The sequence below is a fragment of the Gymnogyps californianus genome, chromosome 5, assembly GCF_018139145.2.
Source record: "Gymnogyps californianus isolate 813 chromosome 5, ASM1813914v2, whole genome shotgun sequence".
NCBI classification, from domain to species: domain Eukaryota; kingdom Metazoa; phylum Chordata; class Aves; order Accipitriformes; family Cathartidae; genus Gymnogyps; species Gymnogyps californianus.
Genome location: NC_059475.1, coordinates 31,345,552 through 31,489,730, shown reverse-complemented (window position 1 = coordinate 31,489,730; position 144,179 = coordinate 31,345,552). Strand labels below are relative to the sequence as shown.

General features: G+C 43.4%; 1 protein-coding gene across 3 annotated transcripts; it reads right to left on the bottom strand.

Annotated features, from left to right (window-relative positions):
• Positions 1–45,756: 45,756 nt before the first annotated feature.
• On the bottom strand, positions 45,757–139,000 carry DPF3 (double PHD fingers 3). Of its 3 annotated transcripts, XM_050897197.1 has the most exons (10): positions 138,857–139,000; positions 133,636–133,743; positions 109,520–109,647; positions 105,539–105,634; positions 100,760–100,838; positions 88,747–88,884; positions 75,991–76,119; positions 48,327–48,439; positions 46,890–46,971; positions 45,757–45,827 (listed from the first exon to the last, which is right to left on the bottom strand). In XM_050897197.1, exons 1-10 carry the CDS (start codon positions 138,879–138,881, stop codon positions 45,757–45,759), a joined length of 969 nt encoding a protein of 322 aa, XP_050753154.1. In that variant the 5' UTR covers positions 138,882–139,000. The 3 variants fall into 3 exon arrangements, with proteins under 3 accessions (XP_050753154.1, XP_050753156.1, XP_050753157.1); XM_050897199.1 differs by lacking the exons at positions 45,757–45,827; positions 46,890–46,971; positions 48,327–48,439 and adding exons at positions 72,784–73,112; positions 104,460–104,498 and having other exon boundaries at positions 138,857–138,999; XM_050897200.1 differs by lacking the exons at positions 45,757–45,827; positions 46,890–46,971; positions 48,327–48,439 and adding an exon at positions 72,784–73,112 and having other exon boundaries at positions 138,857–138,999.
• Between the last annotated feature and the right edge of the window lie 5,179 nt (positions 139,001–144,179).

Sequence of the window (144,179 nt, the reverse complement as noted above, 5' to 3'; positions counted from 1 at the left end):
CACATCTGAGTAACGAAATAAGGCTTCTGTAGGGAACTGTTACATCCTCCTGGAACAGCCCTAAATGGGAAGAGATTAGAAATCAAAGGGGGGGAGGGGAGGAGTGTTTCTTTTTTCTTAGAGTATTAACTTGTTAAACAAGGCTTATTTCAAATGAACTGCTAAAATTTACATTTCAAATTTTCCTACATTTTGCACATACTCATTTTCACTGTATAATCTGTTTCTCTTGCTCTTTTTGTGGCTCTTTCTTTCAAACAGCAATTAGTAAGACTTTCTATTGCAAAGGAAATCTTGGCTAAATATAGTAACATAGAGGAGGTTGTTTAAGAGCTGCTGGGTATTCCACAGCTCTCTGGTATTCCCTGGATGTTTATTTCAACCAAGACTTTTTTTTCTTTTAAGAAAAACATAATTTTTCAAGAGGAAAGCTCACCAAAGAAGCACAGCAACTGGTGCAATACCTGAAACAGTTTTTCACTGTTACATCAGTAATTGCAAAGCCATCCGTATCCCCTATGGGGATATACCCTTCCTACTGTCTGCAAATGGAGAAGACCGGCTGTAGGTCCTCCCTTGCTCCTGAAAGCAGGAGCTGCATGGCCTAAGCCAGTGAAGGGATTCAGACGTGCAGGTGACCTTCTCCCTGGTCCTTGGTCCTGCCAGTCAGTGGGAAAGCTCACGTGGGTGCCAGCAGCACGCAAGCAAGGCTGCCGTGGCCACGCACCTGCGTGGTGGCTTGGAAGGGAGCACGGGGAAGGCAGGGAGGCCGGGCAGGAGTGGACAAGCAGCGACCAAGGAGACAAGAGACCAAGGAGTGGGCAAAGTGGGGAAGGCGGCAGGGCAGGGACAGGCTAAGCTATTTCTGAAATCCCTTTTTTCCTAGATCTGTTTCTGATGGACGCTGTGCAGGCGATGCTGATTCACAGTCTGTGGGAGGGACATCCCAGCTTTCACTGCAGCCTTAGTTTTGCAGCCCTTCCCGACCTGGGGGTAGTGGTCTGCATGGGAGCCGTGGCCTGGCACCGGCAGGACGGCTCCGGGCAGGACGAGTAGCAGCGAGTGTAGGACAGGGCTTTGCTTTCACCACTTCCCATGTAACTGGAGAAAGGAAACATCTTCACGAGACAGTGTCCCGGGGCACAGCCTTGAGCGATAGCCACCTGGACATCACTAGCCGCAACCCCTCCTTGCCAAACCACCTGCCTGGGGCAAAACCGCAGGCACCCGAAATGCTGGGGCCACGCTCACCCCCCCATTGCCTGCCTCCCTGCCAGCAGGGCCGGGGCGGGCAGCCATGCACCCCGCTCTGGGGGAAGGCGCCCGCCCCTCACTCGCAGCCAAACCATCCCACAGCATCACTCACGCCTCCGGGTCTCTTCTGTCTGTCTGTCCCTCCCCCCAGGGAAAGTCTCTGGCGAGCAAGCGCCTCACGGGCCTGATGCAGTCCTCCTGACGGCTTTAGCCGACCGCCCCACGGGAGAGACGCCTGGGACCACTGCCAGGGACGGGGCATTTCGGGGAGAGCGGGTCCCCGCGGGGGAGAGAGCCTGAGCGAGCGCAAGCGGAGAGCCACGCGCCGGGGGAGCACTTCTCTTCACAGTTTACATCGACACTTTCCTACCTGCACAGCTTTGTGAGGACACCGAGCTCTGTGCAGGTACTTTGTTTCCGACCGGGGTTTGGAGGAGCACACTTCACCATACGCAGAAGGTCAACAAGGCAAGGGCTTGCTGTCTTGTTATTTAAGGAAACAGACCCAACCACAACTTAGAGAAAGAAGAGCTGAGAGAGATCAGTATTTTTCCTTCATCTCTTCTCTCCCTGGCACAAACATGGCTGTAATAGATAGTGCCGCAATCTCACTTGCTCCCTTTCTTGTGGCCGTCTGGATCCAATAAAATATCTGCTGGAAGCTGCTTCTCCTTCTCACAAAATCTCAAATGCAGTTCTCCTGCAGATTCATTGACTTTAACTTTGTTTTTCTTTCCTATGTCTCTCCTCCTTTAAAGCAATGAAAAAAAAAAAAAAGGCACTATTTAAGTTCATCACTCGCTGTCCTTCCAATAGCATGTAGCATGTCCAGAGATGATGGCCAGATCCTCAGCTGAAGTCAGAAGAGCGTGAGTGGTTTTCATCACCTGAGGATCTGCCCCATTGAGTCAGACTGGTCCTGGTGCAAATCCTCCGACATCGGCGGAATCGCTCTGCATGTGCGTGTAGTGCAAATGTGATCAGACTCTGCCTGATGCTCAAAAAGTCATGTTTTAGATGTGTAATGCACACACAAACACACATGCGTTATTTTAAAAAGTGAGTTGTTTTATATTGTATTTGATTTTCTATTTATTTAAGGTTTTGCATACTCACTCAATGATGGATGTTCAAGCTTTAATCTGAGTAGATAGACTTGGACTCCAACTCCAATCGCAGAGGGCCAAAATCTGCTCACGTGTATACAGGGAAAGGCAACTCTGATGTGGGCAGGTGTCAAAATTCAGTCTACAGTGAGGAGGGAATTGATGGAGATGGGACTGGCAGAAGCAGGGTGTGATTGGGCAGGGCACTGGGTGCCCAGTAACCCTTCCTAAACAGCAGCACACCCAGCTGTGGTATAATGCTCAGATAACTGACTCCACTGAGAAGCACCATTGTAAGAGTGAAATTGTACCACTGGAGGAAATGAGCTTCCACTAAAACTCATCTGACCTACAGCCTATGAATACAACTGCAAGAGATGACTCAGTAGCTTGTTTCAAACTGTTGGGATTATGGAGGTTAGGATAAGGACAGAGCTAAAGTGACTTTAATTAAAAAAACCCCACATATACTAGCTGCAGATAGGAAAATGGACTGCATTGACATACAGTATATTGCCTATATATGAAAATTTCAAGACTCAGTTGACTTAGTGCCACAAAACATCCTGTATTTTGCAAGCAGTTCAGATCTGAAGCATATGTGAAAATAGACATTTCTTGGTCGTCTTCACTCATGCCAAGGCAAATTGGCTTTTTGTGCAGGTGGTAGAAATTGCTATATGGCTACAAGTCTGCATTCCTACCTAGGCAAAACCATCTAGCTAAGTAGACAGCTGGCTATTGACAATATTCACTTCTGAGGCAAGTATTATTCTAATATCTAAGGCCTATGTATGCACAAAATCAGACCAGCATAGTTTGTCAGAAAAAGGACCTTCCCTCTTTACCCACGACATTTCTCATTTTGATACCTCTTTTTTTTTCCCCCAGAAAACACCTTTTATTGATTTTACCTAAGGTCCATAGGACCCTCTACGCCTGCATGAATGTACAGTAGAATATTGAGTATGATATTTGTTCTTTAGACACGCCTATGCCCATAAACAGCCTGCTGTCTGAGGTCTTCAGACCAAATTCATCCTACACATACATGAGACACAAGCGAGTTCCAGGACTGCAGAACCATCATGGATGTGCCTGTACATTCATGTGGTGTCTTGCCTCTGAAGGGGACATTTGGTCCCCTCCAAATTGTCACTTAGCTGTCCTTGCAGGACCCATTTGTCCTCTGTTGCCCACCCAGCCAAAGGGTCCCCTCGGGTAATAACGGGTCTTCACGTAACAGGCCTGGTCATCCGTTCATGCACATTCATACGTGTCCCCTTACATCATCCCTAGGAAAATGCAAAGGCTGGCTCTTCTCAGAGCCTTGTTGACAGTGTTTTTATTTGTGTCAAACCTGCCAATGCCATGCGTCACTGGAGCTCTGTAAACCAACAGCTGCTCGCACCCCAAGCTACTCTATTGCCAGTGCTGCCCAGCCTGTAGGCTGAGGCATTTCCCACAGGAGGTCTGTCCTGCAAACCCCCAAACTGGTCTGCAGAGCATTCCTGAGTGGGATGCACGCATAAAGCATGAAATTCTGGTGTGCCGCAAGGAGCAGAGACGGCAAAGTGTTACCGGGGGTCTCTGCTTTGCAGTGGGTTCCTGATACTGGACAGGTCTTCTCCTGGGGGAAGGATGGGATAGCTCCATGGAGGTGCTCCTCAGTGTCCTGCACTGGGGCACACGTGGGCAGGACCGGAGGATGCTGGCGGGTGCACGGGACAGGTGGAATTTGGGTTATGGTCTATGTAGGGAGCGGCAATGCCAGACTTTAACTTGGAGATGTGCCGCTGCCCCATGAGCGAAGCGCCCTGCTCTGTCTTTCCTGCTCCGTTCCTGCAGGACAGTCGTGTTGGCTGCCGCAGTGTTTTGCCTGTGGGGAATATGGTGTGTTTGAACAGTTGAGTGCATGGAGGGAATTTTTACAGACACAGAGAGCATGCATATGGGCGTACATCAGGGGGCCTGGATGCTGAACAGCTTGCCATTTAAATGCACACTCGTGCAAGCTAATCTGCTCAGTAATGGCTAGCTGAGCAGACAGAGCTGCATATTCTCTGGAGAGAAGAAAGCTCTGCTCCTCATTTCCTGACTAAATTTCTCTAAAACAAACATGAGAGTAGACAAGGCCTCCTCCTGGGAACACGTATGAACTGCTCTTCACTTGTCTTTTACTTCACATATGATGATATTAACATGTAACTACTTCCACATGAACCGCATCCTTCAATTATTGCTTTTTAATGACATTGCTTATTCCAAGTGATGCTACTCTTGTACACTCACCAGTATCCCACTGAGTGTTGCAAGCAGTAGTCCGCTGCTTTATAAGCATCCCATGTCTTCCAACTACCTCATCGTCCTGAAGATGAGTTAGGAAATCAGGTTTCCACCTCTATTTATGTTCTAAATGGCATTGTTTCAAGGAAAGGCAGTCTGGAAAGCTTTTACGATGTCCATGCTGTGCAAGCTAGCTACAAAGCTTCCCATACTTACAGGGCTATGGCTGTGAAATATGGCTGTACACTGTTATTTGGATAATAGAGTATCCAGAGCATTTGTGGCTATTGTGGCAAAACGGCACCAGGACAAGCACTAGGAAGGTTCGACAAGCCTATGCAGACAGCGTTAGGCTAAAGCAAATGGATTAATGTACTCTCAGTATAACTCAGCACTAAGATCCCATAGAGTACTGTAATAAAATGGTAGCAGGGCAGCCATAAAAAGTGGCAGTAAGCTGACATAATAATACCAGGATAAATGTAGCAATAAGGTAACACAGGCCGCTGCAGTAAAGTAGCATTTTGATAATGCAGCAATAAGACACAACAGGACGCTGCAGTAAATTAGTTTGGGGAATAAGGCAGTGATAATGGTGTGTGCGGACAAACGGTGGCACATTTGTACCAGGTACTGCAGCAATAAAGATAACACAAGGTGTCCTAGTAATAAGTTACTACAGTAACAACAACACGATGCACTGTAAAGTTATATCAGGATGCTTCCATGCTGCAGTCAAATCCTACAAGAGGTGGTAGCGAGACAATGAAGACAAAATATGCCCCATTTCGGACTGCAAAACATGAGTCCGTTTTCTGCATGGTAACCCAAATTCTGGAATGATCTCAGCAATACTAATCCTATCACTCCCCACTTTCAAGGAAGCTGAGGCAAGAGCATTCCCCCATCCAGTCTATTATTTTGGTCTGAAAATACAAAACTGACTCATTGTCTCTTCAGCCAAATTGTCACAGATTGTGGTGAATGTTCTTCAGTTAGTCCTTACTCAGGTGAAACCCTGGTGATTTTGGTGAGTCCTTTGCCTTGGAAAGGATTTGGCGCTCTCATCTTCTGGCATGGGTGATGCTTTTAGCCTACAATTATTTCTGTTTCAGGGTGGGGGAAGGGGAACCCAGGTACAGAACGTCTGACTGTACTGGTCTGTTTCCTGAAATGCACAAATAAATTGAGCATCCTGGAAAAGTCGAAGCAATAAGGACCAAATCTGTTCTGTCTGTCACGCATGCGCACGTGAATAATCCTGCTGGAATCAGTGTGAGTCCTGGATGCATCCATGGGCAGGGCTGGGCCTAACCCTGTTCTCAGTGTCTGCAGCTGAGTGACAGAAGCAATGTGTCTTCTCAAGTTTTGTTTTTTTATATTATCTCCTTTCCTGCTTTTCCATATTATTTTTTTTTAATTTAACCTCACCTCTGTATGAAATGTCCTTAGAAAAAATCAGTTTGCCATAAGACAATATGCAGCACGGTGGGCAAAGAACAGGCATGTCCATTTGCTGTCTTTGTACCCTTCAATGGAGGGTAAAGCATTCTGGAAAATAACCAGCAACCACTGTTACACTCAATAATCATCAGGCATAAGGGTTTAGTCAAAGCACCTATGTCAACAGCAAGGCTTGAATGGAGTGTGTCTGCTAGATAACAAGATGGTCTCCTGGGAAAAGGTTGTAAATAGGGCACCACTGCAGACTCCTGACTAGCAGGAGCAGCTCATAGCTGGCTCTGGTTCCTTCAACCAGTCCCAACAGATACGAATTTTCTGCCACGTCTTTCTGACCCTTTGCACAACAGCTTTGCTATCCCTTTATGTGGCTTCCTCTGTCTCTAGCTGACTGTGCTCAGTTCAAGTTTTGAGCAGTGCTCTGATATGCCTTGGCTTGGCTCTTGCCTTAAACTCCTTGGCTTGCTCTTATTGTGGTTTAATGATTAAGCAGGATTATTAAAGTAGAGCTCACAGTAGGGTAAGATAGGCTAGGTTATCATGATTTTGTCATTTAAGCTGTGAGCAATTTTGCAGCTTCTCAACACTGTTTATAACCTGAGACGGAGAACAAGCGAGGCGGCTGCTCAGCAGAACAGTGAGCTGGTGAACAATATGCTATCTTCATGCCCATACGTACTTTGAACTTACTGGTGAGGAGAAATGCTTTGTAGTGAGAAAAGTAATCTCACGGCAGGAGAGAGTCAGACCTGATCAACTTTTTCATGTGATACAGATTTTGCTTTGCCAGCCCCTAGCATCTGCAAAGCTCGCAGCTAAGAGCCAGCAACCTTCTAATCTTGCTGCTAAGCATTTGGAAACAAGCTTTTCAAAGGCTGTCTTTACACAGCAATGCTATTACTTGAAGCCTTTTAATGTGAATTTATGGCTCTTGCCACAAGTGTCAGTGTGGTTGCCCTCTCGCATTTGCAATAGGAAACTGCAGATTCACCCCATGCAGAGGGTGGATGTTAGTGGGCAGAATTTAGGGAGCGATTTGCAGGCTAGGGGCTCAAATGAGTTGCACGTGAAGGAGTGTAACGCTGTTTGAGATGGTCAAAAGTGCCCAGGTCATCCACATGGGGTTGACAGCAATTGCACTGGATTTACCAGTGCATTCCTGTCTGGGGACCCAGAAGATACCCTGAAACCTCTCATGTGGCAGAGGACCACTCTCTGTGGGCGATGGCATTGATCCCGGAATACTGCTATCTGTCAGCAGAGATACTAAACTGAGCTTCTCTCTCTCATCTTTGGGGACTTAAACCATGCCATCCTGCCATAAATAGTAGGCAACAGCCAGCCCTGAGCAGCACCTTCTGTGGGTGGACTAGGAAATCCTCGTCTGGACTGGGATTTCAGGAGTGATTGTTCCCTTTTGGATCCTTGTCAAGATTTCTCATGTCCATCCACGTGCAGGTTATTCCCGCATGCTGCATAGCTTCATAGCCCAGCACCGTGGGTGTCTGATTCTTGTCATAATTCAGTGTGAGCCTGATGCCACGTGGATTAAGGCACACCAGATAAAAAATTCAAACTATGCTTTATACAACACATCATTTCCCCTAAAAGCATCTGGGATTCTGAAATGCCACACTCTGCTCTTCGGAGGTCATTTGGGGCCAAACACAGAAAAGTGAGGCACTGTGGGATTTTCCTCTACAAGGAAAAAAATCTGAAGGGCCTCCTACCCCCATGATGTGATTGACGGCATCCAGACCAGGGCAGCAAGTTCTGTCCATGGAGACTTGCCAAACACCAGAGGCTCACCGTTTCTCTCCAGGGCCACGTCCCTGTGCTGGCAGAGGGCAAGCCCTGGGGGACCGGTGGAGGGGAGTCCCGTGGGGGGTACAGGGGGCTGTGGTGGCCAGTGCACGAGGAGCACAAAGGTGAGTGGAGGTGAGCTCCCAGAGGGTAGATGGGATCTGTGAATCCCTGCTTCAGGGGACACGAAGCATCATCCTCTAGTGCCGCCCCGTAGTGTGCTGGTAAAACAGCCGGGGCAGGGGAGGTGGGAAGAAGCGTCCCCTCGCATGAACTCGCTGTTGACCACCCTCCCGGCACAGTGGGAATGTGTCACTGCCGCTGAGTATTTTTGGCCTCACGCAGGCATGGAGGCCGCTCAGGATTTCGACTTTGGACACTTGTGGGCAGGGCCGGGAGCCAGCTGGCCGGTGCCGGGGCGCAGCTGCGCCCGCTGCGGGGAGCGCCCGGGTCGCTGCTGCTGGGGCTGCGGGGAACGGGAGCCCGGCTGCCGCAGCCTGCGCCGGCCTCCCGCCTCCGCGGGGGAATTTAACCCTTCCTGAGGCACCTTCCAGCTTTTGCAAACATGGAAAACAAAGGCTTCGCTCCGAGCTTGAAAGCTCTGTCAAATGCCGGGGGGGGGTATGGAAGGTTCCCCTCAGCTCCCTGTCCGTGCTGCTGTCAGCTACGCTGTCCTCTGTGACCCTCATCCCTTCCCCTGGTACCAGCACCCTGTGAAAGGCTCTGCTCCCTCCAAACAAGCTGGGAAACGGCCTGTCAGCGAGCTGTGTGAGCTGCCTCGCAAGAGAGCAAGACCCGTGGCTGTCCGCAGCTCTCAGGTTTGAAAGGTCCCAGAGCTGAGAGGTGTTTGCAGCCCAAGCTCTCCTCTTCAGCAAGATCAGCCCGTGTACGCCTATGCAAGTGAAGCTGCAGAGCTACGAGGCATGACCGCCAGCGACCCCGCTCTGAGGGCTGTGCCACTTCCCAGACCTGCCTGCGACCCCCGTGCTGTGCCCAGCCATGGCGGCTTGGTGCCACTGGGCTGAAGGGAGTTACACGCTTTCATCCTTCAGAGCATCTCTGTTTTCTGTGTGCCTTTTGTCTCTGCAGGACTTGTAACCTGTGCTGGTTTTGAAGCAAGGGACCAGTACAGGCCAGGGAAACTGATACCTTCATCAACTAGACCCCCTGCTTAGCACACACAAGGGTCCATCTTTAATATCTTGGGAATCAGACTGAGAGAGTTGCCAAGTGCGGTCCTTTGTCCTACAGGACAGGCTTAATTGCTTTGTTTATTTACCTTCAAGCCTTCCTGCAGCCCTGCTCATCAGAGATCGGTGCTCCTCTGTGTGTCATGCTGCCGTCACACCGCATTGCCGTCACACAGGATCTTGCCCGCGTCCCGTTGCTTCAGCACCTGCGGTTCTCAGCTGCCTTTCCCCCTCGTCACTCTTCACTCTTGTTTTCTCTGACCCCGTCTTAGAGAGGCTGGTCTGTGCAGCTCATGAAGGGATTGTCAAACTGACATTTCCCTGCTTAAGCTGGCTGAAGAATCAGTCTCTTCACTAAAAGAAATGCTTCTCAAGGGCTGCCACGTGCAAGGCTACTGAGCTCTATATCTGCTCTGCAATTACAAAAACAGGGAGGGGGTGGGATGCGTACATGAGTTTCAACTCACCCCTCTTTGAATTTCAGCCCCACAGCTCAATTTGGCCTGTGAGCAGGACTGGCACATCCTGAGCTCAGGCAGTGGCAGCACCTTGGCAAAAGCAAGTTTGCAGCATTTGCCTGCACACTGTGTTCAGGACTGCTTGGCCGTTCTGTCACCTCCGGGACAGCTGAAATCTCTGACACCATTTTCTATATGTGTGTCTGTCAGTGCAGCTGCATAGTTGTTTATAGAGACAGCAGCAGGGAAGGCCTCAAGTCCTTCCCTCAGTTGATGGCTGATACCAGATGTTAGATCCTCCATGCTGGGGCACAGACAGATTTTGGGCATGGTCTGGCCAATTCAAGCTAACTGGAGCTTTCCGCAGTCTAGAAAAAGCTTGTCTTGCCAGGACCCTCAGCCAGCCCTCCTCATAGACACACACATCCAACACATGGGAAAAACCCATCTTTCTGTGCTCAGTGTGATGGATCATCTGCTGTGGGCCACCTGCAAACTGCAAGCCCTATCCTGTAGCCAAACCCCTGAGCTTCTGCATGTCATGCATTTTGGGTAGATAGCTACCCTACCTGAAATGCCTGTCCTCCTGTGATGACCTGCCTCTGGACACAGATACGCTCTGCCGTGATGCCAAACTCCTCTGCTGCACCCTGCCTCCCCCTCTGCAAAACAGCCCTCACAGCCAAAGCCGGGCAGAGCTTAGCTGCCTTCTGCCATCCTTTAATTAGAGAGTTGTCGGAGCCTTATGGAAAGCAGCATAGCAAACCACAGGCTTCTAAAATGTGGAAGCAAAGGCAAGAGAAGTGCTAGAGCTACCTGCACCAAATAGGAAATGAAATTGGTTGTGTGCTTTCTCTTTCTCACCTTGGGTATTATTGACCTGATGAATATGGTAGCAATTTTTGCATCACTGTAACAGTGGTTTGGGTATGACCTTTCGACTCATCTGCCAGGGCTTTGAGGTCTCTAATGGGTCACAGGAATGATGTGCCCTGGCTACAGGTGAAAGGACCTGGTTCAGCGTCCTTCTCTTGGCTCCCTGTCTGGCCATGGGGGCATCGCTGCAGCCCGCTCTCGTGGGACTTGGCCTTCGCTCCCTGACTTTCTCTTCTAACCAAGCAAGCAGTTCCCAGAAAACAGTCAAGTTACTATATTAAGGTGATCCTGCCCTCAGTGTCTCTTTGTTTCTGGGGAGTCTTAAGCAAATCAAGTTGTAGAGTATACACAGAGCACCACAGTCTCCATGTCAGATGAAAGGACAGTCCAAAAGGAGAGAGAGGGCAAGAGAGAAAGCTCTGTGTTTGCATTCATCTCTGACATGATGGATTCCCCCTTCCTGGAAGCAGCCTTGGCATAAATAAAGCCAGTAAAGGCTTTTGTGCAAGAACTCCCTTCACTACCAATAGTCATGGAGTCATAGATAATAAAAGACCTGGCAGCTCATCTTGCATTGCTCCCTGTAATCAGCAGGATTTTCCCTACTGAATATTCATCAAGGTTGCTTTATCTAGCACACCTCTGAAATCTCCAGGGATGGGACCTTAGCAGATGCCCTCAGGAACACATTTTTCCGTACTTGAAGCATTCTTACTGCAAGGAAAGAACAAACGTCTGATATACAACATAAAAAGCCATCTCTGAGTAAGTTTAAAAACAGTGAGAGCCATCTGTAGGCCACAAATAGCAAAGGTGTTCAGCACTGTAGATTTTTTCCCCAAGTATTTCCCTGAATGTATCTTTTTGCATTGTCTTGAGTTCGTTGCACTTTGCATCAACAGCCACTCTCCATCGTGACACAGTGTAGATATTTCTGGACTATCATGTCCCTTTTCAGCCTTATCCCCACCTCAGACTATAACGGCTGAGGCTCTTCTCATATGCCAGTTTCTCAGATTGCTATCATCAACTTTGCTGCCTTTCTCTTTCTTTAAAAGATCACTCAGGAAAAACATAATAATGTGAAGACAGAAGGGCTGTGCTCGTCCATACGGCACAATTACCCAGTCATTTGCGTAAGTGAGGTATCGCCCTGGCATCGTGCTCTTCGTGGCAAACTACATGCATGTGTCACACATGTTGTGGTGTAACATATTTGTTAAATCTATTTATTGCACATCTTTGACCACTTTACCTACCTTCATCCCACACTGCCATCTGTTCTGTGGCTACCACCCCCCATCCACTCTCCTGAGTACCTATGGAGGGCTGCCAGGAAAATGGTTCCTCCTTTTCTTGCCAAATTTGGAATTTCAGTTGCAAATTTACCCTAGCAAGAGTGCCAAGGGGAGACAGAGTCAATGCCAAACCCGCTCCAGCTTTCCTGTTGGGCACATTTTCAATTCTGTCACAGTAGCTGAAAAGGGGAGCTGACTCCCATCAGAAAGGGGTCGTGCCCAGCACTGCAAGAGGAATCAGCAGTTGTGCCCAGTCCAGGAAGAGCAGATTGTCAAAGACTTTAAAACTGTAATATCTGTAGGAACAGAAAATAATTCTATTATTGACACGCATGACATTCTCAAAACCCTGTACATTTGTCCTCACGGAAACTAATGCACCTGGCTGCAATGAGTGAAGGTCTTTTTGAAAACAGTTCCAATAAAATGTGTTAAAACCACCTAGATCACTCCTGGAATCGTTTTTCCACAGAACGGGCTTGCGTAATATCCACACGGCTTTTTTGTTTGCATGTAATACAATCATCCTGCAGTCATGTCAGAGAAAGCTTTACACAACACTGTACCATCATGCTTGGTCAATACATCCGTATGTTCAAGCAGATATTTCCAAAGTCAAGTAGGGCTTTCTATGCACAAGTTGCCCATAAAATAAAGCAAATGTCTTTTTTCCTATAGTATACCCTGCAGGTGCTCTTATCTGGAGAGAATATGTGCTCCCCTCAGTGCTGTACTAACACTGCAGCCAGGCATGAGACATTGCTGAGATTACCAGCCTGCTCCTGGTGACTCACCCCAGCTGAGCATTTGTGTGGGAGCGCATTTGAAATGATCCAATTTACTTGTTCCCCTGAAAAACCACAGGAGCACCCGCTGCAGTGGGGGTGTCTGCTGGCAATATGTACAGCAGAGGGAGCAGAGGTCGACCTGGTTCAACGGGCTTTGTCTCAGCAGGGCCAAAGTAGGCGCTCCACTTAGGCTGATGGAAGATCCCCACGGAGAGGAGGTTGGGAAAGGGGTCCCAGCGAGCCCCCTTCCCACTCTCTCTGTCCCTGTCCTTGGAGGCAAGGACCCAGTTGATGAGCTGGTGACTCAGAAAGTCCTTTGATCTTCCTGGCCTTCTGCCCTCCCACTATCTCAGCTCCCCTGAGGCTGCTGAGCTCCTGTGTGTGTAAATCTTGGCCATCATCTCCTGCCTCTCCAGCGTGCTTGGATAATGGCCTGGAATACAGCATCATTTCTTTAAGATAGCACTCGCATCAGGGATGCAATTTATGATTGTCGTGGAGGGGTATATCACCATCCATACGAGGCTCATTACCACTACACAACAGCGATGATGCGAGACTTGAAAACGCAGGCAGAGCACAAGGTGTTAACCTCAAACATGCTGAAGGCAACCTGTCCCTGCCCCAGCCACATCCTGAGAGGTCACATGCCGGGTGACACACCTTCCTCCAGGGCCAGGTGGGGCCATGCACCGCTTGCACCTCCCAGCCGGGCTGCTTTGAGGTTTTATAGGGAACTTCAAAGCACAGTGCAGACTCTGTGTGGGCCCAGCAGTGGGGCGAATTCGGTCTCAACAGGAAGCATTTCTTTACCCCCTTGGCTAAACTGTAAATTTAAAAGCAAACACAAATTGCAACTTTCTGTTTTCAACATCACACGCCAAAGAAGTGTCAAGGTCTGTGATACCAGGCAGAAGTAGTGCCCAATATTAGAGATGGAAAATTAATTTCTATTAGCCTATGAGCCTGTCATTCCTAGGCAAAGATGTCTTTGACGAATTCCATCTCTTCTTGCGTTAACAAATTGCCCGCAAGTAGGTTGCAGTATCTCCAAGATTTATTCACTATTTGAATATACTTGCCAAATATTTTCTTGCCAGAGAGTTATTCCTGGAGAAATTCTTGATGTGCAGCTCATTTGCAAAGTGGTTATTACTGGCATTGGATAGTTGAAATTCAAGGAGCTTTGTTTAGTTTTGCTTGGAGATGCAGGTCACCTGGTATTGTCTTTGCCATCCAAAAATATGGATACAACTGTTACAGTCGGGTTTGCTCAACCTTTCTCTGATATTTGTTTTAATTTGACTGTTTCCAGAAACATTCCTCTAAGTCAAGTTCTAACTCAGACCATTCCTGGAAAGAAAAGGTGTGTGAAAACAGCCAAACCTAAATAATTATTTATTTATTTGCTGAAAAACTGTAGTCTGTGTCATTCACTGTGCTCTGGACACAGGGGATGTACAGGGTTGTATCCAGCTGCAGGGTAGGTGCCTATAGTATTTATGCAGCTAAAACATCCATGAAAGTTGTTAGAGTCTCCTTGTTTGGGCAAAACCAGCAAGCCTGTATTCCAGCCTTCTCACCCAGGTGGTTTTTCATTCGGACAGATAATAATTGTATCTTAAGTCTACTAGAAATAACCAATCCATAATTAAAAGGCTGCTGGTTTTAATGTACATAGAAAAGGCCTACCACTCACTTTAAAGGCATACAATAAATCAAATTGCATTTTCTTGCCACTGGCTAGCACTTTATTTCTCTGAGAGCTGGCACCACTCCAAGACTCAGTTTTCAGGAGGCAAAGAGCAATTGTTGGCCCCCTGGACTTCATGGAAGATGTGGTTGATTAGTCCCGAAAAAAAAAAAAAACCAGTTCCTTCTGTTAAAAAAAAGCAACGTCAGTGATTTAAATAATTTCTTTTGTCTTATTCCTTCCATCCATCCTCTACTCAAACTTATGACAGGCACTTTGGGAGGAAAAGGACCTCTTCTCCCAGCATCTTGATCAAAAACATGTTTTTCCTTAAGTTTCTTTGGAGTTAACTCTATGTTTGTGTCTTAATCCATTTGTGTGTCAGGCTAAGAGCTATTGTGAAGCTATATGCAAGTACTGCTCATGTTTTACTGGAGCAGCAAAAATGAACTGACTTTTGATATGTGATCAATGCTTACTCCCATTTGTTACACCATTCATTAAAGGGACATAAGATACAGTTTTAATTAGGGTTGTGCTGAACCAGCAGCTGAGCTCTTGACATTGCGATGAAGTTAAGCTTCAAATAAAAAGCTGAGACCCAAGGCCCTTCCCTGGCAGAGCTTCTGCTGGCTGACCTAGACCTGCTTGGTTCCTAGAAGGACATGGCAAATCCTTTGATTAGCACAGACCTACAGCCCTACCCCACTTACCTGTAGTCAGCTGTGAACAGCCCAGCATAGTCCTTTCTCCTCCTTGTAATTAGGAATGGATATGTTCTTTGTCTTGGTGTCTAAAATATATATTCTGGCTGTAAACTAGGAGAGCTTTCACAGAGACTCCACCAGAAGGCCACCAGACTACATGGCTGTCACATGGTGGAGCTGGATTTTGTAAATATGGAGGATGCAGACGACACAGCTGATGATACAGCCTCACTTGCTTGAAAAATGAGACGAGCAGAGCCAGTAGACCTAGAGTGACCAGTTTCCCAAAACCAGAAATTATGTAAGCAGACCTCTATCTCTCAGGACAGACCTGGGCAGGTGGGGAGGCAGCAGTGTGATACCCTCACACAAAAAAAGAAGCTAGGCAGCAGATAAAATGACAGAGTTAATGGTGAACGAAGAATGGTGAAGAATTTCCTTAGCAGTGGAGGCAACGTGTCTTCCTGAAGTTTCCCTTGCTCTGGGCTTGTTGGAGGACTTGCCACAGTTGCATGTTGCAGTGAGAATATGAATGGGCAGTGTCTCTATAGAGTATGCATATAGCCCCTACAGGCTCTTTCATGAGCCCTCCCCAGGAAGGCACCTGCTTTCTCCTTCCTTGAGTGGGAGCCAACACTGGCCACTCCTGCTTTTTAACATATTGACCATTAGGTAGAACCAAAATGGCAAATCCTCCTCTTAACACCAGTGAAGGTGTCACCCAGTCTCCACGTGACTAGTCCCTACCTGGAGATGGTGCTGCTCTCCATGGCTCCTGGCTCTCCATTGGCTTCATTGGTGAGGCAATAGGTAGACATCCTTGTCCTCGAGGATCAGTGCTCCCAGGTATCTAGAAAATACCTGTGTGTTTGCAGAGCTTCCACAATGATGGCAACTGCACAGTCGTTTGTACCGGGGAAGGCAGAGAGACGTGTGACTCTCAGGTTAGCTCACTAGTGATGGCATATGTAGTGACAAGACTGTGTGTCTGCATATGCTAAAACACTTAAAACCCTTGTTTGGTTGACATACACTGTGAGGCAGCATGATTTCAAAGAGGTTTTAACTAGAAATTTTGTAATTTATTGGTTGCAATGCAACCAACTCATTTCCTCAAGGTCTCTGTGAAGGCAGCAGGCACTGAACTTTCCTTTCCAAGCTTCCCTCTAAGAAGTAGTATATTTAATATTATTAAAACTTCAGTATTTTAAAAGTTTCATTATCAAATGTTGTACAGTCTGCCCTGTTTGTGTTTTACCGGTGTATGCAAACAATTTCACTCCCTGTGGTCTAATGTACTTGTTATTGTTCATCCCAGAAAGAGAAACAGGTCATAACTGGATCCTGTACAGCTGGACAGTGTATGTAGGTACCATCTGAGTATAGCCTATATGAATGGTGGCCTTTGCATAATTTTCCTGTGCCTTTGTACAGTAACTGGCTGCTGGCAGAGGCAGCAGGGGTACAAGAACGTACTCTGCAGTGACAGGCCAACAGCCTGGACTTGTCAGATTTATGAAATCAAAATTTGATTTAGGAGTCTGTGTCCTGGAATACAGCAAACTCTTAAAAAGAAGATTGTGATCGTGGTTACTTTTGTATAAACAGAGCTTTAACTGCACTGTAGATGATGGAGCAATATTCGTTTCACCTGAGCATCCTGGAGCAGGTTGTTAGTGAGAGCTGATCTGTAGGGTGCTGAGTGGGTGCCTACACTACCTGAACCACCAGCCGCCCAACACAGACTGGCCTCTCCAAGTCCTGTCCTGGCATGCTCTCCCTTCCCTGTAGCAGCACTGCAAACAACAAGCTGCTTATTATTTCTGAGGTTGTCCTTAGGGTGGTCAATGTGTTTATTCTTTTAGAGGGATCACAGCACTCCACTTACTCCTGGTTGGAGGCTGAAGGACACAGATTTAGGGAGCTCTTCTGAATAAGCGGCACGGGTTTCCAAAGAGGTGCAGAGATCAATTAAATCCTAAAGAAAAGTTCTGTCAGCATCACTGCTTATACAAAAAAGCTGTGCCAGATCTCACCACCTTTCATACACACATACACCCTCCGCCCCTCCAAATCACAAACACAAGCTGGCAAATCATGTGAGAAGCTGTGCAGGAAAAAATGACATTCAGGTGGTGGTCCAGATGGTGCCAATTTTGAGGGAGACATGCGAGTGCATAATAGAGCCCTTCGTGCTCTGAGGTGTGAAGGGCAGTCCACTGCCACCAGCACAGGGGGACCAGTGGCAGCCACACGTGAGGCATCGGGGGACGCCCAGGCAAGACGTTCAGCAGGAAAACTTCACTGTAAAAACATCTGATTTATGTTTCCTCACCCATCGCAGCAGCTAGTTTTTCACTGGCTTTCTCTTGCCTAAGGAGGCACTTTTGCTTGTTAGCATCTTTGTCCAGCTGCAGCTGCAAGAGAGCCCATAGGTGGGGGTCAGCATTAATGTTCCTGTCTCCTCACGGCAGCCAGGCAGGGCATCAGCTTGAAATCTGCACGCACCCTAAATGCTTCATCCTTCCTTTCCCTCCTCCCCCTTCAAACATAGTGCTTCTGCATTCCCACCCAAACTGCAGCGTGGGTCGTCTCCCAAGTGGGCCAGTGAGGAGCAATGCAGAAAAGGCATATTTGGAGCTCACGTCCAAGCAGAAACTCAGTTAAACAAGGAGTCAGCATGGTACCAAACCAAGAGCCATCATTTCTGCAAAACCCTTGTAGATTATGTAGGCTGAATTTCCAGCAAGAGAGTCAAAAAGCACCCAGGGAGACTGGAGGGCTCTCTTCGGTCTGGGTGCCCACCTCACTGGGCCTCTGCCCACCCAACTGCTCTTGCAAATATGCAGCATGCATATCTGAGTGACAAAATAAGGATGCTAACATTTTTGTAAAAGAAAAGGTGAGAATTTGCTCATTGATATTTTTTCTAGATTTATGCATGTATCTATTTTGAACATTTATGAGTAACTTTTTTGAGTAAAATAGTAATAATAATAATAAAGCCTCTGTTTCTATCCTCCATGTTTTTCCAGCATCAAACCTTGCAGTCCTCAGCAGGTTTCCTGTACCTTTTACTGCAGCATCACAAATCTGTCAAATGCCAATTGGGTGCCTCCAGGGACAAGGCAAAGATCTCATGCTTTCACAAGGAATCTTTTAGGTGCTATCATTGCTCCCAAGAACTATGTAGCAAATGATTTTTTTTTCACTTGAGGGTGGAACTTTCATGGTTTAAACATTCTTCTGCTGCAGAATGTAATGAAACAGAAAATGCCTAGTAATTCTGAATTAAGTTAGGAAAAAAAATTGGCTTTCATTTTGATCCAAGTGTTGGACTTAGGTAAAAGGAAATTATTTCATTCTGCCTTTACTTTTTATTATATAATTCAATTTGACATTAACACAATTAAGAGAAAGACGTTTAAAGTGTGACTTTAAAGATGATCAAAATTGAACATTTCAAGATGAAATGACATTTTTAATCAGGTTTTTTGTTTGTTTGTTTGCTGCTTTGTTTCACAAGAGTTTGTTATCAAGTGTCTTGTCATCTTTCTGTGGAAAATTTCAGTTTAGATGAATTAACATTTTCTGACAGAAAAAAAATCACTTTCCACAGGAAAATGTCCATTTATCTCACTTGCTCACTGAAAATTTTAACTTTATTTATTTTAATGACCTGTACTGCTTTTCAACTTATAAATTTCCATAAAAGCTGTTACTTCTTTGAATGTATATAGATTATCTGGAAAATCTCAGCAAGTGCAGTGCAGGGACACCGATGCTCAAGGACTCGGCCTCCCAAAGGCTCTGATCACAAGCAAATAACTTTCCTCCACAGGCAGAAGTTAATTTCTGGTCTGAAGGTTAACTGTGCTTCCTTATGTGTCCTGTCACATCTGAGCAGCTAACAGCAAGGTCTGGGAGGAAAAGGCATTCAAGAACATTTTTGGGTTTTTAAGTGCCATCTCTCCTTCATTTACCTGCCTCTGTTGGAACAAGAGACATCTTCCAGTAGGATGGACAAAGCACTACCCTCCACCTCAGTAGGAGAAAGAAGTTCAGTCAGGGAAGAAATGGTTCTTCACCACTAGGAAATACAGAAATCTTGAAATTCCACTTGTCAGATTACTTGAAAACCATACTTTAAAAAAAATATAGTTTAGGAGGTAGTCATTTAACTGAGGTGTTGATGATTCTCAGCAAGTTCCTGTCAAGAAAAATCACTTGCTCCTCTTCTGGTCGCCACCATGGCTCACTCAATCCCTCATCTATGCTGAGTCTGGTTAACTCATTTCATAGTCACTCATGACTGAGCAATGATATGGAAAAATGTAGTATGTAATGGAAACCGTGACCTGTCAACTCATGTGGGCTGGTGCCAAGGAGGCTGCTAATTATAGCCCGACGTGTAAATACTCCTGGAAGATGATTGTACTTATTTGGACTAGTGCTATATTAATTAAATACTTTGATTATTTCTGAGATAGACTTTGGGAAGGAGCGGGAGAGGTTGTCAAGGGAATTAACCTTTTCATTGCTGAGAATAAGGTTGTCTTCCCCAGAAACTGCAGCAGAAGGCTAAGTCTGAGTTCTCCTCCCTCTTTTCTCTGTCCTCCTGTCTTTGGCCTACTCCCATGACACCTCCCAATTGCCTGCTTGCCCTTGGTCTCTCCTGGCTCTGTGCCCATGCCAGTTCCTCAAGATCATGACTCTCCTGCCTCCTTGAGCAGGCAGAAACCCAAAGGGGAGAGATGAGGAAGAGCTTCTGGCAGGGAACCAGGATGGCTCTTGTCGGAGGCAAGAGCCCCTGGCTGCCCAGCCTTCTGCACTCATGAAATTCCCAGTGGTGCCTGTTTCTGGAAAGCCCAGAAACAGCCAGCTTCCAGCTCCTACACTGGGTTCCCCATCAGCTTCCAAGTACCAACACAAAATCGTCCCTCCTGGCTCAGGTTGCCCTGAATCAGGAGAGGGAAGGGGAAGCTGGTGCACAAAACTGCAAACCAGAGGAGCTGGGACCACCTCTGTAAAAAACTACTGAAGACTTTGGTGGGTTCAGAAACAGCAGGACAAGATGCTGCTACCTGTCTGACTCATCCCTAGGAGAAAACAAACGGCAGTGGCATTGCATGTGAGAGGCAAAGACTAAGAACAGGAGGTGCGGTGAAACCAAGGAAAATATATTTGGCTTTTCAGTTCATGCAAGACACAAAGCTAAGCTCAGGCTCAGCTGTAGGCTGTCTAGGACTGATGAACGTTTCACAGGGGTCCTGGGTTTGCAGGGAGACTGGGGCTGCCCTACAAGCAAGTCAACTCAGGTGGAGGCAGGCTGCAGTCAGCACTGGGCCAGGGTGTTGGCAGGCAAAGCAGACTTCTCAGCCTGGAGCTAGCTTCCAAGCAAGTCTCAGGCCACATTTCAAATGAGCTTGGTGTTACCTTTTGAACAACTCTACAGGAGGTGTTGAGCTGTTGAGTCCAGCAATATCTTTGAGTGACTTTGGGGACAGTGCTTTCCAGCAAGTCCTTCATTTCAAGTGAGCCAAAGCTTTGTGTTGAATGAATCCTCTATTACAGTGTATGGCCTTGGGACAGTCACATGTTTGCGTCATTTCACCACAAACTAAACCTGCTGTTCTTGCACCATGTGTGCCTCAGTTTCTCTCTCCACTGAGTGCCTGGGCATTATATCCCGCCTTGCACACACGCAGCACTGGAAAATCAGGCAGCATGGAGAAGCCAAGTCCTGCACCTCGCAGGGATTTTGTGCCTTGTGGAGGTCCTGCTCATTTACACATGGTCCAAACAGGCAACCAGCACTGTTCTGACAGTACGAAAACCAACTCTCCTAATTGTCATCAACATACCTGAGTGGGAACACCGAAGGGGAGCTGAATCAGTGCCTCTGCAGAGAGCATGACAGCTCTGCTTTACCCAGGTAACGACCCTGGTCTCCCATTCATCTTTTCATTACCCTCTGTAGGACTGGGGAATTCAATCTCTTGTCTGGAGCAGATAGTAAGAGATGGTTGTGGGTCAGAGCTGCCACTAATGCACTCTCAAGGACTCTCCGCAGCTGCACAGTGTTGTCTTGAAGATGCAGGGGAAGGACGAGTGCTATTTCTGCCCCAGGAAGGCAGAAGATGTTAAATCAACATAATGAGAGCTGATGAGAAACAATAGAGGCATCAGGACAGCACAGAGAAAGGGAGAGTTATGAGACCTGGATGCTGTGGGCCCAAGAGGCACAGGGACATGCATGCTAATTTCTCCTTTCTCCTGCAGCCCTACAGACCACGGAGTGCTGCTGGGCCATTGACTCTGTAAAAGCAGCGCTGCTAGGAAAGGATGGTGCTGTGCTACCGCCAACTGCCCCCCTGCGAGGGGTGGGGTGCCAAGGCCACCTGCTGGGGCAGGATTTCCAGCTGGGGATGTGCTGGGGGATGCCCTGGCTGAGGGATGGCTGCAGACTTCTCCCCCCTCGCCCCCACAGGAGGCACAAACCCTGGAGGCAAACGCCGGGGGACTTTCCCAGTGCTGTGGCAGAAGCTCTCCCTCCGGATCGCAGCTTTGCAAATACCCAAGGCAAAGTGCACAAAAACACTCCCTCACACTGTTTCAAAGAGCTCGGGTCTTGCTCCAGCCGGCTTCCTTGGGGCGTATTCCCTGGCCAGCAGTGTATTCATTGCCCCCCCCCAAAAACACTTAAGATGTGCAGGTTCTGCATGGTCTGTATGTGAGTGAAAACAGGACAAAGCACAGGAAAGCAGTACAGGCCAAAGACAAAAGCCCAGGCCCAGAAGGAGGTGAAAAAACACCAGGCATAAGCTCGGAGATGCTGTGCTAATCCTAAATGCCTGAAACAGGGAGGTGGAGGGGAAGAGGTTTTTTCCACGTAGTCCTTTTTCAAGGAAGAGCAGCCTGAGTTTCATGGCTGGACTTGAAGTTAAAGGGTTACACTCTCACACAGAGGCAAACGAAAACACAAATTGATCAAAGCTGCCATTTTTTACCGATAACTTGTTTGTTCAGAGGCACTAGCCGCTCTTCATGCTGATTGTGTCACTGCATAATCACCATCGGCAGCTTCCCTCGCCCTCTCCTAAAGATCCTCTGCATGGATTTTTTCTTTCCAATTGCATTTCCGGGGACGATAAGAAAGTTGCAGCATAAATTAAGCAAGATGCCTGGAGACTCTGATTCAAAAATAATGTAGCTGAATTCCTGAGTGAGAGGGGAAGAAAGAGTGAAGCTAAACGCAGTGCCTGCCTGACGGCTTCTCCCTTGCCACGCTCACACCAATTAAGCGTAGCTGCACGGATAGGGTGGCCAGGAAAGCACCTTTGTGTACACATGCTAATTTGTTCGCAGGCTGCAGCACACAATTAATAAAAGTGCCGCTCCACACATTCCCAAAAACAAAGAAGGAACGCCGCAAACCTTTGGAGGCACAGAGACTGAAAAGGGTACACACACAGCTGGATCAAAGGCAAGCGGGATTTAGGGAAGATTTGTACTCTTCACCCGGCGCTTGCCGTCAGGATCACCAGGCACTACAAATTTAAGTCCCTGTTCCGTCATTCAAAGCTTTATGCTGCCAGTACAAAATAAGCAGAGGGGAGAAGAAACTTTTAAAGGCAGGAGAAAGAAGTGCAGGGGCCTTGAATTTAAACCCAGGAGAAATGGGCCTCAGGAGCCTTACACAGAGTCCTAATGTCAATGCATGGTAGAGAGAGGGCAAGGAGAAATCCATCTTCATAATAAAATGCTGGCTTTAGTTGTGATGGATGGATGGATGGAGAGTCAGGTTGCTGCTTCTCTACTCCCTCCCTGCTCTTTTCCCTTTATTAGCTTAAATGTTGGGTTTTTTTAAAGGACAGGAGCAAGCAGAAATTAAATGCTCACTCTCAAAATGAAGCTGACATGAGCCTCTGGCTTTGAGGATGGATTAGTTTTGAAGGCATACTATGCACAAAACGAGGCTGGTGAGGGCTGGCAGTGGAATTCCCAGTAGGGACAGGTTCCTTTAAAACACAGATTAAACAGGGAGGAAATGCACAGCATATGAATATGAATTGATGCTGGGTCTTGCCTGGTCTCACTTCATTTAATAAAGCGCATTTCCTTATTGCATGTCAATTATTTACGTTATTTAAATATGTATCATCAGGTGAACATGTCAGCCCTGAAACAGATACACGGATGCACACAGAAATGCACATGTGCACCAGAGCATGCGGAAAGGATGCACACACCAGTTCGTCGGGCAGATAACGAGCGGACACTCCTGCGCTTGGAGAGCCCTGAGTAACGAACACCACTTTGCCTGGTCTCTAATGCATTCGTGGCATGGCTCCTGCAGAACAGCCGGCTCTCCTCAGAATCAGAATCATTTGAATGCAGGCTCTGCTCAGCGCTGTGGGAATGTCAGCACCCGGCAGGAGCCCTGCGCCTCACCGGTGCCTCTGCTAATCTCCGGTACGTGGAACTGCTTGTCTGCGAGACAGTTATTATTCTTCCTTTCATCTGCGCAAGTTCACAGCAAAGGAAACGCAGGAGAGCTACATTTAAATTGGATAAAATCCCTGTGCCCAGCGATTCTCCAAAGTTAGTGTTATTAGTAAAGATGTTAGTAGTCGATATTGCACTGTTCTGGCCTCTACCACCATATAAAAACCTGCTCTGAATTGTCCTGAAACAAAATTGTTTTTCTTACGTGATTCCCATTCTCACGTGGAATTTCTGTCCATGGCTTCTGTTCCAGGTGTACGAAGGTCTGGGTATGGCACAGGCTTTGCAGCAAGCGCTGCCGTCTCTGAATTCTGCTATTTGCCTCCAACCCATGAGGCAAAGTAAAGCTCTACTCTGAATACCCTGACCAGGCAGCAGCCAAAATGTGGATCCAAATTTTGCAGTTTGACTTGGCTGCATGCCCTGGCTACAGAAAGAGTCAAATTTTTCCAAGAGCCATTTGTGCGGCGCAAGGGCAGAGAGTGCTGTTGCGCAACTCTCTTCCTGAGGAAGGACACCTCTTTTCACAAGTCCTGTTGCTGAAATGCAGGCCACCTCTGGAAACACTGAAGGCTTGGGCGTGGATGGACTATGGATATTTGGACAGGCCCAAGAGAAAAACTGGATCCTCCTAAGCTTTACACTGTGTCATTCCTCTGCCCCAGGCTCCTCCCAGCTCTGAGAAGGTCCAGAACAACAGGGATGTTGACTGGATTTAGCTCTGGTGAAATGTTCCTAAACGAGCAGGTAGGGCCTGGTATAACAGCTAATTTTGCTGATGTATTACACTTTTATTAGTGAAAGAAGAACTAAACACTTCCCTCAGCACACAATTTGAAGGGTCTGATTTTCGGCAGGTGTAAGACAGCATAGCAGACTCAGTGGAGGTACTCCAATATCAACCAGCTGAGGTGTTTACCAGAAGAGCTGACCAAGACAATTACATTTACCCTCCTGTGCCCTTGGCCTGATGCTGTCCACCACGAAATTTCCAACAGACATTTTTATCTTTCAACCACTGCGTGAGAGATGATTTCTATGGTTTCCTATTGCTTTGTATGGGATTCTCCATTGCCTTTAAGATGCAGGCTCCAATTGCAATTTTCCGTTCAGCTGGGGCATTCATAATCTTTCTCTCTCATTCCCTAGTGTTTAATATGTTGTAATGTCATGCTGCATCCTTTCCTTCACAAGGGACTAACGATGTTTTGCACTCCCTCTCCCTCCCCTGCTCATCCGCATGTTTTCATAAAATTTATAGGACCCTAACAACTACATGGTTTTATCATACTTGGCTGAATGGACCAAAGAGTTTAGAAAGCATTAGCTGGAAGCAGATGATTTCATGACAGCACTAGTCTTCTTTCCTTTGGAAGCTGGGCTAAAACCAGGCAGGAACAACAGAAGTTATTCAATTAAACTGGTAAGACAGACAGATGGCCATTAACACCCCCATCACCACATTTGCTTCCAGAGAGATGGGGATCTTCGCTTTTACTCTGCCCTGCCACAGCAACCTGGAAATGATGTGCTAGAGGGTGAGTCTCTGGACTGTCTCGGGTGTTGGGGAAAGATTTTGAACTACAGGTCTTCACCAGACAAAGCCCAATTTCCCCTTTCCCCTTAACAGTTTGGGTTTGTGTTGTTTTTTTTTTTTAACTCAGCAGACATCAAGGCAGCTCTGTTCATTTGCATCTGAGTTTGGGCGCTGACAGCTGATGGTGTCAGCAGAGCTGTGGGAAGGACATCGTTTTCTTTGGTAGTGGCTGCAGCGGCAGCGTGGGGAGCAGCCAGTCTTCCTCTATTGAAACAGCAAAACCAAGAAAACATTGCACAACTCATACAGGTGATTTGCATAATTGATGCAAAGCAGCATCCCACTGTACAAATCGTCTCCCCACAGTCAGGTAATCTTCCATCCCCATTTCCATCCTGCAGTCTCTTCTCTCCCACTTTCCACCCTGTTAGGCTTCCTCCTACTCGCCCATCACCATCCCTCGTTCCCGCCCAGGCCCTCAGCTTCTCTTCACACCAGGAACCCAATACCTCCATTGTGTCTCTCCATCTCTCTGCTCTTCCAGCCACCTACCTACCACTCCCACTGGCAGAAAGAAGATCCATGGGAAGCGAGGACATTTAACTAGCTAAAATGGAAAGGAAGGGAGAGACTTTCAGACGTGGTCATTATCCATCTAAGCAGCCTGCCAAACCCCCCAAGGGAAATAGCAGCAAAATCTGTTGCTGGAGGAACTTACATAGAAGCTGAAGCCATTGGTTTCAGATGGTGGCAAGATGACAGTCACATGTGGCACCTCAAAACACAAAGCTTTGCCTGGGACTGAGCACTCAAGCTAGCCACATAGGTGGCCGTTCTCCCCAGGCACAAGCACAGCTCTCCATGCTCCCCTGAAGGCATCCCAGTAAGTGATACTGGGGGCATACTGGGTGAAACTTTAAAAAATTTAAAAAACCACTAAAAAAATAACAACAGCACCAGCATTTACACTTCAAATTCTGTGCAGTTACTGGCAGGCCAGGTCTGGAGCCAGCATGCATCTCTCTACATCTCTGTCTCTGTTAGTGGGCATCTCTGCCTGCCTGTGCTCAGAGCCTGCAAACAGCTGGTATGTGCCCATGTGTTGCACTGACATCTGTCCACAGCCACCACCTTCAGCTGAAGAAGCTCAACTCTTGTTCATAAATAACTGCCCGACCAGCTGCTGGCAGGCCTGGGGAAAAGGACTCAGGAAGGTCACAGAGCGAATGCAGAGCCTCCTGCAGAGCACAAATGTGTCGTGCCCAGTACCTGAGGTATATGGACTCCTCCGGGCCTCTTACTGGGGCATAACTCACCTGCCCAGGGTAGTAACGTGATCAACTCTCCCACTCCTTGTATAAAATACAGAGGCAGGTGGGGATGATCAGCACTGCTCCTGGTGGTGCCACAGGAAGGTGGCCCTGGGTCACGCCGTCCCCTCCCCCAGGAGCAGGGGCTGTCCCAGGAAGATGCCAAAAGACAGCATCGCACTCGCCGCAAGGGTGCCTCGTATGGCGACCTGCGCCGAGGGGGGTTAGTCCGTGGTGGGAAGAACTGCCATCTTCTCCTGTCTCCCCGTCAGAGCCTCCCTGGTAGCAAGATCGGGAAATCTCCCCTAGAGAATGAAATGCAACCTCTGCTTCTCACCATCTGAACTTCCCTCGGTTCAGATCAGCTCGATCTCCTCTGTGGCCTTTTGTCTTTCTCCTTTCTTTTAAAAGCACTCATTAGTCTCCCGCTGCTCAGGGCGGCTGCTGGGGCTGGGCAGGCAGCGGGTAGGACCTGACAGGGCCTTCTGATGAGGGGCGACAGTGGGCACCGGGGGCGACCAGCCTGCAGGCTCCTGCCTGCTGCCCGCTGTCTGTGTTTTGGGGAGGAGCCCACAGGCCTGAGGCCTCCCTAGGCAGAAGAGACGGAGATCCTCGCTGCTGAGTTCCTCCCTCTGGCCAGGTATCCTGGAAGGGAGGCTGCCAGGGGCTGGCCATCTGAGCCACGCCAGATGCTGCCCAGCAGCTCAGCCCACCTCTCAGACTGTCAGAAGCACTGGGGATTAAATACACCGTCATGTGTAAATCCTGTGTTTAAACAAATAATTCTCTCAGAATAACAGGCAGGCTTTTCCACATGAAGCAAAGCTGACACCTGACTCTTCGCCTGGCTTCTCCCAGGAGAACATTTTAATGAGGCCCACAGCTGTAATATCACACAGAGAACATTAACAATGCTAATTACCTAAAGTTTAGCCCATGAATACTCAACCGACCATACCTTGGAGACGAATTGTTGTTTTGGCCCGAACGAAGCACCGATGGCTTGCAAAGCGAATTGCGGCTTGTGAGAGCATCAGACACAAGGCATTAGGCACACAGACCTGGCAAGGCAGCCTCCACAGCAGAGCTGGTAAATAAAAGAGGTGCCTGGACAGAAGGCAAATCTGAGATTGCAGAGAGAAATTGCCTTGAGGTGGCCAAATCCCTCCTGAGAAAATGCAAAAGGTGTTGATAGGTCTCTCAGCATCATCTCATACAGGATCTGCACAGAGAAAGGGGGAGTATTGGAGGAATTCTTCTGCCAGGCAGCCGCAGCTGGCACCAACTAAGCCTTGCACTGCGCTAGGAGAAGCCAGAAGTCCACACAGACATGCAATGCGCGAGCGAGCTCTTGCCTGGAAGAGATCCAGGGCCTTTGCTTCACACCATATGCACAGTCATTCTGCAGCTCAAGGTCACCGCGGAGGTTCCTGGGTGTGCTAGGATGACTGCTCTGAACCCACCAGCTACGCTCGCTCAGGCTCCCAGTGCCAGAGCTCAGTCTGCAGCACAGTAAATAGAGTGATGTGTACCCTGCTGCACGAAGCTTAGCCGTCGCCTCTACCTTCAGCTCCTTATCACAAATGCTGCAGGGCAATGCACGACAAGGGCCATTGTGCAGCAGAAGAGGAGGCTTGGTCCACCCAGGTGTCTCTCTGAGGGAGACGTGAATTTTTAGCAGTCTGTGCTGCTCAGCTCTAATTGAGCACAAAAACATCACATGGCAGGCAACAGCCCATTAGCAACACTGCGTGCTGAGGGGCCTTTTAATTATTTTTGCGTTCCCAGAGGACTACAGAATGCTCTTCGTAAGCATGGCGTGGGAATGCCAATTAAGTGGCCTCCAGCCCTGCTAGACAAGGTCCGGTCACATCACCTTGCGTCACAGACTGAACCCTGCCCTCCATTTTCTCCCCAAGTCTGCCGTTCTCTGCTGTGAAATATTTATTAAAGGGAGCTGCCGCCTGTCGCGAATGTTGAGTCCCCTGTCTCCTTGCCAAGGTCAGGCTGCCGGGGAGGTACTTTTGCTCTCCGTAGCTTCTTCTCGAGACTGACGGGCCTTTCTTCCTTTCAGCACAGGCAGGCAGCCTTGGGGAGGAGGCTCTTTCAATTCCTATGGATTCTTATTTCCCGGGAATAAGGTGTAAAAAAATGTAAAGGCATGTAAAAAAATCACTAAAGCAGAGGCTGCACAGCAGTGAGCTATTGTGGTATCAAAACAGATACTTGCACTAGGGCCTTTTGGGAGCACATAATAAAAAGCCATTAAATAAATTTCTACTGTTGCGAAAGGCCACCTTCGGTCTTTGCGATCACCGTTGTAACTCCTTAGGAAGCTCCTACACTTAGAGATGAAATCCTGGTCCCACAGACGAGGGTGGGAGGTTCACCCTCTGCTTATGTAGTGCTAGGTTTGCGCTCCCCAAGTTTAGCTGTGGTTTGCTGAGTTTGGACTTATTGTTTCATACGGTTTTTGTGCCAGAAAAACGCTGAAAGCTTCAACCACAAGCTGTTTGATAACCTTTTATCAGCTGTACTGAATGAAATAAGCAGGCACAGCATAACTTGCTCGAGAAGGACTACAGTTAAAGTGTCAAATAGATTTTTCTCCCCCAGTATGGGCACATACTGAAGTGGTAGGAAAACATATCTAGGAACAGAAATAAACTCTGCTAATCATCTAAGATGTGAGAACCAAAGTACTGGGCTGGCTGGGGAAATAACCTTCCCTAACAATGACCTCTAAAGGAAGCCTGGGGGCCAAAAATATGAGAAGCAAGGTGCTTATCAAGCGTGCACCCCACAGCTGGGCTGTGTCCGCTCAGCTGCAGGAAGCCAGATGCTTTGGGACGTCTGGGGCTGGAGGTGCAGCTTGTTCGCTGCGGCGGCTGGTTCCTGGCAAACCTGCAAACCTGTCTCTTGTTTGCCATCTCTCTTGACAGCCAATGAGTCCCAGCACATTTGTTCTCTCCTCGCATGGAAGCTGCCCTGCAGCGCCAATGCTTTCTGGCTGTCCCCTGTGCCTCTTCTGGCTCTCCTACAGGCTTTTTGGATGTGTGCTGGGCTGTGGGGATGGGAGGGTGGGGGCATGGAGAAGCTGCAAACACTACCCAGCGCAGGACCACACCACAGATTTATGCAGGGACATAATGATGTTTTCTGTTTTCTCCTTTTTTATTCCCCTCCTAGTAATTCTTAACATTTTACTTGCTTTTTTGACACCTGCTCAGCCTTGACCTGTCATTTTCTCAGAATTAGCGATGACGCCAAGACCATTTTCCTGTGCAGCGATGGCTGATTTAGAGCCCCTCATTATGCATGTATAATTAGGGTGGGTTTTTTTCCCCAGAAGCATTACTGTGCATTTATCGACAGTAGATTTCATCTGTCATTTTACAACCCAATCCCTCATTATCATGAAAAACTTCTGCAACTCTTCACAGTCAACTCTTGTTTTGACTGCCCAGAACAGTTTTTCATTCTCAGTAAACTTCTCACCTCACTTTTCATCTTCTTTTCCAAATAACTTGTAAATAGATTAAAAAACACACGTCCAGCTTAGATCTCTGGGTAATTTTTCTCCTCTGTGAAAACATATTGTTTATTTCCACCTTTATACTCTACTGCTGCAACTACTCTGTGTCTTTTATTGGAACCACCCCACTGGCAATCACACTATTATTCAATAGAGTTGCACTGGAAAAAGTGTAGACAGACATTACAGAAATAAAACCAGCAGCAGTCCCATATTTAAGACATAGCAGACAAGCTATATTTGTTTTGATCTGTGTTTTTAAATTATCTTGTAAATTCCCACCACTAAATTTCATCTCTCACTGTATGTAGCATGCAATATATCTTTTTTTCTAAATGTATCACCACTTCGAAGTTCATTAAGCCATTCCAGAGACTATAGCTGATAAAATCCTCATCTGGATTCAAGATATTAGCAGAAAGACTAACTCCTCAAGTCTCTGGCACCAAGGCAACATATTGTCATAAATCCATAGGAAACCAGATTTCATTAGTTCCCTTGGTCATGGAACTAATTGTTTGCTCCTGCGTTCAGCACCTGATCATGGCTGTGGGCAGCAGAAAAGCCAGCGGCATTTTAAAGTTGTTCCTCTGCTGTGCTTTACTTGATTTTTGTCTCAGGATTATGAGATGCTGGGGATGTAAAACAGCTACTGGGAAGATAACAGCTGCCAGAAACACAGCCTTCTGTTTCGTACTTTGAGCTGTGCGTACCGTGTAGAGTTAAAAAAATAGTGCTTAGAATAATTTAAAGCAGAAATCTGTTACATTCCTTCAAAATTACCCGAGCTTGGTTTAATAGATGCTGGATTAATTGCGTGCTGTCTGAGAGCTTTTGTTCCTCTCCAGAGTGGCTGTGGTCTGTGCCACAGAGGTGAATGCTACTCTACTGTATGGCAAATTTGACATTGAAGGGCTCTTTGTAGAACTAAGACTGCCATTCTCTCCCATTGTCCCTTTGATTAAACAGTGCCAGCAAAAGAGACAGTTTTGATGGTTGTTTTCATATTATGGGCATCTGGCTACTAAGAGCTGGGCTGACATCACCAAATCACAAGCCGCTTTAGAGATGTCTGTTTATGCACGCCAATCCCACAGTGATGTGATCCAGAAAAGTATTTGGATATGCACATTTCGGGGGCGGGGGGAGGGGAGAAAAACAATTTCTGGGATGTGTGGTGAGGATCATTTGTTGCCTGTGTGTGCTGCTGTTTTCCAATACCCCTCCTCTGGTACCCAAACCCACAACTTCCCAGTACTCCTGAAATAACCCTGGACTGTGGATGCTTTTCCTCCACTTTTACATCAACAGACTCCCAGTGACCTCTGAGGTACCTTGTGATAAAAATAAAGGAAATCTAACATATTACACAGTGGACTCGTTCATTAACTTCTCCCCAGTTACCACCCCTTTTGTAGCTACTCACGTCCATGTGAATCACCACTTAGTAATGGCTTGGCGATCCCTCAGATGCTTTGGCTTCGGTCGCAGGGACTCCATTAGTTTATAATATATACTGGACTAGGTTGCTGACGTCTTCTGTTTGCTGAATAAACTTTAACATCCAGAGTCCTTCCCCAGAGTCTGACCATCTCTTTTTGTTAGTACCAAAGCAAACAGCGAAGATCTCAGGAAGAGAGCACTCCCCTCTTTCCACACATCTGTTTGGATGTATAACAAAGGCTACAGGAGCATTTTTCCTTGTACTTTTAATTGAAGTGCTTTAATATAAAAAAAAAGTACATACAAGTTCTAAACTCCTGTTTTCTGTAATTGTTTACACTTTTTCTAAGTTGCAACAGAATATTAGCTACGTAGGTAGTCAACACTGCTAACAAACTACAGTACAAGTTACTAATAACAGTACAAGATGCTTGGAATACATTCTTGCAAATGTGTATGAATACCAAAAAAATCCTGCAAAGTTGAGAGGTTTCCAACACACATTGCCCTCTTCTCTCAAACCCCTGTAGGATTTCACTCACGGGTTTCCTAACCACCAAAACACAGAAGGGCTGATCCTTGGCTGGTGCAAGCTGCGGTAGCTCCATTAGCGTCCATGGAGCAAATGTCAGTTGTCATGAGCGAAGGGTGTGATTCACTCTGTGCTCAGATAGACACCTTCAGACAGGGGTGAAACATCATGCAAGTTTCCATGCACGACAAACTGATGGGCCTTCTTGGTCAGTGCTGGCTTAGAGCATTAAGCAATATATTTTTCTGAGGGTTTCAAGACTGATCTCTTTCTCTTGGAAGAAATCAGATCGGGACAACTGAAGAACAGTCAGGAGCACCCTGGATTCTCATACCGCTCTAGGTAAAGCTGGGCAAATTTCCCTCAAAAAACGCCAAGTTTTGAAGCGTAAGAACCCACTCCATCACCTCCTCTCCCCCACAAAAGGTTGGCAAAGCTATCAAGCACTTAATAAAACTGAGTGTGAGATAAGAAGAGCAAAGGTCCTTCACACAAGCCATGTCAAAACAAATCTCTACATACACACATTGTAACGATACAGTCACTTCAGAGTTCAAAAGAAAGGTTCACACTTTACAAAGGAGGGAAAGGGAAAAAAAAACCACAAGAAGCTGTCCTTACAATTACGTACTGGTTCCCAAACCTGTAACCTTAGTCTGTGGCCACCAAAAGTAAACAAATACCAAGCAGCATAGTGTAAACTCCAATGAGGCCTCACAGGGGATAGCAACAGGCAACCTGGAGGTAGTGTACTTAGCTGAAAAGGAATTTGAAAGAAATGATGGGCATTTTTCTCCTATTCTGGTACCCTTACATAGTTGAAGACACGGTGACAAACACGCTACAGTGATGTGTCTCTCCAGCCTTGTGAGCCCACCTATTTGCCACCCCAGGATCGGTCACAGAAGGGTTTTTCCTCTGAAGTGAGAGTGATATCTGGGGTATTCTTCAGGCAGGAGTCCTTATTTGTTCCCTCACTCAGTTGTTCTGGCTTACCTCTGTACTTACCGTGTGACTAACAGGACAATCGGTTTCACCTGAGATGACTGCTGGGTTTTTCTCACAAGCATTGATACAAAACCTCCTTATCACTATTGCCCTGAAGACCAACATTTCAATAGCATGCTTCAGTCAGCAGCACCCAAAACTCCTCCAGGCTATTCACTGACTGGCATTAGATTATTTTGGTGGGAAGCTGCGGAAGTTGGCAAACCCATGACAAGGTTAGCTTATCAATTCACCAGCACATTATGAAAAGACTGAACGCCAATGGCTCCAGCTCAGAGTAAAGACACAAAAGTCAAGTTCTCTTCTGCTGCAAAGAGGATAAAAGGCTATTTAGGGAATACAGAAGTTGGCATACTGTAGAAAACTGTGGCTCAGAGTAAGAAAACTTCTTCAGCTGTATCGCCTTTTCAGTGACTTTGATTTTCTATTCATGTTAAGTTTTAAGTATTCCTAGTTTTCTCCGACCACATTATCTTGACACAACAGTTATTGCATTACAAAAGCCACTATGATGCAATCACTCAACATACACATATATCATGTATAGGTAGGGGTATATACAGCCAGGAAGTGGGGCAGCTTCCAGCCCACATTTTGTTGTTTCCATAAGGACAGGTAGATCCCAGTTAGGTGAGACAGAGATAACCTAGAGCATCCCCAATATTGAAAAGAAGGTTGTGAGTATATGAGAAGATAGAAACCTCAAAAACTAAACAACGAGAATTAAGGTTAGTAGAATATCCCCTGCTTTGTAGCTAACTCAGTTGCTCTAAAATCTCTCTCAGCTCAAATAATTTTATTGTGCAGAATGTGCAGAACCTGCGAAGAAAGAGGTGCTCTTCCCCTGTGAATGCAGGGAGTGGATGTGCTTTCTCAGTATTACCTAGAAGTTACCCAGTCCACCTGCTCTTCCCTAGCCCACTCTCTTTATAACAACCGTTCTTTTGCTTCAGTGGCTAACTGGTAAGACAAGACTATTTAATTACGAACAAACTTCAAGGTTAATGTATTAGAAGACTGGAAATAGATACCCTGCTACTTTTAAAACAAACGATGCATTGTACACTTAGTGCTTCTCTGAATCCTCTTTCCACAGAGCAAAGCATCACAAGGGCAAGATTTCCATCAGTCCTGAGCTGGCACAGCCAGTTCTAAGAATTAAAATGTAGATCAGGCCTTCACAGTCTTTGGCTCCCCTGCCAAAAATGCTCCCTGCCCCCTAGAGAAGCCAGCTCATTCTGGATATTTGTGTGGTGTAGACACTTCTGCACTTGGACCCACAGCAGGTCATCAATTTCTCTTACGCTGGCCACACACCAGTCATCAGGAACATTTTTTTATCACTTTCTGTATTTCTTAAACTATGTGCAATAAAAATGCAGCTACATGCAATAAAATTGAAAGACTCTTTATCCCGTACCCAAATTTATCTGTTAGACTAGGAAGGACCACAGGAATGTACTCACTTCCTCAGAAAGTCCTCAGAAATCAAGTCGGGAGCTTCTCATGTTGTGGGATGTTTTTTCATCTTTACGCTGAGTCAAGCTTTAGCCCACAACTGTTGTGTGAGTCACTGACCTTGCACCGAAAGGGCTTTGCACAAGAAACAAACTTTGCTGATTTCATCACTGCAGCATTGAGCATCGTCCTGGGTAAGAGACTCTCTGGAGACCAAAAGAGCCTCTCGGGAACACTTGTCTAACAACCTTGTCTTCAGACCACTCTGGACCTTCCATGATCCTTAGAAAAGCCCTTCATTTTTTTGCAGAGGGCTTCCAGGATACAATCTGACTACAAGAGGCAAGCCACAGAAATGGGTGATACTGTGGCTGGACACAGACTATGGCTCTGCTCTCTCTGATGACAAGAAGTAGGATGGGAAGAGCCCAGCAGGACCCCAGAGCTCAAAGCTAGACATTGTTTAAAATACCTTTGCACTTCCAAACTGAGGAGATTTGATAGCAAAATCAATAAGGTACCTCAAATAAAAGCCCTTAAGTTACTTTTTGAAGCCATTTTTAAGGATAAACCAGTGCCAGATAAAAGAGCAAGCCTCTGAAGTCAGAACACAGTTCCTGGATGTTTTGCTCCCAAATTGAATTATTCTTAAAAGGGGAAGAGCGTTACCTAAAAGCCTTTACAGTCTATTTTTAAATGAGAGGATGTTTTTCATTTAACTCTCTGTAACAGAATAATTTGAAAATAACTGAGGAAACCATGTAATCCCAGATGGCCTGTGTTCTGTGTGCTCTTGTGAAGCTGCTGTGACTCCACTGCATTAAAAAAAGACATACATTATTCTGTAGCGATTGTCCATGACACTGAGGCTTACAACATAAATATTGCAATACCTCATCCAGTTTCTGTATGACACACCATGTTTTATTGCAGTAATGTCTCATAATAGATGAAGGTGCTGCAGGGTCCTGTTTGGCCAATTGCTATAGGACCCTGGAGTGCACTTTCATAAGGAGGGGGTATCTCTCACGGGAAGGGAGTTAAGATGAGGACTAGATGCCAGGAGAACCAGCTAAAGGCTTCACATGCAATCCTGGGCAAGTATTTTTTGTGCCTCATCCCCCCCCAGCCCCTCCATTAAATGGGAGGTTCATTTCCTCACTTGCAGATAGCGCTGGATGCAAGGTAATGGAGCACAGCCCCGCTACGCACAGCAGAATGCCTCTAAATCAAGAAGCCAGTGTTTTTCGCCAATGTGACAGATTGAAAAATGCTTCTGGTACTTCCATGAGTGGGTTACTAAGCAACACTTTGGCTTCCAGGGAGTAGCCGTGCTGGATGTGATCTCATGCGCCGGCAGCCTGACCACATCCCCAGCTGGAGCACTGAGGAAAGGAGGGCGAGTGTGTGCCGGCAGCAAGGCTGCGTGGCTTCACTGGCTGTAAAACAGGTTCCTTCGAGATGAGCTGTAACCACAAAGGAAAAATATGCCAGAGGTGACGATGGGCCCGCTCATGGGGTGGCTAAAAAGCAAAGACACTGTCAGGACATGTCGTTGGGAGAGAAGTAAAGTTTAGAAGGTTTAAGCACCACTCCGTAAACCTATGGCATATCCTGGTCATGCAAACTTTCACTTCAGCCTGTCTCAGAGCAAATGATGCTGAAGAAGACTGATTCCAGGGACAGATGCTAAAAATGATAGGGGCTGGAAAAGATTTCCACGTGAGGAGACAGAGAGATCAAAAAGACTGGAACAGATCAGAAATGGGTAAGAGAGTAGAGGTTAGAGCTGAGTGAAGTGAGGTCTGATACAGAAGAGGAAAATCATGCACTGCTGTCCACTGTTTCGTGATATAGCAGTAAGGGGTTTTTTACATAAAATCAAAAGGCATTACACTGAAAACTGATGAATCAAGTCCAAACTCCATGGAGATAGAGAGAAATTTGCCCTGGTTGCTTACTGCTCCATCACTACCTTTTGCTGAGATTTCTCACTCTCCTTTGGAGCCTGTGACATGGCATCACCAGAACCAGGCTGAACCAGGACCGAGTGTAAACAGATCAGACTAATCTGGGATAGAAATACCTATTTTCTTACACGTGTTGGGTGTGCTCAACTATTAAGCACACATCTTTAATAAGGACTAAAGTCTAAGACTACTTAGACTGGGCCTCTTTAAGACACCAGCCAACCTCTTGGCTTAAAGTCAATGGAGGAATGTTGATTGAGAGCAGCTGAGAATCTGGCCTATCTTTTAGACTATTGGTACTCTTTCATGTGTCGGTAAATCATGCTCCAAATAGGACTGAGATGAAGTTGTAAGGGATAATGTTTTGCCTTATTTTGTTAGAATGCTGACACACCTTTGCAAAACAAATAAGATTTTCTCCCTCCTCCTTCTTCTCCTTCAAGGTGAGTAACACTTATTATAGGACTCTAGATCTATTCCTGATAGGTGAACAATATTTACAGTAAATAACATTAATATGATACACAAACACATTAATATATTAACAATTAAAATTCAAGACTACAGCATCACACAGTAAGGTTCTACCAATGTATTAATGGGAATGTCACTATTTTGGGATCATTACTCAAGCATTTTAAAAGTGCACTTAAAAGTTGATGACATCACAGTTTTTATCTGAGAGATCCACTATGATGTCACAGATTTATCCTCCTTCTATTCCCCTTTTGAATAATGGGGACAGTGTTGTCCCAAAGTCAAATAAAGGATCAACAGCAAAGATCCTAACTCAGTCTTCCCCACCCCCAATTTTAGTTGTTGGTGTTTTTCTTTGCAACCACTTTTAGTGAAAAAAACATGTGTATACCAATGGCACACTCAGTCTGAAATGGCAGATGAAGAAAAGGTGAAGTCATAACTTAACATGTACACAAACTTCTGGTTCTTAGGAAGTCTGTCTAGCACAGATGACAATTTACTTGAGTGCTCTTGAGCCTCTCTTTACATCTGCAATTCAATGAAATAAATTATTCCCAGGCCTGTCCCCATCACTTCTGACCCAGGCTGCAGTGCTGGAAGAAAGTCAGAGTAAACAGGAGGACTGTTGATCTCTGCTGCAGCACAAAAAACAGAAAGCCATCAAGGTAAGGAGGAAACATCTCTCCCTGCATTTTTAAAAATAACATTTTATGACTACAAAAGAGTCTATATGAACTATTGTGTGACCTTAATGCTGAGCTGGGATTAAGTCAGCACATGAGTTTGATTCCCTGCAATGATCAAGGGTTTGCTGAACACTTCTAAGGGGGAGATAAAAGCTGATGGTTCAGTTTGGACCTCTCTCTATTTCCGAATTGCTCGAGATCCTTCAAATCAGCTTTGGTACACACTGTCTCTGAAATCCAGGAATATATTGTAAGAGAAGAAAAAAATGAGAATGAACAATGAAGGACATTCTGCAATAAAGCTCAAAGGAGATGACACTTGGAAATTCCTCATGCACTTGCTATAGCCTTCCCAAAAGGATGCAGGGGCACATCTCTTGTGTTATACTCCTAGGAGAGCTACGAAGGAAGAGTACATTAGGCATAACATTCATGTCTTGTCCTTTGATTTTCAGCAGATACTTCCCTTTTAATGTTGCTGGCAAAGTTTGCACTGGCAGTGCATAGTGGACATCAAAATGCAGTCCTGAGTCCAGCAGCAGCAGATGTCTGGGCTGGAAACAGATCTATGCTCCAGCAGAGTTCATGGGCAGCAGGGAGTTTGGCCTTCCAGGCAGAAAATCTTGAGGAATCTAAGGGAGATCCTTGTCTTGATTTTCAGGGCTGTAGGCACATGGCTCCTTGATAAGAATTAGCAGTTTCAAAGTCTTATATGGCAAAAGCAGAAAGAGTCCTATCCAAGGGGACAAAACTCCAGACTGTGATATCTCATGCACAGGTGAGACATGCTAGCAAAGACCCTTCAGACTGCTACAAAAAGGAGCGCTTTCCCAGCCAACTAACTCAATCATTCAAGACATGGAAAGGGGATGAACATGAAATGGACTTGTCATTCTTTATCACTCTTTCAGAATACAAAGAATAAAACCTGCCCTTCTCTCTCCTTGGCTTCTGAAAAGTCAGGAGAGAGGAAACGTTTCCTGAGTCACTGTGGAGGTGAAACCTATAGTTTGTTACAATGAGCTGAATCAGATGGATGACTAGACTGACAGGAGTCTGAAAAAAATATCGATACCTCAAAAATCAGCAACTTTTGGGTATGAAGTGTTTTATTGTTAACTTCATGCATGCAAAGTGAGGTAAGCTGATCTGGAAATAGTAGTTTCCTCATTTCAAAACAGCAGTAACAATGCACATTCTAAATGCACGGGTGAATACTGTAATAATACTTTACATTTTCATCCAACGTGGCAGAAACACACACCAAACATTAATAAGCTATTGGCTTGATTCCCCAGCTGCAAAATGCCTGGTATTCTCACTGACATTTATGCAATAAGAGGGTAAATCCTAAAAACCCTTCTGTCCCCCAGAAGTAATTGCTATTGTTTACTTCCCCCCCCTGCCAGTTACGTGCCTCGATGCACAGTGGTGGTGGGACTCGCCAAACACCCCAGTGGTGCAGCTGGAGAGACAGGATGGTAATGCACCTCTCCTCTGACCCGCACTGAGAGCTGGCCATCAGGACAGCCAAATTGTGCTCCCACATCTTGCAACCTGGCTACTTCAAGAGAGGCACACTCCCCCATGAGACAGGGACACCGCCTGGCAGCGTCAGTCGCTCTTGCCCTTGTCTACAGTGTGGTGAGACCCTGCACCCCGGCAGGCACTGCAGGGGACAGAGCTGGGATGGCACCAGCACTCTCTCTGCAAAACTGCTCCCCAGGAGCAGGGACTTGATGCTCTGGCCCTGGTTGATGGCACCAACACTGGTAGAAGGGAGGCTGCCTGAGCCTGCACTGCCATGGGAACGTGACGGGGAGCAGGCTGGGCAGCTGCGCTTATAAATCAGTCCCCTTCAGACCAGAGACCCCCCCCTCCTCTCCCTTCCCCTCCAGCAAAACTGAGTTTATCTTATGTAAACCCGACTGGGTTTGGTGCCTGCCCTGAAAAGCCATTTAACTACTGCCGGGGCTGGAGGTCATTGTTAGTAATTATATCACCACTGAAGATGGATTTGGCTGCCTGCCAGTCCCAGCTCCTGCCCTCTTTGACCAGAGGAGAAGCACAGCCACAGTAACTAAAACTTTTCATTTCCTCTGCAGGGTCTTGGACCTTCAGCATCCAGCTCCTGGCTTGTCACCTGCTCCCACCTCCCCGGGCAGCATCACGGGCCTGTGGCTGGCAGAAATAAATGGCGTAAGGAACAGCACGGGAGAGTTAGCTCTGCTTGATCTGCCACAGCCTGGGTCTGCAGCACTGTAGTAAATGGCAGCACTCGGTGCTTGCATGCAGTTGGTGAGCTCCAAGTGCTTTACAAAAACAGCTAAGAATTGCCATCCTGCCTTCTCTCCGGAAGTGAGGCACAGAGAGTTTGGGTACCTGCCCACAGCAGTGCCGCAATCCCTGTTGTAAGTGGAAATAAACCCTGCACTTCATAACTCCGCTTAGGTGTGGTGAAATGTCACACTTCCAGATAACCTCAGAGCAGCTCCGACTCTCCAGGCCAGCGGGCAGCCTGGCACAACCAGCAGCTCTGCTGGACGGGCTGCCTCCCATTTGGGTCAGCTGCTGTTAACCGAGGCCTAAGTTTGGCAATGAGTATGTGAGCATCTCTGCCTGTTTGGCTGCAGGTTGCTTCTACAGAGACCTCTTGTTGTGGGGGCCAGGGCAGGAGAGGGACAGCACCTGCCCGCTCCTGCCCCGGCAGTGGTGGTCACCTTGCCCAGCTCCCTAGAGAAAATTAAAGCATGCTTGCCTTGTCCTGCCATGGAGTATATCACGCAAAAATATGAGATGCTAAGATCATAACAAACCCAGAACTGGCTACAGAAGAGGGCTTTCCTGTCCTGTCTGCCTGCTCCTCTCCACAGAACTTATTTTCACAAAAATATAGATCTGGTTGACTGTTAAAGTTTCAGGTGAGAACCTCCTCTTGTCCAACCTGCAGCCTCCCATAACAAAACTGACAATACAATCCATCTGCCCTCCCAGAATGGTGCCAAATTGTTCCCAATATAGTCTCTTTTGCTTTGTCCAGGTTTTTTATATATCAGGAAAACATAAAGCATTTCCCCCTTCTGCTTTGAAAGACAGTTTTATAGACTAACAGTTGGCATTTCCAACTGATTAGACAGACAGACAAGTAAGATCAACCAAGATGTCTCACTCTAAGAAAGTGCTCCTAGCATTCAAGATTACATTTTTCTCCATTTTGTTTATCTTTTTACTTTTAGATGAACCAGTTGCATCATGTTAAAGATTCCTATTCCTCCATAGCTGCTAACTTTCTTTTAAGTAGATACTGTAAAGTTTTCTCTAATGCAATTTCTTGACATGTTGGATCTGAATTAACCAGATACACAGTGGTGGATATGACACTAAATTGGAAAAATTGGAAAATTTCAATTCAGATAGACCTGAAATACTTTTGAGCCCCACATTAAATGTTTTATGTCAAATGAAGGCTATTTAATTTTTTTATTTTGAAATTAAATTAACTTTGAAATTCAAATATTGAAGTGATTCACTCTAAAAAGATTGAAACAAGCATTTTCAGCTCTTCCAATATTCCCCCCATATTTTTTGTATTAAATAATTTGCCAAATTGAACTTGGATATGTGAATAATTGTGGTTCTCTCAAAAGCACATTTTTTAAAAATAAATTTATTCCACACAGAAAAATCATGCCCAGGTCTACCTGGAATTTCCTTGTGCATGATGCACACTATCCCTCCGGCAGTGACAAGCTTAATTAATATTCCTTTCTACCGCCATCCACTCCTCACCTCCCAAATGACCCCTGTCAAAACACATGCTGTAGGTGTAAAGAACATGCAACAGCCCTATAACACTGTATGATGCAGGAGAGTCTTCCTTTGGGGCAGAATTTACTAAGCTCCTTTTAAAGAAAGCTGAGAAATAATGATTTCAAAGTTATTTAGAGCAACATTTGCTTCAAAAGAACGCACTTCGTGGTGGCTTTCCTACCTCAAGAACTGGCCTGAGGTACGTTTACAGAAATGCTGTAAACTCAGTCCAAAGACACGTCTATGGAAGTACAGTTTGGAGGTAGAATGGGACCCATCTCATGTTTCTTAAAGGTATTGCCTTTTCTGAGCTATGGGGGAGGCTCTGTGACAGTAACATGAGCTCACCTCCTCAGTGGTGTGACTTGGATGCACCCCCTTTTTATGACCATTTCTCCATCCCTCTGGTTTCCCAGGCTGCCACTGCAGCAGCTAACCTCCCCAGCCGGTCCTCCCGCCATGGGGCAGAAAACTGGGCAACAGAGCACACATGTGATGGAGGAAAAGCCAGAACCAAGCCATGGTTTCACGCAATATAGTCTGAATTGTTCAACCTCTGGAACAGCCTGAGGGAGCTAACACCAACGTAACTGCCATCGTGGGCATGAAGGAGGTAATGTGCAATTTACTGCATCAGTAAAGGCGATTTTCTATAACTGACCTTTTTTAGGTTATCCGAAACGGGTTAAAAATGAGAAGAAGCACATGAATATGTTTAACTAACATACTTTAAGGCCATTATGCAGACACAGCTTGTATTTAAATACATCCTCTCCCACAGTAAACATCTGTTTTTATAATAAGGACAGGAAGAACAATTACATCATCCAGCCTGACTTCCTCTATAACACAAGCATTTTTCAGTCAGACATTCCTGTGATTAACTAAGATTGCATTTAATTAAAATAAATCTTCTGGGAAGCTGCCCGTTCTTGATTTGAAGACTTCAAGGGATGCAGGATCTACCATCTCCCATGGTAGTTTGCCCTGATTCGTGCTAAAACATTGCTTGCCTTGCCTACACAGAAGGGTTTTGAAATATGCCAGTTTGATCACCTCAGGGGCTGCCAACAAACTTGCACGTCCTGCCATGGCAAGAGAGAGAGAAGCATACAGAGCCAGAGTCCTCATGTTGTTTACTGCCCAGATTGCTGCTACGAGCAGTCCCAAGACTTGCCTGACAGTGCATGGTGTTGCCTAAGTCATTCATTCCAGCAGTCACACAGGAAGGCTGTCCCCAAGGGGGTACCAGGTCACAGGGAATCAGTTATCAGAGTTTCTAAACTCCTCTTCCTCACCCCCATGGCTGTGCCACAACCTCTCCACATCTCAGTAAAGTGGGTACACTTGGTGGATTGATTAATATTTCTGAGGTGCGCCAAGACATATGGCTCTGAATGCATGCTAAAAATGTCACTGAGAGGTCTGTCCCAGCCCCTTATCTTAGACCGAGCTAGTGAAGAAGGGAGACTGTAGCTGGAGGAAGTTCTCAACATGGGAAAGCTTGCATCTCACCTGCTGCCAAAGTTACCTGGAGCTGCCTGGCTACACAGCCACACGGCACAAAGCTGGAGAGATGAAACGCAGCCGGACCACTGCGGGTAAGTACCCTATTACACTGATCCCAAATGGCAAACAACATTTTGCCGTTGAAGATCTAGCAATCTCTCCTTCCGTCATACCTCATTAGTGATGAAACTTCAGCAAGGCCACTGAGGAATATTTCCAAACGTGAAAGACACTGTTCACTGCAGAACGGTTGTGGGAGGAGAAAACAGTCAGCGCTATGGATCAAAACCACGAAATAGGAAAGCAGGTGTGCGTGCAGAGCACAGCTCATTTAGCAATGTCTCTGTCATCGGGATGGAGAGCACTGACTTTCTGCACCAGCCGGTCCCACCAACAGGGCTACATGAGATTTACATGATGAGCCACGACTGTCTGCTTAACACACAGGCTAAAACAATATGCATTTTCCTCTCCATTTGATAATGCAGACTTTGTCCTACCCCTCCTCCAAGGTCAATGCAAATACCAGGAAACTGGAAGGCGATGGCCATTTTTATGATGGAGCTCCCTAAGCCCAGCAGGCCTGGGTAGCTGAGCACCAGCCCGAACACTAACTCACCTTTGCTGCTCCCACCGCCAGCACCACCATAAAACTTTCCTCCAGCGCACACGCTTCTCAGCTCCAGTCCCTCTTGCGAAAACACTCTCTTGCCGTGAGAGAGCCCAGCAGTGTCTCTGGTGAATACATACTAGCACTCCTGGTCACAGCAGGAACAGGACTTTGTATCAGCCCGAACCATGTGATGGTCCCAAAGTGCCAGGTCAGGAGGGTTCGACCACACCAACAGGTGGGTGCAAATGCTTATGTGGATGAGCTGTGGCCCCCAAGTGCTCCTCAGGGCCAGGGCAGTTCCAGACTGGGAAGAAGATGCTTCATTTTACATTTTTTCTAGAGCTTTGTCCCAACAGGTACCAGACACCTAACGCAGGTCCATGGGCTCCCGCTTTACCCTCCCCACACCTGATGCTCAACTTTCTTTGTACTCTTGGCTCGTCTGAGGGGCTGCACATGGAAAGCCTAAGGTATTGAATGAATTTCGTAGGTAGCCAGTGCAGCTGCTCCAGGAGAGATTTGGTCCAATACGACTAGGATAAATACTTTCTAAATCTTTTTCTAACAGGTTAAAATATTCCTGCTGCAGCCTGAGAAGAGGCTGCGACAGTACATGGGAGAATCCAGCAGCTGACACGGCTACTTTCAGCGTGCAAGCTGAACGAAACGCAAAAGGTGAAGAAACTATCTAAATAATGAGGGAAAGTGCATTAGGTCAGTATAGCTCATTCTAACTAAGTGTAATTAGCAGGAGAAGGAAGAAAAATTAGCTCACTGATATTCTTTCACAATGTCCTTTCAAGTGTTCGGGGACATTTAATTTTGCAGAAAAGTTTCAACCAATATAAATATGCCAAATATAATCTTCAGTGTCCTTACCTACTTGTACAAGCAACCTGAGTCACATGCTGCTTGGGACTCTCATAAATTTATATTATAAACCCACTTAAATCTATGCATAGAAAGTAATATACATCATACCCAAGAAAATGGTCATTCTGGGCTACCTGGCAGTTCGGGGAGTTGCAGTTTTTAACCTTAAAGATGTATCTGGTAGAAATTCTTTAATGTACTCACTTGTCCTCCTAGTGATGTCTTAAATTATTCAAAGGGACTCAACTGTAATAATATTTTTTCAATTGATGCTCTTGCTTAATGTTTCTTCATTTTACATGTAGAGGTTTGTTTAAATAAAGTACAACTATTTCTATTTAAATTTTAAAATCATTACAAAAATCTTTCTTTTCATATTAGGTTCAGTAAATTTCATTCCCTTCTTTAGAGCTCGGGAAGGTTTTTTGACAAATTATCACATTTGCCAAAAATGCGCTTGTAGAGAATTTGGGGGCAAAATTATTTGAAATCAGCTAGATCTTGATAATTGCTTTGATAAAAAACAGTAACATTGGAAGTGCTGGAAGTCCTGATCAGGCAATTCCCAGAATAAAATGCAACTTTAAGTTGCAGAACATTTTAGTTTAGAAATTTCAAAAAATTAATCAAAAGTGCTTCATTTGACCCTTAGCCAAAGTTGTTCCTTTTAGCAGCCTATTTTAGATTGCTCAGAAAACTGACAATTTTACTTTCTATGATCAACTTAAGATGACGTTTTTCTTTTGTTCAATTTTCTGAGCTAAACAGCAAGTCAGTTACATACATAACCATTCACAATTTTCTGAACAAGAATAAAATGATGAGTCTGGACTGTATGCTGGCACTGCAGTGGGACAGTGTGCGTGAATATCCTGAAATACCAAAGACGGTAGGCTTTTCTAAGCATCTCGGTGTGTACGTACTGGTACTGCACTTCCTTCAGAGATACTAAAACCAGATTTCTAAAGATCTGCCAAATCAAAGCATTTGATCCAAGGGAGAAAGTGTCATCCCCAAAATTTTTGATCAGTGCTTCTCTCAGTGACAACACATTGTTCATGACCTGGGAAGTACTGAACTAATGCAACTCTGAAAGCCCCGCTGTGAATACAGAGTGGTTGCAGTAAAGAGATTTCCAGTCAAGCCTGTGAAGAGAAACAACTGGTGCTGCTCCCAGCCAAAGTACTCACCAATAATTCCGTGGGAGATATCTTACTACTTCTTCTTTAAAAAGAAGACTGAACAGAAACCACAAAGCCACACAAAATTGACTCTCCACGTCGATATTAACAACCCTCCCCCTTCTATAATGCATGTGAGCCCGTAACGGCAAGCAGCAACCATGCATAGCAGTGAAAAGATTTCATCCGGAGCATCAAGAAAGTACATGATCCTTCTAGTAGAGCCCAGGAGGTATGGCATTAGTGACAGTGAATACCACAGATACCTCTTCCTGTATTTGAGTGTCCATTTTGATGTGGGTTGTGTCTTTGTGTTCTGGATGGGAATTGTGTGCTGGTATGGCAACACCAGGAGCAAAGTGCTTCTTGACTGCTGGAGCTCCTCAGGCCTGGAAGCCAAAAGCTGATGCTCTCTCTCTGAGCAGCTCCCGGCACAAATGACAACTCCAGCTCCCTGCAAATGAAGAAATCCTTCATATAGGAATGACATCAAATCCAGGCACTCAGAGTTTATGTCAAGATTGGCTTGAAGAGAATATCAAATATTCCTAACATTGAAATTGCCTGTATTTTTCTGAAGCAGGCTCTGCTGCCCTTGGTGTTGTGTACGCAGACTTTCTACACAAGTTACAACACAGCTGGGGTGTGCATTGCCGCTAGGTGTTTTATATTTTCATACTTTCAATACACCACTTCCCAGTCAAACAGAAACCTTTAGCTAATTATTAGGTGCATTTCAAAATTTTCCCCTCCTGATGTAGTTTCCTCTTTATCAAAGTTACAAAACATTTAGCTCCTGAATGCATGATTGATTTGTAATTATTCTTGTCTCACCCCTCACGTAAGCCACAGTCATTCGTACTCGTATGTCTCCTTCTCCAATTCTACTGCTCTCTGCAGATTTTAGTCAGAGAATCAATAATGGTAAGGGACTAGTTCCTCTGCTCCACAACCAAGCGACAAACTACAACCAGTTGTAGTATCGTCATATTGAATCCCCTGCAGATGACATAACTACATACCAAATGCAATACAGACCGTAAAACTCTCACCCTTCCGAGGCACAGACAGACCAGAGAACAAGGAAGGTCATTCTTCTTAATCCAGTCTCCTGACAACAGACTCTCAGCTATTCCAGAGAGGACTTCCCTGTCTGGGGCTTTCTCTCTGGGACTTTGACTTCTTAGGAAGTCCAAAGTCACAGTTCACAGGAGCTCAATTCAGTTGACTAAATTGAGGTGTCCAATGCCATCTGGGACATCCAAAGGTACCCAGGACCTGCAAAAGAGCCATGTCCTGGAAGAGGAGGTAGAGACCAGGCAAGATTGAACAGGACATCTCAGATCACACTAGACCTCCACGTCTATTAATTTTTTTCTTTCTTTCCAGTGCTACCCGCCTTTGCTTTGCTACTGCTTCCTTAACCCTGCATGGCCCAGGCCACCTTTCTGAAATTCTTCTCTTCTCCACAAGGACTTTATTGTGATTTTCAAAGCAGACTTCCAACATATGTTACCTTCTGGGGGCTCAAAGACTGGTGGATTCAAGCAATACATGTGATAGCCACGGTCACAGTCATCACAGAAGAGCAGCTGGTCCTGAGGCAGGGTTGTTGGGGAGACAGTAGGGAAACAGGGAGAGAAGGAGAGGAGAAGAGAGAAAATGATGTAAATTAGTCTCTTGCCAAGATGAAAACATAAGCATGGTAACCAGCAGTGCTAAGCTAGGAACGCCAAGCTGTAACATAGAGACTAAGAGACTATTGGGAATGTAAAAGGCTACAGGCATCATGTTTGTGCATCCATGATCAACCACCATATTTCTGAGAGGCTGCAGAGAGCCCTTCTCATCACAAAGGCAGTTCAGTTTCTAACTGGAAAATCTCTCTGAGAGGTGGAGGACATCCTCTCCAAGGTGGCCTCATGATGCAGGAGTAAAAGCTGTTAGGCTGGGGATACGCTGTACTGAGAGAAGAGGACAGGCTTTGCTGGGCTCCAGTATGACCACGTGCTGGATCTCATCCCTTCAGGGGAAACCTTCCTCATCAAAAGCCTGGACTTTTAGCCAGTTGTCCAAAACTCAGCTGAGTAAATGCTCTGTGAAACAGATGGAAATGACATGATCCCACCATGTGGTCTGCAGCTCTTTCATATATTTGGGGGGAAAAAGCTGCTCTGAAGTATCCCATGATTCCTAACACAGAACAGCTCCCTCGTTTCAGATTTCTTTATTTACTGCTAAAGCAAAACAAAATATCAGGCTTCAAATTTATTCTGCTATAGGGAAGGTAGTGTTAGCTAATCGCCTCCAAAGTTCTCCAGCCACTGTCAATTCTCCGAGTTTCTCACAGACTACCAAGGACCCTTAGCATCAGATTTTAACTGAAAACCCTGCAGAGAGGACAGTGTTCAGCTGCAGGCTCTGGATCACAGTTTGGAAATCACTGGGATAGGTGATTAGGTGACTAGAGAGAGGCCTAGCCATCCCAGTTCACATGCTTTCATGTTTCCCAAGTCTCGTAATTAAGATTAAAAAATCATGCCAAGAAAGTAAGCAAAATCAGGGACAGAAGAAACATACCTGCCATCTCTTGGGTTATCACCCATTCACATCTACTCCTGACTACCGTATTGAAAATACTACTCTCTTGCAGCTCCCTGCAACATGAGTTTATGGCCTCCAGCTAATTTCTGTTGAATGAGCGTAACAAACCACAAGTATTGCCATCTTAAGTGGCCCTATATGATACCCGTGGTAATTTCAGCAGAGACCGACGGCTGAATGGGGGCACTGCGGAGAAGCCCATCTCTACTGTCAGCAGTGGCTCTTCCTCAGAGATGTATGGAGGCAGCAGCAAAGCCATGACCCACACCATTGCCATGTGCTCCTCAAGGGCGGGCATGACAGTCGCTTGCAGTGGTGCTTATTTGCATGAAAAGGTAAATGAACTCACATCATTCTCAGATGTCCCACAAAGGCTGCAGGATTTGCACTCAATGCACTGCCACTGATAGGTTTTAACAGCCTCAGTCATGTTTGTGGTGAACTGCAGGCAGGTCGGGTGTCCTAAGGAAGATTGGAAACAACTGTCATTGTTAAAGGCTCACTTATTGCTTGTTAATTAACCGGTATTAAATTTGGGAACAAAATGCACATGGACATGGACTGATCACAACATGGGCTGCAACTAACAGATACCAAAGAGGAAAGCAGGCATTAACCCTTTCGCTGCCGGGCACAAGAGAAAATCAGAGTCATCCCCACCCATTCCCCATTGGCAAAGCAGTTTTATTCAGAGCTCTTAAAAATGGTTTGGCTTTGGGTTTGGTTTTTATGGGGCTTTTTTTGGAAAGAAAACAAGAGAAAGGATGAAATCAGAAACAAACCCAATTTCAAAAAGAGCCTATCCATCTTAATAGAAATTGGACTACAGTTTCAATTAGCGTTGTTTCGACCGGACTGAAGGACCTGGTGGAAATGAGGTTATTCTCCATGTCAGAGCTTCCCTTCCTGGTGTCCAAATGGGTGGAGCAATTCTGTAAACTTTGCTTAAATGGAAGCAGTAGCGTACAGAGAAGAAGCAAGACAGGATGGAGGGACACAGCTTTTAATTTTTTTAAGAGCTCTGCCACTAAAGTTGTTTGGCACAGAAGAAACCAAATTGCACAGCTAACCTTCCAGGATCAAAACAAGAAACTGAAAGGAAAAAAAACCAAGCCAACTCCCACAACAAACTAAATGAAAGGGATAAGGAAGGGAAAGCTAGCAGAACAGTCACATCTAATCGGGAAGGACAAATTGCCAGAGTTACAACCCCCGCCCCTACATGCGTGTCGACTCCAGCTTTGCAAAACAGCGGTATCACAGTAGCAGGGTCAGCAATGGGCTTTCTGGAGGGGGAAATACAAACAAACAAACAAACCAAACGTAGGATCAGTGTTCCTTCTGCAAAACAAAACAAGAAAAATATACCGCTGAAATAAAGTACTGTACTCCCAAACCACCCCTATCAGGCTGAGGCAGTCCCTAAGTCACCTGCAATAAGCTACTGGTTGCCTTCTTGGAAAGCCCTGTATTTAGCATCCCTCTCTGACACACGTAAGCATTAACACTGTGTATAGTCAGGGGTGGGGGGCATGGGACAGGGATAGCCAATTGCTCATCTACAGAAAAACTAGAAATACAGGTACGCACATCCAGCACTACCGCGTGCTACTTCTAGAAACTTACATCATCAGGTGCGCAGGCTTTTTTCACCTCTACCTGATCTGCTGTTCCTAGACTGCAGCCAATGGGTAGGAAAAAATCTTTTCCACCTCCACCAGCCTAAGTGTCTTTTTAAGAGTGGAGAAAGAAAGGCTGCTTCTCCAATAAGAAAAAAAGGCACAGCTATACTAGATGTGGGCGTAGATGTGCTATCTTAATTACCAGACCTATCAGCAGTATTTTGCTGTGTCATCACATCACCCATCACCACCCCACAAGGAGCTTCTGTATTTTCTAGCTAGTGAAGCAAACAGTTGCTGAGAATTGCTGGGTAAGGCAATAATGCTGTAGGGAATATATTTCCTTTATGTGCCCATGATACCACCAAATGCTGTAATAAGGATTTTTGTTCTCTAGTTATATTCGCATGGTTGTGATACGAACACTAAGCCTGTCCAGCAAAGAAATGTGTGTACATAAGTTACTAAGGAAATTGAATAGAAAATAAAGGAGATATTTAAGGAAGGAGGGATCAATGACATTGCTCATATCACTCTTAAGCCTTTGAATAAAGAAATGTTTTGACAGTACTGATGAGCTCAGATGAGCTAAGAAGATCACTGGGTTTTGAAGCCCTTGAAATGTCAGCACAAAACAAGAGTCAGATTTTACTGAGATTTACAGTGGACCAAGTCCAAACTAAAGTTCTGGGGACCTTGAAACTGCAACTGTGCAGAAGGAGATGTGACACGATACCTTTTCTTGCTGAGAGGACCTCATATAATTTCTGATGCTACCAAACTAGCAGAACCTAACATGACACTGAAATGTTCCTCCAGATCTGATTTACAGCAAATGCGGAACCTCATTCCAATACCAGTAAATAGAACAAATGTGCCACACTACACATCAGGGAGGAATTCGTCCCAACAGCAGAGAGTCGGCTTCCAGAAAGGTTGTACAGTGCTGGAATATATCACAGAAAACAACTCAAACAGGGAGGTGAGTTAATCAGAGAGTTAAATAGCTTCAGTCACATTTGAAAAGAAACAGAAAAAATGGAATCAAACTTAGAGAAATAAATCACAGCTAAATGCATACACGTATTCACATGCTCACTTGCCTGCATACACACATTGCTCATTGCAGAGACTCCAGCTAAAGACTCTCCCTTTCTCAAACAACATGAAGGTCAGGTTCTATTCACTACTTCATCTCTGTCCCTTCAAAGCCATTCCTGCTCTCTTCCAGCTATCAGTCTTGACTGTCTCATTCCTCATTTGCCTCAAAAACACCTCTGCAGGTTTTCTGTGCTGCATCTCGTATCGATGGTGCCTCATCCTTGAAGTGATCCATCCTATTTTGCAGAGCCCTTCTTAAGAACCACACCCACCACAAGCCTAGAAGAAATGGGCTCTTGCGGGCTGACGATTGCTTAGAAAATATTAGTAGTGGAGTGAGGGCTATGGTGGCTTCTTTTTAGTAGCAATGCAGAAATATTTTGCAAAAATATACCAATTTATTCACTCCATTGGGCTCTCTCTCCAAATGCTGTGACTACAAAAGAGTCCAACTAATGCCCACAGCCATGTCTGCATGGCCGCAGATTGCTCTCTGTTAGCCCAGGGCTTATGGCATGTCTAAGGGAGAAAGAATATCTCGTGGACATGTCTTTCTTCAGCTTCTAAGTCAGATCCTCTTTCACATTAAACAATGTGCCTTGTGGTACCATGACCCCAACCTAATGTCGTTGGAAAGACTATTTTTACTTATGCCAGCAGCGTGATGAGGCACTGTAGCGTATGGCAAGCATGTCAGTAGATACTCAAAACATTAAAATTCTTTTTCCTGCCCTCCTTGCTCTGCTTCTTCACAATCTCTCTATTTTCATGCTACTTTGGTTCAAAACCCAGTGTTTTTCATGATCTATGAAAAAATTCACAGGTCCAAGACTTCTGGAGCGGTATTAGTGAACACCACCCCTGCTCCATATCACAGCACTTCTTGGCATTCCCTCTGCGGCAGAATATCTGAAGACAAAGCCCAGTAGCTGCATATGGCAGGCTACCATAGGTAGATTCAAATTCCCTTTTAAAAAAAAAAAAAAAGGCTAGTTCAGCTCACAAACAATTTTGTTTTACACAAAGAGCAGTCCAAAATGTGGTTCAAGTTACAGACACTGTGGTAGCGCACGAGCCAGAGAGCTAAAAGTCTTTCTTGCTTAATTTCATCACTTATGTAGTCAAGAGGAAGAAACAGTCTTATTTTGCTAATCTTGTGATAAACGGCATTTGCTATGGCAAAGGTGTGCAGCAAAGAGTCTGCAGCTGGAACTCAGCTAATAATTCAGGTGGTGGCTCAGCCCTGGCAAACCCTGGATCACTCTCACATGTCTGTATCAGCTCCACAGATCTAACAGGGGGAAAAAGTAACACATATTTATGGTGTCACCGAAGTCAATAGACAGACCTCTAAAATACACCCTGGGAGCAGTTCTGTTGAAGGAGAAGGTGATATGTTAACATTGACAGTTTCTAATCTACCATAACTATTCTCTACCTAAACTTTTGCTATGCCGCAATAGCTATAAACAACACAGACAATAAAACTTGCAGTGAGAAGGTTTCTAACAGCTCATCCCTTTGTCTTAAAGCAATATTTTAAAGTATAGATCAGGTCTGAAAGCTCCCTCATCTTTGTCGAAACTCTCCTCTGGATCTGAACCCTGAGACTGAGACCATATTTTATAGTGACACCCGTGTTTCACATGCCACTGGCTTTAATTGTATACTATGTCCACCAGACATCTGGTTGGAGGGTTGGGGGGCGAGCACATTCAGAGACCATTTCTTGTCTCCTGCACCCAGTGCAATTGCAGGCTGGCAGTAAGGAGAATTTTAACATAAATACCCTAAAAAAAAAAAAAATCTAAAAATCTCTTCTGCTTACACTGGCTTTATAACACTAAAGACCAAAACTGACATTAAAGGGCAGGAGCAATCTGCTGCTCCCAGGCGCTCTGTGACCAGTGAAGGCCTTAGAACGGCTCATTAGTGCTTCTTCAATAATGGATTCTGCATCGCAAGATTAATTGCAGCCATGTGCTCTGTCACACCCGCCACAGACTATTTAAGTTAACAATCCAATCAATAACCTTTTTCAAACAAAGGCAGAGATTATCTTGAGGAAAAAAAATAAGCAAAGACGCCTTTTTTAAAACAAATGTGAAATTATTTATACAGAGTAAAAGGAATTTTCATCCTGTTTCCAATTCTATCTTTTATCTTCACTGTAGTGGTGGGCTTTTTAATCAATAGCATAATGAAAACCCACAGGGCTCCTGGCTATATCACATCAGAATTTATTCCATAAACTATTCAGGTCTTTAAACAACTATAAATACATATTACGGATATAATGACCTATGTCACAGGAACCCCATCCAAATAATGGAAGTTTTACATGCAAAGAAACTGCAAAATTTCCTCCTGCTAAGATTGAATAAGGATTGCTGTGACCACTGCCATCATTAGACAGAATTATTACTCTTATTCGTACAAAAGAAGGGTAAAGTAACTTGTAATTCTAATAAGGGATATGATTTTATGGTTATGATATAAAAATTTAGTCCTCATTTGTCTGTCTAAGAAGGCATGCTTACAGATATGTAGTGTCAACAACAGACAGATTAGAAAGGGCCCTTAAAAACCCAAACCATCCAAGCACAACGAAAGGCTTGGCTCTGCCAGAATCCCAGGGCTCGAGGAGCTGCAACTCTCAGAAAAAGACCAAACATTACTAAGGGATGAGGATGGGGAGCTCTTGGCATTTTCCTGGCCCTTCCCATCTTGCAACGTCAAGGCGTTACGATGCAGGGACATATGCCTGCCTGCTCAAATGGAGGTACTCATAAACAGAAGCCTTCAAAAGTGTTTGTGGGGTGAGGAACCAAGGCACCACTTGCCACAGTGCTTCTGCGATACAGGGAAGCAGGAGTATTTCGTTACAGAAAAATATAACAGCTTTCCCAGCGGCCAGGGCAGGGGTGGGTGTCAGAGGCTGCAGGTGAAGAGCTCTTGTCTCACCCCCTTCGGCACAGAGCCCTGCTGAATCCAGCTTCTTAAGAAAAACAGACAAACAAACAAAAAAGGAAGTCTCACTCCTAGGCACCATTGGGTTTTATTACTATTAGACAGAAGAGGAGGAGAGGAAATATTACCACCGTAAATTTCTACATCCTGATGGAAATGAGAAAACCTGGCTGTTTCTCCCAGTGTCCGAGGCGCTGTGTTCCAGCACCACCAATTCTGCTACAGAAGTGAGTCCAAAAGGACTTGGGGGTGACGATGAATAGGCTGGTCAGTCTGATTTGGTGAGAGACCAACTTTCCTCTAATCTAATATGCTGCAATGTGCCAGTAATTGTGGAAGAATTAACGCCTTTAATAATTGATGGAGCTCTGAAACCATTCAGCTGTAGAAGAGCTTATAGTTCCTATTATTTCATTTCCTGGCCCTATAGTCATTCTGGCCAGCATGGACAGAGCTTAAACCGAGCCCGCAGAAAGGGAAAGGGCACTCTGCTGCATTAGCACCCGGGACTGGCAGCCAGCTGCACTCCGGAGGTGGTGGTTTGCTTCTCAGTACTGCCAGTTCCAGTGGAAAAAGAGACATAAATTACAAGCAATTGCTCGAATATTCGGCACTGGTAGAAGAGAACCTGCTTTAATTGCTCACCCAAGGGACAAATAAAACCCCTGTGCAAAAGATGGTGGTTCAGTCCCAGTCACAGTTAGGCTGGTGTAATTGGAGTCAATGGGAACTGAAAGCAGGACAGTCCTGTGTTTGAAAGCAATTAATGCCAGAGATCTTGAGGCAGTTATAAAATGGTGGTGTGTGGAAGGTGGCACTTGCAGCTCACTCTCCTGCACTACCCTGCTGTTGCTTTAGCCATGCAAACACCAAAGGGCACGGGGCGGGGGGCGGGGGGAGTGGAGGGAGCTCCTACCGAAACACCCCTCATCTCAAGGCACTCCCTGGAAAATTTTGTTGCCTGAGGGAAGTCCGCCCACCAGCTCAACTCACTCCCAGCTTTGACTCTACAATGCCGCATAATTCCCTCTGAAACATTTTTAAGCATTGAGAGCATCAGCAAGGACAAAGAGCCTGGGCTACAGAGGGTACATCGAGAGCAAAGCTTGGCTCAAAGGCTGCTCACGTACATAAACAAAATGAAGGATCCATGCATACATAGACTCACATGCACCCAGAGAGATTAGCAGCAGACAAGGCAGAGTAACTCTGTCTGGCACAGGGCAGCAGGAGGAGCTGGGTGGGATTCGGAGGTGACCTCCAGAGCACACAAAGACAGAAGCCAGGAGCAAGTTATTCTGGGCATCATAATGGTTTGTCAGCCAAATCACTCTCTCCCCACACACCATCCCCTTGGTAGCAGATGCCACAAGTCTTACAGGAAAACTACCTGAGAAATGTTTTAAAACAGTTTTACTGCGATAGGTTTGTACGTGCCTTTCCCTGCATAGCCCCCTTCCCCAACATGCACAGTCCAGCCATACGTATCTTAGCAGGCAGAAATGAAAACCAGAAGTTTCAGATTTTAAAAGCCTCTAAAAACTGCCGACAATTAACTTTGGCGTATACAAATCACCCCCCTGGTGGAACACCCTGATTTGGGCTGGTGATGCTGCAGCCAGGCCCTCTGCTCTGGGCTCAGGTTTGCCAGAGGGAGGACGAGCCCTGCCAGGGTGCCTGCTGCTATGTGGGGGTCCCCCTCTGGCTAGGCACGCCTGCCCCTCCAAAACTGCCTGGGGTGGGCTGAAATCTGCACCTCCATTTCATATTGTCCGGGGGTTTGGGCTGCGGCAGATCTGGGGCAGAGTCTTGCTCCTCTGTCTTCCCCTCCAAGGCCGAGCAGCAGGGATTCAGGCACACACCTGACACACGCTGCTCAGTTCACTGCAAAGATGCTGTGATAACGCAGAAGTAAGGCAGCAAATCGGGCTCTGCACATTTGCAACCCGGGGGATCAGAAATGGCCCCCACCCTTAAAGCCAAAGGAAATGGCACATGCCCACAATGTCCCATCTCAAAACCAGCCAGCACTCTGCTCCCTACTCTTCCAGACCAGCCCTCATTAGCCACTGTTGGGCACTAGACAAAATGGCTATTTCTTGGCTAAGAAAAATAACGTGGAAGCACTCAAATAACCTCGTACTGAAGCATCAGCTTGTTAATGCACTGGTAAGTCATGCCAGCACTGTACAATTCCTGGGGGTGAATTAGGTCAGAGTGACCTCCAGAAAACCCACCAGGCTGCATCGCTGCGCGCCGCATTATGGGTAACGATCTGCTAATTGCCAGGAGGCACTTGGGCTGCTTACCAACACCAACAGGAAGGAAATCTGCCTGCAGGCACTGCACGGACTCCATATGCCAGGGACATTGCTCCTAATAACGAGAATAAACCCATTTATAGAGTGCGAACTGGCCAGGAGGACGGGCACCGAATGCTAATGCTGCCCAGCAGGTACACCTCACTGGGGTCTGCTGCGTGAGATCCCCCGAGCAATACCGCCCGCGCAATGCAGGGCAGGTTTTGCATTTGGTTGCACAGTGAAGTAGGGGTGAGGTAGATGGAGATGAAAATGTGGGAGTGGGAGGAAGACTGCTTATCCAGACAAGATGAATCACCACAACCTGGAAAGCCAACATCCCCTTTGCCCGGGGGACATTTTTGTTACCCTTCAACAAATTGCAGTGGAAAAAAACCTCCGGCACGGCTCCGACCTCGTCGCTATGCACTGCAGGCTCCTCAGCCAGGCCAGCTCACACACCACAGAGCTTTCAATCAACTGGCAGGCTCACTAAACCCTTTCAAAATGAGCAACCAAGCAAAAATACTTGGTCATAAACACTAAAAATAGGAATGGAGGATTGGGTTTTGTTTTGCTTTTTAACTTGGTGAAGCCAGTTCTTCCTAGTGCATTAAATCCACCTCCCTGGCAGCCCGTTTAGAACATCTCCTCCCCCCTGGGAGAGCCAAAATCCCCGGCTATAATGAGAGGAGTGGGGTGGTATTTAAAATGCTAGGGAAACGGCGGCCTGAATAGCCTTCCGCAATAGTGTTGTTACCTTTGTTAAATGCCCCATAAAACAAGATATCAGCTCTGCCCCTCCTCCCCTCCCTTTAACCTGAACAAGGACTCTGCTACCTGCTTGAACCCACATCTGCTGTCCAAATACCTGGTCCTTCCCTGATATTCCCGGTGTTAAACTGCCCCGCTAACACAGACAGACAGACGGCAGCATGCCTGCAGGGACGCCCAGCGCTGCCCAGCATACCCATGTTATCAAGGTCACGCTTGAAAAGACCGGCTGCAGCGTTTTCAAGCTGACCCGACAAAATGTGTCTAACCCGAGCTGGCGGCAGCAGCAGACAGGACATGTCGTTTCCCTGGGGCACTCCGACCGGGGCTTCTCCGCTGGCATTAGGTGGGAGAGCATGATGGAGGCAATGCTTCGTGATGTGGGCACCTCTTCACTAAAAATAGGCCATGTTCACCCAGTCAGTTCGGAGAGCATCAAGACAAGCCCTCTGCACCGCGGCGGTCCTCCTCAAGCACCGAGGGCTGTGGGGAGAACTTCAGAGGTGATTTCACCCACGGGCCATGAAACAGCCATAAAAGTAACTGTTGATTGAAAACGGGGTAGGCTGGGTTTATGCTGATGAATTAGGGAACAGGAAAGGGAAAAAGGAGAGAGTATTACTAATCTCTGGACAAACTTTTGTTCTAGAAACATTAAGGAATGACTCTAGGCTAATTCCCTGCCAGCACGGTTCCAGAAATTTCAAATCAAATGGCGAACTCCAGAGAAATTATTTAAATGTCATCATTTTAATATTAAATAAACTTAACTATGCAGAAGACACCATGCCATTGCATAGGCAGTGACCTCATTGCTGTTATATGAGGTATGATAACCACGTATCACCCAGGTAAAGAAATTCAGCACATGATGGGTAAATGGTTGATAACCGACGTGAACACGCTGTAAATGCAAGAGGTCTGACTTTCCCACACAAGCATAATTTACACTGTTGCTAATGTGATTGTATATTCAGACATAAGCAGAACTGCCTCACTCAACTAAACACAAACAAAACCAATTTGGAGCAAGTTACTTCAGTCCCTCGTTGATTTAAAGAAACCCTTTCAGCAGCCGAATGGGCAGTGTTCTCCGCGCACGCTCTCCATTGTTTGTAATGCAGTGCCAGAAGCTGGAAAAATCCCCTCGTCTACTGATTTTTTCCCTTCTCCGTTAGTTAAAAACCCTGTTTGGTTGGGAGTTTCTAAGTGCCAATCAAGATTTCATCAATAAGGCAGCCAGTTTTCACTTCCCTATCAAAGTCCCAGCAACATCAATATCTAGAGGGAAGTAAGAGTGATAACTGCACCCTGCAGAGCATCAGTACGCACTCGGTAGGGGGGAGTGAAATGTCTCAGTTTACTCTCTAAAAAATGCAATTTCAGGGTGATCTAAACATCTGAGTGAAGGAGTGAATTTGAATGAAGTAGTTTCAGTCAAAAGCAAGCAGGAGAGGAGAAAGGGTTAAGAGGCGGCAGAGGGAGAAACTGATTTTTCAGAAAGGGTGAGACATTTTGTGCCAGTGTTTCACAAACAAGAAGTCAGACTTTCATTTTGGAGCAGTACCTTGCTCCAAAAGTGAGCTCGATGGAATTGTTTTTAAAAGAGGGAAAAAATACTCACAAATGAAATGTTTCATTCAAGCCTGCGCACACTTGGCAGTGGGAAAGGGTCGTTTCATTGAGAAAAAGAGAATGCGTTTCGTTTCGAATCAAACCAAAATCTCTTCTCCTCACCATGGTATTTTTCAGTTGAGTTATTTGAACAGCCTTTTTGAGTAACTGTCCAACAAAATGCTGCCAGAGACACCAAAACAGTACGATTTTTTTGTTTGTTTTTCACTGGAAAACACCAGATTAAAATCCATGATCTGTTTTCCCAGATCTCACCAGACCTTCCACCCCAGATTAGCCAAGTCAAAGTGCAGGCTATTCTTTAACCTGTAACAAGTGAGTAGCTTTGTTTTAACCTACACAACCGATACTTCATAGCAGCGAAGTATCACATCAGATTAAACGAGAAATTAGCTAGTTCCATGGCAGTGAGCACAAATGTCCCTCATTAAACAGTTCACTAGTCCTGCTACTTTTCAGCACCAGACGAATCGCTTAACAGAGCCTATACAGAAGTAGAATATTATCGTATTTAATGCCAGAAAATGATCTTCCACGGTACTATGGGGATCTGTGAGTCTTCTGACCCTGCTCTTAGCTCCTGCTATGTTGGCTAGCAGGACTGTTGCTCAGTGGTTCTGTTAATGGCAAAGAGGTTGGGAAGCCTTCTCCTACAGGCTGGTCTGACCACATTCTGGGCACCCCAACTCGTCTCACCTTTAACAGCTGTTGAGGGTGTTCATCACCTGCAACGTTCACTGTTAGGTGGAATCCCATCACCCACAAAATGTTTGGCAATTCTCAATGATATCTGCACTGAGCCTAATGGGGACCAGTTCTTCTTCACATAATGCCAGACCCATAAATACGTTAACAGTCACAGAGGAATCTAATGGGTGCAGATGTCCTTAGGGAATTCTTCTCCATTTTTTTCTTTCAGATCGCTAAGTACTTGTAAAATTTCACCCGTAATGGAAGTGAGGAAGGGGTCTTGGAGAGCTAATTAATGAAGAGGCTGACCTGGCCTTGCAAGGTAAATGAAGCTCCCTAACCCACGGAAGGTCCTCTTCTCCAGGTGAAGGAATACATGGCTCTGGACCATCTGGATGTCTGAAGAGTACAACAGCAATCTACATTCAACCTAGAGAGAGTTTGTGGATAGTTAAAAGCTCTCCTAAGCCTCCAGGCTGATGGACACATTCAGAGACACAGTCAGTGTGGAAAGACCTGAGAAGAGCTGGGACCTGTTCTTTAAGAAGCCCAAGCCCAGATATCCCAGCAATGGATGAGACTTCTGAGCCAAGATCCAGCTGCAGAATCCACTACACCGTAAAACAAGTTGTTGAGCCTGAAGAAAGAGCTGGAAAGACTTTAGTGTTGTTTAACACATTTAAGCCACTCCGAGCAGAGCACTGATGTGAAGCAACTATGATTTCTACCAACAGGGGAAAATTAATTTCTCAAACAGAGGCTTAAAACCACCCCGTGTAAACTCCATCATACAAAGTGCTACGTGAACTTGAAAGCTATGTCTCACTGGCTATCTGACACTAAAATAAAACTACCCCTTTAGTGACAGCACAACTTTCAACTATTTCCCATCCAATGACTTTCTCTCACCTTGGAGAGCTGGCCTCAATACTGACTCCTGAAATCATCATATGAAGAACTTAATGGCTGTTAGCTAATGAAAGAAATCCAAATCAGTAAGCTAAGTCTTCAGCAACGCTTGACAAAACTTTCTCCAGCATTATTTAAAATCTCTAATCTGTTTCAAAAAAGAAGGCTGTATCTGAAAGTTTTGGTCACATTCATTCTCTTCCTGCAGTCCACAATGAAGCCACAGACACCAGGACACTAACAGCAAAGACTGAAGAAACATAATGAGAAGGGGCTTCAGTCCAAGCAAAAAATGACTCTTAATACCTGTACAAACCTAGAGATAAACTAGAAGGTCTTACTGAGAATTGGTTATGGAAGATGAACAGCACTGAGAAATGAAACTCCACTCCGAAAAAAAACACTCAGCGTAAGACATTGAAGGGAGGCTACGTCTGTTCCTGCTCAAGAGGTACCATCCATCAGCTGGGATCCCAAAGGAGTTACCCCTCTGCAAGCTCCCCAGAGTGGCTGCCTCTCTCAGGCAGGCAGCAGTAGTTCCAAAAGCTTCAGCCCACTGTCCAGCTTCACTGTTCAAAGCGTATTGCCTTTTCCACAGCAGTGCTGTAGTTGGTTTGTAGGCCATTCAGAGCTACCACAGCTATCTTAGACAACATTAAACAAAACTGTTTCTAATTATATCCTGGATGGCAATATTAGCCACAACACTGTGCTCCAGAAATCTGTGCTTTTTTAAAGGTAAATGCCATCCTTCTCCCATCATGGTGCACACACCATGGAATCATGAAGAATTATAGGCTGCAAGGACAAAATGTCATCAAATAACAGATGATATGGCAAAAGTTTCTAACACATACAGCAAGAGCATTTGTTGAAACAGTAAAAAATGCAGTCAGGTCTTAAAAAATATACTGGTGAAATTAAGATGCCACAGATGGATGGCTCTCATCTTAAGTCATTAAAATCAAAGATAGGACTAAACAGTGGCAAATGTCCAGCTTTGGTGCAGCAAAGGAAATACAATTTTACAATAATTTCCAAGGGACAACGGAGATCTTAAACACATCAAGCCACAGTTTGGACAAGCTCAGCCAAAGCTAAGGGGAGTAGTCACTGCTTATGTGCTCTGCTACGTATGCTTTATGTAATTGAGGTCCTACTCAGCCATCTTCAACATTAAGGATGGGACGGGGTACAGAGAAGTTGATGTCATTGCTGATGAGCATTAAAAGCTTGTTTTTAGAGAGAAAGGGTTATGGGTTTCTTTATCATCTGTAGGCTGATGGATCTGATTACAAGTAGGGCTCACAGCTCCAGGATACAAATTTAACCAGATTTTTTTTTCCTGATTCCAGGCAAAAGTTTGGAATAAATCATAAACCAGTGCAATATTCTAGTTCAGGTCAAAGCAAAGAAGCCCATGTCGTTTTCAGCCCACCCAGAGAACTTGGGACTCCAGCCCTCAGCTTTGCCAGCCTTCAGCTCAGTATCAGCCCAGGGAAACCTGGTTTTGGGGGCACCCATTAGCTGCCGTAATGCTGGCACATTTTTACTCTCGCCTCCTGCCACATCTGACTCTCACCAGCAAGAACCTTTCTCCAGACAGGAAAATAAGATACCTTCCTAGCCAGCATGCCAACATAAATCTGCTCTGGGGCTTAGGGAACAGTGGTATTTTTTTCTGTTCAGATAATTTCTGCAAAATTAAAACTTTCCTTTAGAACATTTCTATTTCCAGGCCTGTGGCTTAAAAAAAACCAAACAAACAAGTGAAAAAACAAAAGGCACAAAAATGTTCAAAGTAATAAGACTTATGCAGAGTTGTTCTCTGGAGTCTGACAGCCTGTAACAATAGCTCTGCTGTGGTGGGAAGGATCCCATTCATCTAAACAGGGTGTTGACAGACATCCATAAAGGCCAATTTCGACGTACACTTTCACTCCTGGTTACCTTAGCAGAAATGTCTAGCTCTGCTCTCTGCACCCATCACACTCGGGACAATGAAAATGACAACTGAGTTAAAATAGGAGATGACCTATTGAACAAGAAAAGTGCACTGATCCCACAAGCAGTTTCCTTCCTTCCTTTCTTCAACTTTCTTTTCTTTGATTTGTCAGCATTCAGCTTTGCCCTCGGTCCAACCTCCGTCTGGGTCTCTCTGTCCTATGCGGCACAGCAGAAAGCTCAAGAGGAGCTAGGAGAAGAACAACAAAAGCAGCAATGGCCGGGGGCTCAGGATCTGTCATCACATACCCTCCCTCCTCTCTCTGCTTTGGGGCAGGAGAAGAAGATTACTTGCCCCCCCCTGAAATCCCTATGGAAAAGTAGTTTTGTAGGCCTGCAACTCAGATTATTGTAAGAATATCTGAGAGCAAATCACAGAAAGGAACCTGGAAGTTGCTAGGAGGGGCTTTAAAACCAGCAGTCCTATCACCCAGTATGCACTCTAAAGACAGCATCATAGCTACCTTCTCAGCACAGCTCAGAAATACAGTTAGCACCTTACCCCACCTTTTCAGCTGCCTCTGGTCCCCAGTGCCCAATGGGTGAAAAGGAAGGAAAGACCTTTTTAGCTACAGAACAGCTGAGGACAACCCAGTAGGAGTCCATGAGCTGCTCTATCAGACCCCAAACAAGTTCCCAAGAGCCACAGTGACTGAGGACAGCAAAGGTAGCTGAAACTGCCTTTTGGTTTCCTCCTTCCTCCAATGAATCAGCCAAAGGCCTTGCACAGGTAAAGATAAGGTCTGAAGGCAAGCAGTGAAGTTTTCAAGTCATATTCACCTGAAGAAAGAGTGAAGAAACAAAACACTAATGGAAATTAAAATTACACATGTGAAAAATAAAACTTTATAGGGAAAGGCTATAAAAGAAGACCAAGAATAGTTAATTCTCTGCTGCAAAGACACACACTCTGTCACACACAACTGTTAAAAATGAGGCAGGTAGGAGCCCATCTGTATAATTCTGTTTAATTCTTATATTGCCTGACTGGATTCATTTCTGATGTGTTCTTTAGGACTTATTTGCCATTTAATCTGCTGGGGCGGCAGTTCACTACTCTAAAGGATCTGTATCCACATCAGATGATCTCTCAAAAACTACACCTCAGCTGCTATTTTTGCAAGCAGCTGCCAAAGTAAAAAGGGCCATCTATAGCCTCTACTGCTAGCAGAGAAATTGATGGGAAGGCAGAGGAAAAGCAACAGAGCTTCATAAAAATGACAGCAGGCCTATTAGGGAAGAGGACACACAGAGTTTCCTAAAAAGATGGCATCTAACGTGAAACAGTATTTCCTCTTTCTCTTTCCATCCTATACAACCATACTACTAATGTAATGTGTGTAAAGGGAAAGGGAGGCTTCATGCCTGCACTGTGAAATGCAGCAAAGGGAACCACAGTTTCCAGTTACTCCAGTGACTGGATTAGAAATGGCATAGGTAGGGTCAGGACTCCTTAAGGCAATGTTACTAAAACCTATATGAAAAGCTTTCATATAATTTAGCCTCCACCTCTGAATCTAAATTAACTTAATGCAACTCTATTAATCTCATGGAAAAGGTTGTTAAAATACAAACACATTTAGGAAGATCCTCTATTATCACCAAATGATAGGAAACATTCTTAAAATGAGTCCTACACAAAAGCAGTATTTTATTTCCTGCCTACCTTCACTATAGCAAGCAACAGGACCAGTTTCTGTAGTCCAATGAATGGAGAAGAGAAAGTAAAAGAGAAAAAGGAAGAGAATTCTTGGTTAACATCATGCTTCATTAAGAAATACAAAACAAAATCCAGGGACAAAAGTCATAATTTACAAAATGGAAAAGGGAAACAAAATCAATAGAGGAGGAAGTTTTATTTTAAGCTTCAAAGAAAGTGTTATAAACAATGGAGAGCTTAGAAAAGTATATGTACAAGTACATTATTCAACAATGTCTTTTTAAAAGAAGATTATTTGCCCTAAAAAAGACCTTGTGGAATTGGTTTGATAAAGTAATATTTACAGAGGAATATACAGTAGGGACATTGGAAGCAGAAATTTTATTTGGAAGGAATATTATACAAACTGAACACAGACCCTACAGTTTGCAAATCTTCATTACAGTTGTGCGTCTTGTTATACTTTGATGAAATAAAATTTGATTTCTTTTTTTCTCTAGAGGCAGTTCACCACTGCAAGTTTAGAAAGCAACAAAATGAACAAAACAAAACTGTCCTGCTAAAGAGCCCGATTAGGACATAAATTTTGTCATTTAACTTTGTGGGAGCAGGACTCAGGTCTACCAGACATCTTACATGGTTATTTTTGGCCCTATGTGTTAATCTGGGAAGGAGCAGGAGAAGGGGAAGGGAGAAGAGGACAAAATCTGCTGCTACTGACACATGGAAACCTCTCAATGAGGTGAGCTCGAGTTTTAGGTGTGCAAGAAACACGATGCAGGATCAGGCTCTCTGGCAGCTTCACCAAGTCAGGATGCATTTTTTGTAGACATAGCTTTTTTCACTCCGAAAGCCAACATAAGCCACATATTAACAAAACCACTTTTTCTATCTATACCCTGGGTCTATACCAGTAGGTACATATGGTGCCCCTGTTACAGAGGAGAAGCTAATCTCAGAGCCAAGTCCAGTACCCTTCTCCTAGAACACAAGGCTATCCTGCATCCTCACTAGACTGCATCACACATGACAGCGAACAGTCCTGCACTATCCACTGTGAGCAGATTTGGCAGTCGACAAAATCCTCCAGTGCTTGTACAAAGCAGAACTTCTTATTTCACCGAGAAGATGGCTAACAACTTAGAATTCGGGATGTGAACATCCCTCACCGCTGCCTCACAGGACAATTTAGGATTGTAGCTGCGGGAACTCACATTCTCCTCCTGTTGCTTACTGGTGACATGCGGGTGCACCTGTATGCTTTTCAAAGTCCACTACCACTTAAGAAAGGGCTGAAGTACACAAGGTTTCTACACATGGCATCATCCTTGACTCCAACAGGAAGCTCTGTGCCAAGAGCACTTGAACATTTAGATACTTCCCTTACAACCAACTCACAATCAGCTGTGGAATTACCAAAGCAAAAAATAATATTAAAATTAACAGAGTTGTTTTCCTTTTTTAAACCCCTCTTTCAGCAGAAGTATTTCACAGAGTTGCTCAAGAGCAAACCTCTTTTACTGTGCAGAAGAGACACATCAATCCTACTGGGAGAAGACAGTCCTTTGAATTGGACACAAAATCTGGTAACAAAAAAATCCAGCCACTGAGCCTGGTCTTTGCTATTTCAACAGGTTTTGTTCAGATTTGTGCCTAACACAGTACAGCAAAGTAAGTTTTAAGTATCTAACAGGATAATATTATTAAGGAGAAAGTAAACCAGAACAATCTTCACTTACCACATCCAATTTGCAAAAAACAAAGATACCCAGCACATGTATGAATGGCTTCTTTAAAGTAAGAGAGAGAGCAGAGTTGATCTTTATTTTCATTATTTAAAAAAAGTTTTTTCCTTAAAGTAAATATTGTCTTTATTTTACATTAAGTGCTTTTTAAAATTTCATGTCTTCACAAAATTGCATTTAAAATTTGAAGTAAAATGTATTTCAAACAAAAATACTGTGCAACTTCAGCACTTCTTTTCTCTCTTAAATATCGAAATAAATAAAATAGTTAAGTCTTTTTTCAGTTTGTTTGTTTTTCAGTCAGTTCTGCTGTAGATCAATTCCAGTTTGACCTGGGTTTATACACACGCTTAAAAGAAAGTGAAATCAAGACTTTAAAAAACTTCTTTGTATTGCACCAGCTTAGGGCATCCCCAGAACTTCTCTTAACAGTTGGCAGCCATCTTTCCCACAGTCCAGGCTCCTGTGCCAGATGAAACACGGGTACGGAAGGGGCAGGGCAAGGATAGGAGAAGTATCAAAGCATCCTGGCTTCTCTCGGCCTTCTTCTGAAATGTCTTGCTTGAAGGATGCTGGAGTCCATGAGGGCAGGGCTGACTGCAGAGGGAAAGGCAATACAAAGTAAAACTAAACAAACTCAGGCAACAAAAGCAAGTGTTCAGAAAAAAACAGAAGCAGCACAAACCAACCTTCCAACACTGCTTGCATTCTAGTTCTTTGAAAATATAGCTCGACAGACTCAGTTTCAACTGACTGTGGGAGCCATAAGTGAATACAAAGCAAACAAATAGGATATGAAGGAGCATATCCAAAAGAAAGGCACCGAACACTGTCAATCTTTCTTACGGTGAACATCATTAAATAACCTTCATCATTCAGCTTAGATAGCTGTCTCTTCACTGGAGGTTAAGACCTTTGCTTAGGAAATCCTGCTCTGATTACCTTGCTATATTACTAATTATTTGTACAGAGCCACAAGTGTATGCAGCGCTGCACAAAAGACATTTTTAGAAGTCTGAACGATACACATAGGGCAATGTGATAAGTTCTGGAAATAAGTGAAAGACTGCATTTTGCATTGCATTTAATCCATGAGTTGACTAAGTTACATACGGCTAAGCTCCTGAGCAGTATTAGATAGCCAATAAAATAATCTCTTTATTTCCACAAAATGTAAGTGCCTCCCCCCATGTCTTCCCCACACCTCTCATATCAGTTCTGGATGACATGAAGGTCCAAAATCTTAGGAGCTGCCAGTGACCAAAAGAATAACTCAAAGATATGAACTGACGGCATCCCCTTAACAGGGCTATCAGAACTTGAAATCACAACAGCTGGGCTTTTTTTCTAAACGTCATTACAACTTGTCTTCTCTGAAATTGGCAACTTAACACTCATGGAAATACAGACAGGGACATGAAAATAGTTCCGACTCTATTTTAGTATTCTATGGTATTTATACAGGTTGGGTTTTTTTCAACTCTGGTAGATATCTGGCAAAGAGAACAAAGGTTGGTAGGGTTTATTGTAATGGCTCAGTCAGCAAAAATTCAGCCTGGCTACATTCCTGCACTGTGAGGGTTTGTCAAAACAACCCTATGCCAGCATGAACACATGCATGTGCCTCATACTTTACATATACTCATAGCTACAAATTTTATATAAATAAGAAAAAATCACGGAGGATGAGAAATGGGTGTTTATTGGAAACATCTACATATGTTGCAGCACAAAACACACTGGGCAGATTTGCAGTTTTTATAATAAGACGACTCCCAGTGGGGTCAATACAATGTTTGCTTGAGGAATTGATTCAGTAAAACTGCTTGCCATGGGGAAGAGGCAAACTGCATGAGGAGCCAGGCTTTGAAAGCTCCATAGTTTGATGGCATTTGAATTATAATTTGAGGGCCCATCTCAAAATATCATTGCAAGAATTAACCAAAGAAAGGCAAAGCAGGCAGGAGAGAACGCAGTGGTGCCCTGGCACAGTCCGGACTCAGCAACTCTCTGGGTGCAGCTCTCATTTGCTCCATGCAGCAGCAGGCAGCAAACTGAGTCTCTGTCTTCAATCAAGAGCCTAAGCTGAGGTCTGTAAAATGGCAAACTGGAACTCAAAATGAATAACTAATGTAAAAGCTCAAAGGCAAAACAATGCGGGGAGGGGATTCTAATACATTCTGCTGAAACAAATGGCCATCTCGGAGCTTGTCTACACCATACTAGCAAGAGTATTAACAGTGAGGTTTCATTCAATAAAAGCAATAGCTAAGAAAGCCCAGTGCTAATCCTTTTGAAGCCAGTGGCAAAGTTCTCTCAGGACCTTGTTTCAGCAGCCTAGGCTCATCATTTATGACCTTACCACATATGTACAATGTTATTCCAAGCACCATTACATATACAAGAAATAAATATCTAATCCACAAAACTGGGGGGCACCCAGGTGGAGGGAAGAGATGCAAAGTGAAGCAAAATAGATTTCAGTTCCGTCCCTGTTCTGCCACATGCCTCACGGTCTCCTTTTACTTTTTAACTGTTATGCCAGAATCCCATATTTTCTTAAAATTTTCTTAATATATATTATCATGCTTAAAATTTTATACTGTTTTCATGCAAGAGCTGAGGTCTGTCCCTGCTAAAATACCAACTAATTAAGTGTCACAAAAGGGACTATGCTAAGGATCAGTGCACACTGTATGTAGCCTTTCTTCCCCCTAATCAGCTGCTCAAGCAGCACGTCACTTCCTTATTTCTCCTGCTCCCATCTGTGAATCAGAGTTTGCAGAGGATGGCTCAGGAAATTATGTGTCTTTTCTAAGATCCTTTAGTATGGAGCAGTAGAAAGGTGCCTGGGGAGATAGCTCACATGGTTAAACACAGAAAAGTCTGAATTTAGGGCCTGAAATGAAACATCCCTTTATTCACATTTCACATCGGAGCTGTCTTATTTTGGTACATGGTTTGTGTGGGAGCATATGTTTCAGGAGGATCTTTGGACAGCCTTGTGCTAAACTTCCTCTAATAAGAAGGACGTCTTTGGAGAAGGACTGCAAGAGCCAGGCTTGTGATTAGTTGAAGGACTGTGCCTTCAAAGATCTTATGAAGCTCAGAACAGCAGGTCTCATTGAACTGCTGAAATCACTGGGGAATACAGAGCATCACATTCCTTTCTGATTTTGAAGATGACTGTATCTTTTAGGTACAACCCGGAATTCACACTGAAAACTCTCTTTATGCCTTCCTAGTTTAGTTTGGGACTTATGTGTCTTTGAAGATACAATTGACATTGTGCAGTTCCCTCATTTCTGACCTGGCTATGCTAGTGTCAGGCTCCTCCTTTTTTTTTTTTCATTGCACTTGTGAAATCTCCTCCTATATATTTTCTGCCTCATTAATATTGTCATCTTCCCCTCATCCATCTGAGAGAGTCTGATGTAGCAGCCACTTTGCTTGGCTTTCATCTTTAACTTACGAGCTACCAACCTTCTTTCCCTGTTCCCAGCCTTCACTCCGCCAGTACCTGCCCTGAGAATATTTCATTTCCATATCAACACTCCATTCAATATTCACCATTAACACTACTTTACAACCTAGCTTAAACAAGTACTCTTTTACCTTCCATCTCTATGTCTTAATTTCCTCGCTATGATCAATGACTTCCTATCATCAGCACCACACTGCTCAGCCTGCTGGACTAAACTCATGTTGGTTATATCTCAGTCAAATAAGACATCTTGAGGAATCCAAGGACTACTCTGCTCTCCATAACAATGAATTTATTTTACATTCCTTCCTCTCTCAGGACTAGATTGAACCAGTGACTGTTCATATACACATTAATGGTATAAATAAGTGATGGATATTTTTCTATGCTATCTGTAATAAATGTCAGCTGGCAATTTTTATGTGCTCTGTGAGCTGTTGTGGCTTATTTCTGAGGGTACTGCGCTACCCGGTTGTCACAAAGATGGGTGGTTAGGTTGCGAAAGGATTAAGACTGTATGCATTGTTACAGTAACTGCATTTGTGAAACTAAATCAAGACTTAATGAATTATGGGCATCTCATTATTGTTTGTATTCCAAAAGAGCCCAGAATGTGTTAAGCATGGTTCACAAAAGACAATGGTAAGGACTCCACGTGGAAAAAATTATATTTAGAGTATGCCTATTCTGCAGTTGACGCAGTGAGTGGAGTTCTTCAGAAAGACGTACCTGGGTAGGTTTCAGCTAGCTAGCTCAGGTGCTGCAAGGACTATAGTCAGCACAGCAGCACGGAGCTCAGGATGGGCTGCAACAGCGTGCAAGAAGGTGGGTAAATACAGCGCTTAGTAAATGCGGAGCTCTGTGCGGCCATCCCTGCACCAGTGGCCAAGTGCAGCTGGCTGGTTCCAAGTGTGTCAAGCCTACACCTCTCAGGCGGGAAAAGGTAGACAAATGAAAACTGAGCTCTCTTCAAGTCCTTGATAATTCAAGTCTTCATTATTCCTGTGAGCCTTTCCCTGCCAAAGCATACTCTGATTGTATTTTGAATGCTGGGTAAAATTTAAACTCTTTTCTTAACCTTCTAATCTGTGTGACATGACTGCTACATGGATAGAAGAAGTAGATGCAAGATGGATGCAAGGAATCATGTTGTTTGGTTACTGTAGGTTTGGCACATTTCTAGGTACTTGCTCCCTTTCTGTTTTCCCTGTTGTTCACATGGGCATGTCACAGAGTAGCAAGAGAAAGAAAAAAAATTTTTTAAAGGGAGAGATACAATACTAATGCCACAAATGTAAGTGCAGGGACTGAAGGGCAGGAATAGCAAAAGAAATCAATTTGAACCTCATTTTTTAAAATCTAAAACATTTCAAGTTTGTGGTATTTCTTTCAGAACTGGGAACAACTCTACTTGTGGACCAGATTCTGCTCTCAGTTACATTAGCATAAATTTAGACAAAATCCACTGGACTTTACTGATATTTCTCCTTGCTTACAGTAAGGTCCATATAGAACAAGCGGCCCACAGTGCCTCACACAAGGGCTGGTTCCACCCGTTCTTGGTTGGGAAGTGTCTTCCATCTTGACTTCTGTTGCTCTTTATTTTAATGTCTGCATTACCTATATGTGTGTATGTGTCTGTGTACATACATTTCTGATATATGTTCACCTATACACACACACACACACACATATAAAAATGATACAGATATGCAAACTAAGTCCTAACTCTTTCAGGGATTTTGGAAAAGCAGATGCCTGTATGCCTGTGCCTCACTCCTGGAAACCATCTGAACTTTGAGCTTTTAGTCAATACAGAAGAGTGGCAAAATATTATAAATTTATCTTGCATTATTTCAGAGCAAAAAGGACTGGTTGTGGAAGGAATGAATATTTTTAAGAAGTACACTTCTCATTGACAGCGTTAGGTCAAAATATCATTGATTTGACACTTGATCGATTATAATACACCAGCAGGAACAGAATAGCAACAGAAAAGGATTATCAATATGGGGAAAGCTTAAACAAGGCTTTCTCCCAGCAGGTGTGCATGGCTCTGGCATGCACTGTCCTACGGTATAAACACACAGAGGTATTTTGTAACATTTCGTACCACCATTCTGAAGGCAGATTATTAATGTAATCTAGACATTAGTTAGCATGTATTCTGGATTTATGCCCATGTACCTAAAAGCAGAATCTGGCCACTGCTTATTCTATGTCTAAAGTGAACAATAAAAAAATCAGAGACTGGATCCTTTCTCTTTTTTTTTAAGGTTTACGGGGGGGGGGGGGGGGAGTTGAAAGAGCTCTCACAGACAGTATTGTGCTACCCCAGCAAAAGAAACAGGACAAACAGAATCCATTTGGATAGGCTTCATTCATGCATTAGAACAATATATATCCAAAGTCTTCATTGCGAGGTTGAGATTTTTTATTCTGGTATCAAAAACACACACCTCCAGTTTAAGGATTAGGCACTGTCCAGATAAATGTGTATTTTGCCTCTGATTTAAATGAGGTCATGATTTCACCCTGTTTGGCATTATACACATCAGTAAAAATATATCCTTAGAACCTAATCTTGCCCCCGCTCCAGGGAGATTTTTGCCTGCATTAGGACAGCAAAACGTAACCTACACACTGACTCCTTTTGAATCACTTCTGACTGTACACGAGGCTGGATCCTGCTCCCACAGAACTTCCATCAGCTTCACCAGGGGTGTGAATGTGGCGCATACTCATAACACAATTTAATCCACGGGACTTACTCCTACAACAAAGCTCAGTCAAGGGTCTGTTGAAAATCCAGGGCACAGAGATTTCACAATTGAGTGAAAGACATTTCAGCTCGGACATACCTTTCAAATCCTGCTGCATGTTTCCTCCTTTCTGGGAAAGTTGCTGGGAAGGGAGTCACTCTCTTCTCCATTGCCCTTGGAACTTTAATGAGTATTGCTTTGGTTTATTTCAAGAGAAGCTATTGAAAAGCAAACAAAGTGTCTCACAAGACACTCCAGAGAGAAAAAACTGGGCGACACAGGAAAAAATGCTGTGAATTAAAATTTAAAAATGGAAAGAAAAGTATAGGTGAGGTATTTTTCCATATAATTTCTTCCATGATTCTGCTCCTCCATCTGTTTTGTCTTTGATGTCTATGACTTGCCATTCATATTCCATCCCTATGCTTGGAAATTGCTGTCCATGAAGTGAGAGGTGAAGGAAAAGAAAAAAAAAAAGTAGAACGGAGTGAGGAAGGCATGAAGGGGTGCAGGGAGGAAGAGATCTATTGAGTGTAAAGGTGTCCAAAGGAGGGATGAAAATGTGTTCCCCAAGGTCATGGTCTTCAATGGTGCTGCTTGTATTTTCAGGCTGTTAAAGACAAGCGTAGCAGGTGTACAAGAAGAGCCAAACTCCACATGCTACAGTAAGTGCAAAATCTCGAAATGCAGAAGCCATCACATCAAGGGTTTCCTTGTCATCTGATAGAGTCCGCCCACAGTGGTTCTCTAGAAACAGTTCTATTATCAAGTAGACATCCATTGCTTTTTTGTTTTTTTATTTTTATTTTTATTTAAAAAGTAGTTTTTCTAATAATATATAGAATATATAAATAATAATAATTAAAAAAAAACTATTTGGGTTAGCTTTCTGCTCTCCAACCCATCTGTATTTTTCGTGGTTTGCCGATATATATATTAAAAGACAAGAAAATCAACTCTGCTCACTATTAAAAAAAATATTAAATCCACCTTTTACGTTTCCAGGGAGAAAGAGAAGGGGGGGAGGTGGGAGAAAAACAAATTAAAACGAAAAAAAAAACCCAGGAAAATCAAAACCTTCTGTCTCTTCAAAGTAGTTGTCAAGAGCTTTAAACGCTTGTGCTTTCAGTGTACACCCCACAGGAAAAACAACAACAAAAATAACAACAAAAAAAACCCAAAAACCCAAGGACCTAAAATTAAAAAAAGAAAAAGGTAATAATAATCCTAGTAGTAAAAAGGACAGCAAATTGCTCAGAGTTTGTGTGTCTTTTTAGTTATTTTAGCAGCCGCCCTTTTTGTCTGCAGAGGGAGAGCTGCTACCACAGCCACCTCCTCGGCTTGAGAGAGGCTCTTCTGCATCGTCCTCGTCAAAGCCATGAAAGGTCGAGGTGTCGCTTTCTGACGTGGAACCGAACAAGTCCTCCGTAGTGCGTGCTGGCGCTGCTTCGTCCCTCCTGCCTTCTCTTCCCAAATGAGCTGACATGTATGATGAATATATCAGCACATGGGTTAAGCAACAGGCATCATCATCATCATAATTTTTTTAATCATCATTATTATTAAACAATTCAGACTATCGAGCTCATAGGTGTGTGCTTGTATGTGCCCGCGCACCTCAACAACATAGCTCGGTAGAACTGCAGTAACAAAAATGAAAAAGGATCAGTTTCTCTTTCAAAGAAAAATAATCTACAAACAACACAGGTGCCCATAGCTATGGCAGCGAAAGGGTTAATCATGTTTTCCTCTCTTCAAAAGACATTAAAATATTTCCTCGTGATTACTTAGATCAATTTTAAAAGATTTTTAGACCGTATAAGTAATTAGACACTGTTAGCTCTAAGCACAATGACTGTCCTTCAGACTGGCATCAACTGTCACAAATTTACTGCTATAGAAAAGTAACCCACTACATAGCTCATCAACCTCAGGACTATTTTTTATCCCTGTCCTTCACCTGATCCTAAAGAGTCTCCTCTGTAGACAAAATGAAATACTTTTTGAGGACTAAGTGAAAGTAACCTAAACAAATGCTTTTATTCCAATTTCATGGCATCTCCTTCAAAAATAAAAAAAAACCAAAACAAATATATTCAGTTCAACAACTAAAACAACTAAGATGAGAAGTGACCTGTCTTGGGGAACACTGAAAAGTTCAAATGTGTGTGAGTCAATCCAACTTTCAATATGGAACAGGAAATTCTCCACACATGACATCAATAGCGGCAATAACAACAACAACAACAACAACAACAAAAAGAAGACTCTTGAGAAGTCAGATACTGAAATCTGTGATACTGAGGTTTATTTTCTCCCTCAATCAAACATGTTATGTGATTAACAGTTTAGCCTTCAAATTCCCTCTTCAGGAAAGGTAGAGAAAAAGATGTCTCTTGTGCCCCAGCAAAATGAAAGTGTGAGATTTTAGGGAACGGCTATTTTATTATTCAGAAACAGTAGCATGGTATTAAGTAACCAACTGTTTGGTCCCCGCTCCAGCTACAGAAATCAGCCATATAACAAGTACACTGCATTGCTTGAGACACAAAGAATTAAATCCTGTTCACAAAAAGAAAATGGATATAACAAAATAATTGGCAGATGAACCACCTTGTAGGGATGTGATTTTACTGACTTTGTGAACGGAAGAAACAATATAATTTCCATGACCTCTCTTTCAGTATAATGAAAATGTCCTCCATTATCAAAAAAGAGAAAGATGGCAGCCACCAAAGAGGTTTCATTGTTTTAGTTTAGAGATTAGTGTGTGGTTGTACCTTAATCACTTTCATCACACATCAGTCACAGCATTGCAGACCCCTATGAATGACCCAGGTGGGTCTGACTTTGTACAAGGATAGCATTTAATGGAACTGATTTTGCACAATTTAGGTTACATGCCGATCTACTTGTTCTATCACACTAAGGAATCAAGGGAATTAATGTATTTGTGTTACATTCTGATATAATCACCATAGCAATGTTTAAATAGCAAAAAAATATGGATCCGTCTCACTGTGCCGTATCAGGACAATGCTGAAATGAGTTATATTGAACTATAACAACCAAGGGGAAGGGCAATGATCTTCCAAGATGGCACCGCAGACCCCATGAGCTTCCCCCTTCAGTTTTTAAGAAGAAAACACATATACACTAAAAGGTCCATGCCCATGACTGCACAGCATTCGTAAGTATGCCCCTGGAGAAAACCAAAGGGGTTGTCATTGGTCCTCTGGTGACCAGTCAGTATCACTTCAGAATATCTTCAGAGGTCACAACAACTGCAAAAGGCAATTTGTCAGTGAGAGTCTAGTCCTGCTCCCACTGAATGTGGTAAGAGGCTTACTATGAATTTCAGCAGGAACATAAAAAGGCCATTCCCTTGGCACGAGAACACTCCACATCGCATTTCAGCCATCACGCAACAGACATCTTTCAGTGACTACAGTACAGAAGGAGCAGCAGCAATAATGAATTTCAAGGTCTCTTTGGTTTTCAGATTTTCATATGACAGTCTTATCACCACTAGTATCACCACTGTCCAGAAATATCACAACTGGAAGCTTGGACCAAAGCTGGAATATGCAGTTGTTAAAGGTCTCCCATTCCCTCTACCACTGCCACCACCTCCCACGGGAGCTATAAATAACTGCTCAGCTGGGATAAAATTTCCCCAAAAAAGAGAAGAAAGAAAAAAAAAAAAGAAAAAGAAAGGAAGAAAGGAAGGAAGAAAACAACAGTCCAGAAATAAAGACAACTCAGAATGGGAAAGACACAATTGCCGACATTTAAAAAGAGAGAAGGGAAGAAAAAGGAGAAATAAAAACCTCTTTAAACAAAATTAATGATAGTCATCTTGTAAGAGGATAATTCTTGACAGCTACCCTTATCCCTACCCTGTAATTTCCTCCTTCTTTCTTTTTTGGATGAAGAAATGCATGAAATGTGTAATCAATGGAAATGCTTGTCATGCAACTTTCATAAATCTTGTAAGTAATTTATAGTTGTAATTGCAGCATTTGAAGACAGAGACCATTCTTTAGCATTGTCATAGGATTTTCTCCTTCCATTTGAAGAACAACTAGTACATGTACCAATGTTCACAGAAGCCAATAAATACATTAAAACTTTATTATTTCATAAGACCCCATTAGCTTAAAAATGTAAATCCAGCAATGGGTTTTATGACAGAAAATTTCCCAGTCATCCTTTCCCACAAACACAGACAAGAGGTAAGACTTTGTCTTCTATCCCCTCCCAAATGCGCTGCCTTTCTTCAAAATCTTCAGAAGGAGCAAAATACGAATCACACAAATGCCTTTGTACAAGAAAGAAACAAGAAGGAGTCACCTACCAGAGCGCCCACAGTCTGAGCACGATACAAGTTCCTCAGGCCGGCCACTTTTTTTGTTCATATTGGAGCCTCCAAGGCAGAAGTCACAGTAGTTATTGGGAATGATGACCCCGTCTGGTCCTTTCTGGGCTGCAGGCGGGTTAGAAATCAGATTTACTTAAAGAGCATTCAGTTTGGACATTTTCCCTTTCTCCTTGATATGATGTTAGCTTGGTGAGTTTGCAGGCCACAGTCTTCCCAAAATATGGTCAATGAGAACAAAAAGTGAACTGTATAAATCACCTCCATTTTAAATACACCCTATGTTGCATCTATTTTACCTGAAATGCACTTCACCATTTCCTTTATAATGCCAGCCAGGCTGGTCCCTCACAAGGACCTGCTGCCAGAAATCCCTGTACAGTTCAGGGACTTCATAACACATGCAGGCATAGAAACAATCCCTAATGCAGAATCAGACCTACGCTGTCAGTAAGCCAAGCCTGTTTTTTCAGACAGCAGTCATAATCGTAAACCCACAAAATACAAATTCAGAAAGGAAGAATACATTCCCTGAAACTCAAAAACCAACAGCAGGGAGATGGGGGGATAGGTACCCTAACTGGTTTTATTTCAAGTAGCTTTTTGGGGGGATTACATCTCAAAGTGGCAGGGTGTCCTTAGTCAAGCAGTTGGTTCAAATGCCCGTGAATATAATATTCACAGGCAAAGCCAATTGTGGGTGGTTCACCCAAGGGTTAAGCTACCTGCAGCAGAGTGCATGTCCCCTGGGAGGAGCTGGGAGGGCAGCAGGTCCAGCACCCAGCACAGGTGCAGAGTCAGCCCGGGGCAGACGTCCCAGCCGGCAGAGTTAAAAACTCTTTCAGCCAAGAAAAAAGGAGGGAAATTACATTCTTATTTTCCAGCTAGGAATAGTTGGAAAGGAGCAGACTCACACTGGGTCTTAAATAGAGGAGGAGGGAGTTCCCCTAGAAAGGAGAGAAGGGCAGAGGTTTTCTGCATTCCTTTTAGTTGAGCAGAACAGCAATGTGCTTTTTTTCTTACTCACAACTGCCATTTTCCTCCTCTGCTCTCCAGAGAGGGAAAACTTGTTGTTCCTGTATGCTTTGACTAGGAACTGGGAAAGGGAGAGGGGAGTGGAGGGAATGGTTGGTCTTCGTCTTTGTTTCTCCTTTTTTAAGTTAAAAATTCCAGTGGTATACCTGGCCTAAGCCTACCCCATGAAGATTTCTACAAACTAGAAAATGAAGACCTTTAAACTGTACCATCTATATTTAATTATCTTTTTAATGCATATTTTGTAACTTGCAGATTTTTAACAGATGTTTTGACAGCCTTTATTAATGGTCTTTTTGTCCACATCCAAATTTCCCCCAAAGAACAATGACATTCTAAAGGGCTTCTGGTAGCAGTCCAAGACATACATTTAAAATTAAAATTTCGCCCGATTCAATCTGCTTTTCTGGTTTGGGTGCATATAGTTATTAATTTACTTCCAGTTGTTGATTAGCTGAACTTTTTGGAGATTGGTAACTGAAAGACTGCAGGTAAGGTGAAATTATGAAAAAAATTAAAACCCATAAGGCTGCAAATACATCAATATCTTCCTGCATGGTCACTGAGTCCCTGACAGTATTTACTAAACAATGGACTTTGCTCTGAAATGGTCCTGGTTAGCAGATACCCAGTTCTCCCAAAACCAGAGAGAAGCTCCCAGTGTTAGGTTAGCATTTTGCCTGTTCGCAGAGAGGCATTTAATATGTGCATGCAAGATAAGCAAAAAAAGAACAGGAACCAGGTGGAAGCCTAGCACACGGGCTCATTTTAAGAGCTGTAACAAAATGATCATAAAGTTGCTACTTGTACATATTTTGTGTATAAAAAGCAGATCTCCCTAGCATTTATTTTTCCCACTACAGCCCCATTCTGAAAAAGTGAAGTAATTACTTCTTTATATTGTGCTGCATCTACAGACAGGCCATGTGCAATACAAACTCAGCAAGCTCAGCATTCAGTGATTTTTTTTTTTTTGTTCCTTACTATGTTACTTCACCTTTCATCCTAGTTTCTTAAAGTGCCTTACAGATACTAAGATCCTAATATTAACCTTCAGTGAGGTCAAAAGCCTCTTTTGCCATTGACTGTAACCCAAGTGTTGCTGGGCCCTAATTAAGTCTTGTGGTGAGGAGGCCGCATTGCATTTTACAGCTGAAAGACTTAGAGGTAGAGTGATGAACTGGCTTACTCACAAACACACAACAATTCTGTGGTGAGGCCACAAATAAAAACAAGCATTCAAGGTGCCAGCCAGCGGACTTAGGGAAGAGCTCCACTTCTACCACCGCTCAGAATGGTATAATTGATTTAATACTCAGAATATACTGACTTAAATTTTTCCAGTGCAGCTTATGACCCTAAGATCCACTGACTGTCAAACTGGAAATGGGACAGGGGACCTTGTGAAAATACATATACTGATCAATTTGTCTGTGGTGCGTGGGACAGGTGGAGGGTATTTGCTGACTGCAATGAAGCTGAAGGGATTCTCCTAGATGACTGGCAAGGGAATAAGCATGTGTTTTGATCACCTCCTTTTCCTTTTCTTTTCTTCTTTTTTTCTTCCAATTTAATTTAATTTTTAATGTGAGTGCCTATGTGCTCATTTATTGCTCATCACTCATAAATATGGACCTGGCTCAGTTGAGTGCGATAGAGATAGCAGGCCTGAAAAGTCATACATAGATGAGAAGTTCCTGAAGTTACATCAATGATGTCTTAAATGATGTATCTCTAGAGCCAAAGAAGCCAGGCAATGTTATTCTCTTCAATGGTTTTTTTGTTCTAACAGGTGCAAAAACTAGAATCAAACCTGACTCAAGCTTATTTCTTGATCAGTACTGTACAGTGAATTAAGCCCCAGGCTAAATCACAGAAGGTTTGAGAATAAGGAGATTTCCAGATGATAGTAAGCAGAGTTCTTACTTTCAAAGGATTTTTTTTTTTGTGTACGTCCTTGGAGTTTTTAGTTCTATTTTACTGTAGTTCACAAATGATGAGGGAATTAAGAACCAAAACAAAGATAGCAAGATATAATGTGCAATATTCATGAGAAGGGTATCATGCACCAAAAGCCCAACCCTAATCCCACCCCTTAATCAATAAAATTACTGAAAAAAGTAAGTATGGGAATGGATTCACAAGTGAAAGCAATTAAATTACTAGGGACTAATGTGTTGCTGCTTTTCATCTGAGACATAGTAATTAACTAGGTATCCACTTTTTGCACTTGTTAATCACAAAGTAGAAGGTGCTAGCTTAAGCCAGACGATAGCTCAGCTAATGAGAAGTAACTCACTAGCAGTGAGCTCAATCATTTGGATCAGGTGACTACAACCAAGGATTTTGTCTAAAAAATGTTCACCCAGAATCGAAAACTGTTTTAAAGCAAAGCCTTGAAAACCAACGATGGTCTTGTCCTAACTTACTCAAAACTCCTCTGATTTTCTTTTACATTACAAACTGCAACAGCAGATCAAAAGCTCTGGGGAGCTTTGAGGAGTACTGCCTGAGCTAAGGTGTGCTCATAGGGGGTGTATTTAAATCAGTGCCTCTTGCCATTTCAACTCAGTGTCGCTTTCTAGTTTCATCAAAGGCCCTGTCTTAATCTATATCTGCCCCAAAATAAAAAGAGTATACAATTTTTTAAAATAGTTTAAAAATGGATTATGGAGAATCATAGAATCGTTTAGATTGAAAAAGACCTTTAAGATCATCGAGTCCAACCATTAACCTAGCACTGCCAAGTCCACCACTAAACCATGTCCCTAAACACCACATCTACACTTGTTTTAAATACCTCCAGCGATGGTAACTGAACCACTTCCTGGGCAGCCTGTTCCAATGCTTGACAATGCTTTTGGTGAAGAAATTTTTCCTAATATCCAATCTAAACCTCCCCTGGTGCAACTTGAGGCTATTTCCTCTTGTCCTATCGCTTGTTACTTGGGAGAAGAGACCAACACCCACCTTGCCACCAACCTCCTTTCAGGAAGTTGTAGAGAGTGATAAGGTCTCCCCTGAGCCCCCTTTTCTCCAGGCTAAACAACCCCAGTTTCCCTCAGCCACTCCTCATAAGACTTGTGCTCTTGACCCTTCACCAGTTTTGTTGCTCTTCTTTGGACACGCTCCAGCACCTCAATGTCTTTCTTGTAATGAGGAGCCCAAAACTAAACACAGTATTCGAGGTGCGGCCTCACCAGTGCTGAGTACAGGGGGACGGTCACTTCCCTAGTCCTGCTGGCCACACTATTTCTGATACAAGCCAGGATGCTATTGGCCTTCTTGGCCACCTGGGCCCACTGCTGGCTCATATTCAGCCAGCTGTCAACCAACACCCCCAGGTCCTTTTCCACCAGGCAGCTTTCCAGCCACTCTTCCCCAAGCCTGTAGTGTTGCATGGGGTTGTTGTGACCCAGAGAGACACAGAAAGATCTGCAGAATTCAAATGATAGTTTCTCTGTACCTGAAAGCTGATTCATGTGAAGACAGGATGCAGACTGAGAATGAAGTCAATATTTCCAAATAACTTTGGTATGCACTTATTCTGAAATATTGTTTTTCTTCTTAGCCTAATCAAGTTAATTTCAAACTATACCAAGCTAAGCAGAATAAAGACCTACTTAAAATATGGTACCATCATTCACAGGAGTCTTCTCGCAACGTAAGTACTGTAAATTAAATAAATTCTGTAGTATATCACACAGTAACTTTGTTCTGTAGACAAAACCTAAAAAGCTAAACAAATTGACTGAGTTTATATATTTAAAATAACTTCTGTGCCTTCTTGATTTTGAAGGCAGGGGCTCTAAGCAGAGTTCTAGCTTCCCTTCTCCCCTCCCCAAGTAATCAAAAAACCTGGAAGTTATCTTCCTCATGGTTTCAGTTTAATAATAAAAGAAAGCTGCTTCTACAGAAATAACATCAAGAAATTAGGATTTTTCTTTTCTATATCATCTCCTGGAGCCACATGACTCAATAAGAATCTCAGTTTTCTGGCTCTCATGGCTGCAGAGAATATCTTGAATGGAAGGCAAGTTCAGAAGAAGCAATTCTTGTCCCTGTTTTTTAATCAGAAAACTCAGAATACAGATATTTTAAATAGCTTTCCTTCAAAATGTGACCCTTGAATACACGCAGACAAAACCCCAAATAAATAGAACCTTGTAGTTTTTCAATTTTCTGATTTGTAAGTGAAGATATTTTGATTATTTGGATCATGATCTTTAAAAACTTGGAGCTGGAACCAGTGCTTAAAAGAAAAACTGGTTTCTCTTGTTCCTTGGTATCAAATCACAGTCACATATATTTCTTCAGCGTGTAGGTAATACAGTGTAATACTTAACCATAGCTTAAGGTGTACATCTAGGTTTGGCAGCATTTTATCCCTATTTTTTATCATATCCATACTATTGGAAAGGCAGTGGAGAATGAGGAGTAGAGTGCGTGCCTTGCTGTCAGGGTGGGGGGCTGTGCATCATTTATTTAAATGATTACAATGAATTGGCTACAGTTGGACATATATGCACTCCCAAAGGGATTTTTCCTAGCACATTTTGTCCAGCTCTTACCTGTTTCTTCTGGGCTTGATCCAAAACCAATAAAGTCCACTGGAGGTTTTTAATTCAATTCGAAAGGCTTTGAATCAGGCCATTTACTCTGTTTTCAACAAAAATTTGCAGAGCACAATAGAGACCACAGGAACCTGCGTGTAGGCCTGAATCAAGTCAATGCACTTTGCGACGGAAGAAAAGGGGTGGATTTGCTTTTTTTGTTTTTTTAAATCTACAGGACTCTTTGTCTGAGGTGGGGGCCCACTTTTCCTTTCCGACTCCTCCCTTTTTCTTGCTGTCGAAGTGTAAGTAAGTCCAACGTTTGGCTGCCTGTGCAGCAAAACACCAGCCAGGAGCCTGAGCCTGCAGTCGTCAAGCCCCTTGGAGGGCTTGATGACATATAATCCCAACCTACAGCCTAAGTGCCCCCATGTGCCTTCGCTCGCTCCCCTGCCGCCCTGCCACCAGTGCTCATCCCTGGCAGGCCTGGCCCGTCTCCATGGCGACTGGAATGCCCGGCCAGGGCTGCCTCTGGCCTTGCCACCTGTTATGGCTTCATCTCTCAAGTGTAAGGAATTGCAGTGCAGCCCCTTCATTTGCTGCTCAGAATGCATCGGTGTAGGATAGGCAGGCTCGTGCAAGAAATTACAACGTGATAATTAAATTTAAAAATTACTTTAAGGAGAAGGGAAGAGAAAAGCGGCACTTGGACTGTGGCTTTTCTTGAAGGAAGAGGAGGGAGATGCCTGGCTGGGCACGCACCCACTTCTGCCCTGGTCATTGCTGGGGTGTAATGAGCAATGGTGGGGGTCAAAGAGGTGGGTTGTGGAGGTGCTTCTGTGCTCAGGGCTAGACCCTGCCCTGGAAAGGAACAATAAAAGAAAAATGTATATATAACTCCTGGTGTGGTGAGGAACAGGCCAAGTACAGCTGAAATGCATTCAAGGCTCTTGCTCTCTCACATGTACGCATCCAGGCAGAGATGTGCAAAGTCATTTCTGCGACCTCCTCACCAATGCATTAAGTGCGGGGTTTTTTCATTGCAGTTTTCCAGGAAAAAAATGTAAATCAAACTGAATGAGAGGAAATGGCCAGTCTCTCTGGGCATGTTTACTCTGTCGCTAATGCCAGAGATAAGCATGTTGGCTAACCCCAAACTGGGAAGTGTTGGGGCACTTGATACAGAGACCCTTCCAGCAGGCTCTAAGTGCAGCTTAGGTTGGTAGCGACACATCTGTGTCGATGTGGCACAGTATTCAACCAAATAAGCTCTGAACTTGGGTGTAGCACTGGGAAACGGCTGCTGTTCTGTTCCCAGAGTCAAACTAATCAGCCTGCACAGACCGATGGGCCTCTGCTAGCTCAGGCTCCCCCACACAGCATGGGCATGCCCTTTGCTGGCAGCCAGAGAAGCAGGCTATGCTACTGAGAGAGGTGCTGCAAACCACCCACCCAAAGTATTGCCAGTTCTCCCCAGTAACTGGATTTTATCTCCTCTTTGAGTTAGTTGGTGCTGTGGGGATAGAAGCAGCTGTTGCCTTTGCACAGTTTTTAGCAACTCTGACAGGTTTGCCTTTCCTACAGGCTTGCCCCTGCTCACGGAGAGGCACGGCCAAGGAGCGCTACAAGCTACAAGAAGTGCTACGAGGAGGTACATCTGCAGGAGTCAGAGGAAGCCTCTGAATGTGGGGAAAGGAAGAGTATTTGATCATGTCTTTTACAGAAATCAATATAGCCCTTAAGTTGAACAGCTAATGAATGAGCTGGGAGGTGGGCAGTGGACGGTACAGCTAGGAAAATACAGCATCAACTGATCAGATCTCTAGATTTGGGGAGTCAGCGTTCCTGCACCATAAGGCAGCACTTCATAGAAATGTCTGTGCACTGATCTTATAGAGTCTTCTGCATGAACATCTAAAGCATGGGCCAAAATCCCACTGCTCACAGTAAATCATTGTAACTGTGTAGTGCCTCGTGACAATAAACAGTAGGAGATACAAAATAGGAAGGCAGATAAAAGAGTCTGACAGTTAACATACAGATTTCCTGATTTTGAGGGGTACCTCTCCCGAGACTTGGCCTCTGGCCACTGAAATGCATCATTCCCATCGGCTCAGGAAACTCAAGGAGCGATTATAGTGCCCAATATACAGCCCTGTCCAGCAGCATCCCTCAGTATTCAGGTAAGAATGGCCAGTGTCGTGAAATGGGTCCCTGCAACATGTTGTAGGCTTTGGATCTGGAAATTACTCACTGGAGGAGTGTGACAAGGCAGAGCACCTAAGTTCAAATTCAGTCAAAACTTTTGGGTTTTCCTTGGTTCAAATTCTACATGGAGGAGAAAAAAAGCAAAAAGATAGCGAGAAAGGAAAAAAAATTATAAATGCATAAATGATACCATTCTGTCTCAAAAGCTGACATGTTATGGAACCAACACATGGTTTTCAAAAACTAATTACTCAAATTGGAAATGTTTTCCCATAAACTACTGAGAAGCACTAGATGCTTCTCTTCAATGAGAGTTGCATATTGACAACAACATTTCAGGTCCTGGCCAGGCAGTATATCAAAAAAAACCCCAAACTACCAAAAAAACCCCCTACAACTCCGAACAAAACAACAAAAAGTCCCCTATGGGTCCCTCTACATAGGAGACACGTTTGGGATTTTCCACTATTCCAAAACTCTAAAAAACTGATCTATTTTTATCCTCAGCATCCCAAAACACAGGCACAAAAGTCTGAGAAATTTACAGCTGCAAACAGGGTTTGAGTGGAAATTGTTATGCAGTTCCAAACTCTGCAATCACTACTGTTTCTTTTAGTATTCTGACTCTTTTTCCTTATGAAAACAAGCTCTGGAAAAGAAAAAAACCAAACAGATTAAACTAATGAGAAGTCAACTCAAGGTAATGTACATATTTTCACTGAAAAGGCACCTGCTGCAGGGTATCTTGTCACAAGGTGGGCATTGATGCATCCTTGCATCTAGAAGTAGCTCCCATCATGGCCCCAGCGAGGATCAGCACTGAGGCAGGGAAAAAGTAGGCCTGATGTAGCTTTTCAAATTGATGCTGCTTGTGGAGAGGAACAAACAGCTCGTCTCCAACTGAGGGGCTGACTCTCGTCATTTATTCATGGCCAGCCCCCTGCCTGGATGGAAATAAAAATGTTTCAAAGATGACTGTGTGGGGGAGCTGGAGGACAGCTTGGAGGCACACTGAGGTTAGCACATTAATTTTTTATCTCTGGAGACTGGGTATCCAATTATGCTTAGAGTACACAAACAACTTTGGCTGGTCTCTCCAGTAGAGATTTATCCACATCATAAAATCTGCAATGGAACTGGGCACAACAGGCTGATGCCACGAAATAACATACACAGGTGGTTTTGCAGTTCAGATGCGCAAGCTAGCAGAGTGACAGGAGGGCACAGGACTGCATTCTCATTAACTACGTGTATTGTACGATGAACCAACCTGCACACAGCAACTAGGCCAGCAACAGCCCACACTGTGCTTTATTTAGGATTGTCATTGGTCAAAGTGCTTGTGGGCATAAGATCTGTTCAGTTGCTCTTTACTGCACAGCTGCCTGTAACCAACATTTCACACAGCAAAATGCCACTGAAAACTCTTCTCCTTTAGAGGAGAGGAAGTTTTTCTCCATGTAGACACACTATCCTATTCTCCCAGGAATTAAGGAAGAGCATTTATGCTAGTACACTCATTCACACACACATTTCAATAGATAGAAGTCTAATGTAATTCCTGTATCAGAAGTGTCTCAAAATTTGTGAGCACCAGCTGCCCCTAGAGCTGGCCTGTACCCATGGAGTGAGATGGAACAAAACAGCAGGTGTTTTGTGGCAGGCTTGGATGCACCCTGGGCTCACAAATCTCACGCTCTCGGTGCCAACATGTGGAGGAAAAGCCAGCAGGAAAAAAGGCTGAGAATCGTGTGGGATCATTTCTTTTTATCAGTGGAGCTGGGGAAGGGGGGAGTTGACTTTTTAAAGGGTTTTCTATAAATTCCTTTTCACAGTTCCATACTCAGGTAAAAAAATCAGAAAGTAGGTCAAAAATAAATGTGTGTGTAGGCAGAGGCAAGACTAGGCACTGAGGAATGGCTATTTATCTGTGTCAAAGGGCTAGATAAGCATACAAACAAAGCAACTAAAGCTCAAACAAAGCACAGGCTAAGATGTTTTAGGAAAGGCAAAAGCCAGAGAAGACTGTTGAACTATCTTCCATGTTGCAAAGGGTAATCTACAGGTGAGGAAGAAGGACAGAAGGAGAGATGTAAATAAACAAACCTTCTACAACAGCCAAGGACAGCGAGATGTGCCAAGGAAGTGAGACTTGGGGCTTGGGCCAGTCCCCGTTTCTTTGATACACATGTATTCAGTGGTTCTCATTTTCAGGTAGCTTCCTCTTATCTACATCTCTTCCAGTCCCTGGATAATTTCCTGAACTACCCAAATTGGTCTGTGCATGAGGAGAAGAGTAAAGATAAAGGGGACTGGGTGTGCAGAAAGACAAAAGGCCATCAGCTCTTGAGCTGGCACCAGCCAGGGCATCAATAGCTGAATCCTGCAGAAGCCCTGCTCCAGAAAGCTCCCTCATGCATCAGCACGGCTGCTGTTACCGCAGGTACTGCAAGGAGCGGAGGCTGCAGAGGAGACGCGGGTACAAAGGAAGGAAGTTCATACTGCAGCCGCCCGCCTGAACTTTGCTGACCCAGTGCTCACCTCCCACAGCACGGCAGATTCCAAATGGCTGGTTTGAATTTGCCTTGCCTTTTCTAAATCAGGCGGCTCATATCTCTCTGACACACTGCTAAGCAAATAACCAGACTCTGCTCTATACCATATCTCTGGTCCTCCTGTTCAGTAGGCTGCGGATTAGCTGTTTGGATTAACATCCCCCCCGCCTTCCCTCCCTCCCTCCCTTCCCCCCGCCCCCCAAGCCCATGCAGAGAGGATTCTTGAAGCCCGAGCCCTGCAACACTGCAGACCTGTCAAATCTAATTCATAACACATGCCTAGCAGTTCTTAGGGGAGAGGAAGGATCTGATGCCCTGGCTCCCCACCATCCTCCTGTATAAAGGGACCGTTTAATGACTGCACATTAGCAATGTGGACAATTAGCATTCACATGGAAGATAAATGGCAGCATAAATTAAATATCGCCAAGTGAAAGAGCAAAGATGCAAGATCTGAGCTCAAGGCTGTAAACAAACAAACAGGCAAAAAGGAACAAACAGCCACTGCGACAGCTAAGCCATTTGGGAGAGTTACCTTCCGGCATCTGGGACTTTCCCCAGGGGTCATCTTCACATTCGCATGGCTGTTGCCCGTACCTCACTGGCTCCTGCCTGGTTGTTAAGCAGCTTCTTTCTGCTCAGGAATCTGGACCTCAGAGTGATTTACCCCACTGGCTCTAAACTTCTGCCTGGTTGGGGATCTGCGCATCAGCAGCTTCCCTCTGCCACGTGCAACACACAGGAGCTCTGGGGGAACACAAGCCCGAGCAGCTCCCACTCTACCCTTTCCCATAGTGTAGAACACACCTTTCTTTCCATGGGCCAAGGCTGGCTGCTCCTAACCTTACCACAGCTTTTCTAGCTCCTCTTCTTGCTAACTTCTATCATTTCCTAAGCACCAGAAACATAAGGACTGAGACTGTCCTTGGCCTCTATGACAAGCTGAAGGGCAGGGGACACTACCCTTCTTTGGGCATCTGTGCAAGGCCATTATCAATATTAATACAATACAGATTTGCAATATGCCTCTCAGATATGTAACTATTACTGACTACTGCAGGCACAGGAAAAAAAAAACAACAGAGATGATGTAAATGCTAAGTAAACAAAAGCTACTGGCTGAACACTGACATTCTCCAGCCTGCCCAAGCAGTTGCTCTTAGCGCATTGACAGCTCAAGTTTATCAACAGCTGGAGGAGTCAAAATTACTTTTGCTGTGAACCTACAAAACATGTGAATAACTAAAAGGTAGAGCATAAAAGTGACAGAAACATAGGAACTGCCAAATGGGATCACACTAAACGGCCCTTCAAGCTCAGACAGTGGCTAGCAGCAGATGCTTTGGAGGAAGGAAACCCCCTCCCACACCTCCCTGGGGACATTTATCAATTATCCTGCTTAGAAAGAAAATGTTGTCCTGCTTCCATATTTCTTCCAGTTCTTCTTAATGTATTAGAAAGTGTTTGCCTGGATATTTTTCCCCCTAAGCATTTTATTGCTTTGTCCACATTGTTCATTACTTTGAACTAAAATGACACAGTTTACATGGTGATCTGAAAGGACTTTTTGAAAGTGAACAAAGCTATCTACACAAATCCCAAGGTGAAAGCAAACATCACATAGTATTGCACACTGGAAAACTGAGAAACAGGGGCTTAGACACTTGCAAAAATCAGTAATAAAACACAGTCTGTTGACTCCCAGTTCTGTGCCTAAGAAGCAGAGGAAGGACAGTCAAATAGGGCCATCCAGACCACTAAGATTTTTTTCAGCCCTGTACCACTGTGGGCAATCTAGGCACATAACTCTTCTCTCCTCTCACGTTCCAGCTCTCCTCCTTGCAGATCAGTACTGATGCTTTTTCATAGATTTCCCATACTGTAACTAAGAAGAGGCTTTTGGTAAAGTTGAGGATACGCTGTTTGGGGAGGAGATGCAGGGATAAGGGGGACAGGTGCTGTGAATTTCATACCTAAAAAACTGAGACATGGATAAATGTCTCTTATTCAAAGGCGAAACAAAGGCAGCCCCCTCAAACTACTGGCTGTGTATTTCCTTGACATCCCTGCTAACAGCCACTGGAAGGCTGCTTGATGATGGGCAGGTTGGGCATCTCTTCTTTTCCCCCCTCTCCTTGCCACCTCCTCCCCACAGGAGCAGTAATGGAAAAGTGACTTGCTGCAGAGATAATGCTGGGTTTGAAATGAATTTCTGACTAGCTGAGCCAGCACCCGTGTGAGCTGTGGCTGATTAGCTCCAAGCATCCAGGTCCCAATCACTCACAACGGAGCTAGGCAATCACGCCAGCCTCCGCAAGACAATGACAGGGTGGAGGCAACATCCCTGAAAAGGATCTCAAAGGCAAAGGGAAAATACTACTCACGTTTGTGGTTTTCATTTCTGTGGACAGGGGAAGAGCGGGTCTCCTGCTCACGGGCTTCATCACCCTCTTCGCTGGCGAGGTGGGTGTGAGCATAGTGGTAGCTCAGCCCAGGCCTGTTCTTGTAACGCTTGCCACAGACTGGGAGGAAAGGAGATATGAGGGAGGGGAAGAGAGAATGGAAACATCAGTGTGATCTGCAACAATGGCAGCATCCTCTCAAATAACGCTCCTTTCTCTCCCGAGAGCAGCACCACACACTCTGCATGCCTGCCCAAAGCTCTTCCAACCGACGTTGGTGAAAGGTGACAGAAGGGCAGCCCTGCAGCCGCAGGTCCTCAAACAAGCTTTCTTCCCACCGTGCTGCCAGCAGTCCTTCCTACAGGCCTAGGCAAATGCACATTCAGTCTCTGCAGCTCATACAGCCCTAATCCTCTCTGCTAAGATTACTAAGAAGATTGCACATAAAATTAAATGAAATGCCAGTTCCAATGTTGGTGCTGCACAATGCACAGCAATGGGAACTGGAATGAGAAGAAAGGACATTATTTTCTTCATTACTGATCTCTGAGAAAAGGAAACAGTTTGTGGTTTGTTTTTTTTTTAAAAAAGGCTTTCTGTAAAGGTTTATTCGCAGATTCCTAGTCAAGACAAGGAGGTGGAAATCATCCAGAGTTTCTTGCTAGAAGAACATGTAGTAGTGATACTTATTTATCCAGGTAAACTTCATATTCAGCATCCCAATAAATAATACAATTTGTGACAGAGAATCCTCATTCTGAACTTTTGTTTATTTTAGGACTAAGTCAACAGATATTAAGAACAGGATCAAACAATTCAGGGTGATGAAAGGTCTACATTTTTACAGGGAGCTCACCACAAGGGCAAGCTTCATCGTAAGAGTCATTACATACAAATTCAACTTTTATAAAGTTTTTAATTCATGTTATTGTCTCTAAAAGTTATCTCTTTTCATCTTCAAAGCGGTCTCTGAATGTCCATTTTCTCTTATACAGCTATTTCGTCTACCAAATACAATTATTGCCATTTTAAAAGATCAGGAAACAAAGGCAAAGAAGCTTAGTGCCCTTCCTGTAAATTTTACTCCCAGCCACATTTTCAGTCACTTTATTAGCTTCGTTAACCTCAAGGATTTCACACAGGAATAAATGACATGCCCAGTAGTCTGTCTTGCATAGCTTGCTTAGGAAGGCGAAGGAAGTGGTGTCAGAAGAGAGAACAGAACCCAGCAGTCTCTAGTTCTCTGTCTTGTTTTTAGACCCCTTGAAAAAATCTTCAAAGGGGAAGTCACCATCCACTCCTAAAAACTTCACTCAGCCCCAATACTGAAAATGCATCCTGCAATGTATATAGATACTTACTTCCCATTCCCCAGACACCTGAGTCTGGGAATGTCATAAGGCTCCATAAATTTAAAAAAAAAAAAAAAAAAAAAGACCCACCCCAATTATTCATTTACATACAAGTAAAACTTCCATTATTATACTTTTCTGCTGCTACTCACAAAAAGCCAATTGATGGTCCACATTCTGGAACAGATGATAGCAAAGTGAAAATCAAAGCCTAGCATGATAACAGTCTCCATCTCTTCTAGCTGATTTGCAAACTCCCTCAAGGAAAATACTTTGCCTTATTAGAGACGTGTAAAACAACCTCATGATATGAATGAGTGATCTGGAATATTAGATACTTTTATCGCAGTTTTCTCCATTCTGCAAGGTGATGATCACACAGTCATCATAACAGGACAAAAGCTTTTTCCAAATGTAATGTGTCCTTAGCCAGGATTTTTTTAAGTCTTTGAATGCCCTTGATTTAGAAATGAGAACTCCTGTAGGAAGGAGAGGGGAAAGTTGGGGAGAAATAAAATGCCCAGATACATATGCACATCCATTCTTTGAAGCATCTGCCCTCATTTCATATGTAAACCTAACTCCATTGCCAGACATTTTGAACAACTAGACTGCTGTTAGATGCATGCTGTCCACAACAAGTCAGTTCAGTCTCCCTCTTCTAGTACCAGCCATGTATTCTTCTAATGCATTCTGGAGAGGGAAACTACTCCTCCTCCTCGTCTGCTGTCCTACAGAGCAAAGGACAAGCAGTGGAACAGATGTTAACAGAGAGTCAAACAACAAGATATCCACAGTTTTGCATGACTTTGTCTCCACTTTTTGAATAGCAGAAAAAGTGTAACACAAACGTAATCATCAAGCCGGAGAGAGCTACAAAATGCTCACTGTTTAAATTATTTCAGAAAGATAACCCCCTCTAATTACACAAATGTTACAGCATTTCTTAGAATGGAGAGAGATTTACATTTCTAGCAGATTATTTGAGTATCATACTAAGTATCCTACTCTATCCCCCTTACTTGTGTGTGTTTGAAGATGAAAGTTAAAAAATAATTCTTCTGCTATGAATTACTGATACTGCTCAAAAACTTCTGTCTACTTACATCATTTTCAGAGCACTATCAGGTGATCAGTGCTGTACTGACAAAGGAGGAGGCACTGGGAGTTAATAGCTGCATGATACATACTATCCAACTCTATCTTGCTCTTAGGTAGCTTGATCCTGCGTTAATGCTAACCCAGCTGCAAAATCAGTTAAGCTCTAAAACCCAGTCCCATTTACCTATTAGAGGGAGTTTTAAATTTCAAAACAAAAATATTTCTAGAAATTCTACCAGACTTATTTCATTCAGCTCTACCTGAAAACATACCCACAATTCTAGCATCTACTGTTGTTACCTTACAAAAGCACCATGTCCTTGAATATAAGTCTCATGCATCTTTCTCCCTCAATGCACAAAAGGAAACTTGCATTCCCTGCAGGAAGTCCCAAGGCTGTGGCCTTGCCTCCATTCCTTACAGGATCCAGTAGGGATTTTAGCTGCAGAGTTCAGGATGGCATAGGAAATCAGATGGGTCTGCAGACTTGCCCTTCTCCAGCAAAAAAGTATCAGCTCACCAGGAAGAAATAGCAAGTATCGATATAAGCTGAGGCAGTAGTAATTCTGCAGCTGAGCCCTTCCCACTGCCAAAACTCTTTCAGATGGCCTTCAAGGGTGGCAGCAAGCTGAGACATGCCTAGCTAAAAAGGAATTGGGAGGACTTTATAACCAGAGCTGAGGCAAAGGAGTTCTGTTTACACAGTCCCAGCAGATCCTTTCTAGGACCAAAGATTTGCAGCTTCCAGCAGCTTTTTTTCTTGGTGTCTAGACTTTTCTGCCTTTCAAATTCATGTTCTGTCACAGAAAAAGTCCAAAGCGATGCCATGAGTTGAAACTGCAGAGATTTTCTATTCCCCAAGCAAATTAGACTTTTGCAGGGGAAAAAGGGTATCATGATAGTAGTCAGGCAAAAGAATCATTGGCTTCAGTGAGACTTTGCCAGAATAAAAGCTAAGTCAGAACTTCATGGTTTCTCTAACAGATTGAATCTTCCTAAATTCACCCTAATCTCTTATTTTCCAGGTAGAGCACATTTTATTAATCTACCATATCACTGTGCTAAGAAGTAGTTTCTATAAAAGGGTGATCATTAATAAACACCTATCTCTTATATAACTCTTCCCACTGCAAGACTGGCTTTTCAAATATTAATTAATCTTCCTCCACATTCCTGAGTGGGAAATACTATTCTCATTTCAATTCTGAAAAAAGAGAACCACAGAGGGGTTAAGTGACTTGCCCACACAGTGATCTTTTGTTATTACTAGGACTGGAATTCATAAGTTCCAGTGTCCAGACCAGTGCTCACACCACATCTTTCTCATTCTCTGAGCTGACAAAAGCATAATGAGAACTGGTTCTCCCAGTCTGAAATGTATGCTGGTGACTAGTTCTTAACGCTATGCAGCTCACACATAGCAAGCAAGAGTGTGCCTTTCATAAACTTTGCCGGGTGGCCTTGCCTTTCTTTCAGCAGCTTTGACTTTTTTTATCTTTAATTTTCCTTGCTGGATAGGCTCATCATCCTTGCATGTGGTAGATTTCATCGTGAATCTCAACACTGGGAAGTTGACTTGATCTTTAATTAGGTAGCCAAGCCCAATGAAAACAGCAGGAGTTTGTAGAATGTAACCCCTCCAATTCCTCCTGCATTCAAAGGATATATTTTTGCGATAATCTGATGTGAATGTCGTCTTAGGAACAAGCTGGGTAAGTAAGTAGTAATGCAGAAGTGCAGATCAAACGCCACAAATGGGGAAGAGGGAGAGATTTTATTAGGCCACCAGACACTCTCCTGTGATGAACCTTACTTTCCTTCCAATTTGAAGACTGAAACGAAGACATTACACAACTGCGTTATGGGGGAAAAACATAATTTGCAGACAGTTTAATCACAAGCATTGAGTGTTTCATAAAAGAGAGCTCTGTTCTAAGTTCTGGCCTGTAACAGCCTGCAACTCTTCGGATAAGCAAATTCTCACTCTGTTTACGTTTCTCAATGAGTAAAATTAATATAAAATATTTCCTCTGCTTTAAAAGGGGATTTGAAATCTATGACTTAAAAGACTTCCTCATCAAATATTTAATGGCTGTGTTGCTGTCATTTTGAAATTGTTACACATTTGGTCCTTGGCAGGCTGTGAGCTATGTTCCAGCCAGCTCTCCACATACATTTTGCACAATCTGTCACCAGTATAAGACAGAAGGAAACAATCCATGGTTTTAGTGGAAACAGGAAATTGGGGGAGTACGTGGGGGTTTTTTTTGGTCACTGAATCTTGCCCCCCTCATTGTCTTTCTTTGCTTTTCTCCTTTGCTTCCTGTTCTTTCTTCTCAGCTGGGCTGTGTCAAACACTAAATCTTAAGTTAACTGCTGGCAGGCAGTCATTCCTCAAAGTTATATTCCTGTCCCACCATTCGCTCCACCCCAAAAAAACCATTCCTTGTTTTGCACTGGTTTGGTAATATAATCTCCCCTGTTACAGTTATGTCCACACTCTGGCACATCTTGAGATCTCAAATGCTAGCAGTGTATTTTGACCTCCACTGATAGAAAGGTATTACATTTGTCCCTCTTTGATCAGTACTGTCATGCTATACACCTCTAGTATTAGAGCAGCTATTTAGTAACCCATTTCATAGGGAATTTTCTGTAGGTAGTAAATAGTCCTTGTTTCGGTGCCCCCAGAGGACAAGTCCCAGATCTACCAGCTGTATTAAGATCACAGCAATGTTGAACTCCAGCACAAAACATGCACAGGTCAACAATATATATGTCCACATTTCAATAAATGAATTGCTAGCAGGAGCAAAGGAGAAAACAGGTAGCCTATATGAGTAGAAAATGTTCAACTACCAGAGTCAACTTTGTTCCCCTCTTACCACGTGCTCTACTCCAGATCTGTGTTATTCAATATTTAAAAAAACAAAAAGTGTCCTTGCCTCTCTAATCTTGGCTTTTCTACCAATAATGTAGTCAATGAATGCCAAGTATAGCAGCTATGGTGGGAGAGTTGTTTGTTGGGTTCATCTGAACAATCATCTTATTGTAGATCTTATTGCTTATTAACTACTCAGGGATTCACTAGAAAGGATAATACCAGGAGATGATTTAGGGCTTAAACTGCTAATAGTTTAAAGGGAAGCTGAAGTCATGATGGAGATTTATGAGAAGCATGTAAAAACATAATGCCATAATCAACGCATTTTCAAATCAGCTTGTCATTGTGATATTTAACCAAAGGTCTGTCCTAAGAAGCAGCAGTTAGGAGTGTTTGATTCATTCATAGTATCTGTAAGAATTAAGACAACAGATTAAGTCTCAGAGAACTGGTAAAAATCAAGCTAAATCATGATTTATCTTTTAGACCTTTTGTATTCCAGCAAACTTTCCAGAGAATCAATGAGATGTTTGTTAAAATGAGTATGACAGGATCAGGTCCATTTCAAGGAGATGAGAAAGAAGGCAGGTGAAGTTAGCAAGGTAATTACTAGAGCCATAACTTTGTGAACAGATACAATAAAATAGTTCCTAAAGAATAGGCCTCAAGGAATTGCATTTGGTAAGTCATGCTAGAACAATATAACATGTAACTGGGATTTTCTAAGGAAACTAAAAGAGGGAGATCCTCAGTACCCATTGAAACTCTGTGGAATCTGTTCATCTTAAATCACTTAAACTACCTGAAGACTCCAGCCTTTTGTTGGCAGAACCTACAATACTGTCCTGGTTTCAGCTGGGACAGAGTTAGCTCTCTTCTTAGTAGCTGGTACAGTGCTGTATTTTGGATTTAGTGTGAGAATACTGTTGATAACACGCTGATGTTTTAGTTGTTGCTAAGTAGCGCTTATCTTAAGCCAAGGACTTTTCAGTCTCCCATGCTCTGCCAGCAAGCAGGTGTGCAAGGAGCTGGGAGGGAGCAGAGGCCGGGGCAGCTGACCCAAACTAGCCAAAGGGGTATTCCATACCATGGAACGTCATGCCCAGTATATAAATAGGGGGAGTTGGCCGGGAGGCGCGGATCGCGGCTCGGGAACTAACTGGGCATCGGTCAGCGGGTGGTGAGCAATTGCATTGTGCATCACTGGTTTTTTTCTTCCCCCCCCTTCCTTTTTTTGTTATATTCCTTTTCATTACTATTATTATTATATTTCATTATTACCATTGTTAGTATTATACTTTAGTTATTAAGCTGTTCTTATCTCAACCCACGAGTTTTACTTTTTTTTTTCCTTTCCTCCTCCTCACCCCACTGGGAGGGGAGGGGGAAGCGGCTGCGTGGTGCTTAGTTGCTGACTGGGGTTAAACCACGACAAATACCTTTCATGGAGAAATGGAACAGTGAAGAAAAAAATTAACATCAAAACAATGAAATTTCAATGCCCTGCTGGATGATGAACTTACAGAAAAAGCAGGAGGATGTTTCAAGCTATAGTGATTTGGATGTTGGGTCAAGCATTTTTAAAAACAAAACCATGTTCTGAATAACTATTAGTAGTTCAAAGTCAAGTTCAAAGTGTCCACTTAGGGACCAAGCCTTATATGACCTGTAGGCACAATACAAGCAGATAGGCACTTAGTGGGATATTCAGGGAAAACAGTTTAGGAGCCTATCTCCAGTTGAAATCAGTGAGAATTAGGAGCCTAATTTTTTTGAAAACTTCAAAAGGCACCTTTCTGCATCTTCAAGCACCTGAAAGAGTCCATTTTGGGCCCAATGCTTGCCTCTGTTTTTATCATTACTTTGGAGGGTGGAATAGAGAGTGAAAGAATCAAACATGCAGAGAACCGATTGTTGGTGAAAATATTGGAATAATAATAAAAATATATCATATGAGCTTCATTAATCGAAGAATTCTTTCAAGCAGTAACATAATTAGTAAACATTAATATGACATCCAGTATAAATAAATAAAACACAGTATAAACAGGACAAAGCAGTATAATGAGGAAACTAAAGATGATAGATAATCTGCCTGAGTAGAAACAGGTTGAACAGGGAAGGAACAAGAAGCTATAGCAAATGGTATATTAAATATGAACTCATATGGTGGACAAGGATGAAAACTCCTTTGCCACTGAAACATGACACAGCATTGGAGAGGAGCATCTTGCACTGAAAAAGGGTTTACTAAACAACCTATTAGGTCAGCCATCTCTGTACCTCTCACAGATACATAACAGAGCAAGTTGCATAAATCCAAGTTCTATAAGTAAATGTAAGTTACATGTGAATGTATCAACCATTCGTCTTCCGAACTGCTTCTGTCCTCAGAACAGCACCTTCAACTTAGTTCTGGCCACTGCTACTTAAATAAGACCCTTTGGAGATTTTTCAGAGAAAAGAAACAAGCTTAGTAAAAGAGCTGAAGAAAACACAGCTGAAAGAAGCCCCAGTAACTATTTACAGACATAGAAAGAAGAAACTGTTATCTACTAAGAACAGAGCACGAACCGCTGGTCTTAGACTGCAGCAGAGAAAATTCAGGTTAAATAACTAGAGAAACCTGAAAATGAAGTTTTTGACAAAAGAATCAGCTTCTACAAAACACTATAGGACCAGTGTCTCTGGGTACATGCAAGGTTGCATTAGTCACTGATCCAGCAGAGATCATAGGAAGGTTTCAGTCAGTTCTCATTTTGCACAAGGAATGGATCTGAATGCATATCTCAGCCACAGAGGGACTATGAATAAAGGATACGATACAAACATAAGTTGTTATGCTAAAATAGCAGTTTATACAGGCATAAAACTAAAAGTAGACAACGACATATTGGTAAAAGGAAAAGAAAGAAACAACTCCTTTTAGAGATGGGCAAGGGAAATCTTCTATGGAAGATTTGGAATTCTATGGATAGAGGGACAGAAAACGAAGGTGGAAGTATGTACGTAGGTAAGTATCTGTGGGAACATGAGAAGAACGAAAGCAGACAAATGAGGATGGACAGCAGGAAAGTTAGTAACTGGTAGAGATTCAACACAAACTAACCGCTCTGGCTAAAGGAAGTAGACATCTGGAGTCATGTAGCTCAGGTGCTACAACTGATTGCAACTTTTAAGCCAGAATACAACTTTCTAGATAAAACTTCAGAGAAGCTTTTTTTCCTTAAAATAGTAAATAATATATAATAAACAATATGAAAATAGTAGAAAGATTTTTAAGAAGACTGCTGTGGTAGAACTGACAGTTGCCCAGCTGATCATTTGACAGTGACATGACATCAATTCTTATTACATACGTAGGTATTCATACATTTGTTCACTCTGTCCCTCCTTTAAAAATCACATGCCCAGTTTATCATGAACAGCTGTGGTGGTATATCTTCCACTTCTCTTGCTTGACATCAGAGGCTTTGCTTTGCTCCTCAAGCCCTACTTTTCATTATCCTTTAAGGCACCTGCTCTATCTCCTAGCCAGGTATTCAAGCTATGTTTGGGTCCGGTCACATACAGCAGCTGACCCATTCGGCTACATTACCATTTCCAGCCTATACCCATCTCACAGCAGGCTGCCCTGCCACTTTTGTTATCCAAGTGTTTATCCCAAGGGAGCTCAAGGCACAACACTATCCAATGCAACTGTTGAAAATCTGACCAACTAGTTTTCCACTTGCTGATTTGACGAAACAAGGCATTTCATGATTATGTTACCAATTTTATCGATGCTTTGAATGGTCAAACATTTTATTCTGAACTACTGATGCAGTATATGCTCAATAAAATCAACGGAAGTATTTCAGAATATTTCATTCCACAAAATAAACAACCAATCACCTTTTCTTAAAAACACAGGATGACAAAACACTTTGAGCTTTGAAAACCTTCCACCATATAGAAATTCGGTATTTCCAGTCAGTTTTAATATTGGTATCAGGTTTAACACCGGTGTATTGCTGAATGTCTTTTCCAAAAAAGGCAGGCCTTTCAGTGTCAGCTGGGTATCGCTCTTGCATCATCTTACTGACACACAAACTAGTTTTTTCCCAATAACTATTTTATTACTGATGAAACCTGGTGATATATTCTTGTTTTCCATAAATATGAATGAGTAACTACAAAAAAAGAGCAGAGTAGTTCTTCACCACAGATCATTTTTTTGTGCCCATGCAGTTAAATAAGAAAATTAATTTGGTTTAGATAAGCTTATGCTTTCTTCTTTGTGGTCACTTTCCAAACTCAAATATCAGAACACTTGCACAAAAAGCAACCTGGAGATAAATTAAATAATATACAGAAAAAGTAAAGTGTCAACCCATTAAGGTAATTATTTATACCAATAAAGTGATTGTAGGAATCATGTTTTCCCAAACAGGAAACAGATTCACTATTTTTGACCTGCATGTTTCCATGTAAAACAAAACTATCTGCCCAAAACATCTGCACATGGAGTACTGCAAACCAATTTCTAACCTACCACGCTTAGATTGAGATTTATCTATAAAAATATCTAGCAAATAATTTCAAAGAAAAAATTGATTCAAGAAATCCACCCAAGCAGGAAAGAGGCCTCAACTTAAGCCAATTATTCACAATGAATTGTACGTAATATTTCTACAGAAAGTTAACAAGGGCAGGGTATTACTTCAGGATGATGGCATTACAATTGGGACAGTTCTTTCCTTCTGTTCCACAGCCAGGTAAAAGAGTTCTGCTACCACATAACCCTTTTCTCAGCTATCTACAATAGAAAAGGAGGAGTCACTGTATAAAGTCTGGATTCCAAAACTCCTTATGACTCACCCTCTAACTAAGTTTTTTAAAAATGAAAGGTATCAGCCAAATGAAATAGGAAAGTTTATATTTCCAAAACCAAAGAGGAAATTTATGCTCCAAAACGTAAGCCAAGGCAAAATTCCATCAGTACAACAATGTACCAGAGCCTTGACTTCAGCCCAGATTTCTGCTGCCTGCTTTGATTTCTTAGATGTTTTATCTACTCTGTGCAAATCACTACTATGCATATTGTGAGTTCTCTGTAAGATCCAAAAGCAAAGCAAGATCAGACAATAAAGAGTCATTATGTTCAAAATGACTACCACCGACAAGTGTCCTTGGATTTAGAAGGATGTTCCAGAAAAGAGATAAAGACAGTTATGCATATATCAGCAGAGGAAAGCTGTGGATTTCAGCAAGATACATACTGGGCTCCCAGAGAAGTCTTAGAAGACATATTTGAGTTCTTCCAACACACAAGGACAGCTACTTAACCACAGTAGAAATCTCCTGATTCTTCATATCCTAAAGAGCTCTTCTTCCTTGATCATGTGTTCAGACACTCCCATTCATGTGCAAGTCTTTCCACTTCTACTCATTGCCCTTAAAATAATCACCTTGCTGAAGCAAAATACCCAACATGTCCATCACTGTCCTGTGCAAAGTCGCTTTGTCTCACCATAAAAGAATATGATTTGATCACACGGAATATAGTTCTTATTTACTGTGCATGTTCCTTATTTCTTCATGGTTTTGAAAATAAGCAGGAAATACCCTCATAGATTGACATAGTAATGGTTGGTCTTTTAAGGTCAGTAATGTTGCAAGATAAGTAAATAGTGGAGAAAGGGGGATTCTAATTGTCCTCGAAACCACCAAACATTTTTGGATCACAGAAATGAAGACCTCCTGCTATTCTCCTACTTCTATTAACTTCTGTTAGGTTATTGTCTTATAGGATAGAAGGCACTCAGTAGCACAAATTATTATTGCATGTACACTCTATGGTAAGCCTTAAGATGGGAGACCTCAAAAGCACGTTGGTAAGATAAGTGCCCTTCACAGAAATGACATAGTGAAGCAAAAAAGAATATCAAAAGAAGAAGGAAAGCACCAAGGACTAGACCGTAAAAAAAATGCATTGTGTATCAAATACTGGACTCATTCCTCATACTAGGACTCTGGTATAATTTTTCAGTTGGGGCAATGCCTTACTTCACCTGCAGTCCCACTGCAAAATGTCAAACAGCATGGCCATATTCAAAGGGAATAAGTATCAAAACAAAGCATTCCAGTTGTGTTTGTTTCTTAGAAGGGCTCAGCTCCTGATGAGGCCACAAGAGTACTTTCTGAGTGAGGGATGAGAATAAGACCTTCAAAATTTAGCCCAGTGAGATTTTAAAAGGACTGAAGGAAAGAGAATCACCAAATATATTTAGAGACACAACAAGGGTGAAGTACCTTTGTCGGAGATTTTTGAGTTATGCTTTTGTTTGTAACTATCTGAAACAGAGAAAGAAATAGAGGGTGAATCTTACATGGGGGAAAGGAAGACAAAAGGCAGAGAAGCCAGAAAAAGAGAAGGAGAAAGAGAAAGAAAATATAAGAGATGATTTATTATAGGGCAAAGGGAAGTGGAGTCTTGCCGAGGACTTAATTTTATTTCCTTCATGCAAAAACACCAAGAGCAGCAGCAGCAGCAGGTGGCAAACATGCAAGTCAGAGCAGCAGAATATTTTGCTGGAAGGGAAAAGATGAAGCCCTGAGTGCACCAAGCTGGTAGGACCAGGCTGGAAGCAGAATCAGCTGTCTGGGTGCTACTTACTGTCACAAACATAGGGTTTGTCATGATCATCCTGGGAGGCAGCATCATTCCGTCTCCTGCCACCTCCAGATCCCCGAGCCTGCAAGGACAAGAGGAATGTTAACATTATTCCATCGCCCCTCAGGTCTCCTTGTGCCCCTCACCCTCCTATGAAAAATGTGCAATATAAACTAAACAAATCCTCAGCTTCCATACAGGTTTGTCAAGGGTGGGCTTGATCCTTCATCTCCTAAGATATGCACTATGTTAATGGACCTTGTAATGCAGTGGAGATCCCCTCCACAGATAACCCAAACTGTTCATCCATAGCAGTAGGTCACTGCCAGCGCATATTCAGTCGAGTATCATCACACATTCATTTCTGAAGATGTTCAAATACCTTGCTTAACTGAATATGAATGAATGAATAGATGAACAGGTGTTAGAGGATAAATATAACCATTAAATCAGCCAGAAAACAGGCCCCAGATAAAAGAGAGGTAGAATTATTTCCTTTAATATTTTCAAAGGGGGGTTGTTTGTTTGTTTTGTTTTGTTTTCTAGCTGAAAAGCAATGTTTTGAAATGGCCTTCTGGGACAAAGATACCATGGCTAATTATAAAATGGAGCTTTGGTCAGTTAGTGGAAAAGATTAGGTAACATGGCTACCTGCAATAACAGAGAATGGGAATTAGCCATAAAGGTGTCTCTGCAGTTCCGTGTTCCTACAACATACCAAATTGGCAGCCTTGGAAACTGAAAAGCTCTGTTTCTCCACAGCACAGACTGCTCTGTCCTGAGCTCCAGGGGTAAGAGTGGAATTCAGCATCAAAGCTACTTGGTCCTGACCCTTCTCAGCTGAGATGCCAACAAGGGGACAGCTCATATCTGTCCAATGGTGGAGGCTGTGATGTGGAACTGAGAATTGAAGGCCTTGGCTCAGTTCCTTCATGTTCACTAATGTACAGTGTATAGATGACAATAATTTTAGACTTGATCTTCATTTGAGGAAGTGATCTGCAGGTGGATGGCTAGATAGCCCTTTATTAATTCTGCCAGCTACTCTGTTCCTGGGTAAAAGCAACAAAATTGTTTCTGCTGCTCCTCTTATTAAACTGTTGATGTTTCTCACCCTAGACAAGGCTGCCTGACTCAAATCCTTCGAGCTTTTGCATGTGAAAATAAGAAAGGGACAGAGCTTCGTCAAGTAAAGCTGGAGAAGATGTAGAAATTCTGAGAATATTAGTACCCCAGACATAAAGGAGACATAGGGGCTCTATCCCTCTTCTATGGGTTTGGGACTGAACTAGCACTATTCGAGCTGCATTCCATTGGACATCTAAAGGAACAAGGAACAGTTTTACACTGGCCTGCGAAAGTCTGTCAAAACAGGGATTTATAAAAAATTCACACATTATTTCCCTGGGATTGCTCAGGTCTAACTCTTAACACAGTCCTGAAGGAAAGATCTGGATTTGCAGCTGTGTGGATGGGGTAAATACTATTAGGTATGACAAGTATAGCTCTGCCTTCTGCAAAGACCTCAGTGCAGATCAGCACGTACGTGCAGAGTGAGATTTGTAAGGGTGAACTGAAAAGCAGTTTCACCCTCGAAAAGGCCCCAGCAACAACTGTTTGGTGGAAGCTACTTTACTGACCATATCACATAAAATCATCTTACTAGTCTGCAATATTTTTCTCTCTGACTGCCAGCTCTGTAAACCCCCTCTGGGCTATGAAATCAATCCCAGGCTAGTTCCTTTCTTCCCTCACTACTGCAAAATGTGCTGCAAGCTGAATTTCAGTCCATGGCAGCTCCTATACAACCCTCAGCTCATCAGAGAGTCTTCACAAAGACAAGTGATTGGCCCTTAATAAGTATTTCTGCTGGTACCTGGATTAGGATCTAATTTCCCTATCCTACCAGCTGCATTGGCTTTTCAGGGCTGTGAAAAAGCTGTAAAGTCTTATTTTTGTCACAGGTCAGTAGGTCTGACTCTGTTTACACACTGAGAACGGATCTGTTGAGTAAGAAGGTACTATTTTTACATAGGCACCTTTCAGAATAGGATGGTAATTTAAGGTCTGTTGCTCGGAGTTTCACTAGTCTTACAGCCAGCTGTTTCCCTTCAAACCGTTCTCTACAGAAACGCAAGGGTACAGCATTCGTGTCATGACCACATGTCAGATATACTTTTTCATGCACTGAACACACAGGGGGAGATTTTTCAAGTCAATGACTTTTAATGCGACTTGGGTTCCTAAATGTCTTTAGTGCCTTTCAAATTGTCCCATGGGATATCCAGCTGATGAGCAGACAATCTGTACAGGTGCAGCTGCATTCCTCTCGTATCTCCTAGCAAACTGTCCTTCCCAGCTTCTACCACATTCTCCCTGTCCAGCAAAGATACTAAAAAGCTCCTTCTGTAAATCCATCTCTTCGGCCTTCAGTGTCCTTCCTAATGCTCCCACGATTTCAGGGCTAGCCTTGAGGGGATAGTAAACCAAGCAGCTGCTCCAGAGGCACTAAATTGAGTGCCCCGTGCTTGCTGTCGGCACTCCAGTCTGTTGAATTCAGTCATCCACAACTGCCTTCATACTCCTGATGGGATGCAGCAAAGACTACGAGACTTGACGTGTGAGACCTGGAAGCCATGGCACAGCAGCCTTGAAGCAGCCCTGAAGCAAGCAGAGAGAGTAGCCAGAGGGACAGATGGAGAGTCCAGGATTAAAAATAAAATCATGCTGTAGGGAAAAGAAGGGGCATGTGCAATTTGGAAAGTCCAGAGCAGTAATTCTGTCGCATTAATCCTGCATCGATGCTGTCAGCCCTTCTCACTCCTTCTCTGAATCCCCAAAGGCCACACTCTGCAGGATCTAGTTTCCTATGCATGTCCTTCTCCTCTTCTGCCCTCTAAAAATACCCTAACCAACTCCTTCCCAGAAACAAAGTGCTGCCCAGGTTTCATGGCCCTTAATTTCAAATCCTTAGCCTCAATTCCTTACACTCGGTCAGGCTCACATTAGAAGAGGGCTGCTTGAAGAGTGGCAAAACACTCATGACCAGACACAATTCAGGCTTACCAGTTTTCAACAGCTAGAGAATCTGGCCCTAATTTTGAAATCCTAATTTATACCACATTTTGCTTTGGTTATTGATGCCATCAAATGAAAACGAAAATTGCTCAAAGTATTTGGCACTCTTCAGACTTCTCTTTTTTTGCACTGAATGAAGCCAGGGCACTAGCAGAGCAGGAGTTAGTTGCAAGAAAAAGGCAAGAGATCCTGCTGCTCCTGTACTTAATAGGGGGCCGGTTCTAGGGCAGAAAATAAGACATAAATGTATATTTCAAAATGAGTGGGACATCTAGTACCCTCCAACTCCTTTCCCTACAGTAGCAGAGAAAAAGTAAATTCTGAAACAGTTTCCTGAACAGGGGAGTAAAACTTTGCACATAACAGTAACTTCAAGACTTTGTTTGTGTAGACCTGGGATATACGAATACAGCAAACTCCCTTCTCCTGAGCAGTATATCTCTTTTAGCTATTCACTCCCTTTCATGCACCCTAACCAGCATGTAAAATTTATGTGAAAGCAACTTATTAGAAAAGAGTTGTTAGCCTGGAATATTAGTTGATCGCTACAGTCAAGCCTGTGTGCATGTATCAATTCTAACTCCTGGTTTTGGTTACTGGTTCATACAAATTTTCTGAAACTTACATTTTTCTGGAAAATTTTTTTCCAGGTGGGGGTCTTTGGCTAAGAAAGAAAGAAAGAAAGAAACTGGTTCAGGTGATTTTGAGAATAAGGAAGGTGAAATATATACTTATCCAATTATTAAAGTGCTTTGATCTTATATTAAAGGACTTAAGCTCCAAAATAAAGAGGAGCAGAAAACTGAAACAACACAACAACAGAAGAAACCAAAAGAGAGGGTCTGATGCATAAGTACATTGCAAGTATTCAGTGTGGTTTCATGTCTCTCTCTTATTCAAAGGCTATTATATCCTGCTCATTTGGCCTAAAATGTGGCCCTTCTTGCTTGACTCCTACAAACACATCAAAAGGTACTTCTAGAGTTCCTGTGCCCCTGCAGTATCCGCTGGAGCCAAAGAGAGATGAAAATGCTCGAAACTTCCAAGAATTGTGTTCACATTTATTTAGATGCCTAGCTTACGGGGCCACAATTGAAAATGTTGATTCGAAGTTTTAAAATGTTGGCCTCGTTACTTAACTGGTGCCCTGCTGAAATTGTGAAAAGACATCTTAGGTAAGAGAAGGGACACAGACTCCCCTAAGGATAAAATATTGCCCATTTCAAGCAAATGGAAGATTTGCCATGGGCTCAAGAGGGCCAGTGTCAGCCACAAAGTGCTACCTTGGAGAAAGCTGCAAAACGTATTAACACGGTTCAAGTTACTTTTATTAATTTTTTTTTTGGCTGTCATGACTGAATTTGTTGCTTTTCTGTAATTAGTAAATGTTGTTTTAAAGTAAGAGCATTGTAATAGCAGGATGTCATCATAGTTATTACAGTTTAGATTACAATTGTAAATACAACACTATAATAAATTTACCCCAACTTTTTACTCTCAAAATAGTTTTTTTTCTTGGTATTTCACAAAAATAAACTGAAAAAATATTAAAAATCTTTGACCATATGACTGGAAATTACCTATAGTGTTATCACTGTCATATATCCATGGATACACTTTGCATATACAATACACGTGACAAATATACACTAGAAAGCAGAGGTTTGCTTCCTTCCTTTCCATTCCAGTAAACTCTCCACCTACCCGTCCTCTAGGCCTGTTCTTTCGTTTTGGAATATCTTCTTCCAAATCCTCTTCCTCATTCACTTCATCTGCATTTTCATCATTTTCTAAAACCCTCTGTGGTTGAACAATAAACAGGAATGGTTAGAAGAAAAGAAGATGACACATACAACCAACTGCTGCTCTTTACCACAGAGACTGCAGGTTATTAAATGACGGTTGATTAATGATATAATGCCAAATCAGATGCCAGAACCCCTACTTCTTTCCACTAAAGCAAAATTTGCTTTCCCTTCCACCCTCAGTTCTCCAGGGAGTTCTTATTAAAAAATTCGACTGATATCAGTCACCTAAGAAATAATAGTGGCATCAGTGAGCACTGATATCCCAAGACAACACAAGTATTAGTATGCATAACTGCAGGCCCTATCTGGGAAATTGTTTGCATGATTTTTTGATTTTGGTTTCTTGCACCTTAAATTGTTTTGTTTTCCTCTAATGTTGAGAATGCACTTTAAGACGACAGAAATCAGTGTTTTTCTCCTTGGCAGCTCACAATTTTCTTTGTTCAGCAAAAATAGAGAAAATTCCTCCATATATTCCAGCATGTTTAGTGGATCTAGAAAGTAACATCTTTCAGGGCTTATACCACTGGTACAACTCTGTAATCTGGAAGCAAGGGTCTTGCTGCATGAGAATGCTGAGGAAGTACAGGTCTCATTGAAGTTAATAGGAACAATAGCAACAGTTCCTTCAATTAATTATTTAATAGGAACAATAATTCATCATCTCACATAACTGTGAGAATGGTATTTCACTCCTTTTATCTTGATCTTTTGAAATGTAACCTCTATAGAATCAAACACAGGCTGGCCGCCCTGAAGACATGCACAAGTTGGACATTGCACGGACAAAGGCAAGACAAACCATCACAACACTAATGTGGGAAGAAGTCCCATTGAAATCCCCTCAACCCTTGGCATGCCTGCTAGAAATAGAGAAATGGGCCCCAGCCACTCCTGCCATTCATGGTGCGGTGCCGTTTTGTAAGGCACTAATCTGGAATCACTAACTTATCTTTGCCGTGCCACCATTCATTTAAATTACAACATGCAGCCATGATGCAGATTCAAATCAGTGACATTAAACTGATGGGGAAGTTTTTCAGTCTTACTGTATTTGTCCCTTCCCTATGATTTCTACTTAACAGCTATTTGAGAGCCAGCAGAGGGAGAAGAGGAGCAAATCATAGTTGCTTTCTCTCCTTCCTACATACCTCAAGCACCAAATTCTGAATTTGTGGGAAAGAATACAACAGAAATTTCACTTTTTAAAAAGCCTGTATTTGGAAGATCAACTACACAAGTTTATTCTTATTTTATCAGCTAAATTAAGACTAATATTGGACAGCGTCCCTTTTAAAAAGTACAAACAACTTTTAGAACATGGTAGCGGATCAAGTCTTCATCTGGTTTTTGCTCCTTTTATTTTTAAATCTCAGGAGGCTAACAATGAGGTCAGATCATCATGAAATACAATTTCACATAATACTAGAGTACTAAATACTAGAGGGTGTAAAAGTTAAGCAAGTTCCAGTTCTGCATACATAAAATGTTTCTTCAAAATTCATGTAATTGCATACATTAATTGACTTCATCTTAGGAAACTGAAGCACTTGGAAAATGTTGTACATGAGGAGACTAGTGGTATGTAAGAAAATAAGCAAACTTACTGATACGAGTTTATATTTTCACATTGCTTCATATCTTAAAGCATCTCCAAAAAAAGAGAATGCTGCAACCATATCGTATGTGAGAGGGGAAGGAGCTAGTTTACAATAATAATACTACACAAGAGCAGTTAAGAGAAATATTACAAACCACTTTCTTTGTTTAAAATTGCAGCACCAATTTAGGAAAGAGATAATAAGTAACCAAGTGTGAATTTGGTGACACTGCCAGGGTAATGACTTTAATCCTTGATAGAAGGGGCATAGCCTTTCTGATGCATGGTCAAAAGGCTATTCTAAGCCTTCTCCAGCAAACGATGGAGACACACATTCAATACCAATTTACTGTAGGGCAAAATCCTCAACCCTGTTAAATACCAACTGTATAGCAGGTCCCAATGACTGCATCTATTTGGCAGAGGGAACCCTTACCCTTTTTAGCAAAGTAACTTTTCTTTTCCTATTCTGTCTTTCTAAAACAGTTTCCCAGTCCAATGTACTTCAGTGCAGCTAAGCACCAAGTCTTCTTCTCCTGACAGATATTATGAGTTTGAGAGGGCGGTAAGTGGCTGGGACTGAGGTGGGAATTACAACTATGTTTATCCCACCTGCTCCCTCTCACCACCACTGAGGCTGGGCCCTTTCAAGTTACAGCACAGAAGAGCATGCAAAGGAACAAAAGAGAGATTTGCCTTCTCTTATTTGTCATATGGATAAAAGGCACTGATCATGATTTTGATCTGGTACAGTCTAGCTGCCAGGTGCCGAAGTACACACTGAAAGTTGACTACTAGTAAAGGCTTCGGCAATCGCTGTATAGACTGAATCCAGATAAGCTGTGCTTGCATAAGAAAAAACAGCAAGACGTGCCTTTTGCATCTGTTCTGATGAAACTATCATCCAGGTGACAGGTCACAGCTACAGCAGTTCAGCTGAAAAATTTTTGTGTATTTTTGCGCCCCCTCCCTGCTCTGCAATGCCCAGACTTGTGTCAGTTCCACCATCTCTGAAGTCTCTTTCCTTGGACTGCTGCTGGGGATAATTTGGGAGCTCATATCACACAGCAACATCCAAAGGCACTTGTCGATCTCATAAGGATGCTGCACCATGACTTCTTGTGACCTTGGAAGCAGGTATAAACAGAGATTTAGGGCTCTCAGCTTAATAGACCCAGATACACTACTGAAGAAGGAAACACAGACCGGGCCTCATGCCAAGCTCTTCCCCACTCCATGAGCATGGGATGCTTCCTCTTTGATGGTGCTCCTTTACCTGTGTAAGTGGAAATGGGAGACCTAATTTTGCTGCCCTTGCATGTGTGAAGTTTCTAGCAAATAGACCAGTAAGACTGAGCTCCAAGTAATATAGATTTGATGTCCATGCTCTTCTGTTTCATTTGGTATGGGGCTTCCCACTCAAATTTTAGATATAGATGCAACACGTTGTATCTCAGCCAAAATTACCAAGTTTGCCACATTGCCAATGGCTCTTGCTAAAAATCACTAATAGACTCATAGCACAATGGTGTTTTAGCACCACCAAAGATGTGTGCTGCTCCCCCCGGAGAGGCCCACTTTCCTAGCCATTTAAGATGTCTTTATAAAGTGACATGCACTTATATAAGAACCCTTTATATTAGCTGAATTCCTTCTATGACAGACCCACAAATGTGTTTCTACTTTTAATTGTTAAAGGATGAAATGGAATCTTGTCAAATAACTTTCAAACCATAATGCATGTGAAGAGGCAGTATTTCTCATACCTGCATCACTAATAATAACTGAGATAATTAAGATTAGAATATTTTTAATTATTTATTTTGCTTGTATACTTCCTGAAGGCTTCTCAGCAGGAAAAAAAAACAGGCAAGGCAATGACTCGTTTTTGTCTACAGTCAGCAGCTTTGAATCCAAATTCAAATCCATGTCCAAATTCACTTTAAATATGAGGCACTAAAATTCAGTTTATGGTTGGGACCCATCTCTGCTTGTCAGTTTTATATGTAATCATCTCATAGTGCTGCAAAACAAATTCCAACACAGGAGCTGTGCAGAACACAGCCAAATGACCGAGATCCTTGTGACAGAGAACTGTGCGAGATCCCGAGTTCATTTTGAGCACCACAGTGTAGCACAATGGTTTGATAACATTTTGACAGTAGAATGACACAACTATCAACAGATGCACTGTTCTGCCACAGGACAAAATCTGCTAGGCTTAGAGACAAATTGTAAAATCCAGCCCTGCTGTCAGGGCATGGGGCTCTCCTTTACCTGGATTTCTTGTATAGTGTCTTCCTCTTTAGTGTCTGTTTTTTTCTCTATTCCCTCTCCTCGCAGCAGGGCTTCGAGAGTTGTACTTTCTGAGGTGAACCCATCTTTTTTCAGAGGCAGATCAACTTCTGAAAAACAAAACACGTTGACTGTATGTGTCTCCCCCAGACAGCTAACAAGCAGAAGGACAGAGATGACAAGCAGAAGACTGACAGACTTTCAAGCTTATTTCTGTCTTGAAGGAGAGTTCTTCAAGTTCTTCTTTTACCTGCTAAGGATCCCCATATAGGATTCATTTCTGTCTTACTGAAAACCTGGTATCTTTTCAATCGCTGTGTTTGCTTACAGGAAAAAAAGGCTGGACATACTGCATCAGGAGGAAATAAATGGGGAAAAAAATCCTTTTCCTTTAGGTAAACTCCCTATGCTTCAAATAAAGAACAAAACCAGGGCTTTCTAAGATACTGAAATAACAAATATGAAAATCTGATCTCCCGAAGTAGAAAAGTAGTTTAATGCAATTTAGCATCTGGCACAGTTTATACAGCACAGCTTCAAGCAGCATTCTCCTACACCAGGGCATGTTCCACACATGGGGAAGTGGAAAGCTAGTGTGTGGGGCCAATGCTGAGAACTTAAACTGAAAAAACAAAGGGATGTGTCTTGAATTTTCATTTAATATTGACTAGATAAAATCTTCAGTTTGTTCTAAATGGGCCTACACCAATGAAGAAACACCAGTCAGCACAGCTATGAGTGCAGAATCCAGCCCATAAAACAGGACAACCCCCAGCCACTGCAGAAAGAGCCAAAGGCTGGCCCAGGGGCAGGCCCGGGGCACTGGACTCGAAAAGACAGTGTGGGTTTATGAGGAAGCTTGATGCAACTTGCCATACAAGTGAAGGAATAGAGACTTATTCCCCTTCCGAATGCTGCCACTAGATTATGAGGCCGTGCAGCCGGCAGGCAAATACAGCATGTTAATTTTAGCAAGATGTTAAAACACACCTAGGGAATAATTCAGTTTTCCTTGTAGATCCTGGCCTCTACCCCACTTGTGCAGGAGTTCATTGAGAGCAACTCTATGGCAGGGAGACATCCTGAACATCTCTTTTATCTGACAATGCCAGGTGTGGATTTCTCAAGTGCTCCCTCCCTTCTAAAACTAATTCCTTCCTCTAGGCCAACAGATCTATAAAGTAATAATGTACAGGACCGATGCTCACAAATCAGCATCTGGTGTCCTTATTTCACAGCTCTGTCCACTTCTCATCTTTTAGGACTGTGTTGTGTTCCCCAGTCCGCCTGAAGCTCCCTGCCTTTCTATCACCATGAGTTGTAAACTCTGCAGGGCAGAAATTCATGTGTTTATAAAGCCCCAAATCACTTCTGCAATCCAGATAATGAATAAACACTTCCACCTGGGACAGTAAAGCATAATCTGTTTCTTGGGGGCAATTGCATCCCAGGAATATGTTTGTTCTATATACGAAAAACTCTAAGCCAGCAAATGATTCAGGGTCCCTGATCAGTGCTTCCACAACATGCTTGCTCAAGTCTTCTGAAGTGAGAGAGCATTGCTCAGCCAATAACCACAGAAAATCCAGCAAAAATTCCAGCAAAAGCTATTCTATTCATGGAGGGAAAGGCTAAGTACAAACCATGCAGAAAACCCAAACCACTGGGATTTTCAAAGGAAACTGCCGGGACAACCCACACAATGGGATGGGGTCAACTGTGAATTGATCCCCCTTCTCATCACAAGGAGGTCTATTCAATAAGGCCTCTGTTTTCAGCATTAAGCTCTGCACACCCACCCCATTATGCCACCTTCCCCAACTTCTCCCTTACTTGAGCTATAAAAAAAGACAGAGAAGTCAACAGAGAATCATACAGATTGAAGTTCCCTGTATGAACTCCTAGTATCTCCCTCTGGATGCTAAATCCAGACATTTCAATAGAAAGAAGGGATTTTAGACTTGATTTGTGTGCAAATCCCAACACTTGAATCTAAAGTCACTAAGGAACCTCCATAATCATGTCTGGCTGTGGGTTTGGCTTGGTTTCAAAGTCCTGTGCTTAGGTGCAAAAGGGCATTTGCTCTGTATTTAGAACCTTGTGAGACTGCAAAACCCAAGGGGTCATCATACATTCAGCAAGAGAAGAAGCTTCAAGCAAACTCAAGGGCATCGGAAACAAACATGTCTTCACTGTAACAAGCTATGCCTGTCTCTGGATACTGATACACTCAGCAAACAAATGCATTAGAAAAGGGAATGAGCAAGGAAGGGGTGAGGGATAAGTAGAATGTGTATGAAAGTAAAACTACTCCCTGTTTGTTCCAGAGATATTGAACATGAAGTCAGAGGGAAAGGTAGGCTTTACGGTCAAAAACCGGCAGCTGTCTTTAATAGGCATGTTTGTTTTGTGTGGTGCTGCTACTTCCTACCAGCAACACTCCAGGAGACTTTTCATCCAAAACTCTCAGAGCATTTTTTAATTATTAAATTTAACATCCCATTGACAAGGCGGTGTGAGATAATACTTTTATTCCCAGTTTACTGATGGGGAGATTGAGTCACCAAGAAGTTAAGTTAGCGAGCAGAAAATCCGGCAAAAAGAAACTCAGGGCAGCTGCCTCCCATCTGCCTACTAAGCCAACTGCTATTCAACTCCTTCATTTTCTTCTCTGCTGGTAGCTTCTAGGAGTCCATTTTCATTCCTAAGTAGCTCTAGAAAGTGGGAAATGGCAGACACTATCTTATCTGAAATGTAAAGTTTACAGTATAAAAGCCTTCAGAGGTCCAAAGACAATCTCTTAGTAATGAATTCAATCTTTGTAACGAATTCAGTCCTTCCTGGAAGATGGTTAGTCTGTAAAGGATACAGCAATGAAGACAGGAGATAAAAGTCTTCAAAAATCTAAAAGTTTACCTTTCAGTTAACCTAGAGAAATAGTTAAACACTACTAGGGATGATTAAATCCATTTCACTAAATCCCTAATTTTCTCTTTCCTATTTAAATCTCCAGGATTTTCCCACAAAAGCTAGAAAAGTGTATTTTTCTCTTATGCCTGTACCCTAAAGAAAACTGAGATGCCAACTCAACGTCTGAAATGTAGTTTTCATGTGAAAGATCAAGGCTTCCCCCAGACCACAGGAACTGCTGTTTGGAAGCAAGGAGGGGTCCGTTCCACCCACTGTCCTGCTTATGAAGGTACCAGCCAGTGTCAGAAGCTTCAAACAAGGCCAGAGAGAGACTCCTCTAGGCTTGAGAAATCAAGCCGTGGCCCCACCCTTGCCTCTGTTTCCTTTGATATTTGTTGTGCTATACTATGCAGTCACATTGGATGCTGCAGAAGAAGGTATGAGTGTCTGTCAGGAGAGAAATGCAAAGAAAATAATCTACCCTAATATTGCATTTCGTCCTGATCTCTAACAGGTCAGTCCTGAGGGATAAATGCAGTATCGCTTCCAGTTATCCTAAATCTGGCTCTTCTGGAAATACACAGAATAGCCCAGTCCTTTCTGAATTTTGATACACTTTTGCCCTCGATGTTTTCCCACCTGAGTGAGTTCAACAGTTAAACTATGGTTTGAAAGAAGGAGTGTTTCACCTTATTTACTGCCTGCCCCCTTGTTCTTGCTATGAGATGGGGAGAATAGAAGTTCCTGACCAAACTTTTTTGTCATTTCTTTTTATTCCTCTCCTTTCAAGGATAAACAGTCACAATCTTTTCTATTACTCTGCTGTGGGAAGGTTTCCGTATGGCTTTGTCCTGTCAGAGCTCTCTGAACTTCCTCTTATTCCTCAATAATCTTCCCAAGATGGACCAACGCTGCACCCAATATTTTCAGATGAAACCACATCCCCCATTGAAACAAATGCATTACAATATTCTTTGTGTTACTCCTCAGGCAGCGTCCTGCAGTGTCCTGCTGCATACTAAGCAGAATTAGGAACCTTGTAACAGGGACAAGAACTTCCCGTAAGTAATACATTCAAACACACAGGTAACAAATAAAATGTCCATCCTGCCGCCAATTCACCAAGCACATTCAGATCTCCTCAAGGAGGCCCGCACAGACCTCCCTGGCCACGATGGCTCTAAATAACTTTGTACTATGTGCAAAAATTGTAGTTTACAAGGTACTCCCTCTCTCCAGCTTGTTCATTACTATATTACACAACACTGGACCAAACAGCAAACCCTGATGCACCAGCTGTTAGCCTTTTTCTACAATGAAAGTTCTTTGTTTCATTTTGTTCTTTGTTTCATCTTTTATTCTAAAAGTTTTGATCCAAGACAATGTTTGTTTCTCTTTGGAGGCCTACTACATACCAAAGGTCTTCAGAAAGTCTAAGTAAATTGTCAACCCCCTTATCTATTAGTCCTTTACATATCATGTAAAGAATTTTAAGAAAGTAGTGAGACATGCTTTTCCTTGGTAGGAAAAAATAAAGTAGTCATTTAGAACCTCCTATATCATCATTTCCCAGGTGCTTTACTGCTTATACCTAATTACCATTTCAATCAATTTCTCAAATGTTCATGTAGAATTTATGGGTCTTTAAATCCTTGAATCACATCCAAATCCTTTTTAAATATAGGTAATAACATTTGCTACCCACTAATTGTTCTAAATTCTTTCTACTGTAACTCCTAGTTTGTATCACAAGCTCTTCTTCAGACATTGTAATTTCAGAGAACATAATCTTTATTACAAGTAATAACTACTAGTAAAAGCACTACAACTAAAAGCTTACTCTTTTATACAAAAGTTTTAAGAAGGTTTGTAGATAAATTTCCTTTTGATTAGTATTGCAAATGCAATAGCACCTGGTTAGTGTATGAGATACAGGAAATAGTCAGAATCATGCAAAATGGAAGTGTCAAATCAACAAAAATCATCAATGACAAATAAAATGTTATTTATGAATTCTTCCTGTTTTAATAAACCATGGTATTATTGGTGTCACAGCTAAATATTGTGCATATATTATAATTCAAATGTGTGTGTGTGCATATAATTAAAATTTATGTTTCTTAACTTGGCAGAGTCCCTTTCATAGTGATTAAATTAACATGGTTATTTCTGCTTACCAGCTCAGTGCAGCAACCTCTCTATTTATCAAGGTCCTTAGACCGCAGTGGTAGAATCTGAACGAGCACCCATGCCAGCTTCATTCCTGTATCTGTTTCTATTGAACTGCTGCCTCCAAAAGAAGCACATTTTCACTAATCCTACAAAATGGTGGGCTTTTTCAAGTTTTGATTCACCAAAATAGCTGCAAATTCCTGTCCTTAAATATACTACATTTGGTTTACAACGCATTGGGAGCTAAGCAACTTTTCTGTGCCTCTTTGAAACATAAATTAAAAACAACCATCCCTTTTTCTATACAGTGCAATGTATTTGTTTTACAATGGATCATTTCCATCTCCACAGTAGCAGCTGCCACCCAAGCCATCATCTCTGTGCACTCGTAAGCAGCTCCATTTCCAGTTCTAATTGGGAACAGAGATACTTATTGGGTGAGTTCCAGCATGATCTATCATGCCAGAGACAGCTACTATGCAAACCAAAGCAATCTGGTTTCCAAAAACCCTCTTAGACAAACACTGACTTTGCACATAGATTCTTGCGTTTTTGTTTCTTGGTGCTGGTTTTTTGGAACATAAGAAGTGCCAGAGGAAACTATATATTAAGAGTCCATGAAGTGCTGTTTAAGATGCATAAATCCAAGGATATTACCTTAATAACCACTACCTCTTTAAAATCATATAGGTGGTCTAAAAAAGCCACCTAATTCACAGCAAACAGAACTACTGCTGAGTGAATGCAGCCACTAAGCTCATTAAAAGGATGTGGCAGGATGTGTCTGAAAGTGCAGTGCAGTGGCTCAGCAAGCAATTAAATCCCATGACAGTTTAAAATGAGAATCTATCAGTGTCACAAGAGTGTGAAGCCTCAGCATCTCTGCTGTTCCCACCCCCAGCGTTTTATTTATGATGGCGTATTGGGAACATGAGAAGTCAAAAAGATTATAATGAAATATGCCATATAAAAACCAGATTAATCCTGCTCTTCTTTGGGGAAATATGCAGAGAGAGAAGCTGTCTGTTAGCTGTCGAGTTTGCAAAAGATACCATCTTTTGGGATGGTGCTCTCTGCCAGCAGACAGAGTGCCCCAGGGGAAATGGTGGTGAAAAACCCAGACAAGCAGCATCCATCTATCCATCATACGCTCATCTCCACATCTCCAAGGCACAAATATAGCGTTAGAGTGCAAAGGGCGGGGGCAGGGGGGATGGAATCCCTTAAGAAAGAAAGAGGAGACAATGCCTTACGTGAATAGCTGGATTTTGTAGCTTTTCTGTGCATGCACAACCAGACTCTTCTTAGCTTGCTTGCTTGTTACGTTCATGTCCAGTACAGTGATTTGTTAGCGTCCTTGGAATTGATGCATTAACAGCAGTGACCAGAACCAGGTACACTAAAGGTAGGGCTCTGCAAGCTTTTTTTGTAAGCATGCCTCTGCCAGCACAGTGCAGCACGGATCTTCACTCCTCCTGCAGATCTGGATCTTCAAAACCCTTCTTTCACTGCACCATGTCCTGCTATCCCAGGGGCAGATGCTCATGTTATTGCTGTTATGCTTTAATCCTAACGTTCCACAGTCCCTGCTATCCCAGCCTGCTCTCCCAACACTACCGCAATTCAGCACCCATCTGTAGCAAACTTGTCAGTGCCAGTTCTACACTTACAATCCTCTCCAACCCTGGTCCACAGGACCTCCTGCCAGCCCAGCCCTGGGCCTCCCCTGGGACTAGAATACTGATAACACAGACTCTCACAATGAGTCCATAAAGTCAAATAAAAGCCCCTAGAGACTAGTAAACATCAAACTAACTTTATTTTTAATCCAAGCCAGATGCAATAAAGCCATGGCTGTACTGGAGATTGCAAGGCTACTCCAGTAACTCTTTGTCTCCCCCGCCAATTCCACCCTCAAACCTCATGTATATTATTGCACTCTCAAGGTAAACAGGGCCATGGTGAGAACAAGAATCCAGTAAAAGAGAATGATAAACCCATTTTAGAAACAAGACTACTTGAAAACAAGAGTATTTGTTTCCTCAGAAACAAACTATTTTGTGTGGAAAGAATAGTTTGGAGGACTATCTGCCATTAAGTGAAAACTCCTCTTCAGGTTGGAGCCATGGGAACCTATAAAGCTCTGAAATGAATCTTAGTAAACACTTGTTGCAAATTTTAGGCACTCTGAGGTTTGCTCTAGGGAGCATTGGGAGACTGGAAAATCCCAATGTCTTCCTAGCACCTCTTCCTGCAAAGCTGCTAGTCTCATGGTGACATTGGGGGTGAGCGGGGAGCAGGGGGAGAAAGTGAAGAGATGGAAGAAGACAGAGGAAGCTATGATATGGGGGGACTGTATACTTTCACTCTTCAGCCTGGGTGTAAACTGCAGAAAAATCAGAGGACAACTTAGAATTCTAAGACCAGGATCCACAGAAAGCTTCTGTCAGCCCCTAGCTAAAATGCATCCCAGAAGGCTACAACACAACAAGAGGGAGAAATAAGGCTGCAGAAAACAGCAGAGGCCCTCAAACATAAGGTTAAGCATTGTTTCGTTTAACCCATCATCAAAATGTGGACTTTACAAGCAGCTGTATTTCTTTGGCAGACTAGAATGCCTCTATAAAATCTCTCAATAAAAAAAAAAACAGCCCTCCTGTCAGTTGTCTCTTGGAAGTTCTTTACAGATTTATTTCTCAGCACAGATATAAATCATTGTCACATATAATATACTGTACCTGCTTCTCAAAGACTGCCAAATTATAATATCAGGCTAAATGCTGGATCAGGTAACTACCCTCAGGGCTCAAATCATAAAGGAATATCTCCAATAACATTATTCTTCCACTCATTTGTGTTCTGGTCACTCTTGCATTTGCGTTCTAGATGGGCTCACACTGCACCAGGACTTTTGCAGCATCAGGCAACACTGTAGGCAATATCGAGGGACAGAGGCTGGGTAACTGCTACAATTTAGAGACAATTCCTGAGTACAAAGTCTATTCCTTTGGGCTTTGCATCACCCTAACAGGGCTTCTGGCCTGTTTAGAGTAAGAGAATAACTTGGCCTACCTATCTGCAGGTGGTCATACAGATACACTCACACAGATGGATGGGCCTTTTGACCCATCAGAAGAACCAGAATCTGATTATTGTCCAGTAACCAGACAGCTATCAGCAAACACCAGTCACCCCCACACCACACAGCTGGGCCAGTCACCCCCACACTGCACACTCTGCAAATGGTAACAGAGAGTGGACCTCCACTGCAATGAACTGTACTATTTCCATATGTGACAACACTGAATAAAACCACTCGTACTGAACGCAAACTCATACATAAACCATGCGTAAAACCAGCCATGCTGTAACCTTGCTGCAAATTCTGTAAGATTCTGCATAGCTTCTCCTCTTCCTTATCGAGGACAGTGGAGGGGATACCTTTAGTAACAGATAAATCTCTGTAATGCAGTTATCTCTCAACTGCAGTGCACAAGCATCCCAATTAATTCAGTCTGGGCCTAGCAGAGCCGGCACTAAGCCAGAGCTGATAAACCTGCCAAAGCCAATCTGAGTCCTGCAATGATTCTTGGGAGCCTGCTCTGCACTTCCCCGTGCTCCGGACTGAGGGGGGTTATTTGCTTGAGTGCAGTGCTCAGCTCGGGCTGGCTACACATGCCCACATGATGCGGCAACTCTGTTAATGAGGCCCTTCTAAAACCCAAAGCACTGGGGAGCAGGCAGAGACACCCAGTCAGCTCTGAAGGCATCAGCAAGGATGCAGCGGGGCTTATTAGCACCGCTCAGCCAGATTACAGGTGTCCCGGTTCTGATCCTGCACCTCTGTCCGCAAAGCTCCCACTTGCGGGAAGACAGTGCTCTGCAACCCAGGCAGGCCTGGGAAGCAGGATAGCCACATTCGCATGGTGCGGTGTCTGAAGAAGTCAGCCACACCAAGCAGAGCTGGTTCAGCATCCCTGGCTCAGTAAATACCAAACCTGCATAAACCACTGAAGAACAGAAAGGCCACAGCAAAGTGGTAATGATTTTAGGATGGAATAGGGAACAATCACCCTAGACGCTGCCCTTGGCATCGCTGCTCTCTCACCATGTGATCTTGGGCCACACTCTAACAAAGGTACCCTCTGTTTTTTCATCATCTGTCAAATGGACATAGTCTTCATCTATCCTCTTGGGTTTGGCAGGACTTGTTTAATATTCATAGGCATTCAGGCATTCAAATAAAATGCACCAAAAATGCAAGGTGTTCTTACAGGTTCTCACAAAGCCAGGTTTAAACACATTTTTTTTCCAGCCAAGAAAAACACTGAAAAAGCAAGACTATTTCCACAGATACCAGATTTCAGTGGCCAATTCACAAATTCCAAGGAATGAGTATAGTATTTACTCATACAGTAAGATGCATCTGACAGATGAAGCTATATAATTGAAAAATGTTATTATAAGAAGGAAAGCTTGTAATAGAAAAATGGCATGTGATGCTAGTAGGTATCCTTTCAGAAATGGGAAAGAACAAAGCAAATCATCTACTGAGATGCTCAGATCTCTTGCCACAAAAAGGCAAGAAATTCCAAGAGGCCTATAAAGCGTTTAGACAAAAAGGTGAACTCTAGAATTAATAACAGAACGGTAAACAGGAAGATTAATGGTACCAGAGAAAATGCAGATGGTGAAGCCCAGCCTGCAGGCTCAGCAAGAGTCTGAATAGGAGGGGGAAAAAGGCAAGGTGTAAACAAGGTGACCTTCAAAGCCACGGGAATGCCTGCCAACAGGCCAGCCAGAGGGCATCCCAAGACACAGATGTGCCATCTGGGGTAGGCTGTCTCATGACAACATGAACAAGATTTGCCTTTTTCAAAATTTGCAGGGAGGCAAAATGGGTAGCGGCAGAAAATATGACCATTCATTCAAAAGGGGCACAATTAAATGCACGGGTTGGAAAAGCATGCTATCTATTTGGTAAAGAAAATATGAAAGAATTCCCTGAATACCCCCAACTCAGGAAGGTCTTGTGCCCACTTGTAAAGCCTGCTCAGCAAGGTGTGGGGGTGGAGAGACTGTTTTTCACTAAACAAATGTTTTCCTTGAGGGTTTATCCTTTAGATTCATGGTAAAAAGAAAAAAAAAAAACCTCAGCACAAACTGCAAAGCAGCTCTTTAAACCCATGATGTTATAAATTTTCGCCATCTTGCCATAAGTCTATTCACTCCAGATGGCACATTTGGGTTGAAAGCAAGTAAAGATTCCTCAGACATCTCTATGTCCAGTATCTGCTTTTACAGAGCTCCCTTGCTCCACCTCAGTGCTTAGTTGGGTCTTGAATCTCCTAATAAGCTTTGTGTATGCCTGGGAGATCTCAGTTCTTTGCCTACAGTAAAAAGTGAGAGAGAGAAATCTCCTACCACAGTACTGCGGGGGAGCGTGGCTCCTTCAGACCTGATGCTTAGACCATTGAGGTCAACCAGGAAAATTAAAAAGTAAATGCAACCACACTTTTTTAAAATACATCAATCAAACACGACAGTGGGGCAGTGCTAAGGGGAACAATGCTATCTCTAAATAACCCTTCTACAAAATAAGCCAAACATGTTCTGCTACGATATCCAGAGGCAAGAATTTTAGGGGAAAACAGAATAAGCAACCACATTACAGCTCACCATGGAAAAAAGCAGACTCTAGCTGTGGGAGTCCAGCAGGTAGTGAATTCACACACCTCTTTTCCTTCCAGCCTGGCTCAAAGTACATCAAATCTGAGTATTTCAGGCAGAAACTGGCCCATCTGAGTTCAGTGCTGAAATCAGTTAATTCAGTGCTAAGTCTACAAGCAGACGTATCTGAATGTTTTTTATTCTGATGGGCTGCATATCAACTGCAACGAAGATATTGGCATGACCTCTGGTTTCACAGTAGGAACCACGGGTGCTGGATGAGCTCAGGCAGCTTGTGCAAAGCCTGTGCAGCCCCAGCGCTGTTGCATCAAGCAGGTTTGACTCAAGTGAGCTTGCGATTGCTGACAGAAGCTGCCATCGTGGCTCTGGACATCAGTATGTACCTTTCTCCAGAAAGCCCCATCACATGGTTCTGTTGATTGCTTTTTGAATAGAACAGGAATTGAGAGATGAAGTACACACCTGAAAACAACAAAGTGGCTTTGAGGAAGGAATCAGGAAGAACAAGGGAGAAAAACAGTAAGATGGAGGAAAGCTATTATATTCCTTCTCCTTGCCTACTGCAGCTAAACTATGGCAGGCTTGTTCTGAAAACTGCCACAGAAAAGTCTGAAAAATGGAAGCTCTGGGCCTTGAATTATGCCTTTTCAATATCTCTCTCCTTTCTCGTCTCTGCTAACAGAGAAACGCTGTAAACTCCTAGATTCTGAAAATATACATTCTGGGCACCTTACAAAACACAGTGAAAATAGATGATAATGGGGAAGAGGGAGAGATAGCCATGCAAGGGGAAAACAAAGTGAAACAGAGAATAGTTGCTCTTCTCTCCTTTCCCCCTGCTCAGCTTTCATTTCCCTTTGTTCATCTAACATGGAGCCAAACTAAGCCAAAGGAGCTGCAGTGCTGGGCTACAAGATTGATGGCTGCAGGCAGACTCCACAGTGAAGAGACGGATGACTGGTCATTTCCCGCGATGCACTGAGAAACATCCATCCTTGCAGCCATGCTGAGCCCATTTGTGCTCCTTTTGAAAAGAGAGATAAACACGGGCAGCCAGAGGCACCTGAGTGTCCTTCTCCCTCAGAAGGACACAGTTATACTCCTCTGGGTTCCTTGAGAAGGTCGCTCTGTCCATCCCTGAACATCTGGCTGTGGGATTTGCTAACTCTCTCCCTCCCCCAGCAATCATCCATCTATTAGAGCACAGTGCAGGTTGGAAGAAAACGGTGAAGAGAATGGTGTGACAACCTCATCAATCTACAGCTACATGCTTGGCTATTTAGGTTTTTTTACGCTATTTCTAAATGCGTGGGGGGCAGAATTGCTACTGGTATGAAAGAGTGAATTGTGGAAATGGCAACGTGGATTGGAGTAAGTCCTTATGACTATTAAAATGTTGTGCATGTACTAAAGCAGTAGGGAACTAATTAAGATTCAGGATTGAAAGGCAAAACAAAAAAGTTGGATGCACTCTGGTTCCATCTGTAGCACTTGCTGAGAGTTCAGACGTACTTGGGGCATCATCTTTAGCAGAGAGAGGTTAATTTTTTTATTTTGCCCATTCAGATATTAACAGAAAGCTCCCTGGAAGAATATACTGTAAGTATATTTATAGTGCCAACCCTGGTATAGCAGCTTCAGAGGCACAAAGCACTTAATCCTGACTCCTTTCTATTTAGTTAATAGTGTCTTTGTTTGCTGATACTGTCCTGGTCTATAGCATTGCTCACAGATACAGCCTCTGTGTTTCCAGTTCTCCTGCCGTGCTGCTACCTCACTTAGGCAACGAGCATTACATGGCAGATGTACCCATAGCATCATTTACAAACACAGCATCACTCCAGAAATTCCTATAGCTATGAACCTCACTTTGTCAGAATAGCACATATCTGTATCTGTGTCATTCACAGACATTGCACCAAGGAAATCATGAGAAGATAAAAGCATTCACCATCTCTCAAAAACACAAAGAAATGAGTCACTTGCTTAAAGTGTTTAAATGTAGTTTTAGCACTCTAACTGTCTGAGAGAGCTTTGAAAATTTGTCTTTTATTCCCATCATGCAATGATGTTTATTTTAGGCCAACAACAAAAGGATTTTCACTACAGCTCTGTAGGACACACATAGGATATTAATCATGACCATATGTGTTCCTAAGACATCAACCTCATACTTCCCGAGGGCAATCAATCACATGCATTCAGAAGTGCATCATTTCCATCAAGAGGAGTAAAGTTTTCATCCTTTCTCCTACATCAAGAACCATAGGTTTAGCTGATGGAAATTGCTGCTCGCTGTAGTCTTTAATGGAACGGTACCTACCTACAACAGCTAAGGTCCTGGCCCTAAATTACCTTGTTTGTTTAAGGGGAACCATGCTCCAAGTGCATCCTAAGTGAGATCTCTGGTCTGGAAGACATTGCACAGAAAAGCCATATCCATCTATTCCACTCTTAATTCCCCTCCAAACGTACATTGCATCGACCCTCCTTCCCCCAAGGAGTTCATTATTGGGAATGGATGCCATGGCAAACACCAATGATGTCAGAATCCTGAAGCACAAAATACTTGTAATAAACTGTTAGGCAATCAGATGCAAAATGCAGGGAATATTGAAATGAATTGTAATCTAGTAAAAACATACTTAATATCTCTCAGGTACAGATGATTATGAGGCTGTAAAATGTTTACTCCAGAGGCTGGGAATAACAGACTGAAGACTTCCACCAAGGAAGGTGGTGGGAGGTGCAGGGATGTGGGAGGGGAAGCCATCACACTCTCCTTTCTACTCTCAGCAAATCTGTAAAGCTTGCTTGTAAGATTTCAAACTGGACTTTATATTAACATTTATTGCTCATTCCTTTATATTACACACTGGAAAAATATCACCTGCTATAAATTTTATAATATTTCATACTACAAAACAATTTAATTTGCTGTGTGTCAGGAGAACAATAAAATTGAATAAAAGTTTTTTAAAAATCGTATTTTGACTGTAATGATATTTCATAATCTCTTTGCTATTTTTTGTTAACACTTTCTTCTATAAAATAGTGCACAGGTTCTACTATACAGTTGATCTAGTAGCCCAGTGACTTTATTGGGCTCTGTCTTGCAGGATGCTGAGTACCAAACCTGCAAGTCTGGTCCAACCCAGTACTTTACATGTGGATTTAATTTTAAGCATGTGACAAGTCCCATTAATTACAAAAAGATCACTCATGTTCTTAAAGCCCAAGCTCAGGTGCTTTCCTTGTCTGGGGTTAGACAGCTTGGCATCTTACAAGACTAAGCCCTGGGGACTTGATCCTATAAACCCTTTTTCATGTGATTACCAGAGAACTCCCAGGATTACTCACATGAACATACAAAATAGATGCAGTGAATTAGATAAAAGATACCCATTTCCTAGGATCTTGTGTCCAGTACTTGCATCGAAACTATTCTTGTGCTTCACAAAAATCCTTTTGTCGATGCGGCTTATTCTTTTTCAGGCATTGGTACCAGCTATACTAAGAAAAGTGCCAGGAGGTTTGCGAGCAAAGCTGTGCAGGTTCAGCTCTAGCTGCAAGACTCCTGCGGGGCAGACAGCTTCCCAGCTGCCCCTCCCCTTTGCTGGAGAGCTGATGATTTGCACCTTGGGGGAAACGAATCTGCTGGGTTCCAGCATTTCCCCAGGTACCATCCCCTGGCGCTTCCCCAGGGGTTCCTACACCCCTTCCTCCTGACAAGCCTTGAGGGAACTGCTTGGGCAACCCACTCCTAGGGCCCCCACGCCTACTCGGGGAGTGCCAAAACACTCTTTCAAAGCCACCTTTTCCCTAAGAGAATCCCATCCTCAGCTCACCTGCACTCCCCTCTTTTTAAGGTTAAATCTGTTTATTTCAGAAATAAGTAATTCTGATGGTTACTTACAAACATCAGTGTTAACCTCATAGTAAGGGGATAAATCCCACAGCATTTTACCTCTCCAGTAGGAATAACATGTCTCCTAGAGACACGGCAGTCACAGTCAGGCCTTGGCAGCTTAAGAGGCACATGCTGAAAAACCTCTTCCCAAAGACGCGTCCTAGCAGCCAGATGTAGGTCAAACACACAGTAGCCAAGAAAAGCAAAAAAGCAAAACAATGGGCTGAATAACACAGAAAGGGTGGTGGCACCACAAGTAAGCTCCCTCTCAAGCAGCCCAGGTATTTCAAGCCGATGCCATCTCAGCTGCCTGAGCCATCCAAGCTTTCCTCACATCTTGCAGATCGAGCCCCAGGAGATGACCTGCAGTCACACTGTAGAGGCTCTGAGGAGTTCATCAGCACAACTCATTCCTTCAATTTAATGGCCTGCTGTAGTGACCAAAACATTTTTCAAAACTGCCTGGCTCCAAAGCCATCATAACTCTATTTTCACAAATATACTAAATACAGCTGAGACTACACACCGGTGGAAAAATCACCTCTGAGTGGCTGCACTGCTTCTGAAATTACAACAGCCTTGTGTCTGTGGGTTCCTGCACATGCAGCCTACATTCCCATTCTCGGGGATGAGACTCGGAGAACTCAGAAAGACAGAAATTTAACAGTTTCCAAAATTGCCTTCTCTTGTTCAGTTGCTACTTCTGCCTTAGCCTGATGGGTAGAGCCAGCGGGGTCCGGCTTCAATGGGCTTTTGATCAAAACCCGGAGAGGTTCCAAAGCCTGGTGGCTTCTTCACGCACCTTTCTCCGAATTATGCAAACTGGCTCAGCCATGCAAGAACCAGGAGTAATCCCAGGTGATTCATACGAGTAATCTCAGCTAACCAACACAGTTCTCCTGGTAAAACTGTGCATATAAAATACTTGTAGTGACCTGTTCCAGATCCCACAAATGAAAAAGAAACTATTTACACAAAGTTAATCCTGTAAATTCTAGCAGCATGACTACAGAGTTAAGCAGCAGAAACAATGTTTTTGTTTTCTTGACTGGACTATTTATAGAGTATTATTTGCTTCTCTAGAAATGAGTGTGTTTTATTTCCATACCTGCAAAATTGTGAAATCCCATTTGGGGGAAAATACATATTCACTCACATCCTTGAACCTACTGAGCTGAATTAGTCTAAGAATTTGCAGCTTATCACATGTAACAATATCCAGCAAGAACAGTGCATGATTTGAAGGAGAAATTATCACAGCCCTGGCAGCCATGACGTACAGAAGGCCAGCTCATCAGTGGCCAAAATGAAGCAAGAAGAGTTACACTGTGCAAAACTTGAGATGTTTTTCTAACACTTACACTGCACAACCAGCCTTGCAAAAACTGGCTCAACAATTCACCTATGCTGAGTCTCTTTATATGTATATATGGGTGTGTAACAAATTACTTGTTTTTCATCACCATCCTGGTACACATAAGACCAGGTTTTGCACCAGAGCTGGTACACTTTCATACCAGTTTCGCAAGGCTTCATGCTGATGGCCAAAACATTTAATACTGGCACTTTGAAGGCTTGGCAAGTGGCACGCTTTATTCATACATTCCTTTAAATAAAAATGTCTCCCCTACACCTCCTAAACTCTCTAGAAAAATTTATTAACTATCTGTTAGGCACTTCTCTAAGATAGACAAATGAGATCAATGTTTTAGCACCCCCATTTTACACACTGAGAAGCTGAGAGAAAAAGATATATTCCATTGTCCCTGGTGCTGTGTAGTCCTGTACGGGGTACAGATGATGCAAGTACGTAATAGTGGGGTAGGACATTAAATGCAGAGGTTGGCACCTCTACTGCAGACTGGCAATGGGACAAAGATATTTCACTGCAGGACTTCTACATCACGATTCACTGTCAGTGAATAAACGCAGAAAGGGACAGGTTCTCTGGTATTCTTAGTGCCATGTAAGAACAGGAAAGCAAACTTTATCTGGCCAGAGATTTGGACCAGCAAAGGTCCCCCTTGTAGGAAGAATTTAAAGGTGGTGGATGAGACGGAATAAAGTCTGGCTAAACATGTGTGTAAAAGGAAGAAGCTGATTCACAAGGAGATCCCACACTGATGAGTTTTCTCTTGGTGACAGAAAGTCACTTTTTCTAACCTGAGTCATAGCTGGATGTGTAGGTGCCATAGAGCAGCAGCTCTTGCCTGTGGTGCCATGTCCTGCTGTGAACAATCTGAAGGCAAGATTAGTGGAGAATTGGACTCTACTGTTTCAATTCAGTAGCATTGATGGACTCATCTGTAAAATGCAGGCTTAGCTGACGAATAAACACCTGCTTAAATTTAGGCCAATACTTAGGTACTTTGCTGGATAAGACGCCCAAAAGAGAAGGCCCAGCAGAAATCAGTATTTATTTTGGTAGAAATAAAAGCTAGAGCTGGTAAAAAATGAATTTTCCCCCCATTCGCATAAGAGGTTCCCAATTTGCTAAAGAAATGATAGGAAGAAACCAGTTGGGGTTTTTAGGGATTCCTACAGCTATGATGAATGTTTCCTTTTTCTTACACATTGACATTTCCTATCTAGCCCTAAAAAAAAAAAAAATGCAAACCAAAAAAACAACACCTTCCAGCATCCCTGCTCCCAGATTTGGATTCACAATATAAAGCTTCATTTTATTCCAAAATGCTACAGAAATATGACATATATAGGTACCTGATAGACCAGCCTCAGGATTCAGCATGGCCAGCATGCAGATGTGCACTGCAACACATCAAATGAGAACTGAAAAACATCCACCCTCCCTGTCACAAAAAGTTAAGTATTTTTTGTTTTCTTCTACATGAGGTGCCAAAAATAAAGATTGGTGGGAATGGGTGAAAATGAGATCTGCTCTAGCTCAACCAGAAACTACAGGATCCATGAGGAATCGCTCAGTAAAATTCTTTGACGTGGGTCATGCAGCTTCTTCAAGTATGAAGCTCATCATCGTCCACACTCTGTGATGTTGAGTTATTTGACATTTGACCTGATATTTGCCTAACACTTGACCTAAATACACGGGAGGACTGTTGCTTTGGCACCACCTACCACAACCAAATCCTGTTTCTAACAAATAAAAATTTAAAACCGGGCTATTCCTGCCACAGGAGAGAAAAAAATCTGTCAAAAAGTTGACTCGCGGGGTAGGCTCAGCCCCTCTCCCACCCTAGTTTTACCCCCGCCGAGCCCCATGCGCTTCTGCGGCGGTAGCTGCGGGCCGAGCTCGGTTTGCGGAGCCCGGGCCAGGCCCTGCCCCTGCCGCACACGCGCCACTCGCTGCTCCCTCTGCTGGCCTCGCGGCACCGGCGGCCTGCGCGGGGGCCCGAGCACAGCAGCACGCGTCTGCAGAGCCCGTTGCCGATCCTGCCGCAACTAAACACCGGGCAGGTGGAATCAGGCATGGGAAAAGGAAAAGGAAAAGGAAAGGGGGGGGGGGGGGGGGAAGGATAAACGAAAAAAAAAAAAAAAACCTAAAAGCAGTGATATTTTAAAGTACTGAAGAATATATTATAAAAGATGAGGAGAGCTATTTTAAAAGCCAAAGTGCTCCAGAATGCAGACATACTTGAATAAAAAGCAGATTTTAAAAAAACATTTTAATTTCAAGATTTTGGAGGGCAGACAGCAAAAGTCACAGAAGTTGATAACAGGCTATTAAACTCCATCTTACATGAGGAATCTAGACCAAGTCATCAGAGAACAAAACTTGTGTCTCTCTGCTGGCTGTCATGTCATATCTGCCCCAAATTTAGGCTTCATGACAGCAAATGTTTATAAAAGCCATGAACAATTAAAAAAACTAAAATAAGCTCTACACAAAAGTATCTTTGGTAAATTCACATCTGCAGAAACCTGTCAGAAGTCTGAACAATTGACACGTTGATATTACAGCCCCCTTCAGGAATATCGTATCCAATTCATCTGAATTTTACAGATGTACTCTTATTTGGCACCAGAATTATTCTGCCAGTTTTGATCCTAAGACAGTCTTAATGGATCTTAAAGAGGAACCACAGGCAGGTTTTATAAAATAACAGGAACCTAACTTTTAATCACAGAGGAGTTTCCATATATGTTAAATAGTAGCAAAACTTTTTGTTAAGAAAAGATGTGCCTTTCCTTGCAGCGGTCACAGAGAAACAACACTGCTGTCTTGTCGTATTGAACAAGAATCAACATGTGATTGTGTAGAAATTTCTGAAATCGAAAGTGAAACTAGTCAATATTAATTGGCCTGAGAAAAATGATAAAAGGAAATTCTCATTAAATTAGTGTTTTGAATTCTTTTTAGGCTCTAATATCTTTGAGTGACACTGGACATAGCAACCAGGGAAAGAAAAAAGAACATGCAAGTCAGGAGAACTGAGCTCTCTCTGTGTTCTTGGGTTCAATTTCCAGCTCTACCACAAACCTCCAGTTAAACCTTCATAGAAGTAGTTTATTACCTTTGTCGCTCATTTCTCCATTTTGGAATCAAGTGTACTTCCTTTACTATATTTTGTATATTTGGACTGTAAGATCTGCTATGGTACATGACTATAATAGAGAATATAAGAAGCTTTCACAATGACCCCCAGGACGATGACCTAACATGCTGCTTGAGCCTCTAGATGCTATCATGTAAGTGATACTAATGCAAATTCTGTCCTTTGCTTTTTAATTTCATCTTAACTTTATCTTGGTGAAGTGCCCCACCTTAAAGAGCACAGACCTCCACAGACATGCTGAGCATCTTCCACAAGAGTTAGGGGCACTCACCACTTCCCATGAGAAATACAGTACCTTGTACAATCAGACACAGTCTCTACAAGGTAAATTGAGATGGTTGAAAGAGATAATAGCTTATCTGTAAGGATTCCATTCATTCATCCATCCACAAGCACACTCACATAGGTATATACCATATGTCAGATTAAAAACAGATCAGGCATTGTTTAAGTGGCATCTAAAAATCTGTTATCAGTACTTGCCTCAAACAATTCTACCATGGTTCATAATAGCAAATGAAAAATACTTTTGTTTACTTTTACCTCTTCAACAGCTGGTAAAAAAAAAAGTCATTTCTGTAGTTCAGCTGAACACTAGACTGCCAGAGATAAGTAACAGAACAGACACTACTAGCACAGGACACCAGCTCATTCTCACCACAGTAGCAGCACACACAAACTCTACTCCACACCCTCCAAGCGGGTAGGAAGGCTGCCCACTGTTCAGTCCAAAACCAAAGGACAGCAGTGAATTGAGACAAAAGCTTTCCAGTCACATTCTTTACACTTACATAGCATGTGAAATAAAAGCTCTGTGTGCATGTATGTATGTATCTATATTTAGCCATCTTGTAAAACTGAAGTAGGATGCTACCAATTTAAATTCCACCAGAGTTTTTGGCCATACGCACCCTATCTGTTCTCATCTGCATAGCTGCAAAGCTTGGGTAATACCTGACTGTCAGCAGGGTTTACTGTAGGTAATACCACTTTCACAATATTGATACCTGACCCAACACAGAATCATGATACCACCCAGTACCACAAAACCACTAAGTATATAGGACAAGGAGCAATTAAGATTTCAAGGGGCCTTGGGTGTAATCAGGGATCTCTCTTCCATTCCTAACCCTCATCTTTCCAGCTGCTCTGATATTACTGAGGGCCAGAACCCTGCTGCTTGCATTCGTAGCACCTGCAGTTCAAGGTGGTGGTAGGAGAGTTGGAAATTCTCCTTCTTCTCCCATTCCTCTGGCAGAACAGGCTACCCAGCCCAACCCAACCCTCTCCCTCACCCATTCCCAGACTCACAGACCTCCCATGCACAGGAGCTCTGCTCTGCTCCTGCTCTTTTACTGGGCAGGAGAACAGCCAGCTGAGGAGTGTGGAAGCACGAGCTGCTTCCAGCCCTCACACTGCTCTGTGCTGAAGAGCCGTGCAAATACCACTGCCCAGTTCTGCAGAGAATCAGGTTTCCCCATACTTGGTTGAACTCATGAATATTGTGAGAGTATCAACATCAATAACTTTAGCACTCTGTAGCTAGAAAATCACAGTATTAGCAACATGTCAATATATTGCCCATGACTGGGCATTTGTTTCAAATCTATACCACCGTTCACAGGAGTCCTGACTCGTGTAACAGCTCATATCCATTACAACGATGAAAACTTGGCTGCACTTGAGCCATAATGCTTGGTTCTGATGACATGAATATACCACTGAAAGATGAAGACCAGCCCATGTGAAAGTAAATGTCAGGAATAGTTAGTGTAATTCCTAAAGGTCTGGTAATAATATTCACTGTATTGTCACTGAAGCAGTTATTATACGTAAGTTTCGGCCATACTTTATTTCTACTGCATATCTATTGGATAGGCTACTGGATGGGATGGAGGATGCTTAGAAATGGTATTAACAACACGAACATTGCTAGACCCTTGATCAAAAAACTTTACTAGGGCAATCCATGCACGTAACTCTGAGTACAGTGGCAGAGGAAAATAGACTTCTAAAGGCTGCATCAGCAACACCTATTCCAGTGTTCTGATCTTTACAACTTCGGCTGTAATTTTTCTTAAAATCAAACACTTCCACTTGAAACCAAATAAAAACAACAGACCAGGACAATAAAAGCACCATGTTCTATTAAGAAGCAAGCAGCAACTGACCTCAAGAAAAACATTGTAGTGCACTTGCATTTTACAAAAAACAGGAGACCGTTGGAGCATGATTATTTTCTTCATTAGGTTTTGGTATTACCAAATATGAAACTCTCACTCACTGAGTTGTGTCATGCACTACCTAAACCTGCAAGGTACCAACACTGCAGAAGTAGGTTGTAACTATAAATATTATATTATTACTAAATGATTTCTTATACCCTTGAACTGCTATCAAGACAATAGTTTGATTCTACTTACTGACCAGCTATGACTTACCAAAACAAAAATCCTAGGTCTATGTATCTCCTGAATTATGTAGAAGTCTTGAACTTCTGGATACAACTTATCTCTGTAATGAGCCACTCCAAAAGCCCAGGTGCAGTCCAAGCAAGTATTTACACCCCCTGTGCTGAGCTCACTGACTGCTGGATTGGCAACTCTTGGACCTAAGATCCCCTTCTGTGTTTGTTACAGTGGCAGTCTTATGAGAAGAACTTCTAAACAGTTAACAAATGTAAAACATAATAAAACTAAGATTTAGCCCTAATTTGATGTTGTAGAATTGCATTGCTTGCATATGTTATATAACATATAACCAATTCAACAGCCTCCTATATAAAAATCAACTACTCGCATATTAACCAAGCACAACCACTCTCTAGCTGCTGAGAACAGCTCTAAGCCATGACTAGGATGTCCAAGCCCTAGGTGGAGCGAAACTATGGAACATTTAGATTAGATTTCTTCCAAATTTATTTTAGATGTCCTACAGTCGTCATCTCCGTGCTTTTAAGGGATCTTACATTGCCACATCTTTGCCCCACACAGTCATCTAATGTTTAACTAAGGAATAAAGAGGTCAGCATAAGGTAGCTTCCTAGGTTCAGCATTAGGTTTTACCACAATGTCCCCCTCCAAAACGTACAGTATTTCTGCTGTCCATGTTGAAAATAAATTACACTATCTTTTTCTCAAATTGTCGAAAGCTACCTTTAAATGAAGATCCAATGTTTTCCATAGGTTTTATATTTTCAAATCAGAGAAGGGAGAAATCCCATTTTTGGCTAGTGAGTCTATTCTGGATATGCACAGATGGAGTGAAATTATTTTGTGGTGTAACTGATAAGGAAAGTCAATCACTAGATAGAAATTGGTTGGAAAATAGATTTAAATGGCAGAGCAATATAACTTGCCTCATTTGGCTGCCACCAGCAATGCAACAAAAGTAGCACTCCTGAGATGCAGAAGAGATGTTTATAGCAGGGAAAACAACACAGAGACAGACATGCTGAGGTCTCTTTATCTGATAAGTTTGTGGTAATTGCCTTACATGCCCTGTGGCATGTAGGATGCACTAATTTGGCATTCAGTGAGTACAGCAAAGAAGCATAATGCAAACAAAGAAGAGTCAAACTCTGTGCTACTTCTTTACCTTACTAAATTACCACGGTGCAGCAGTGTTTGCATCATCACAAAGTCTGAGGTAGACATTTCTATGGGCCAACATCATCCTCTTCCTAAAGTCCAGTCTCATTTCCATCAGTGTACCTGACTGATTTCACCAGTTCTTTCTGAGCAGCTCTGCTGTGAGGTCTGGTTCTATTTGCTGACTGCGATTTTGCCCTTGGTTTGAACCCCAACTGAGTGGTTACAGGCATTTCTTCCTCTTGTCCGACTGTCTGCTGACATCTCCTATATTGAAGGTAGAGAGCCTTCAAAAACTGTTTCTACCAAAATCAACATGAATTTTGCCTCTGATTTTACCAGGTTTAGAACTTGTCTCTATCGCCCCTTCCTCTCTTTACCAACTACTGCGTAGAAGTAAAGTCATCAGTATTGCTGAGCATAGCTCAATTCCCAGACACCTTCTTCTGTCAAACAGGTTTTTTAAATATTCTTAATTTACATTTTGGGGTTTTCTCCTGTACTTTTTATACTTGCAGTGTCTCGCCTCTTAAAAACCACATACAGCTGTGAGTATGTGTGTTCCCTCTTTCTCATAATAGGTGACCCCAAAGACAGCAAGCCTTTATTACTAACTGCAGAGAAGAATGCACGACACTACGCTCTACCTGACACAGCTGTAGCTCCTCCACATCTGCTTTACAGTCACTCATTCAGCATCCAGACTCATCACTTCACGTAGTTTAATTGTGGGGGAAGAGTAACAAGGACAATAAGAATGAAAGAAGAATGGACTAAGGTACATATACAGACATCCACACATATACAAATGTGGTGTATGCTCACTAATTTTTATTATTTGCTGTTTATAATCTGGTCTGGGTCCCCAGCCCCATTATGAAAAATCTTATCAGTGTACTGTTCCACACACACAGCGGTCTTTTTCACAAAGATTAGGCAGCAGATGCCAAAGTGAGATTTTGTATTAATAACACATTGAGGAAATAATTAGTAATACATTGATCCTTTACATCCTTATGAATTCGCTAATAGAGGCCAGGATTCACTGCTATGGAAGGTAAATTCAGCTCCCATTGCATTCAATACAAGTTGTACACATTTCTGTAAGGGATGAGTTGCATGCAGAGGGTTTGGTGGTTATTGTTACAGCAAATCAAGTAAGATGCAACAGATGCAAAGAGAAATGGTTGGAGAGGGGCAAAGATAAAGTCCAAGGTCTAAATGCCAGGTTTGCATGTATACCAGCTACTCTGCAGCACAGGAGAGAGAGAGGGGCAAACAAATACTTACCAGGTTTAATTTCCAGCAGCTTCAGCCTGGAATCCTCAGGGGGATGCAAACGCCTCTTTTTGCGCCAGCAACGTGCTGGGTACGTGTACAGCTGACCTGGGGCCAGGCCTGAAGATTAAAGGGGAAAAAAAAAAAAAATTCAGTTTGTAAACCACAAGCACTGTCTCTAGCATCTTTGTTCTTGCCCTTCCAGTGTCTCCTTGTTGGAGGGTTCAATCCTCCAAATCATGAGGCAGAAGTATGCACTCAAGGCATCCAGTGCTCCTGAGGCTCCTCAGCACCTCTTGGGATCAGGCCTACAGAGAATCTAGGTCTCACTTAGACACTTCACTCAGCTCACTGAAACCAGAGCTGCACATAAATAATTTGTGATTTCTTCAGGGCAAATAGAATTTCAGACTCTCCTGGGTCACAGGGGCGATGCCTCCTCCATGGGCAGAGAAAGCCCCTTGGGAGAGAAGAGATGAAGTTCTGTCATGCAAATCATAAGGCCCTGATGCACAGAGCAGCTCAGGAAATTTGTGTCTTCCAAGTGGGAGCAAACCAAGATCCGTGAGGTCTGGCTATTTGGACTCTGCATTTTTGCTTAAATTCTGGACTTTTGTTTGAAGACAGATTCTTCATTCTGGTTATTACCTCCTCATGCCAACATCCTGAATGAGGGAGGAGACACAGCAGTTATGTTTATATTACTGCATGCTCCATTGAATCACATTTGGCATCGCTGGCTTCTGAGCTGCCCTGGCTCTCCTGACAGACACCGCTTAGCCAAAGTTCAAGCTATGCTTTGCTCTCTTGTATTCAGAACACAGCAGGGCTTCATGAATGCATCGCTACTAGGGGCACAGAAGCACGCTGCCAAGTGCTTCAAAGTATCCGCAACTGCCCCAGATACTCATGACACACAGAAATACCCAGCAAGACACAGAAAATTTGGAAGAATTTCATTCTCTCCCCTGCTTCCCCTGCTCTCTCTCTCCACAAATTCTGCTTTGGCTTTTCTGTCCTTCTGCTGTTGCTGTTAGTCTTGAAGGGGCTACAGAGCGCGACTGCAATTCCAGACTTACTGCCCTTAGAAAACAGGTAAGACCACAAAAGAGAGAGGACAGGAGTGGTGTTACCATATCTGAAACTGTATCAACAGTGAACAGCTGGACAACATCAAGGGGGTGCCAGTAAAGCAGAACAGCTCAAGGGCAGCAGGATGGCCCAAGAGTTCTCTCATCCCTTCTGAAGCAGCCAGGAGAGTGTACCAGCTTGGGAACAAAACTGATTCACCGAAGCAAATGAGGATAATGAAAAAACCAATATCCTGTTATGTGGGGGGCGGGGGGGAAGACACAACAAAATTATTCACCTTAAGGGAATGGGCTAATCAAATTCTGCAAGTGAAACCTAAGCTCCTGGTTTGAAATATTTTGACTGTTGGGAATGGCATTTCAGACCCCGGCACTTTCCACCTACTTCCAAGGCCTTGGTGCATAAACAGAGCATCTGCAGCACACTGCCTGGGTATGGCCGAGCGATGGAGTATTTGCAGAGATCCTGGCTGTTCCAGGGCACAAAATGCTACTGAACTGGGGCTTTTCACGCCCTTCTTTCATTGCTGCACAGCTTGCTGGGCATTATGCCCACCCCAAGAGGGACACATTTCAGAGCGGGGCGCTTAGGACTGGTTTGGGAATAAAAATGTGAGTAACTAGCACTTCTACAGTGTTTGGACACACTTCTTCATGGCACTGTGCAAACATTAACCACTGCAAACAATTGCTATTATGACAAGGTGGATTGTGCCTGGCTCTGATGTGAGTCATTAAAGAGGTGGAGGCAAGAAGCCTCATCCTTTCACAGCAGGTCCTGTGCAAGAACTTGCTCACAACATTGAAATGGCAGTTGCTAGACCAAAGCAATATGACAGAGAATCAGCCCTCCCTTGCACAGGCCTCCACAGAGGAGTCATTTGAATGAAATAAGCACAACAGCTTTGAGCATTTGTCCCAGACAGAGAGGAGCAAGGATCTACTGCAGTTTTGGGGGAGTATCTGTTAATGTGGGTTCAATTATTGAGCGCTCTTATATGAAACAGCAGTTCTGGATTCAGCCAGGACAGTGAAAGCCAAACACAAATGCTGAAAGCCCAGCAAGAAACAAAGCAGGTATCCTTGAAAAGACAGAGGTGGAAAAGCCTCTTCCTTAGAGGACCTACAGCCCACCCCGAGTGGCAGATAGATCAATAAGAGATGGATGATCCAACATCCACCTCTGCACCCCTTGAGGTAAGCTCTCTGTTCCTACTCACAATACCCTTGCTCATTAATACACAGCCATCCAATGAACTTAAAACATATAGCAGACCTTCACTTGATCCAAACCCGTCAAATGCTACCTTCAGTTCTCCACCCTGACACCTACCTGTCACTGTGCCGGCTCACATGAAGTGTGGATCTTTGATTGCTTACACAAAGGAGAGGCAACAAGGAAAGGGTCAGTTCTGAATGCTTTGAATCTAGCCCCTCCACAGTCGATCTTGCGGTGCACATGGAAATAATGCATATACAGCTCTTACTGTCTTCAGTCCTGGCTTGGTTGTCTCTCCCTCTGGTGCCTTATAGGGCAACCAGAGAAGGTTCCAACCATTTGCTTATAGAGGAAATAGCAGAACCTGCAGTGAGTTATGTTGTTTATCTCATTAGTGTAGGAGAGTCATAACTCACAAAGCTCATGTGAAAGGCTGGGGGAGGAGGGGAAAAGAAGGAGGGAGTTATGTGCAGTATTGTGTGAAATTAACCCTGAACTGTTTATCATGAGATGCAGTTTTCTGACAAAGAGGACAGCAAGAAACCCGGTTAATATGCTGAGATCCTGACTCTCCTCTGTGTTTCAAGCCCTCTGTAAGGTCCTGGAGCTTTGCCATTTGTCTGTATACAGTTTTTCAGGTTAGGGATACGAAATGGCAGTGAACACAGCACTCAAGACAGATACCAGGGTAGCTGGCAGAGAATTTTCAGAGCCCTTCATTATGGGCATAAGCGCATTGTGTACAGCCTGAAAACAGGCATGCTAAAACTGTAGAAGGATACTTTGACCCACCATAATACTGCATGAAATAGATGATGCAAAGACACCCAAGGGAGCACTAAATGGGCTAATAAAAATCAAGAAAGAGGAGAGCAAATATGGGGGAGGAGGGCTGCTTCATTTTGCACTGATTATTCTAATTCAAAATAACAAAGGCATCAGATTTGGTGGCCAATGCAGATGCAGGAGGCTTGTTTCACCTAAGACTCTCTGTGAAGAATGTTCCACCATTAGTCTCCACTGCAGACCCGCAGGAGAAATGCCACTGATCTCCTTTTGCAGGGTAAGCTGCTGAACAGTTCACTATCAGAAGTGAGGAAAGAAAGATTTTCAGTGAATTTGCTCAAGGTAGTCCAGAGAGCTTGTGGCCGAGAAAGGCAAAGTGTTAAGACCTCGTGGTTGCTGGTGTGATGCCATAACACTGTTACGATGATTTCTTCTGTAAGTGTGGAGACACCAAGGAGACCCATACAAGACTATCTATGTCTATGTTTGTAGCAGATGCTCTTGCCAAAACATTACTTGTGAATATAGCGGATGTATACCTGCTTATGACTGCGTTCAAAAGGATAAAAATAGCAGCACCTTACTCATAACCAGATGTTACAACAACAGAAATTCCTTGGGTAAACGGATTAGCAAAAAAAAAATGAAAGCTAGTTTTGCCAAAGCATAATCTCTTAGGAATGGGGAATTTTCAGCTGAAACAAAAACCCAACTGTGGTCATGAAGCAACCTACGAAGGGTTAGCCCAGAACCTCAGACAACTCCCAGCTTGTAAACCACATTCAGCGGTCCCAGATTACCCCAGTAGTTTTGGCAGCTGAAACATTCTCAGGGTATTTTTAACGCTGGTAAAACACCTGTTGTCTCCTGCACCAGAAGTGGCTGCACTTTACTATAGAAAGAGTTTTCTGATAGTACTGCAAGACAATACTAAATCTACTTTGGATATTTTAGGAATAGAGCAGCGCAAGGATCCTTCCCTCAGTATATCCTAGGAAAGGGAGAGGGAAGTTTCAGCTAAGCACTCTTCAAAAGCAGCAATTGCTTTCTTAGCCCCAGGAGGGGAGGGAAATATCCTATGCATTCCACCCACTCCACCTCCTGCAAACTGGCCAGTGGAGGAGGTAAGAGAAGGCTGCACCTTCCCATAATTCCAGATCTGGAGTTTTGGGGTTTTTTTCAGTATGCTTTACAGGAACTGGCATGTGTATACGCACAGGTGTGCATGTCATGCTTCCGGTGCCCATGCACCCTAGCCCCCTCCCTGCCTGGATTCTCTGGTCTGCACTGAAAAAAACCAAAAAAATAGAAACCCAGTTTGGTGCTGTCAAAAAATCTATTCCCTGAGCTAATGGTGGGTCAGATACTGAGCCATACTGTAGGAAAATTCCCCCTGGACTTCAGGAGGACTTCTGTCTGAGTAACATTTCCAGTCTTTGAGCTGGTGACTGTCCTTTGCCTTTCAAACAAGGATTTCAGGTGGATTTACTCTAACAAAGGAAAGACTGACCAAAGTCTACAAAAATAACAGTGCTCTCTTCCCTTGAGCTTCACTGAGCTTTGGAACAGGCATTAGCCAAAGCTCTTTAAGGACATATACCAACTTCTTTCTGCACCTGAGGAAACTGCAGCTCCAGAACTGATATCCAAGTAACTTGTCCAAAGCCGAACCAGGAGTTGCAGGTATATTTCTAACCATCAGAACAATGTTCATTCCAATAACTGGACTCTCCTATATTTTACCTTGGCTTTATATCCTTCGCCATACAATTCCTTATTTTCAGCATTCATCTGAGAAACTCCCACCTCCACCTCTCCACCCTGAAGATAATTCGAGTCCTGCTTAGAGCAGAGCATTGTGTCTTCTGCTACAGACTGGGATCTATAGCATTAAAAGAGCTACAACGATGCGGCCTTAGAAACTACCATGTCAGGCACTTCTTTGGGTAGAGAGAGAATAATTAGGATGAGCTCTCTGCAGTTACCAGAGGAAATCCCCTGCAGGCACAGAGGTTTAGGCAGCTTCTCTTCTGTGTGGCCTGTAGCAGGTTTGAGCTCCTATTAATTAAACCCCGTGAGGGCTCAGTGGCCAGCCCTCCATACATGCACATGCATACACAGACACAATGCTACCAACCTGGTCCCCTGTGCCTCTTCTCCATCCAGATGTAGCAGTTGTTCTGAGCTACCCCAGTTTGCGAATCCAGGAAGGGAAGGCGGACGCTTCGCTCAGCACACAGACGAGAGTTGTAGCTGCGACAGTGCTCAATTGCTTCTTTGTAGAACTGGTCCCCAAGTCTGCCAAAAGAGACAGGGCAGAGAGTAAGAAAGATTGCACTTACCCCTCAAACAAGACTAGGAAAAAGGGGACATAAGGTTGGTTTAAAAATATTCAAGCAGAAAAACTTTCTCTGAACACATGCAAAACTTGCTGACACAAGACACTGCTGAAGCAGATCATGCAGAAAGTGCCACCAAAAGATCAGACTCTCAGGAACTGGACACAGATCTTTTCAGTAGTGGCATAGCTACTGAATGAGCAAATGATGCAACCACACTGGCCCATGACCCTGGGTCAGGCAAAATATACACCATGGTGAACTCATTCTATTGTTTCTCTTCCCTCGTAGTTTGTCCAGCCAATTCAGCAAACCAGTCATTTCAATCCTATGTTACAGTAACTCCTGCAGTATATTTTGAGCAACCAGAAAGCCAGCCAAGTTTAGAAGAACTTCACTCCAGCATTTCTGGTGTCAGAGAGCCCATAAGAGCAAAGGACATAGTCCTTATATTGTGTACTTCTGAGGCATGAAAACACATCCCTTAAAAACTAGGGCCATGTCTGCAATGGTCAGACTAGACATTTTGTCATAACGCTTCCAGAGTTTTCCACAGTCAAGCCTGAGGCACCAACAGCAGCAGGCTATAACAGCGACCGGTGAGATCCAGCATGGCAAATCCTCCTTTCCTCTGGAGCCCAGCGGGAGGAACAGTTCTAAAGACAATGTCACTTACTTCATAAATAACTATTTGTTCAAAAATTCTGTAAAATTGTCATCTTCCCTTGAGAAAGGTTTAAAAACTCTGCCTGCTGGAGATTACCAAAATCCTCCCTCCAAATTTTTCTAAACAGGGAAAAGCATCAAAGTAAAGCTACCCTGAGGACACAAAGCAGCTGTCATGCTGGAGCATTGCAAAGTAGGTGGGCCACACTGCTGAACCTCATTCTTGATCTATTGTCAAGGTGAAATTCAGTCGTGACATGAATAGCTAGGAAAGCTACCCATTAGGGGTAAGTTCATTAGAAAATAGGAGTAGAGTGATATATAGCATAACTTGCTCTGACTCTGATATTCATTAGTGTGCAAAAAGAGTATAGCATGCACAGCAAGGGAGCTGAAGGGATGCATGCACAGAGATAAAAGAGGCTCCCTTTCCTGTTCTATTAGTTGTTTTCCCCGCTACCCTCTTCTGTAGGCACAACTGGCATTTTAAAAGTATACTCCTTTTGCACACCTCTGAATGTCAAATCGGTGCAAATTGCTCTGTTTTACCATCTGTGTCTTTTTTCTGACATGTCTTTTAAGTCATTCGTCGGTTGCACCTTATGACTTCCATGGGAGCCATACTCTTTTCCCCTGGGCTGTACTGGCCCAATATCCTCTCTCTGGCAGGGGCCAACAGCAGAGGCTTGGGGAAGAACACAAGAGCAGGGCAAATACAGAGGGAGGCACCTCTAGTTCCCCCTTCTCACTTCTGATGATCAGAACTTAACTTCCCCAAGCCTCAGGTTACCCAATGGTGGGGATATTATGCTTAATAGACCTTGATGAATCTTTCTTCCATGAATTTATCCAACCAACTCTTCAACCCACTTATCTTTTTCATACCTAAAACGTTGTGGGGCGATGAGTTCCACAGCTGAAATATGATTCATGTGAAAAAAGCATTTCCTTATGCTTGTTTTAAGCCATATCTCAATTATTTACAATTACAAGTTCGTAAGTCTCTCACAAAGCTTCCACCAGGTCATTTCTCTAATGAGCAGAGGGTATCCAGCACGTTGAGCCCCTGGATGTGGGACGAGCACCGTGGCTGGATGCTGGACCCCACCAGCTTCCTGCTGTCCTCTGCCACTCTGACTTCAGCCGCTGCATTTCAGAGTGTCCCCAAGGGAGAGAAGGGGACAGTCCTCCACAAGCAGGAATTGCACACAGGAGTCAGTACATCCTTTGGCTACAGAGACTTTCTAAGGGTAATTCAGCGGTTTCGTGCAGCACTGAATGTCTGTGTGAATGTGGTGCCTCACAGCCCTGTGTCCCCCCTCTGCTGATCACCAGCTCCTGGGCAGCAGCCGGTGCGGGGATCTTTGCAGGGCAGCTGAAGGAGAGAGCTCTCTGGACTGTAGAAGCGAGTGGAGGGCAGAGCTGTGGGCAGAGCATGTACAGCGGGATCCCTCCGGACACTGAATCCCCTGCAATGACTTCAAACCCCTTTTTCCATAAAAAGGCAGGGGGGGAGGGAAGGGTAGCAGAGGAGAAAGGAAAAGATAAGCTGCACTACTATACAAAGAATGTGACTAGGAAGAAATGAAAGCTTATTAAAAGCTGTAATTAAAGTTGTACACTTGTGTAATCAAAGTCAGTAACAAGGAGACTCCAGTTGATCAAAGATTAACAGCTCTTTCCACAAATACTTGAGCTTCCAGAGAGCTATGTCAGATTCCCCCTATATTAAGCCAGGGATGCTCACTAACTCCAAGGAGTTTACTGGAAGGAAGACAACAAACTGCCACCACTGCATAGGTTTTCTTTATGCTAAAAATTACTCCTGTCATTAGAATATGCACACCACAAAGCATCCGTATTAACAAAAACAATATGTCTCAGCAACACAGATATAGGATCTGGCTGGAGATGACCTCAGTTTCCACCTTCTTCTAAGACTGAAAATAACTATAAATCTTAGAATGTTAAATATTTGGCTTTAAATGACACTGTCAAGTAGGGTGTAAGATTAAATTTCAGATTTTTCTAAAAGGGAGAAAAGGATATTTGAGATCCTAATGGCAGAGAAACTACCAAGTTAATGGGTCAAATTCACTCTTGACACAATCTTGTAGACTAGATATTTCATTACATTTATTTTAAAGATTTTAAATATGCATCTTCTGCCTTAAAGAAAAATAATAATTTAGGAGTATTTAGTCACCTCCATACTTTACCAAAGCTTGCCTTGGTTCCACTACAGCAAGCATGATCAAAAACCCCAGCCCCTAAGTATTCACTGGAAAGGTATTCAGATACTGGGACCTTGAGGACTTGCCCTGACTTTAATTATAAATGGAATTTTTAAAAAGTTACAAATAATCAAATATAGGAAAGTAAAGAAACAATATTTCCTTATGACAGTCATATCTCAGTGGAAAACAGCTTCCCTGCAATTACTTTTGGGTGCTTGGTTGTTTTGTTTTACCATTAGTCTTCACTGCAGCGACTCTGACTCATTCCAAATTTCAGTTAGTTTTTTTAAGGAACTTTAAACTTAGAGATATTTCTTTCCTTTGTTTTCAGTGCTACATATCTAAATACAGCATATTTTATCTTATGCAGGAAAACCAGAAAGTATTATTAGAATCGGGGCAAAAAAGGGAAAGTATGGTCCTATTCTGCGCATCACTGTGGAGTCATGGAGGTGGGACAAATCCCAGCCCCCTCCCAGGAGGTTTACAATGGAGCTGGAGAACAGACAGTGGTGGGAATAAGACTGGAGAGCACATGAGCGCAAATGAAACTCAAACAGATCAGCTGAGTTGGAGCAAGTGAGATACACGAAGAGAAAAAAATAAACGGACAACATTAATAGTAAAAAGTGTATCATATGTCAGAAAGATTAATTATCTGATGTTACATGCTTCATAGTTTTCCCAAGATGTGCTGCTATGGAAGACTTACACTTCATCTCCTGAAAAGATATCTGTAAAAACTATGGGGAATTTCTGCATTATTTTTATGAAAACTATGTATGAGTCAGTGCTGTGCTGTGACTGACTGCAAGGGTCGATTCTTCCCTTTGGACACAGGAGTGAAAGGTCACACAGACTTGTCTAGATTGATATTAGTGACATAAAATCATCAGCATATGCGTAGATGTCAAAGATGCTAGGGAAAAAAAATCAAGGAGCAGACACGAACAACGGCTGGCCAAGGAAGGCAAATCATACTGAAAGCAGCACAACTGGAAATACAGAATAAAGTTGTCAGCACACTGCAAAAAGCACACAGCTCCTCAGTGCAGGGCCACAGGTGAAATCCCAGATGCTTGGGACAGGCGGGCTGGTGACACTGCTGGCATACGTGCAGACTTTGCATTTACATTCCAGCCCGAGGACACTAAAATAACCCGGTTCTGGCTGACTAATAAAAGCTCCTGGCTTGGAAAAGAACAACCTATGCTACTACAATCTTCTGCAAGGCTGCATAGGAGGGGTATATGTCTAGGAGGAGTTAGGGGCTCCTTTTCGGTGAAAAAGGGTGGGACTGAAACTAAACAGCAGGCTCGGAGCAGCAGAAGCACAGCATGAATGGGGAGGTGACCACTCTGAAAGCACCACCAGCCCTGTGGGTCCTGGGACATCAATGTGAGGCTGGTGCAATTCTATGCAGCCTTGCAGGTCGTCACTGGCATAAGAGCATGCACCAGGATGGAGGATCAGCCCCTGTGACTTTCATGAGGTCACCGTCCTTTTAAGTGTTAGGAAAATGACGTTTTCTATCATGGAATCAGGTCAGCTAGTAACGAAGTCAGCAAAGAACAACGCTTCCCTTCTCTCAACCTTTGCCTGCCTGCTCTAACTAAACCATAAGATTTCTGAGCAGACTCCGACACTACTTTTCTATACAGTACCTAGTGCCATGACTCCTCTGTCTAGGCATGCCTTAAATGAAAAAAAACCAACAAGAACTGGCCTGGCTTATAAGCCCGTAAGTTAGTAACAAGGACCAAGAGCCTGGGCTTCACTCCAGCTGCTTCAGGACATTCATTTCTCTGCTGACAAGGGATCCTGATGGGCCCTGAAAGCAGCAGAGCAGCTCTCCACCACTACTTTCCAGCCCATCCTGCAAAGTCCCAGCTATTCAAGTGTGCTACACCTTTTACAAAAGCTACAAAATGGGCAGAATCTAGCGCACCTCTCCTGCAGTGCCTATCACATTTCAGGTTAGGATCCAGAGAAGGAGAGCACTCACTGGAGACATGTAACCAGCCAAGCTCAACCATGATTACAGGTCCACATCACCCCTTGAAAACTTGTATAACAAAGAACCAGTCCTCCTTAAGTGCAGCTTTTAAATTTCCACCAGATCCTTTGAGTATGAATCCAGATTGTCTCCAGTTCCTGAGGCCAGGCCCCTTTCTAGTCATTTCCCTCTAAAACCATGCTCACTACATGACTAGGCAAG

Coding starts and splice junctions, on each gene's coding strand:
- DPF3 (XM_050897197.1), bottom strand. CDS start 138,881: ATGGAGAAGAGGCACAGGGGACCAG. Junction 105,635..109,519: donor ACACTATACAAGAAATCCAG/GTAAAGGAGAGC, acceptor GTTCAACCACAG/AGGGTTTTAGAAAATGATGA. Junction 46,972..48,326: donor GTGGGACATCTGAGAATGAT/GTGAGTTCATTT, acceptor ACCCTGCCTCAG/GACCAGCTGCTCTTCTGTGA.